Below are 104,285 nucleotides of genomic sequence, written 5' to 3'. Positions count from 1 at the left end.
GTTGGGATCAAGAACAAGCGACTGTTTTATTATTACACAGAAAAGGGAATCATTTTAAAAAAAAAATTAGAATAATTTGCTTATGATGGATTCTATGGGACATGACCTTCCTGTAATTCGGGGCACTCGGGATGATCGGGTTTTTGGATAACGGATGCTATACCTGTACTATGTGTTACATGATATAATTTAATGAAGGTGAAACAGATCAACATACAATGAACTAGGGATGCACTGAATCCACTATTCTGGGTTTGGCCAAACCCCCAAATCTTTTGCGAAAGATTCGGCCGAATACCGAACCAAATCTGAATCCTAATTTGTATATGCAAATTAGGGGTGGAAAGGGGAAAACATTTTTAGCTTCCTTGTTTTGTGACAAAAAGTTATTTTATACACACAAGGGTAGCACCTTCTATTGGATGTAATGGAAAGAGAACAAAAAACAAAAATGTGGTGTGCAGGGGTCAAAAAACGAAAACTCAAAAACCAAAAGAAGAGAAAGAATGACCCTTGTAGTTGCCCCACCCCCACAATATAGGTCAGAGATTCCCACCTTGTGAGCGTAGTTAACTTTTAATAATTTAAAGATAAAAAATTGTGACAAAAAGTAACGTGATTTCACTCCCTGCCCTTAATTTGCATATGTAAATTCGGTTCACCCTTACAGAAGTATTCGGCTGAATACTGGCCAATCTCGACCAAATCCTAGATTCGGCGCATCCCTAGAGTATTTGGGAGCAGGGCACGGGCAGTAATGAAGACTTAAGGTGGCCATACACGGATAGATCCGCTCGTTTGGCGATGTCGCCAAACGAGCGGATCTCCCTCCGATATGCCCACCTTGAGGCCCTAGGGATCGGATCCTAGCGTTCGCCAAACGGGCGGTCGGATCGCGGGACCGCATCAACGAACAGATGCGGCCGCGATCCGACGGGATTTTTAACCCCATCCGATCGAGATCTGGCCGACTTTCGGCCAGATCTCGATCGGGGAAGCCCGTCGGGGGCCCCCATACACGGGCCAATAAGCTGCCGACTTGGTCTGTCGGCAGCTTTTATCGGCCCGTGTATGGCCACCTTAAGGGAAGAGTCGTCAGAAGCCGTGAAGAAGTGATGTGCGGGTCAGGGTTTTCCTGACCTGCACCCAACCCTAACCTGCCCTGCTAATGCCTGCCCGCACCCGCTTCCGGGGGTCCTTTTATAGACCCGCACCAACCCGTCAATGACGTCACAAAAGGGGCGGGGCGAGCAGACCCAACACTATAAAAACGGAAGTCGGATGCCGGCATTTGAGGATGGCGGGCGGGGAGAGCAGAAGAGCCACCGCGAGGAGCACTGCTAGGTCAACCCGAACCCGCCCACCCCGCGGGTATCGGGTCTGCCCGCACATCACTTCTGTGAAGATACTGGATATGTAGGAAGGAAGGCAAGTGGAATTAAAGGCGGAATGTTTTGCTCCATCGTTAGGGAAAGTTTATGGGTCTTTGCAAAGAACCAGTTCATTGTTCGGAGTCAGTTCATTCTGTTCGGGTGCCGAGGCTTTGGAATGTATTATGATCATGGTTTGAGTTGGATTATGTTAGAAGAAGGGATAGTCGTAGGACAGCTAAATATGAATCATGAGACTGGAGATGGGCCTCGGTTACGGAACGCGGTTAAAACTGCCAACTCAACAGGAGAAGCCTATTTGGAACCCGCTGATGCCCCGAGTATATGCAGCACATGTAGGAGAAGAGAGGAACGATATAGAGGGATCACGTTTTTATGGATTCATAGGAACCCCAGGGAGAGGCTCCGCCAATTATCAACTTCTCTGTAATAATAAAACAGTATTTCACCTGAGCTGGGTGGGGGAGGGGCAGATTTTCTATACGCTGCCATCTTGCTCTGCCTGCTCCCTTTTTGCCCATTGAGATACCCCAATACAGTACAACTAAGGGGCATATTAATCAAGGGCCGAATTTCGAATTTGAAAAACTTCAAAATTCAAAAAGACCAACCAAAATTGAGTCTTGAGGGTTTTTTTGGCCGAATAGGTCAGTTTTCATTTGGCCGAAATTTGAATCGTACGAATCAAAGTAATAGCGCATTTAATCAAATTCTAATCGTTTTCCCCCAAAAATTTTTTTACATTTTTCCACAATTGACCCTAGGTTCTAGGAGGTCCCCCCATAGGCTAAAACAGCAATTCAGCAGTTTCGAAGTTCATTTTTGAAGTTGAATTTTTAAAGAGACAGTACATGATAAATTTCGATATTCTAATTTTCTTTTAAACTTTAATGGAATTGGGACTATTCCCTAGTCGAAGTACACAAAAAAAGCTTGAAATTCGAATTTTTTAAATTTGAAAATTCACTTTGACCTTTGATAAATCTGCCCTCTACTGTATAGTCCATGTGATATTTCGGTTTATTTGGGTTCCAAATAAAACACTACTGGGAAACTCTTTAGGCCCATTAGAGTAGTCTGAGCATCTCCCTCCTTCATTATAATCCAAGTCATCGACCGGATACTGATTTTACCCCTCCATTAGTCGAATAGATGTGAAAGCCTCTCCCTCACTCCATTGATTTTATATCCGCAATAAAACCCTGCAATATAAACTTCCCCGGCAAATTGTTCCCGGAACAGAAGGTGGAAGTGAAGGTATAAAATTGCCTCCTGACTATTGTTCTGCAACTGCTTAAAGGGAAAGTGTCTGAATGTAAATCAGAAGTATCTGGACACCAACTGTCTGATGACCCCAACCAATAATATGTTCATCAATATGGAGTTGGTCTCCTCTCGGAAAGGCTTCCACTGTATGTCGGACCATTGTTAGTGGAGTCGCTTCCATTCATACGTCAGAAAATTGGCTCTTATGTTTGAGATGTGACTTCAGTGATCCAACGTCGCTTCATTGATTGACAAGATCCAGTATGAGATCAAGAAGAGGCTCCAGCGGGTTTTTCTTCACTGTCTGCAATGAAATGGTGGAGAATACGGGAGCTGTGATTTAGCACAAGCCCTGACTCTGGGAAACGCTAAAGCAAAGCAATACGGTAGCTCTTACTCTTACATGAAACACATAATAAACAGGCCTTTTCTTTTAGGGCCAAATCAGTAGCCATAACAGGCCCCACTTTTTTAGGCCAATAAAGGTGCAGAAATGAGCAGATACATGGAATTTGTTGCTGACACAGTAGATAACAGATAAGTACTACTATAGTTTATATAAACGAGCTGCTGTGTAGCCATGGGGCAGCCATTCAAGCACAGGATACACAGTAGATAACAGATAAGTACTACTATAGTTTATATAAACAAGCTGCTGTGTAGCCATGGGGGCAGCCATTCAAGCACAGGATACACAGTAGATAACAGATAAGTACTACTATAGTTTATATAAACAAGCTGCTGTGTAGCCATGGGGGCAGCCATTCAAGCACAGGATACACAGTAGATAACAGATAAGTACTACTATAGTTTATATAAACAAGCTACTGTGTAGCCATGGGGGCAGCCATTCAAGCACAGGATACACAGAAGATAACAGATAAGTACTACTATAGTTTATATAAACAAGCTGCTGTGTAGCCATGGGGGCAGCCATTCAAGTACAGGATACACAGTAGATAACAGATAAGTACTACTATAGTTTATATAAACAAGCTACTGTGTAGCCATGGGGGCAGCCATTCAAGCACAGGATACACAGTACATAACAGATAAGCTCTGTAGTATACAATGGGATTCTTCAGAACTTATCTGTTATCTACTATGTATCCTGTGCTTGAATGGCTGCCCCAATGGCAACACAGCAGCTTGTTTATATAAACTATAGTAGTACTTATCTGTAATCTACTGTGTATCCTGTGCTTGAATGGCTGCCCCATGGCTACACAGCAGCTTGTTTATATAAACTATAGTAGTACTTATCTGTTATCTACTGTGTATCCTGTGCTTGAATGGCTGCCCCCGTGGCTACACAGCAGCTTGTTTATATAAACTATAGTAGTACTTATCTGTTATCTACTGTGTATCCTGTGCTTGAATGACTGTCCCCATGGCTACACAGCAGCTTGTTTATATAAACTATAGTAGTACTTATCTGTTATCTACTGTGTATCCTGTGCTTGAATGGCTGCCCCCATGGCTACACAGCAGCTTGTTTATATAAACTATAGTAGTACTTATCTGTTATCTACTGTGTATCCTGTGCTTGAATGGCTGCCCCCATGGCTACACAGCAGCTTGTTTATATAAACTATAGTAGTACTTATCTGTTATCTACTGTGTATCCTGTGCTTGAATGGCTGCCCCCATGGCTACACAGCAGCTTGTTTATATAAACTATAGTAGTACTTATCTGTTATCTACTGTGTATCCTGTGCTTGAATGGCTGCCCCCATGGCTACACAGCAGCTTGTTTATATAAACTATAGTAGGACTTATCTGTTATCTACTGTGTATCCTGTACTTGAATGGCTGCCCCCATGGCTACACAGCAGCTTGTTTATATAAACTATAGTAGTACTTATCTGTTATCTACTGTGTATCCTGTGCTTGAATGGCTGCCCCCATGGCTACACAGCAGCTTGTTTATATAAACTATAGTAGTACTTATCTGTTATCTACTGTGTATCCTGTGCTTGAATGGCTGCCCCCATGGCTACACAGCAGCTTGTTTATATAAACTATAGTAGTACTTATCTGTTATCTACTGTGTATCCTGTGCTTGAATGGCTGCCCCCATGGCTACACAGCAGCTTGTTTATATAAACTATAGTAGTACTTATCTGTTATCTACTGTGTATCCTGTGCTTGAATGGCTGCCCCCATGGCTACACAGCAGCTTGTTTATATAAACTATAGTAGAGTTTCTGAAGCAAACACACCAGTTGTACCAGCGCAGGGCAACACTACATTATATGCTCATTCCTTTAAAGCACTTTCATTTTTTTTTTGTTAATGTTTCTTTAAAATGTTATTTTCTTTCATTAGGCAAAAAGACAGTTTTGGGGTGTGGTTCCCCTTTCAACTCCTCAGCTGCTGTTGAACTGCTTATCTCAGCTAAAGGCCCAAATGAGAGATGTAGTTCTCTATGTAAAGCTCTTTACAAGGGCAGACAAATAGGCTGCACAGCTGGGACCCTCCAAGGCAAAAGGGCCCCTAACTGATACAACTAATTAGGGGACCAGCACCCCAAAAATCTTATTGGGCAACTCAGTTTAACAAGGGCAGGGAAACAGAGATATATGTGGTCTCATTTATATATAGTACCAACATATTCTGTACAGAGAAAATTCCCATCAGCCCTGTCCCAGTGAGCTTACAATCTAAAGGAACCCACACTTTTTCCTATATCCCCTGCTTCTAACAGTAAAGCTACGATATCAATGTAACATCTCCCAAGAAACCAAAAACCAGGGACCTTTCAGTTGTGGTATTTGGCCCCGGGGCCCATGACTTTAATAACTTGCTCTGTAATTGGAAGCAGAAGAGTGACTTTCCCTTTCAGCGAATCACATAATAAATTAATATATAATGTCGGGAGACTCCAGCCGGGATGGGAGGAGCACAAGCTCTTTTTAATCTAAATCTGCAGCCTGGAGCCTAAAGCTTTATAATTAGCGTAATTATCAACAACGTGGTGCGTAACAGAGACACAATGATTTGCTTCTGTACAGAGAGATCCCATAAAACTATGGCAGCATAGGTATTCCCTGTACTAAGCACAATTCAGCAGGAACAGTCCCCTAAGTTTGCTCATAGTCTGTACAGAGAGATCCCATAAAACTATGGCAGCATAGGTATTCCCCTGTACTAAGCACAATTCAGCAGGAACAGCCCCTAAGTTTGCTCATAGTCTGTACAGAGAGATCCCATAAAACTATGGCAGCATAGGTATTCCCCTGTACTAAGCACAATTCAGCAGGAACAGTCCCCTAAGTTTGTTCATAGTCTGTACAGAGAGATCCCATAAAACTATGGCAGCATAGGTATTCCCTTGTACTAAGCACAATTCAGCAGGAACAGTCCCTAAGTTTGCTCATAGTCTGTACAGAGAGATCCCATAAAACTATGGCAGCATAGGTATTCCCCTGTACTAAGCACAATTCAGCAGGAACAGTCCCTAAGTTTGCTCATAGTCTGTACAGAGAGATCCCATAAAACTATGGCAGCATAGGTATTCCCTTGTACTAAGCACAATTCAGCAGGAACAGTCCCTAAGTTTGCTCATAGTCTGTACAGAGAGATCCCATAAAACTATGGCAGCATAGGTATTCCCTTGTACTAAGCACAATTCAGCAGGAACAGCCCCTAAGTTTGCTCATAGTCTGTACAGAGAGATCCCATAAAACTATGGCAGCATAGGTATTCCCTTGTACTAAGCACAATTCAGCAGGAACAGCCCCTAAGTTTGCTCATAGTCTGTACAGAGAGATCCCATAAAACTATGGCAGCATAGGTATTCCCTTGTACTAAGCACAATTCAGCAGGAACAGTCCCTAAGTTTGCTCATAGTCTGTACAGAGAGATCCCATAAAACTATGGCAGCATAGGTATTCCCTGTACTAAGCACAATTCAGCAGGAACAGTCCCTAAGTTTGCTCATAGTCTGTACAGAGAGATCCCATAAAACTATGGCAGCATAGGTATTCCCCTGTACTAAGCACAATTCAGCAGGAACAGTCCCTAAGTTTGCTCATAGAATGTACAGAGAGATCCCATAAAACTGACAGCATAGGTATTCCCTGTACTAAGCACAATTCAGCAGGAACAGTCCCTAAGTTTGCTCATAGTCTGTACAGAGAGGTCCCATAAAACTATAGCAGCATAGGTATTCCCTGTACTAAGCACAATTCAGCAGGAACAGTCCCCTAAGTTTGCTCATAGTCTGTACAGAGAGGTCCCATAAAACTATAGCAGCATAGGTATTCCCTGTACTAAGCACAATTCAGCAGGAACAGTCCCCTAAGTTTGCTCATAGTCTGTACAGAGAGGTCCCATAAAACTATAGCAGCATAGGTATTCCCCTGTACTAAGCACAATTCAGCAGGAACAGCCCCTAAGTTTGCTCATAGTCTGTACAGAGAGATCCCATAAAACTATGGCAGCATAGGTATCCCCTGTACTAAGCACAATTCAGCAGGAACAGTCCCCTAAGTTTGCTCATAGTCTGTACAGAGAGATCCCATAAAACTATGGCAGCATAGGTATTCCCTGTACTAAACACAATTCAGCAGGAACAGTCCCTAAGTTTGTTCATAGTCTGTACAGAGAGATCCCATAAAACTATGGCAGCATAGGTATTCCTCTGTACTAAGCACAATTCAGCAGGAACAGTTCACTAAGTTTGCTCATAGTCTGTACAGAGAGATCCCATAAAACTATGGCAGCATAGGTATTCCCTGTACTAAGCACAATTCAGCAGGAACAGTTCACTAAGTTTGCTCATAGTCTGTACAGAGAAATCCCATAAAACTATGGCACATAGGTATTCCCTGTACTAAGCACAATTCAGCAGGAACAGACCCTAAGTTTGCTCATAGTCTGTACAGAGAGATCCCATAAAACTATGGCAGCATAGGTATTCCCTGTACTAAGCACAATTCAGCAGGAACAGTCCCTAAGTTTGCTCATAGTCTGTACAGAGAGGTCCCATAAAACTATAGCAGCATAGGTATTCCCTGTACTAAGCACAATTCAGCAGGAACAGTCCCCTAAGTTTGCTCATAGTCTGTACAGAGAGGTCCCATAAAAATATAGCAGCATAGGTATTCCCCTGTACTAAGCACAATTCAGCAGGAACAGCCCCTAAGTTTGCTCATAGTCTGTACAGAGAGATCCCATAAAACTATGGCAGCATAGGTATCCCCTGTACTAAGCACAATTCAGCAGGAACAGTCCCCTAAGTTTGCTCATAGTCTGTACAGAGAGGTCCCATAAAACTATAGCAGCATAGGTATTCCCTGTACTAAGCACAATTCAGCAGGAACAGTCCCCTAAGTTTGCTCATAGTCTGTACAGAGAGGTCCCATAAAAATATAGCAGCATAGGTATTCCCCTGTACTAAGCACAATTCAGCAGGAACAGCCCCTAAGTTTGCTCATAGTCTGTACAGAGAGATCCCATAAAACTATGGCAGCATAGGTATCCCCTGTACTAAGCACAATTCAGCAGGAACAGTCCCCTAAGTTTGCTCATAGTCTGTACAGAGAGATCCCATAAAACTATGGCAGCATAGGTATTCCCTGTACTAAGCACAATTCAGCAGGAACAGTCCCTAAGTTTGTTCATAGTCTGTACAGAGAGATCCCATAAAACTATGGCAGCATAGGTATTCCCCTGTACTAAACACAATTCAGCAGGAACAGTCCCTAAGTTTGTTCATAGTCTGTACAGAGAGATCCCATAAAACTATGGCAGCATAGGTATTCCCTGTACTAAGCACAATTCAGCAGGAACAGTCCCTAAGTTTGCTCATAGTCTGTACAGAGAGATCCCATAAAACTATGGCAGCATAGGTATTCCCCTGTACTAAGCACAATTCAGCAGGAACAGTCCTCTAAGTTTGCTCATAGTCTGTACAGAGAGATCCCATAAAACTATGGCAGCATAGGTATTCCCTGTACTAAGCACAATTCAGCAGGAACAGTTCCTAAGTTTGCTCATAGTCTGTACAGAGAGATCCCATAAAACTATGGCAGCATAGGTATTCCCTGTACTAAGCACAATTCAGCAGGAACAGTCCCTAAGTTTGCTCATAGTCTGTACAGAGAGGTCCCATAAAACTATAGCAGCATAGGTATTCCCTGTACTAAGCACAATTCAGCAGGAACAGTCCCCTAAGTTTGCTCATAGTCTGTACAGAGAGGTCCCATAAAACTATAGCAGCATAGGTATTCCCTGTACTAAGCACAATTCAGCAGGAACAGTCCCCTAAGATTGCTCATAGTCTGTACAGAGAGGTCCCATAAAAATATAGCAGCATAGGTATTCCCCTGTACTAAGCACAATTCAGCAGGAACAGCCCCTAAGTTTGCTCATAGTCTGTACAGAGAGATCCCATAAAACTATGGCAGCATAGGTATCCCCTGTACTAAGCACAATTCAGCAGGAACAGTCCCCTAAGTTTGCTCATAGTCTGTACAGAGAGATCCCATAAAACTATGGCAGCATAGGTATTCCCTGTACTAAGCACAATTCAGCAGGAACAGTCCTCTAAGTTTGCTCATAGTCTGTACAGAGAGATCCCATAAAACTATGGCAGCATAGGTATTCCCCTGTACTAAGCACAATTCAGCAGGAACAGTTCCTAAGTTTGCTCATAGTCTGTACAGAGAGATCCCATAAAACTATGGCAGCATAGGTATTCCCCTGTACTAACCCTATTCAGCAGGAACAGTCCCTAAGTTTGCTCATAGTCTGTACAGAGAGATCCCATAAAACTATGACAGCATAGGTATTCCCTGTACTAAGCACAATTCAGCAGGAACAGTCCCTAAGTTTGCTCATAGAATGTACAGAGATCCCATAAAACTGACAGCATAGGTATTCCCTGTACTAAGCACAATTCAGCAGGAACAGTCCCTAAGTTTGCTCATAGTCTGTACAGAGAGGTCCCATAAAACTATAGCAGCATAGGTATTCCCTGTACTAAGCACAATTCAGCAGGAACAGTCCCCTAAGTTTGCTCATAGTCTGTACAGAGAGATCCCATAAAACTATGGCAGCATAGGTATTCCCCTGTACTAAGCACAATTCAGCAGGAACAGTCCTCTAAGTTTGCTCATAGTCTGTACAGATAGATCCCATAAAACTATGGCAGCATAGGTATTCCCTGTACTAACCCTATTCAGCAGGAACAGACCCTAAGTTTGCTCATAGTCTGTACAGAGAGATCCCATAAAACTATGGCAGCATAGGTATTCCCTGTACTAAGCACAATTCAGCAGGAACAGTCCCTAAGTTTGCTCATAGTCTGTACAGAGAGGTCCCATAAAACTATAGCAGCATAGGTATTCCCTGTACTAAGCACAATTCAGCAGGAACAGTCCCTAAGTTTGCTCATAGTCTGTACAGAGAGATCCCATAAAACTATGGCACATAGGTATTCCCTGTACTAAGCACAATTCAGCAGGAACAGTCCCTAAGTTTGCTCATAGTCTGTACAGAGAGATCCCATAAAACTATGGCAGCATAGGTATTCCCTGTACTAAGCACAATTCAGCAGGAACAGTCCCTAAGTTTGCTCATAGTCTGTACAGAGAGGTCCCATAAAACTATAGCAGCATAGGTATTCCCTGTACTAAGCACAATTCAGCAGGAACAGTCCCCTAAGTTTGCTCATAGTCTGTACAGAGAGGTCCCATAAAAATATAGCAGCATAGGTATTCCCCTGTACAAAGCACAATTCAGCAGGAACAGCCCCTAAGTTTGCTCATAGTCTGTACAGAGAGATCCCATAAAACTATGGCAGCATAGGTATCCCCTGTACTAAGCACAATTCAGCAGGAACAGTCCCCTAAGTTTGCTCATAGTCTGTACAGAGAGATCCCATAAAACTATGGCAGCATAGGTATTCCCTGTACTAAGCACAATTCAGCAGGAACAGTCCCCTAAGTTTGCTCATAGTCTGTACAGAGAGATCCCATAAAACTATGGCAGCATAGGTATTCCCTGTACTAAGCACAATTCAGCAGGAACAGTCCCTAAGTTTGCTCATAGTCTGTACAGAGAGGTCCCATAAAACTATAGCAGCATAGGTATTCCCTGTACTAAGCACAATTCAGCAGGAACAGTCCCCTAAGTTTGCTCATAGTCTGTACAGAGAGGTCCCATAAAAATATAGCAGCATAGGTATTCCCCTGTACTAAGCACAATTCAGCAGGAACAGCCCCTAAGTTTGCTCATAGTCTGTACAGAGAGATCCCATAAAACTATGGCAGCATAGGTATTCCCCTGTACTAAACACAATTCAGCAGGAACAGTCCCTAAGTTTGTTCATAGTCTGTACAGAGAGATCCCATAAAACTATGGCAGCATAGGTATTCCCTGTACTAAGCACAATTCAGCAGGAACAGTCCCTAAGTTTGCTCATAGTCTGTACAGAGAGATCCCATAAAACTATGGCAGCATAGGTATTCCCCTGTACTAAGCACAATTCAGCAGGAACAGTCCTCTAAGTTTGCTCATAGTCTGTACAGAGAGATCCCATAAAACTATGGCAGCATAGGTATTCCCTGTACTAAGCACAATTCAGCAGGAACAGTTCCTAAGTTTGCTCATAGTCTGTACAGAGAGATCCCATAAAACTATGGCAGCATAGGTATTCCCTGTACTAAGCACAATTCAGCAGGAACAGTCCCTAAGTTTGCTCATAGTCTGTACAGAGAGGTCCCATAAAACTATAGCAGCATAGGTATTCCCTGTACTAAGCACGATTCAGCAGGAACAGTCCCCTAAGTTTGCTCATAGTCTGTACAGAGAGGTCCCATAAAACTATAGCAGCATAGGTATTCCCTGTACTAAGCACAATTCAGCAGGAACAGTCCCCTAAGATTGCTCATAGTCTGTACAGAGAGGTCCCATAAAAATATAGCAGCATAGGTATTCCCCTGTACTAAGCACAATTCAGCAGGAACAGCCCCTAAGTTTGCTCATAGTCTGTACAGAGAGATCCCATAAAACTATGGCAGCATAGGTATCCCCTGTACTAAGCACAATTCAGCAGGAACAGTCCCCTAAGTTTGCTCATAGTCTGTACAGAGAGATCCCATAAAACTATGGCAGCATAGGTATTCCCTGTACTAAGCACAATTCAGCAGGAACAGTCCTCTAAGTTTGCTCATAGTCTGTACAGAGAGATCCCATAAAACTATGGCAGCATAGGTATTCCCCTGTACTAAGCACAATTCAGCAGGAACAGTTCCTAAGTTTGCTCATAGTCTGTACAGAGAGATCCCATAAAACTATGGCAGCATAGGTATTCCCCTGTACTAACCCTATTCAGCAGGAACAGTCCCTAAGTTTGCTCATAGTCTGTACAGAGAGATCCCATAAAACTATGACAGCATAGGTATTCCCTGTACTAAGCACAATTCAGCAGGAACAGTCCCTAAGTTTGCTCATAGAATGTACAGAGATCCCATAAAACTGACAGCATAGGTATTCCCTGTACTAAGCACAATTCAGCAGGAACAGTCCCTAAGTTTGCTCATAGTCTGTACAGAGAGGTCCCATAAAACTATAGCAGCATAGGTATTCCCTGTACTAAGCACAATTCAGCAGGAACAGTCCCCTAAGTTTGCTCATAGTCTGTACAGAGAGATCCCATAAAACTATGGCAGCATAGGTATTCCCCTGTACTAAGCACAATTCAGCAGGAACAGTCCTCTAAGTTTGCTCATAGTCTGTACAGATAGATCCCATAAAACTATGGCAGCATAGGTATTCCCTGTACTAACCCTATTCAGCAGGAACAGACCCTAAGTTTGCTCATAGTCTGTACAGAGAGATCCCATAAAACTATGGCAGCATAGGTATTCCCTGTACTAAGCACAATTCAGCAGGAACAGTCCCTAAGTTTGCTCATAGTCTGTACAGAGAGGTCCCATAAAACTATAGCAGCATAGGTATTCCCTGTACTAAGCACAATTCAGCAGGAACAGTCCCTAAGTTTGCTCATAGTCTGTACAGAGAGATCCCATAAAACTATGGCACATAGGTATTCCCTGTACTAAGCACAATTCAGCAGGAACAGTCCCTAAGTTTGCTCATAGTCTGTACAGAGAGATCCCATAAAACTATGGCAGCATAGGTATTCCCTGTACTAAGCACAATTCAGCAGGAACAGTCCCTAAGTTTGCTCATAGTCTGTACAGAGAGGTCCCATAAAACTATAGCAGCATAGGTATTCCCTGTACTAAGCACAATTCAGCAGGAACAGTCCCCTAAGTTTGCTCATAGTCTGTACAGAGAGGTCCCATAAAAATATAGCAGCATAGGTATTCCCCTGTACTAAGCACAATTCAGCAGGAACAGCCCCTAAGTTTGCTCATAGTCTGTACAGAGAGATCCCATAAAACTATGGCAGCATAGGTATCCCCTGTACTAAGCACAATTCAGCAGGAACAGTCCCCTAAGTTTGCTCATAGTCTGTACAGAGAGATCCCATAAAACTATGGCAGCATAGGTATTCCCTGTACTAAGCACAATTCAGCAGGAACAGTCCCCTAAGTTTGCTCATAGTCTGTACAGAGAGATCCCATAAAACTATGGCAGCATAGGTATTCCCTGTACTAAGCACAATTCAGCAGGAACAGTCCCTAAGTTTGCTCATAGTCTGTACAGAGAGATCCCATAAAACTATGGCAGCATAGGTATTCCCTGTACTAAGCACAATTCAGCAGGAACAGTCCCTAAGTTTGCTCATAGTCTGTACAGAGAGGTCCCATAAAACTATAGCAGCATAGGTATTCCCTGTACTAAGCACAATTCAGCAGGAACAGTCCCCTAAGTTTGCTCATAGTCTGTACAGAGAGGTCCCATAAAAATATAGCAGCATAGGTATTCCCCTGTACTAAGCACAATTCAGCAGGAACAGCCCCTAAGTTTGCTCATAGTCTGTACAGAGAGATCCCATAAAACTATGGCAGCATAGGTATCCCCTGTACTAAGCACAATTCAGCAGGAACAGTCCCCTAAGTTTGCTCATAGTCTGTACAGAGAGATCCCATAAAACTATGGCAGCATAGGTATTCCCTGTACTAAGCACAATTCAGCAGGAACAGTCCTCTAAGTTTGCTCATAGTCTGTACAGAGAGATCCCATAAAACTATGGCAGCATAGGTATTCCCCTGTACTAAGCACAATTCAGCAGGAACAGTTCCTAAGTTTGCTCATAGTCTGTACAGAGAGATCCCATAAAACTATGGCAGCATAGGTATTCCCCTGTACTAACCCTATTCAGCAGGAACAGTCCCTAAGTTTGCTCATAGTCTGTACAGAGAGATCCCATAAAACTATGACAGCATAGGTATTCCCTGTACTAAGCACAATTCAGCAGGAACAGTCCCTAAGTTTGCTCATAGAATGTACAGAGATCCCATAAAACTGACAGCATAGGTATTCCCTGTACTAAGCACAATTCAGCAGGAACAGTCCCTAAGTTTGCTCATAGTCTGTACAGAGAGGTCCCATAAAACTATAGCAGCATAGGTATTCCCTGTACTAAGCACAATTCAGCAGGAACAGTCCCTAAGTTTGCTCATAGTCTGTACAGAGAGATCCCATAAAACTATGGCAGCATAGGTATTCCCCTGTACTAAGCACAATTCAGCAGGAACAGTCCTCTAAGTTTGCTCATAGTCTGTACAGATAGATCCCATAAAACTATGGCAGCATAGGTATTCCCTGTACTAACCCTATTCAGCAGGAACAGACCCTAAGTTTGCTCATAGTCTGTACAGAGAGATCCCATAAAACTATGGCAGCATAGGTATTCCCTGTACTAAGCACAATTCAGCAGGAACAGTCCCTAAGTTTGCTCATAGTCTGTACAGAGAGGTCCCATAAAACTATAGCAGCATAGGTATTCCCTGTACTAAGCACAATTCAGCAGGAACAGTCCCTAAGTTTGCTCATAGTCTGTACAGAGAGATCCCATAAAACTATGGCACATAGGTATTCCCTGTACTAAGCACAATTCAGCAGGAACAGTCCCTAAGTTTGCTCATAGTCTGTACAGAGAGATCCCATAAAACTATGGCAGCATAGGTATTCCTGTACTAAGCACAATTCAGCAGGAACAGCCCCTAAGTTTGCTCATAGTCTGTACAGAGAGATCCCATAAAACTATGGCAGCATAGGTATTCCCTGTACTAAGCACAATTCAGCAGGAACAGTCCTCTAAGTTTGCTCATAGTCTGTACAGAGAGATCCCATAAAACTATGGCAGCATAGGTATTCCCTGTACTAAGCACAATTCAGCAGGAACAGTTCCCTAAGTTTGCTCATAGTCTGTACAGAGAGATCCCATAAAACTATGGCAGCATAGGTATTCCCTGTACTAACCCAATTCAGCAGGAACAGTCCCTAAGTTTGCTCATAGTCTGTACAGAGAGATCCCATAAAACTATGGCAGCATAGGTATTCCCTGTACTAAGCACAATTCAGCAGGAACAGTCCCTAAGTTTGCTCATAGTCTGTACAGAGAGATCCCATAAAACTATGGCAGCATAGGTATTCCTGTACTAAGCACAATTCAGCAGGAACAGTCCCTAAGTTTGCTCATAGTCTGTACAGAGAGGTCCCATAAAACTATAGGCAGCATAGGTATTCCCTGTACTAAGCACAATTCAGCAGGAACAGTCCCCTAAGTTTGCTCATAGTCTGTACAGAGAGATCCCATAAAACTATGGCAGCATAGGTATTCCCCTGTACTAAGCACAATTCAGCAGGAACAGTCCCCTAAGTTTGCTCATAGTCTGTACAGAAGATCCCATAAAACTATGGCAGCATAGGTATTCCCTGTACTAAGCACAATTCAGCAGGAACAGTCCCTAAGTTTGCTCATAGTCTGTACAGAGAGATCCCATAAAACTATGGCAGCATAGGTATTCCCTGTACTAAGCACAATTCAGCAGGAACAGTCCCCTAAGTTTGCTCATAGTCTGTACAGAGAGATCCCATTAAAACTATGGCAGCATAGGTATTCCCTGTACTAAGCACAATTCAGCAGGAACAGTCCTAAGTTTGCTCATAGTCTGTACAGAGAGATCCCATAAAACTATGGCAGCATAGGTATTCCCTGTACTAAGCACAATTCAGCAGGAACAGTCCCTAAGTTTGCTCATAGTCTGTACAGAGAGATGACAATGTCTGTCAGTATAAATATACAAATCGCAGATAGTAAAACAGACACAGACTTAGAGTGTTTGGTGAATGAGTGTTTGGTACAATTTAGGTCCTGGCCCCACCCAGAAATTACCAATTTAAATTAAGCCTGACATAGAAATCTGTTTATATTGTTCCCAAAAATAAGGGGGAGGGGGGATAGTAACATGTTGGGGAATGTAAAGCATTAGAAACATTCCTATGCAATAAAACTTGTTACAAATTTCCGGGGGTTTCAGGAAAGAAAAGACTGAGGAAAGGAGATTTCACCATCAGGGAGTCGGGGGTTCCAGTTAGATCAATCACTCGGGTACATTTATTATAAAAGAGTTTATTACATTCCCATGTTATTAATTGCAGAGCTTTATCCCAGTGCCAGTAAAAACAATATGGCCGACAATGAAGTCCAACAAATAATCAGGGTCTCTGGGAGGAGTGCGCCCCCTATAGGAAGGGCAAAGTTCAGCAATGGGCGGAGTCTCTGATGCTCCGGATGCGACTCTAGAATTTCTGCAGGAACTTCAGGACCAGGTCGCGCAGTCGCACGCGGAGTCGCTCGTCGTGTTCACAGATTATGTGAGTTGAGTCTTCCTCAAACTGGATGAGGGTCTCGGCCTCCTGGAGGTGAACGATGTGGCCCTTGGCTGTGTCCTCGATCTTCACATCACTGAATCCATTCTGAGGAGCAACAAGAAATAAAAATAAAAAATAAATTCTATATGAATTCTCTTTAGTTTAAAAATATTTTATTAAATTATATTACAATATCATGGAGCCCAACGCGTTTCATGCTTATCTAGCAGTTATAGTCATAGGCAATCCCCCTATGCTAGGTAAGCATGAAACGCGTTGGGCTCCATGACGGGTGGTTTTGATATTTTAATAGGATTTAATAAAATACTTTTAAACTAAACCACAGGCATATGGAAATAGTTTTGAACAATAGGTCTGTACTGAGCACAATTCAGCAGGAACAGCCCCTGTGTAAAGAAATGGGTTTGTTGTTCAAGAGTACGGCTCATTTATACAGAGAAATGTATAGGAGGGTGAGACACATTCAGGCCGTTAATACTGAATCAGTTATTGGGGGGAGGAGAGACCCTTTATGCACCCCAATTCGGGGTCTGTATATTACTATGTGACTAAGTTACTGTGTTACTATGTTAATGTGTTACTATGTTACCATATTACTAAGTTACTGTGTTACTATATCACTAAGTTACGGTTTTACTATATTACTGTGTTACTAAGTTACTGTGTAAATATATTCCTATGTTACTGTGTTACTATATTACTATGTTACTGTTAATATATTACTGTGTTACTATATTATATTACTATGCTACTAAGTTACTGTGTTACTATATTACTAAGTTACTGTGTTACTATATTATTATATTACTATGCTACTAAGTTACTGTGTTACTATATTACTAAGTTACTGTGTTACTATATTATTATATTACTATGCTACTAAGTTACTGTGTTACTATATTACTATAAGTTACTGTGTTACTATATTATTATATTACTATGCTACTAAGTTACTGTGTTACTATATTACTATAAGTTACAGTGTTACTATATTACTATAAGTTACTGTGTTACTATATTATTATATTACTATGCTACTAAGTTACTGTGTTACTATATTACTATAAGTTACTGTGTTACTATGTTACGAAGCTACTGTGTTACTATGTTACTAAGTTACTGTGATACTATGCTAATATATTACTATGTTACTAAGTTGCTGTGTTACAATATTACTATGTTACTGTGTTACTATATTATTATGTTACTAAGTTACTGTGTCACTATATTACTGTTACTATGTTACTAAGTTACCATGTTACTATATTAATATAAGTTACTGTGTTACTATATTACTAAGTTGCTGTGTTACTATATTAATATAAGTTACTGTGTTGCTATATTACTGTGTTACTATGTCACTAAGTTACTGTGTTACTATATTACTGTGTTACTATGTCACTAAGTTACTGTGTTACTATATTACTGTGTTAATATATTATTATGTTACTGTATTAAACAGGACAGTCGCGTATTGCGGCAAATCACAGCTCAGTTGTGAGTAATATGAGAAGACCGGCCCATGAATACATCACTCTGTACAGGCCCCACCTGAGTGGCCATATTGGAGATAATCAATGGTCGTGTAACTACTGCTGATCTGATGAAGAGTCAGACTAATGGAATCACTTACCTTCTCCAGGGTCTGTACAAACTGCTCCACAGGGATGGAGCCACTAAGCAGCGGTTTGAAGGGCGGGGTCTCTGGACTTTCCTCCGCCGGCCTTTTCCTTTTCTTACTGCCAGGGGGCGCTACAGGCTTTGGAGGAGGCTGAAAAGGAACGGGGGTCAGAACCAAAGAGGAACGGACAATCTATAATTCTGTGCCGACAACTGGGGGTGATATAACAGCGTCCCAACAGCCCAGCACAGCCCTCTTAAAGGACAAGTCAACCCAAAATAAAAGTTTTTTTAATAAAAGAAAACATAATTCTAAGCAACTTTACATTAATTAAAAGATATTAGTGATTTTAATGTTATTTGTAGAAACTATTGATATTGAAATTAGCATTTGTGCAACTCCTGCTGGTTACTTTTTAAATAATGCTGCAAATGTCTGAGTTCCCCAGCAGCAAAGACAGGTCTGTTAATCAGCTGCCTTGTCCTACATTGTATCAACAGTCTGAGCCACCAGTGCAGAGAAAATAAATGGTATCAACAGTCTGAGCCACCAGTGCAGAGAAAATAAATGGTATCAACAGTCTGAGCCACCAGTGCAGAGAAAATAAATTGTATCAACAGTCTGAGCCACCAGTGCAGAGAATAGAAATGGTATCAACAGTCTGATCCACCAGTGCAGAGAATAGAAATGGTATCAACAGTCTGAGCCACCAGTGCAGAGAATAGAAATGGTATCAACAGTCTGATCCACCAGTGCAGAGAATAGAAATGGTATCAACAGTATGAGAAAGGGTATCAACAGTCTGAGCCACCAGTGCAGAGAATAGAAATTGTATCAACAGTCTGAGCCACCAGTGCAGAGAATAGAAATGGTATCAACAGTCTGAGCCACCAGTGCAGAGAATAGGAATGGTATCAACAGTCTGAGCCACCAGTGCAGAGAATAGAAATTGTATCAACAGTCTGAGCCACCAGTGCAGAGAAAATAAATGGTATCAACAGTCTGAGCCACCAGTGCAGAGAAAATAAATTGTATCAACAGTCTGAGCCACCAGTGCAGAGAATAGGAATGGTATCAACAGTCTGAGCCACCAGTGCAGAGAATAGAAATTGTATCAACAGTCTGAGCCACCAGTGCAGAGAAAATAAATGGTATCAACAGTCTGAGCCACCAGTGCAGAGAAAATAAATTGTATCAACAGTCTGAGCCACCAGTGCAGAGAATAGAAATTGTATCAACAGTCTGAGCCACCAGTGCAGAGAATAGGAATGGTATCAACAGTCTGAGCCACCAGTGCAGAGAATAGAAATGGTATCAACAGTCTGAGCCACCAGTGCAGAGAATAGAAATGGTATCAACAGTCTGAGCCACCAGTGCAGAGAAAATAAATTGTATCAACAGTCTGAGCCACCAGTGCAGAGAAAATAAATGGTATCAACAGTCTGAGCCACCAGTGCAGAGAAAATAAATTGTATCAACAGTCTGAGCCACCAGTGCAGAGAAAATAAATTGTATCAACAGTCTGAGCCACCGGTGCAGAGAATAGAAATTGTATCAACAGTCTGAGCCACCAGTGCAGAGAATAGAAATTGTATCAACAGTCTGATCCACCAGTGCAGAGAATAGAAATGGTATCAACAGTATGAGCCACCAGTGCAGAGAATAGGAATGGTATCAACAGTCTGAGCCACCAGTGCAGAGAATAGGAATGGTATCAACAGTCTGAGCCACCAGTGCAGAGTATATAAATTGTATCAACAGTCTGAGCCACCAGTGCAGAGAATAGAAATGGTATCAACAGTCTGAGCCACCAGTGCAGAGAATAGGAATGGTATCAACAGTCTGAGCCACCAGTGCAGAGAATAGGAATGGTATCAACAGTCTGAGCCACCAGTGCAGAGTATATAAATTGTATCAACAGTCAGCCAGCAGTGCAGAGAATAGAAATTGTATCAACAGTCTGAGCCAGCAGTGCAGAGAATAGAAATTGTATCAACAGTCTGACCCATCAGTGCAGAGAATAGAAAGGGTCAGATATGGCTTCCAATAGCAATATAATATATATACAAATAACTTGTAGAACACTTTAATGAATGTATGTTGAAAATTTGCTTAGAATTTTCTTTTATTAGGCAAAAAAATATTTTTTGGGTTGATATCCCCTTTAAGACCCCTTATCGCATTGTATGGATCCTGATCACTGATTGGACATTACCCTCTCTCATATTGGAAATAGTCAAATAAAGTGTCTCCACTGACCTATAAACCTCCAGCTCCACCTCCTGGCCCCTCCTATTAGCAGCTACTACTGGATGTGGTTACCCTGCTCCAGCTCATTACAGAGAGAATAATTAAATTAGGGATGCACCGTATCAGGATTCGGTTCGGGATTCGGCCTTTTTCAGCAGGATTCGGCCGAATCCTTCTGCCGAACCGAATCCGAACCCTAATTTGCATATGCAAATTAGGGGTGGGGAGGAAAATCACGTGACTTTTTGTCACAAAACAAGGAAGTAAAAATGTTTTCCCCTTCCCACCCCTAATTTGCATATGCCAATTAGGGTTCGGATTCGGTTCGGCCGAATCCTTCACAAAGGATTTGGGGGTTCGGCCGAATCCAAAATAGTGGATTCGGTGCATCCCTAAATGAAATCTCAGCTCATTACAGAGGGAATAATTAAATCTCACCTGCAGGACGTGTTTGTTATCCTTGGAGTGGAGGACGGCAGAAACAGTGGCCAGGGAAACGCCAGGTTTCATTTCAAAAGGCACCAGTGATTGGGCCAGCTTTAATACAACAAGGTAAAGAACAAGTTAAATGTCAATAAACTTGAATAGAAATATGCAACTATAACTCCCACCATCATAAGAGCAACAAGATTCCCTCTGCCTGTTGCTAACTGCCACCTGCTTGCCCTCTCCTTCCACATACACACTGGGCCGGCCAGGGAGTGGCTGGTTATAGAATAGCTGGAAATACAACAAACTCCAGTGAAATACAAGAGCAAGCAGATTTAAGGGCAATTTATATTTAAATGATATTTAAAGGATAAGGCCCCTCCCCCAGGTGACATCACATGCAGTCCCAGGTTGTTCCCAGAAAGTGAAATGCGGGTGCCTCTAGTATAACTGGCCTCACCTCTGGCATGATCTCAATCTTCTCATAGCGCCTCTTAAAGGGAAGAGTGAGAACCTCAGCTCGGTGGTAGGACATTGGGGGAGGCTGACAGTCGATCATAAGATCAGAGCGGTGAGACTGGGTGGCTGGAGGCTGAGTGTACTGCTCCGGACAGACAACATGGAGCGGCTAAAGGCAGGAGCACAAAGGGTTAATTCTTCAAGTAATGTGCTACTCCCCTCCCCCAGCACCCCCGAAATCTTATTAACCTATGGAACCAACCTATTCATACTACTAGCAGATTAATGGTCTACCCCAACTGCCTCATTCCTACATCATATTAATATTTATATATATGTCCCACCCATTCCTCTGTCTGAAATTTTGGTTCCCTAATCCAGATTATACGCACCAACTCCTACCTCTTTTCCTTAAACCACATTTTATGCACCAACCCCCATCCTTTGTTCCCTAATCCAGATTATATGCACCTGCCCGTTTCCCTAAACCAGATTATATGCACCAACCCCTTCCTTTGTTCCCTAAACCAGATTATATGCACCAAACCCCCTTCCTTTGTTCCTGTTCCCGAATCCAGATTATATGCACCACCCCCCCTCCTCTGTTCCCGAATCCAGATTATTTGTACAATCCCCATCCTTTGTTCCGTAATCTAGATTATATGCACCTGCCCCTGTAACCTAAACCAGATATTATGCTCCAACACCCTTCACCTGTTCCCTAATCCAGATTATATGTGCAACCCTCATCCAGATGATATGCACCTGCCCCTGCCCCTGCTTCCATAAAACAGATTATATACCCAAACCCCTTCTTATGTTCCGGTTCCCAAATCCAGATTTTTTTTGCACCAACTGTCTTCCTCTGTTCCTGAATTTCGATTCTATGTACAACCCCACTACCTCTGTTCCCTAATCCAGACAATATGTACCAACCCCCTTCCTCTGTTCTCTAATCCAGATTTTATGCACCAATCCCCTTCCTCTGTTCCCTAATCCAGATTATATGTACCAACATAGTATATGAACCAGCCCCTGCATCTGGCTCCCTAAAGCAGATTGTAAACACCAGCTCCCTAATCCAGAATATGAGCCCCTGACCCAACCTGTTCCCTAAATCTCTTACACATGAGCATCTCACTCTTCCGCAGGACAAAACATCATCTATTCCTCCTTATTGGCCCATAGTGACAAGAGCAAATGGGACGTGAAATGTAAAAGTCTAAACCAGATTATATGCGGTGCCTGCGGGTCAGCTCAAGTGCAGTAAGTACAGGGGGTTTCTGGCATTTTATCAGGAATTGTGGGAAATTCTCACCTGAACCTCCTTGAGCAGTTTGGTGACCTGGATGAAATTGAGGCGAGTGTCTATAGGGCAATAAACACATTTCATGGCAAGAGGCTGATACGGGGCCAGGGCATCAAGATAAGAGAAATCCGGCTCTGCTCACAGACAGGAGGAAAGGAAAATATTTCATTATTTTTGCTTATGAGTTGGGCTTGTGGTGCATGAAAAGCAATTGCCAGTCCCACGTCACTGTCAGTCTGATCCAATATATGAGATATATATATCTGCCAGTATATGAACACAAGTACCTGTGAATATGACTGTGTTAAGGCTGGACTTGCCCCACAGCTCCATGAAGTGCACCACGTCCCCGAAGCGCAGAGTGGGGTGTCCTGTGAAGACTACGCACGGCTGCTTGAAGTCATTGCTGAAGTCTCCGTGTATATTGGGGTAATGCTTCAGCTTGTTGCTCTGGATCAGCTGCAACACAAACGGCAAAGTGCTGAGTGGGGTGTTAGCTGTGAGTGAGTGACAGTCAGTGAGTGTGTGACAGTGTGTGAGTGTGTGACAGTGAGTGAGTGACAGTGAGTGACAGTGAGTGAGTGTGTGACAGTGAGTGAGTGACAGTGAGTGAGTAACGGTCAATGAGTGTGCAAGGTGATGTGTGACAGTGAGTGAGTGTGTGACAGTGAGTGAGTGTGTGACAGTGAGTGTGTGACAGTGAGTGTGTGACAGTGAGTGAGTGTGTGACAGTGAGTGTGTGACAGTGAGTGTGTGACAGTGAGTGTGTGACAGTGAGTGTGTGACAGTGAGTGAGTGTGTGACAGTGAGTGAGTGTGTGACAGTGAGTGAGTGTATGACAGTGAGTGTGTGACAGTGAGTGTGTGACAGTGAGTGAGTGTGTGACAGTGAGTGAGTGTGTGACAGTGAGTGAGTGTGTGACAGTGAGTGAGTGTATGACAGTGAGTGTGTGACAGTGAGTGTGTGACAGTGAGTGAGTGTGTGACAGTGAGTGAGTGAGTGTGTGACAGTGAGTGTGTGACAGTGAGTGTGTGACAGTGAGTGTGTGACAGTGAGTGAGTGAGTGTGTGACAGTGAGTGTGTGACAGTGAGTGAGTGTGTGACAGTGAGTGAGTGTGTGACAGTGAGTATGTGACAGTGAGTGAGTGTGTGACAGTGAGTGTGTGACAGTGAGTGAGTGTGTGACAGTGAGTGAGTGTGTGACAGTGAGTGTGTGACAGTGAGTGAGTGTGTGACAGTGAGTGAGTGTGTGACAGTGAGTGAGTGTGTGACAGTGAGTGTGGCAACAATCAGAATGGAATAAACTCTGGTCGGTACAATACAACTGATAGAAGACGTTACTGTATTACAATTGGTTCCTCTTATTGGGAAATCCCTGGAAACCTTTGATATCGGCATGGACAGGTTATTGCTTCAGGCTCGGCCTCATTTACACTAAGGGTATTGGGTGAAAAGTATAAACTATATGAGCAATATTAACTGATGTGTTTTGAAAAAAACATGTTTTCCCATGACAGTGTCCCTTTAAGAGTAGAAGTGGTGCTTCTGCAAAGGCAAAAGTGCAACCTGGTTTATCCCAATGTGAGGTCGTACCATGACATTCCTGGGGGGAGTTGCCTAATGGGAGTTTACAGACACTTGTAGAAGTTATTATAAATGGCCCAATCTGTGTTCCCCATGTTTGTGGCTTTTAGTCATTTACTAGACAGGCAATAATACAGGTTCATAGACAAGAAGTACCTACCTCAGCGTGGGGAAAGGGAGGCTCTGGGAGGTACACCTTGTTCTGCTTATTATGGCACAGCCTAAGAAAGGGAAATAAAAGTCAGAATATGGAGAACCACTGCCATCTAGTGTTTAAAGCCAAACATTGCGTAACAGTGTGGTGAGGGCAATACAATTCGGAACAGGTATGGGATCCGTTATCCAGAAACCCATCATCCTGAAAGTTTTGAATCACTGAATGTCCCTCTCCCATAGACTCCATTATAATCAAATAAACCATTTTTTTTTACAAATGATTTCCTTTTTCTCTGTAATCATAAAACAGTCGCTTGTACTTGATCCCAACTAAGATATAATTAATCCTTATTGGAAGCAAAACCAGCCTATTGGGTTTATTTCATGTTTATATGATTTTCTAGTAGATTTAATTAAAGGAGAACTAAAGCCTAACTAAAGAAGTAGGTAGAAATGTTGTACATGATGTTTTGTGCTTCTGTACCAGCCCAAGGCAACCACAGCCCTTTAGCAGTAAAGATCTGTGTCTCCAAAGATGCCCCAGTAGCTCCCCATCTTCTTTCCTACTGATTCCAGGAATCCAGGATTCGGTTTGTGATTCGGCCTTTTTCAGCAGGATTCGAATTTGGCCTAATCCTTTTGCCTGGCTGAACCGAATCCAAATTTGCATATGTAAATTAGGGGCGGGTAGGGAAATCATGTGACTTTTTGTCACAAAAGAAGAATTTTTTCCACTTTTTCCTTACTTGCCCCAAATTTGAACATTCAAATTAGGATTCGGTTTGGTATTCAGCCGAATCTTTCACCAAGTATTCAGGGATTCGGCCGAATCCCAAATAGTGGATTCGGTGCATCCTTACTTAGAACCTACCACTCTGCGAAGATCTGGGAAAACTCCAAGGAGCTGTTGGCTACGGGTGAGATAAAGTAAAAAGGGACATTGGAAAGTCCGGCAGAGTCGATGTACTGGTAGAGACACTCCAGCAGGTCGTATATTACTCCGGAGGGGTAACAGGGCACCAGGACGTTACCTCCACTGCGTATGGTCATGGCTGTTGATGGGAAGGAATAAAATACTCTAATTACTTACAAGTGCCAATGAAAGCAGTATTTGTTTATCCCTTTTTGAACTGCTGGTTCTGACTCTTGATACAACGCAAATAAGAAGAAAATTTCCTTGTCGTTTTTTTTTCAATTCTCACCATCACTCAGTCAGCTTGTGTAGAGGTATAATTACTAATTGTAATTTATCTTCAATAAAATAGCAGTAAACCCCCACACTCTCCGATTTTTTAGAATTGATTGATTCAGAATTCATTCAATTTATTAACCCTAAAGTGCATACATATTTTTGAAGTGCTTCGTGCCAATTAATTCACACAAAGTGCAATAGTGTTTAAATCAATTCAGCGCTAACACGTCGATCAATCAATGAATGAATTTGATTAAAAACAAATCACTGTCATCACAACAACCAGTTGATGATAAATCCATTTAAGGTTAATCAACTCTTAGTAGAAAATGAATTAAAGTGCTTGTGCGTAATAAATATTCAGAATTATATAAAGTGAGTTCATTAAAGGGATACTGTCAAAAATGAATCAGTTAATAGTGCTGCTCCAGCAGAATTCTGCACTGAAATCCATTTCTCAAAAGAGCAAACAGATTTTTTTATATTCAATTTTGAAATCTGACATGGGGCTAGACATATTGTCAATTTCCCAGCTGCCCCCAGTCATGTGACTTGTGCCTGCACTTTAGGAGAGAAATGCTTTCTGGCAGGCTGCTGTTTTTCCTTCTCAATGTAACTGAATGTATCTCTTTTGAGAAATGGATTTCAGTGCAGAATTCTGCTGGAGCAGCACTATTAACTGATGTGTTTTAGAAAAAACATGTTTTTCCATGACAGTATCCCTTTAAATTAAAATTTCAAAAGACCCAGCAATTCATGAGTTATAGATCGGAAAAGGAAAAAGAGGTGGAGCTGTCCCAAAATTTCCTATATGATGATTTTTTCTATCTTGGCCCTGGGACACCACACGAGGGAGAAGGCAGGACGCTGAGGACTGTGGTCTCACAATTTACCTCGGAAGAGATTAACTTCCCGAAAAAAACACAAATCCTCAGTGCCTTAGAGTAAAAGGAGATTTGGAGAGATGATTGCAGCTTCACATTAATAGTTCAAATCTTATTGCAGATTGCCAATATTATGGCTCAATTTGCTGAAAGAATTATTAAAAAGTTTTTTAAAAAGGATTAAAGGGCACATAATAGGCAAAAAATAAAATCCAATACTTTCTTTAACGAAAAAGAAACCTATCTCCAATATACTTTAATTAAAAAATGTGTACCGTTTTTATAAGAAACCGGACTGTATGCAGTGAAATTCTCCCTTCATTTACTGCTGTGGATAGGAATTATCAGACGGTCCCTAACTGCTCTGCAGGGAAACAATCATACTTATGAACAGCAGAGGGAGCCCCCGCCTTACTTCCCAGCCATGCAGAACTCAAGCAGCTTTGTTTGTTTCCCTGTAGAGCAGTCGGTGACTGTGTAGAGATTTGTATTGTATTTTATTTTTGCCTTTACATCCCCTTTACTGTTTCCAACTCCAGCTGCAGGGACAAAGATCATGGAGCCAGATTTAAACAGATAAACTGGGATTTTATTTGGAGGATTATTTTGCTGCAGCCACTGGTTCTGTAGAGTTGGAGAAAGTTTGTATTAAACAATACAAAAACTATAAAATCCACATTAGATTACATGACAACACAGGACCCAGTGCAGTCTGTATATTCTGATTATTAATCAGTCTTGCTGTATCGGCTTCTGGCAGATATTATTTGACTTGTGCTGTTCTGATCCCTAAGCAGCCCAGATCACACTGAGCATGTGCACAGTCTTGGTCTTGCAAAGATGTATAACAAAGTTACAAGATGGTGACCCCCTGTGGCCAACTTTGAAAGCATAAATCATTTGTTTGATTAGGCTTGTGGTGCAGTAAGTTCATTGTTATGTTTAGTATACAAAATACAGCATTTCTAGCCTTATTCTACTTTACTTCCCCTTTAAGAAAGAAAGCTTGCAGACTCGCTTTTCGCATACTCCTTTTTCAAGGCAAAAATTATACAACGCATCAGAAGTCAGCTCTGTCTCCCAGCTGAGACTTCACATGGTTTGTTAATCAGCTGACGTTTGCTACATTGTTTCAGGAGGAAGAACCAGTAGTGCAGAGAGTTCTTGGATTGACATGCCCTTATTTGTAACATGGATTAGTCCCTGCCTTTGATCATTGGTCTCCTTAGACGCAATTGAGCTGCACCTTAATTGAAAAATGCCCCCCTTTCCAGTGATCAGAGACAGTATAATATTATTATCATCAAGTATTTTTAGAGCGCCAACATATTGCGCTGTACCAAACACAGACCGCAGAGGGCGGGCACTCACCTAGGTTACTGCAGAATTCTCCCACCATACCGTCCGGATTAGCCGTGGGAATCTGCGTGAGTCCCGTGAGAATTAGGACGTCGCTGTTCTTGAGGGATGTCTGATCCATTGGCTGAAACAGGTCACATGGTTAGCTGCATACACATTAAATAGAAAAGCACGGGTGCACTGTTTTTAAGCTAAATTCACGTTTTGTTGGTCTTTAAAGAGAGAAGCAAAATGTGTGCTCTCGTAACACCTTCCAATGCCAGGATGAAGAATTATAAAGATATTAAAGGGGAACTATATCGAAAATGAAAATTTAATATAAGCTTCGTCATACTGAAATAAGAAACCTTCTAAATACAACCAATTAAATATTCTGCATTGTTTCTGAAATAATCAAGTTTATCTTCACTATTCCTCTCTCAGCATCTGTCTCTCTTCATTCTCTCTTCATGCAGCAGTTGGGTGTCAGATATTCACTGACAGTTAGATCCAATATATCTTATAGGGGGGCTCCTTTTGCCTAGAAGATGTATTAGAGCTCACTCTATTAAACTCACCAGACATCATGTCTCTCTACATGCAGGATTTGTGCAAAAGGCAGTTATTTTGTTACATTTTGTTTGTACTGGAATCAGTTATTTGAGTGAGCTGTAATACATCTGCTAGGAAAGGAGCCCCCCTATAAGATATATTGGATGTAACTGTCAATGAATATCTGACACCCAACTGCTGCATGAAGAGAGAATGAAGAGAAACAGATGCCGAGAGAGGAATAGTGAAGATAAACTTGATTATTTCAGAAATGATGCAGAATTTTTAACTGATTGTATTTAGAAAATGTTGTATTTCAGTATGATGAAACTTGTATTATATTTTCATTTTTGCGATAGTTCCCCTTTAAGGACAATACCCTTGATATTCTTTGGCAAGCAGGTTTCTGGACAGGGACAGGGACACAGTAACTAATAATGAGGCCTCATTTGTCTGTGTGATCACTTACTTTGCCCTCTGTTCCACCCACATTTTACCAGATTCTGCCTAAACCCTTCTCCTTTATCAGAAAACCAAGTCTCTTCCATGTCTGGGCCCCTGACTAGAGTCCTGGCCTGATGAAGGCGCTGCTTCCAGACAATACATCCCGTTCCTTCATTCATAAGGAGGTGACCCGTTTATCGACAAAATCCCATAACCACTAAACATAAACCCCCACATGTAATAAAATGCAATAAGTTTGCCCAGGGGCAGTAACCCATAGCAACCAATAAGATGTTTGCTTTTAAACACGTGACCAGAAAATTCTTCCTGCTGATTGGTTGCTATAGGTTACTGCCCCTGGCAAACTTAGTGCCTTTATATTACATAACCCCAAAAGGGTCTCTTTTATTGACACAGGGAAAATTTGGCCAGTAAATGAGCCCGGTGCCCGGCATGGAGCACACGTATGTGCCATAGACGTCTACTCACAGCTCAGCGGGCAGAGAACTACAGTAAATACAGTACCTGGGGGTGGGTGGTGAGGAGAGAGGAACCCGATACATAGGAGACTTTCTCGTAATGTGATTGGATGACCCAGTTGGAGCTTCCGAGGGCGTAGCCGGAACTCAGAGGGGTAACTTGCACCACCCCAAACAGCTCCTGGAAAATGTGCAGAACATCAGCGTCATGTGAATGATCATTGGGTTATTGTTCCCTTTCATCCTAATTACAGATCATGGCACAGTGTAAAGTGAGGACCCCATAGCACCCACTATAGCACCCAATATAGCACCCACTATCTCAGCAATTTGTTCCATGTTCTGGGGCCTCTCTAGGCACTGGTACTTGGGATATTTTGGGTGGTCTAAGTGTCTACTGTTCTGCATAGCCTTAATATGAGGCACCGTAGCTGCCCCTTAGTGGCATTAATGTTAATTTTCTGTTGAGTCAGTAATTTACATTAGTGATGTGCGGGTCAGGGTTTTCCTGACCCACACCCGACCCTAAACCTGCCCTGCTGCAACCCGCGACCGCGCTTCCGGGGTCCTTTTATTAAAAGTTGCCATTTTGGCTGTTCTTCTGTCCATTCCAATGGTCGTTTTCTGTTTTCTTTCACATCTTTCAGGTTTTGGTGCCATATTAAAGCATTTGGGATCATTTTATCTGAACAGCCTCTCATTTTCTGCACTTCTTTATATGTTTTCCCCTCTCCAATCAACTTTTTAATCAAAGTCGGCTGTTCTTCTGAACAATGTGTGGAAGGAGCCATTTGAGTGAGAGTTTCAGAGAGAAATGAACTATAACCAGCGGCACAACATTTGCTCCTTCCTTAAATAAATAAGGGCCCGAATTGACTCCTGTTTGTTCACAGAATGAATGAGCTCATTAATTGAACCCCACACTGATATTATCAGGAACAAGCTTTTATTATGTGGAACACTGCTATTATGTGGAACAGGCTATTATTTGGAACAATTAATGATTCAGTGACAGAATCAGCAGGGCATGACTGTTGGGTCTGTTGGTTTCTATTACTCTACTACACCTACTACTAAACTATTTGCCATGTAGAAATATAATTTCTACCAAAAACAGTGATCAGGTTAGTGATGTCGGACTGTTATTATTCTGAACACAGAATGTAATGTAATGTAAAATGTATTCCATGATAAAAGCAGCATCCCCAGCAGCATGGGTCTGCCTCATTCTATCCGTCAAAATCCAAGCGTTCCAGGCTGCACTACATTATAAGACTTAACTTCTCCTTTAATGAGATTATTGACTTTTGGGATTAAAGATTTTGCAATCATACTTTTTATGACATAGTAAAAATTAAAATATTCAACAAACTAAAGGTGTGTTGGGAGTCATTGTATAGGGATTTGGCCCATAAAGCCTAAACAGTAACACTTACTATTTTTTGGGAGTATCCAACGAGCTGGATCTTGCTTAAAGCTGCATTCACCTCCTGCATGGAGTAGCATTTCTTCCATGTGAAAACCTCTACAGCATCTTTCAGCGGTGCAGGTAGTAGCCTGTAACAACCAAGAGCATTGTGAGCCATACTGATCTCAGCCAGTATTAGATACTATGGACAGCAGGTTCTGTATATTACAGATAATGTATATGTAGGTGCTGTATGTTGGTAGTCTGATGCAATGACAAAACCTTCCAAGTTAAAGGAGAACTAAAGAAGTAGGTAGAAATGTTGTACATGGTGTTTTGTGCTTCTGTACCAGCCCAAGGCAACCACAGCCCTTTAGCAGTAAAGATCTGTGTCTCCAAAGATGCCCCAGTAGCTCCCCATCTTCTTTTCTGCTGATTCACTGCACATGCTCTGTGCTGCTGTCCCTTACTGAGCTTAGGGACCCACTCACAATATACAGTACACATAGAATAGAAATGTCACAATATAAGGCTGATTAGTAATTAATACACATAATTACTACATGGCAGCACAGAAACCAGTGCAATTAGGCATCAGAATTGAATAATCAGCAAACCTGTAGCATCAGCTTATATTACAGCCAGGGAAGCTCATTTTCTGCTGGATAATTAGTGACGAGCCCTAAGCTTAGCTTCTCAACAGCCAATCAGAGCCCACTGAGCATGTGAGTGTCACAGACACTTTCCAAGATGGTGACCCCCTGTGACAAGTTTGAAGTCCTGGATCATTGCTGCTATTGACAAGCTCAAACTTTAGCCTCGTGCAATAAGTTCACTATATAAAATATGGCCGTGTGCGCCATATTCATTTTTAGGGTTTAGTTCTCCTTTAAACAATAGTTTAAAAAAATAACATGATTCAAGTTTAGCCTTGATCAATCATGTGGCCCTCCAACTATAATTCCCAGCATCCCCGCAGATTCAGGGGTTAACATCCCTGTGCATTTCCCAAAAGTACCTACGGGGTTAAGAGGGCACTGCTCTTTCTATTACTCACACATCCTCTCTTAAACAGCCAATCGATTTCTGTGTCTGAGCATGACTGACGGGCCGTAGCGCTAAATACTGAAGCCACAAACCTCCGCCAAGGAATGAAAAGATAAATGGCTGTGTGATGCATTAATACCGAGCCCATTAGAGGCTCAGCCTCCCCCTTGTACAGTAGAGTGTTGTTACTACCTGCTCTGCACGATCTCCAGCCCTGTGTCCTTTTATAGTAATTGATCAGCAGAATAAACCTGATGCCAATGCTATAGCAATACCTGCACGGCAACACTATTCTATATATTTAGCCTCTTTCCAGTCTTCCCCCTCTGTTGCACATGAGCAGAGACTTTGGCTTGTGCTCGTCCAATTAGCAACGGGCCACAGTGTGAAACAGCCCTTCCTTCTTATTTACTCCTAGGAAGCGGCCATATTGTTCTTGCCAGACCCTGCTGAAAGAACATAATCTTCCATGGCCCAAATTACCACTTTCATCTCCCCTCAAAAATATAGATGAATTGTCTTCTTTTTGCCAAGCAATTATCCTGAATTATCTATGTACTTCTGACATATTTACCACGTTGTTGTTGGCTGCTGAGGGATGCTGGGAGTTGTAGTTAAAGGGATACTGTCATGGGGAAAAAACATTTTTTTCAAAATGAATCAGTTAATAGTGCTGCTCCAGCAGAATTCTGCACTGAAATCCATTTCTCAAAAGAGCAAACAGATTTTTTTATATTCAATTTTGAAATCTGACATGGGGCTAGACATTTTGTCAATTTACCAGCTGCCCCCAGTCATGTGACGTGTGCTCTGATAAACTTCAATCACTCTTTACTGCTGTACTGCAAGTTGGAGTGATATCACCCCCTCCCGTTTGACCCCCCAGCAGCCAAACAAAAGAACAATGGGAAGGTAACCAGATAACAGCTCCCTAACACAAGATAACAGCTGCCTGGTAGATCTAAGAACAACACTCAATAGTAAAAACCCATGTCCCACTGAGACACATTCAGTTACATTGAGAAGGAAAAACAGCAGCCTGCCAGAAAGCAATTTCTCTCCTAAAGTGCAGGCACAAGTCACATGACCAGGGGCAGCTGGGAAATTGACAATATGTCTAGCCCCATGTCAGATTTCAAAATTGAATATAAAAAAATCTGTTTGCTCTTTTGAGAAATAGATTCCAATGCAGAATTCTGCTGGAGCAGCACTATTAACTGATTAATTTTTTTTTTTTTCCCATGACAGTATCCCTTTAACAGCTGCTATTGCACAATTCACTGAAAGAGAGACACTAGAGAATGTGTTTACCTGTTGTACATTAATAATATATTAGATGAGCTAACACTAACCAGATTATGATGGTTCAGTGGTTGGATTCCAGCCTGCAGTAGTGTTTATGTTCTTCCAGTCTCTGTATTGGTTTCATCTGGGTACCCTAGTTCCCTCCCACACCCCAAATACATACAGGCAGTTTAATTGGCTCCTTACAGCTGCCCCTAGTGTGTGTGTGTGATAGGACATTAGACTGTAAGCTCCAAGGGGGAAGGGACTAATGTGACTCTGATGTGCTGTGTATATAAGTAGCACTATATAAATAATACTAACACAGGTTTGGGACCTGTTATCCAGAATGCTTGGGACCTGGGGTTTTCCAGGTAACAGACATTTCCATAATTTGGATCTTCATACCTTAAAGATATACGGACATGGGGAAAAAATGTTTTTTGTTTTTCAAAACGCATCAGTTAATAGTGCTGCTCCAGCAGAATTCTACACTGAAATCCATTTCTCAAAAGAGCAAACAGATTTTTTTATATTTAATTTTGAAATCTGACATGGGGCTAGACATTTTGTCAGTTTCCCAGGTGAAGTCATGTGACTTCATGATAAACTTCAGACACTCTTTACTGCTGTACTGCAAATTGGAGTGATATCACCCCCTCCCTTTCCCCCCAGCAGCCAAACAAAAGAACAATGGGAAGGTAACCAGATAATAGCTCCCTGGTAGATCTAAGAACAGCACTCAATAGTAAAATCCAGGTCCCTCTGTGACGCCTTCAGTTATGTTTAGTAGGATAAACAACAGCCTGCCAGAAAGCAGTTCTATCCTAAAGCTCTGGCTCTTTCTGAAAGCACATGACCAGGCAAAAATGAGATGCACCGACACACTAGTGATGTGCGGGATGACCCAAAACATGTGGGACCCGCGGGTTTACCCGTGGGTCAGGCGCGTATGGGACGACTCCTGCACAAAATCTTTGGCCAAGTACTGCCGGCCTCTGTCGCCAGAATTTATAGACCTTCCACTTGCCCCGCCCCTTTTGTGACATCACTGCAGAACGGGAGGGCAGGAGCGGGCCCGAGCCGAGTACTACACACCAATATTACAACTAAAAAAAATATACTTGTTGGGTTAGGAATAAAATTTTATATTGTAGAGTGAATTATTTGCAGTGTAAACTGTCATTTAGACATAAAAAACTACATCATAAATATCATGACAGAATCCCTTTAAGTCTACTAGAAAATCATATAAACGTTAAATAAACCCAATAGGCTGGTTTTGCTTCCAATAAGGATTAATTATATCTTAGTTGGGATCAAGTACAAGCGACTGTTTTATTATTACACAGAAAAAGGAAATCATTTTTTAAAACTTGGATTATTTGGATAAAATATAGTCTACGGGAGACAGCCTTTCAGTAATTTGGAGCTTTCTGGATAACGGGTTTCCACATAACGGATCCCGTACCGGTAATACACCTCCAGAGAATGGACAGAAAATACCTTTGTACATCCTTGTGCTTCCACACGGTGGCAGACTGAGCCTTGGGTACCCGCTCAATGAAATTCACAAGTTCTTCCATCAAAAGCCTGCAGAAATATCAGTGTTACCATTAGAGAGGGTAAAAAATGCATTCATACAATTATTAATTAAAGGAACAGCACCCAGCCTGGCTGTCTTAGGCTAAATCCCAGACTCCTCCACTGCAACATAAAGTAACCCAATGTGTTGGCCCTGCAGTGCTGTTCTATGTGTTCTACAGCATGGCAATGCATGGGGTTAACATGTTTGAAAATGGGTCTGTATCCATGGGAACGGTGATCAACACTAATTCTAATAAAACTCCATTCGGAGTTGATCCCCAATCCCGTCGGTATGAAGCCTTTGGGGCAGGTAGAAGGTCATTAGCAAAGACAATTTATCCAAGAACACTGGTATCTTCATGTAAGAGGCAGAAAGACTCAGATACAGCAAGAAGGTGAACAATATTGTCTCTGCACTAGTTATCTCTGCTGTACAATGTGGTCCCTTCATTCTAACTGTGGGACAGGTCAACCCAATCTGGGCTTGAAAGGATAAGTAAGCACTTCTGCAACGTACATTCATTATTTATTTTCTTTTAATTGCAAGATATTAAGGGATACATGTACTGTTAATATGAATGAATTGTGTTACAACAGCGCCACCTGCTGGTCAGTTTCCCACCAGTCTGACCAGCAAGTAGTCAAGGAAGTTGTCAGGAGAAAGAAAGAGGCTGATGTTCTTCTGTTTAGGGAAAAATTAGAAACCTTTCTGAAATATTTCCTAAGCAGAAGAACCTCAGAGCAGCCTTTTTCTTTCACCTCATTGTGAGATAAGGATGGGCCCAACTAAGGGGCAAATTCAGTAAAGGGTGAATGTTCGCCAGCGGCAAATTCGCTAACACTATGCTAATTCAATAAAATATGAAGTTGCTTCTCTGGAGCCGAACTCTGGTGAAGTTTCGCTAGGGCTAATTCCTCAGTGCGAGCATTTCATAGCAAACGTTTCGCGTTTAGCGTTTGTTTTTGCCTAGTGAAACTTCGTAAGTTCTCTTCCGCTTAAGTCAATTTGAATAGGGCAGGTACATATAGGTCGTATGGACGTCTTTATTAGACGAGTTGCTGGCCAGTTATTATTACACATGTCCGAGTAAGAAAAATAAAGACAAAAGAGATCCTCTAATGTCCTAGACATGAGCCCACCCTAAAACAAATGTGGCATGCCCCTCAAATGGTTAAAAAATGTCTGCAAAAATCTGTAATAGTTCTATAACTTTTGACGACAATTCCACTTTAAAATACGAAAAAACTAATTTTTATGACCTTCCAGCATACAGGATATGATGCCACTGACTGAGGATGGATGTAGCTTCATCTTATCAGTTCGCCAAGTCTAAAATGGCGAAGGAAACTGGCGAAAGAGGTAACGTTAAGTAAAATTCACACTTTAGTGAATTTACGGAGTAACGATTGTTTGCCTGAGCGAAAATGCGCCTGGCTAGTGTGCGAAACTGCGATATCGACGGTTTCTTTCGCAAATGAATTGTCCTCTACATCTGTTGGTAAATTGGGGATGTCCCTGCGGATGAGATTTCTGGCGAATTTTCGCTAGCGACGCTCTTTAGTAAATCTGCCCCTAAATGTTTAATGACAAAGGGGTTAAAGGAGAATTCAACCCGTACAGGGCTGTGCCTATAGTATGACACGGGGCCCCTCTCCTTATCCGGCCGTGTGTATCAGAGAAGCAGAGTTTTATATTATAATGAAAAAAGGAAAAAGATTATACACCCCCCCCGCCCATTTTACCTGCCAATCTGAACTGTCGGCTCGGTGGCGTACACAGTGCCAGTAAAGCCGGTGCGTTCGGTGATGTATGGCAGCGCCATCATACAGTGATAGTTAGAGATGAGAATCACATCTACTGTAGACAAATCTATCAACTCTGTCTGAAAAGGGAGAAGAGAAGAATATTAAGCACGTCTGCAGCACTGGGCCTGGCTGGTGTCTGGCATTTACACTCCACGGGATGGAGCTCAGAGCAGGAATATGGGAGTCACCCGCGTAATATCAGTCCTGGAAGCGAATGGGTTACAACTGCTCCCCCCAAGCCCAAATCAATCATTCTGCTGCTGCATTATTATACAGTAAATAAAGGGTGGGGCAATGTGGATTCTCTGATGCTACGAGTACAGTGTAGACACTACACAAATAAAGACAAAGATTCTCTTAAGTCTCTTAAGTCTCCAAAGTCACCCAGTCTTCATTGCAGCTCCATCTTGGTGGTCACATGGCAGGGGTGACGGAGAATGAAGAGTCAGGGTTTGTTGCACAACCACAAGGCACAATTAGGTTAAACCAAAACTATAATGGAGAACATGGTTTAGTTTTTAAGTGAGACCTAAACCAACTTAGGCAACAGGGGGTCCAAAATGGCCCTGCTTCCTCATCCCAGTCTTCCGAAGACAGAGTGGTGGAGCAGGGTTGGTGGCAGCCATGTCTGGCCACTTCACTTCCACTGCCTTCCAGTTCTATGGGCTGAACTAAATGGGACATGAGAGATAGAATCCAATCTGGTCCTGGGTTGTAGTGTGCATACTCCTGCTCAGCATGGTGCTCTGTAGGAAGGTACTCCAGGCTGGTTTGCTTTTTGAAGATGACAAAATGCCTTACTGGACAAAGAGAGAACTTGGATACGTGACTATCTGAGCTGTCAACCACATCCAATTTTCCAGGGATCACTTGTATTTAAAGGGATATTGTCATTTCAAAATGCATCAGTTAATAGTGCTGCTCCAGCAGAATTCAGCACTGAAATCCATTTCTCAAAAGAGCAAACAGATTTTTTTATATTCAATTTTGAAATCTGACATGGGGCTAGACATTTTGTCTATTTCCCAGCTGCCCCCAGTCCTGTGACTTGTGCTCTGATAAACTTCAATCACTCTTTACTGCTGTACTGCAAGTTGGAGTGATATCACCCCCTCCCCCCCCCCCAGCAGCCAAACAAAAGAACAATGGGAAGGTAACCAGATAACAGCTCCCTAACACAAGATAACAGCTGTCTGGTAGATCTAAGAACAACACTCAATAGTAAAAACCCATGTCCTACTGAGACACATTCAGTTACATTGAGAAGGAAAAACAGCAGCCTGCCAGAAAGCTTTTCTCTCCTACAGTGCAGGCATAAGTCACATGACCAGGGGCAGCTGGGAAATTGACAAAATGTCTAGCCCCATGTCAGATTTCAAAATTGAATATAAAAAAATCTTTTTGCTCTTTTGAGAAATGGATTTCAGTGCAGAATTCTGCTGGAGCAGCACTATTAACTGATCCATTTTGGAAAAGATTTTTTTCCCCATGACAGTATCCCTTTAACTCAGGATCAAAGGGAGAAGAGGGGTCATAACAGGGCATGCCCAAAAGTGACCAGGTTTGATTGGTGCACCGGATTCAGTTCCTGGGAGGTTGGCAACTCTAGGGCAAGCTTTTAATTTTGTTCTTTTGCAAGAATATCTTATGCTATTTGGAGGGGGGGGGATAAGGCAAATGTAACCAGATTGTGCCCATTGCGGAGGACTGAGAGGTCTATCACCCCTATAAAAACCTTGCTCTGATGGGTTTCAAAAAACCATTAGCTGTGGAATATAGTTGGCCTGCAGCAGTAACCTATTCACTCCAAGCTCGGTGTCCCGTCCTTGTATCGCTTCCCTTCTCGTCCCTTCTCGTCCCATAATAACCATCAATAAACTGGCCATTCACTTACTTCAGGCAAGCAGAACTCTGGCACGGAATCCACAAATACGCGGCCAGAACATTCCTTCAGCTCCTGGGGAAAGAGATTTCAGTTTAGCAGGAAACACTGAGCCAAGTGACTAATAGAAGTAACATTGCATGTGATATAGTAATGAGGAAAGATAGAGGGTAGGGGGTTGGTTGGCAATGCCAGATTGGGCCCCCAATTTTTTTTTTTATAAGTCAGGTGCATCCACGGAGGCCTCTTACTATTGTTGAGCTAAAGTTTCCAGCTTGAAATTTGATGTGATGCGGAGAGGTTCCTATTAGAGATGCACCTGTTGGCCTGAGCCCTCCCCTGTTAGACTGCTGTTTGGTTGGTTTGGGCCAGCTAATTGCACCTTCCTCTAGCCCAGCCCTATCACCCCACCCCATCCTCTCTTTCCAACACCAAAAACAGCTTTAAGGTTTTATTTTTAAAGGAGAAGTAAACCCCTTATTAAAAAAAACCCTACCCCCTCCCTCCTTCCCCCAGCCTAGCTGCTACCCTGTGCAAATGCCCCTAACTAACACAGCATCGGAGTTCACGGCAGCCATATTTTTCTTCTTTGGTCTTCATCAGGTCTTCTTCTGGCGCTTCGCCAAATTTCTGTGACTTTGGGCACATGTGTAGTTGACAAAAACCCCAAGACCGCTCCAACTGCGCCTGCGCCGATACGAACTTACTTCCCGATGAAGACCAAAGAGAAGAAGATGGCTGCAGTGAACTCCGATGCCCTGAATCTGCACCAAGGGGTAAGTAAAAAGTTAGGGGCATTTACCAGGGGTAGCAGCTAGGCTGGGGGGGGAGGAGGGTCTATGTAGGGTAGGGGTTTTTTTTAATAAGGGGTTTACTTCTCCTTTAAAGGTACACCTGCCACGCCCCCTTCAGTGACATCAGGAAAGGTATGTATGATCAATTGCCATCCGTGTTGTGCTAATAAACCGTTAAAATAACAATATAACATTTTGATTGCCAGTATAAAAATTTCAATGTCAAAATAAATCTTGTCATTTGCAGAAATAATATGAATATACATTAATTTCATTAAATAAACTTTTGCCTGTTGTGTTGGGAAGAAAACATACAAATTAAAAAAGGTCGAAAAGACAAAAAATGAATGCTAAAAAAAAAGTACTCTTCTAAGCATGTTTACAATTTAGATTAATGTTATTTTTTTAATATTAAATATTAGCAGTTTTACACCTCTAATACATATTTGTGTTTTATTGTATTTACCAAGCAAAATAAACTTTACTTACACTATGGGTGTTATATACTAAACTCTGAATGCAAAAAAAATTATTTATTTTTTTTAAATAAAATCTGCCTTTTAAAAATCATGAATTTTTTGGAATTTATTAAACTCCCGAGGGTTTTTTTTGTGCAGGAAAAAAATCTGAAAAAATCCCCCAAATTTTACAAATTTTTTGGAATTTCCACCTGATTTCCAAGTTTTTTTTCCGGATTTTTCACCTGAAAACTAAGATTTCTTATGCTTTTTGCCTGAAAACTTCAGGATATTGCACGAAACCCAGCGCACATCAAAAAATCATTGGGACTTCTCCCCTTGACTTATATGCAGCCTTGACAGGTCAGAGATGCCGTATTTTCTGATTCAGACTTTTCCATCCTCAGGGTTTAATAAATTCGGAAAAATGTGTGGTTTTTTTTCACTAAAAATTCAGATTTTATACTAAAAAAAAACAAACAGATTTTTCAGGTTTTTGGCATTGGGAGTTTAGTAACTCTCACTTTTTCTTGGCCTCTTTTTTTTAATGATTTTATTTATGGTTTTTCTTAAAAAAATAAAGAAACAATTCCGCTAAAAAGAAAATAAATAACCAATAGAGGGGGAAAAAAAAAAAAAAATCATAAAATAACGGATGAAGAACTACCTCACTTTTAATGAGGAGGCAAATTGATCAAAATATGAATTTTCATATAAAAAGTCTCGAAAACACGAAGAAAAAAAATTGCCCGCAGTTAAATCAGAATCTTCATATTCAACAAGTCTGCCAAATTGAATGTCAAAAAAAAGGAAACAACGAATATTTTGACGGTACAACTGACTTCTAAATTAATTTGAATTTTTTTTTTTAATACGCATTCGTCTCCATATCCCACAATGCTTTGCACATGTATGTGCTCATCAGACCCATGATTTGGACAGCAAGTGGGGTATTTAGCAACAGAAAAGTGGGGTTTCCCATCATCTCTTATTGTGCGCGTTTTCCCAAGCAGTCTTCGCCATTACCGCTTTCTAATGTAATAATCGTACCTTTTCAAACTGGTTATTCCCATCTTTTGTTACCCATCCAGGAAGCTTGGATAAGCGAGTACTGTAAAATAAAGGAAGACATGATGACAACATGGACTTAAACAGGAATTCTTATTTTATGCATTTTATAGGCTACCATCAAAAAGGGATCGTCTATGTCTATTAAAGGGGGACCCCTCACCCAAAAAAATTATTAAAAATCCTATTTTATCACATTAGTCAAGCAAAATTAACTTTAATTACACTATATAAATGATTTGAATCTTGTTTCCTTCAGTTTGGGAATTCACAATTATAACAAGCAGGCAGCAGCCATTTTGTGGACACTGTTATTAAAGGAACAGTAACATCGAAAAATAAAAGTGTTTTAAAGTAATGAAAATATAATGTAGTGTTGCCCTGCACTGGTAAAACTGATGTGTTTGCTTCAGAAACACTGCTATTGTTTATATAAATAAGCTGCTGTGTAGCCATGGGGGCAGCCATTCAAGCACAGGATACACAGTAGATAACAGATGAGTACTACTATAGTTTATATAAACAAGCTGCTGTGTAGCCATGGGGGCAGCCATTCAAGCACAGGATACACAGTAGATAACAGATAAGTACTACTATAGTTTATATAAACAAGCTGCTGTGTAGCCATGGGGGCAGCCATTCAAGCACAGGATACACAGTAGATAACAGATAAGTACTACTATAGTTTATATAAACAAGCTGCTGTGTAGCCATGGGGGCAGCCATTCAAGCACAGGATACACAGTAGATAACAGATAAGTACTACTATAGTTTACATAAACAAGCTGCTGTGTAACCATGGGGGCAGCCATTCAAGCACAGGATACACAGTAGATAACAGATGAGTACTACTATAGTTTATATAAACAAGCTGCTGTGTAGCCATGGGGGCAGCCATTCAAGCACAGGATACACAGTAGATAACAGATAAGTACTACTATTGTTTATATAAATAAGCTGCTGTGTAGCCATGGGGGCAGCCATTCAAGCACAGAATACACAGTAGATAACAGATAAGTACTACTATAGTTTATATAAATAAACTGCTGTGTAGCAATGGGGGCAGCCATTCAAAGGAGAAAAGGCTCAGGTTACACAGCAGATAGCAAATAAGCTCTGTCTGTCTAATGGTGTTATCTGTTGTCCATTCGTTAACCTGTGCCATATAGCCGTTTTTCAATTTCCACCATTGCTCCACAGCAGCTTGTTTATATGAACTATAGTAGTGTTTCTGAAGCAAACTGATCAGTTTTACCAGTGCTGGTACTGTTCCTTTAAGACAAGTCTTGTATCATCTCAGAATCTTGTTTGTGCACCAGAATGGGGGACCTGATGTCCATCCCCATGTCCTGGCTACACAATTAAATGGTGAAGGGAATGGGGGAATGTGGGGAGAGCAGTGACATGTAGGAAGTGCTGAATGGAAAGTGAAAGTAATTGCCTAAGGCATAGAGGAGGGGCAGACAATATTTGATTGACAGCTGAGATGTTTAAATGAGTTTACAACAGCTATGAATGCTTTAATAAAAATAGGAAATTGGATTTCATGTTTAATTTGAAAAGGACTTTTATTATACAGATTCTTGGGTCTGGGTGACGGGTCCACTTTAAAGGGGGCAAATTCACTAAGCGTTGAACGCTAGCGTTAATTCGCTAGCGTTTGGCATTTTCGTTACTGCACAAATTCACTAACGAACGCTGGCGTAGTTTCGCTAGTGTTACTTCACACCCTTACGCCAGGCAATTTTCGCTAGCGACGTAACTACGCAAATTCACTAACCTGCGCAATGTACTGAACGCTACCTTTTACGCCAGACTTCCTTCGCCACCTCAGACCAGGCGAAGCGCAATAGAGTAGATAGGGATTGCTTCAAAAAAAGTCAAAATTTTTTCTAAGTCCCAAAAAACTCTGGCGTGTTTTCTACATTATGGGTGATAGGCTGAAAAAGATCGAAAAAATTTTTGGGGCTCCCCTCCTTCCCCCCTAAATTTCCTGACTCATGGCAACTTACCTAGACAGTGGGCACATGTGTAGGGCAAAATAAATTTTTTATTTGATGATTTGAAGGTTTCTTGGCATTTGTAGTGCAGATACGTGTTCCTCCATTGAAATTTGAATTTGGCGCCCTATGCAAATTAGCCTTCGCTAGCGTAACTTCGCTTTACATAGCGAATCAACGCTAGCGCAACTTCGCAACCTTACGCTACCCCTGAGCGCAACTTCGGATTTTAGTGAATTTGCGGAGTGCTGGCGAAACTACGCCTGGTGAAGTGCGGCGAAGTTGCGCCTGGCGCAACTTTGCATCTTAGTGAATTTGCCCCAATGTGTTTTGGGGAACTGTCTCTATATTTATCCTGCTTGGTGATCTGGGAGGTTGAAATAGCAACTGCGCCCATGGATATTATATGTGCAACTGGGCCTGAAAAACTATGAAGGATTTTGTAGAAAATGTCTTAATTAGCCTCCCCGAACTCAAAAATAACCTTCCACCTATGTTTATACCCTATGCTTATTCCTAAGCGGAACAAAAATCAAAACTTGCTGTAAACCGATTTTTTTTTCTTTTAATTAAAATGAAAATGGCAAAAGTGACCTAAAATACAATACTCGTCTAGTTTATGTTTAGAAAAACGTCAGTTTCCCGGTTTAAGCTAAGATATCAATGTCATAAATGAAAAAGAGTCAAATGTGAATTACTTCCAAGCATCTCCAATCGACATTGTTCCAGTAAATACAATGAGAAGCCATTAACCCCGTTGTGCCTGGGATTGACTCTAGGTCTACCTGGCACGGAAAGGTAAAAACAAAGTGGCAAATAAGGACAGGGAGCTCTAATGGCTTTATTTTATCCATTAAAGGTGTTTAGTAAATGCTTTAGATTAATATCTCAGACACATATTTATTAGCCACGGTAGCAGTTGCAAACCAAATTCAAGATGAAATTGCCATTTTTAATAGCTGTAATTAGCGACAGAAACCCAAGATAACGGAACACAGCTCTTAGTTCTGTTGACTAATTCACAGGTTACCTCGGAAGACAGTTCTATAGGTCAATGGAAAATGGTTGTAAGACTTAAAGGGATACTGTCATGGGAATATAACATTTTTTTCAAAATGAATCCGTTAATAGTGCTGCTCCAGCAGAATTCTGCGCTGAAATCCATTTCTCAAAAGAGCAAACAGATTTTTTTATATTCAATTTTGAAATCTGACATGGGGCTAGACATATTGTCAGTTTCCCAGCTGCCCCAAGTCATGTTACTTGTGCTCTGATAAACGTCAGTCACTCTTTACTGCTGTACTGTAAGTTGGAGTGATATCACCCCCTCCCTTTTCCCCCCCAGCAGCCAAACAAAAGAACAATGGGAAGGTAACCAGATAGCAGCTCCCTAACACAAGATAACAGCTGCCTGGTAGATCTAAGAACAACACTCAATAGTAAAAACCCTTGTCTCACTGAGACACATTCAGTTACATTGAGAAGGAAAAACAGCAGCCTACCAGAAAGCATTTCTCTCCTAAAGTGCAGGCACAAGTCACATGACCAGGGGCAGCTGGGAAATTGACAATATGTCTAGCCCCATGTCAGATTTCAAAATTGAATATAAAAAAATCTGTTTGCTCTTTTGAGAAATGGATTTCAGTGCAGAATTCTGCTGGAGCAGCGCTATTAACTGATTCATTTTGAAAAAAAAATTTTTTTCCCATGACAGTATCCCTTTAATGACCTTGTTTCTTTTCCTTAAAGTAATCGTACAGAAGATCATATATTTATATATATTCTATAGCAAGAATAGCAAACCACCAGACTGTAACTACGCTGGATCAGCAAGGTCTTCCCCAGTGGAATACACTTTCTCATCGGCTTTGATTTTGTACTGGAGGAAGATACAAACAGGTTACGGTGACCACAGAAGAAGACTGGGAACGTCTAGCAGGTTTTATAGATTTTAAAGTATGACATATGCCAGCCCCGACCTCTTGAGTAATCACCGATGATTCCTGAAGAGACTGTTTTGCAAGGGAAATCAATTAGACTTACTTTGTTCTTGTGTATTGAGGACCATCCAACAGCCTACATTGATTCAAGACCATGGAGACCATCACACTGTTCTAAGATAACCGATTTTTAAAGCAATGGTGCTATAAAAAAAAGTCAACTTTATCATAGCTTTGTCTTGGAAATCACAGCATTTTCTTGCAAATAATCCATGATGACCATTACCTAAAATACAGTAGGTAAGAACTCCTTGTGTTCAGATAAGCTACCACAACTCAAGTATCCTAAAAACACCAGTATTCCTTTGAACAAATGTTGAAGAAACTGCACCGGCCCGGGGTTATACCAGTGAGCACCACGGAGCTATCCTCTTCCATCTTCCTCTTTCCTTTGCGTGGCTGCGCATGCACAGTAGAACGAAAAGCTGAACTTCAACTCAAAAGTCGCTATTTCGTTCAACTACGTATGCGCTTGCCCTGATTTTGAAGAAAGAAGAAGCCGGAAGAGGATCGCTCGGTGGTGCTCACTGGTATAACCCCGGGCCGGTGCAGTTTTCTGCTCATAGGAGCACCGACCCAGGGTTTCAGGTAAGTAAATACAATCACTTGGGGTGCCTAACATTTGTGTCACGGTCGGCACCCAACACCAGAACAAATGCCAAGCACCCTGGTCTCGGCTCGTGCTTCACCTGTAGTGTGACCGCCTTTGGCCTTGGGAGGATCCCTCAGCTACTTGGATGCCACCAGGATTTAACGAGAGGTGCAAGGCGACAGGTTCTGGAGGGGCACGACTGTTAGCGAGAGTCTTTAGACCAAGGCTTCGTAGTCAGAGTCGAGGCAGGCAGATGTCAATCGTAATCAGGCAGGCAAAGGTCAAAACCGGGTGATCAATCAGACAAGAGGGTTCAGCAGAAGAATAATCGATATACAGGCAAGGGTCAGATATAAAAGTCAGGATAATCGTATAGCCAGGCAGGGGTCAAAACCAGAATCAGAAAGCAGCAGGAACAAGATCCTATCACAGGCAAGGTCTAGCAGCCCAACTGGGCTTTTTATAGTGGCAGTTTCGCGCCAAGATTTCACGCCATTGCGCGTTTGCGTCAGATGCTTGGGCGTCCGCGTCAATAAGTACGAGACGCGGGCAAGCCCATCCTAAGGAACCAATATGGCGGCTGAAACAGACTGGTGTGGCGGGCGTCCCCGCCACACCACTGGCCCACCAGGGTGAGTAGATTTTATCACAATTTGGCACCCCCAAGTGCACAAAGCCTTTTCTTCTCCTTTAAGTCTTCCAGTGTAAGGCCACCTTTACTATTGCCCAAACACATGCTTAATCATGCCTAATTCACACCCAACCAAAGATTTCCCCTGACCAATAATGGAGACATAGAAGATCCGCCAGCCAATACATAAACCAAAAGAAGGGTCAGCCTTTGCAATAAGCCTGATTTGAGTAAAAGATGCATCACATTAATTGTACTTTTGTGGGAACCTGAGGGCAAAAGCTTTTCCACTTATGTTATCAGTCCGAGGGACCCCCCATACACCCAGAAAAAGACAAAAACAAACGCAAACACCTGCACTTGGAGCAGAATCCAATATTTAATGCATGTGCCATTTTGGTCGCCATACTATAAAGGAAACAAGAGAACCAAATCCTCTAGATGATTATTAGAAGTTTTTATACAATTTGGCAGCAGCCGGATTCACTTGAAGAACTTTGTCTGTTAACAGCTTCCTCATTAAAAGGATACGTGGCTTTAAACAGCCTAGTTAATGAAAGCTTTTTATCAGGCTTTAACCACTGAGACTTCATCACCTGCAAAACTGTATTACGAGCAGGAAAATTCTTATATAACTGCAGAGGACCCTCTAACACAATATCTTGCTTAGTGACAGTTATTTGGTCTACTCGGATATCTATAATTACAACTATATGGGGGTTATTTATCAGAATCCAAATTTTTCTGATTATTTTATTCTAAAAAGTCTGATAAAAATAAAAAAGCACGATTTAACCTGTTCGGGAAAAACTCAAAATCAAGTATGATTTTTTTTTCCAAATTGCTAAATTTTTCAGGCTTTTTCCAGAAAAGTCCAAATTTTTTGGATTTTTGCACAAAAGACGGATTTTCTGGCTAATTCCAGCGCAGACCACAAAAACTTCCAAATAGGATAGGGACCTCTCCCAATGATTTACCTAAAACCTCGGCAGGTCTGAGATGCTGGATTTTCGAACTTTTTGCAGCATTGGGCTTTAATAAATCCCGAAAACGTTTTTTTCCCTCCACTAAAAATTTGGATTTTATAGTAAAAAATCATTGAATTTTTCGAGTTTTATGCATTCAGACTTTAATAAATAACCCCCTAAGAGTCTGCCCCAGTTAGCTGCATTAAAAGTAAATTACCTTCTGCTTCAGCATCAGACAAATCCTCAGCCGAGGAATTCAAGGCAACATTAACGTCTCTAGATGGATGACAATTAAAGACACCACTCACCTTCACTGACATTGAGCAGAGGAGAGTGAAGCAAAGGTAATGAGTGTGTTGGTAACGTTTACTTTCAAGCTGCATTATATCAGTAGCACGATAAAGGGGTATATTTATCAAAGAGTGAAGTTAGAGATCCTCACAATCCTCTACAGTGAAATTCCGCCACTCTCTATTCCTTTCTATGAGATGTATTAAAGGATGAACTTTCACTTTCACCCATTGATAAATACTCTTTTAAAAATCCCATAGAAATGAATGGAGAGGCGGAATTTCACTCTACAGGACTGTGGCGACCTCAAACTTCACTCTTTGATAAATATACTCATAGAGTCACACACTTATACTCATCAAGATGGGGGCTCCACCAACAACATATCTGAAAATGTTACCTTTTTTTATGCTTTTTAGTAGCGATGTGCCACTGGTCTGATTGCCATTTTGGAGTCAGGAAGGAATTTTTCCCCATCTGAGGCAAATTGGAGAGGCTTCAGATGGGTTTTTTGCCTTCCTCTGGATCAACTGGCAGTTAGGCTCCACCAACAACATATCCGAAAATGTTACCTTTTTTTATGCTTTTTAGTAGTGATGTGCGACTAGTCCATTTTGGAGTCAGGAAGGAATTTTTTTGGGTTTGACTTGCACATCACTACCTCTTACCCTCAAACTGGGCATAAAAAGCATGTGAGAAGTGGTGCCGAACTGTTGAAGTCAATAGGCACCAGAGCACTAACACATTTGCTCTGAAATACTTACCAGTATCGGAAAAAAATGCTCACTCAGAAATGCCAATAGTAAAGCAAATTTCAATCCCCTGCACAGAGGAGCAACCGATTAAATGAGGACAACAATGGGCACCAAACAAACCCACTAGGGGACACCACCAAGAACCAGTAACACAAAGGTGGAGTCAACAACAACAAAATGTCTGTTCTATAATGAAAATCTAATAGGTAATGCTAAGCCCAGGGAGACCCAGAGAAAAATTCACACACACACCACAATGATTTGGTAACTGGAAGGAAGGGGAACGTTAATTTAAGGATTGTTCATCCAGAAGATCCAGGTAGTGGTCACCTTATGCATACACAACATTGTCAGAACTATGGAGTCACCTGCCTGTCCAACATCTCAACAATGGGGATTAAGATGACGTTGGTCTTCTCTTCACTGCTGAAACAGCCATTGGCCTCCACTCTTCTGGGGAGGCTTTCTACTAGATGTTTGAACATTACTTGCTCTGATTCATACATAGACGGTTGGTGTTGGATGATCAGGCCTGGCTGATCGCTCAGGACATCAACCTTCTAAAACAGGAAAAAGACAGAAGAACGTAGGCATAGAACCACCCTTTCTGAGGGCTTTATTATCAGTTACTTTTGGGCAGATTAATCATAGGTCATTTATTTATTTATGAAAAAATTTGATCGTCTAAAATTCAATCGACCCGAAAATTTGATTCGTATTCGATTAGAATATGAATGAAATTGGAATCGAAATTTTCCTCTGAAAAAAACTTGAATGTCAGGAAGCCTATTAACATCTTCAAATGGGTCAACAGATCTCTGCCGTTGACTTTGTAAATTAATTTGGCAGGTTTTAGGTGGCGAATATTTGAATTAGAACTATTTCCATGGTTGAGGTGTGATACATTTTACATTCGAATTGGGGGATTAAAATTTGAATGTATAAATCTTGAGACAAATTTTAAAAAAAAATAAAAAATTTGAATTTGAGTGTACTATAACCTTAAAGGAGAACGAAACTTAACTAAAGAAGTAGGTAGTGTTGTACATGATGTTTTGTGCTTCTGTACCAGCCCAAGGCAACCACAGCCCTTCAGCAGTAAAGATCTGTGTCTCCAAAGATGCCCCAGTAGCTCCCCATCTTCTTTTCTGCTGATTCACTGCACATGCTCTGTGCTGCTGTCACTTACTGAGCTTAGGGAGCCACTCACAATATACAGTACACATAGAATAGAAATGTCACAATATAAGGCTGATTAGTAATTAATACATATAATTACTACATGGCAGCACAGAAACCAGTGCAATTAGCATCAGAATTGAATAATCAGCAAACCTGTAGCATCAGCTTATATTACAGCCAGGGAAGCTCATTTTCTGCTGGATAATTAGTGACGAGCCCTAAGCTTAGCTTCTCAACAGCCAATCAGAGCCCACTGAGCATGTGAGTGTCACAGACACTTTCCAAGATGGTGACCCCCTGTGACAAGTTTGAAGTCCTGGATCATTGCTGCTATTGACAAGCTCAAACTTTAGCCTCCTGCAATTCACTATATAAAACAAGATATTTTTAGCCACATTCATTTTTAGAGTTTAGTTCTCTTTAAAGGGGTTGTTCACCTTTGAGTTAATGTTTAGTATAATGTAGAGAGGGATATTCTGAGACGATTAGCAATTGGTTTTAATTTTTATTATTTGTGGTTTTTGAGTTATTTAGCTTTTTATTGGGCAGCTCTCTAGTTTTCTGTTTCAGCAGCCTGGTTGCTAAGGTAAAAAATTACCCTAGCAACCATGCACTTATTTGTATAGGAGACTGGAATAGAAGAGGACCTGAAGAGAAAGAGGAGTAATAAAAAGTAGCAATAACTATACATGTGTAGCCTTACAGAGCATTTGTTTTTAGATGGGGTCAGTGACCCCCATTTGAAAGCTTGAAAAGAATCAGAAGAAGGCAAATAATTCAAAAACTATGAAAAATAAATAACGTAGACTAATTAAAAAGTAGCTTAGTACTGCCCATTCTATAACATACTGAAAGTAAACTTAAAGGGATACGGTCATGGGGAAAAATGAATCAGTTAATAGTGCTGCTCCAGCAGAATTCTGCACTGAAATCCATTTCTCAAAAGAGCAAACAGATTTTTTTTTATATTTAAATTTGAAATCTGACATGGGGCTAGACATATTGTCAATTTCCCAGCTGCCCCCAGTCATGTGACTAATAGGGATACTGATGACAGTATCCCTTTAAAGGTGAACCACCCCTTTAATAAATCTGCCCCTTAGGTGCATATTTATCAAGGGTCGAATTTCAAATTTGAAAAACTTCGAAATTCAAATTCAAAAAGACAAACTGAAATTTAGTCTAAGTTTTTTTTAGCCGAATAGGTCAGTTTTCGATCGAATAGGTCCGTATTCGCCCAAATTCGAATCGTACGAATCGAAGTATTATCGCATTTTATCGAATTCAGAGTTTTTCCAAAAAAAAAAAAACTATACATTTTTCAAAGTCCATCAATTGACTTTAAATAGGTTCTAGGAGGTCCCCCTGCAGGCAAAAACAGCAATTCGGCAGGTTTTAGATGGCGAATGGTCGAAGTAGAATTTTTAAAGAGACAGTACATGATACATTTCAGGCTGTCCTTCCCAGAGCAGGCTGTAAGATGTGCGGAAGGATGTAAAAGTAAAGCACATGAAAAAGTAAAACTCAGAACAGAGTAGAACAAAGGGGAAAATATGTTTCAATACTCAGAATTAAGATTCTGCTCAGTTAGCGACAAGCCTATTCACAAGTGGCGTTTCCTTTCGGATGTCTCGGTTTACAGTAATGCTGATGAGGGATGAAAGAGTGATTGATGGTGAGATGTCACCAGGAGAAATTCTTCTCCCCAACAAAGACCGGACTAGATGAAACGGTAACATTTCAGGGAAAGGATTAAAAAGATCCTACTACAGAAGTCGACGCCACTGGAGTAAAGGGAATAAAAGGAGAGTTTTTGAATACAATTCTACTTTGAGCTGATCCTACACAATCAGCCTGATCTCGCACTCGTTGTAGGTCGACAGTTTTATCCAACTCTACAACTAGGGCTGCCACTTGGATGCCATTTAAAGGGCTGTTCACCTAACTTTTAATATGATGTAGAGAGAAAATTTGCAATTGGTTTACGGTCGCCATCTTCCGGTGCTTCGGTAATCCTTGTCAAGTGAGCGTTGTATCGCAGTTGGAGCAGTTTTCCGATTCACTGATGGAAATTGCCAAAGGGAAGGAAGAAGACTCGAAGATTATCGAAGCGCCAGAACATGGCGAACACGAGCAACGCTGAGCTCACTCTGCATGTACGGTCAGTAATCCTACAGGGGACACAATTCTGGGGTAACATTTAGCAGGGGGGAGGCTGAGAGGGGGGGGTCAGTGGGGACTTATCACAGTGGGGGGTTTAGTTCTCCTTTAACTAAAGGTCCTGCCCCTTTCTGTGAACTGCTGTCATTGTGTCTTAGTCAAGTCCAATGCTTGAGTTTTAGATTCCATGCTGAAACCCCTGCAAGCTGCCATCATTGTGTTCTACTCCCACCCACTGCTTGAGACACAGACTCTCTGCCCCTCCCCGTGTAAGCTTCCATCAAAGTGTTCTAGTCCCACCCACTCACCCACTACTTGTGTTAGACTCCCCTTGTAAGATTCCAAAGTGTTCTAGTCCCACCCACTGCTTGTGTTAGACTCCCTGCCCCTCCCCTTGTAAGATTCCAAAGTGTTCTAGTCCCACCCACTGCTTGTGTTAGACTCCCTGTCCCGCTCCATGTAAGCTTCCAAAGTGTTCTAGTCCCACCTACTGCTTGAGTTTGACTCCCTGTCCCTCCCTTTGTAAGCTTAGATCAAAGTGTTCTAGTCCCACCCACTGCTTGAGTTAGACTACCTGCCCCTCCCCTTGTAAGCTTCCATTAAAGTGTTCTAGTCCCTCCCACTGCTTGAGTTTGACTCCCTGTCCCTCCCCTTGGAAGCTTCCATCAAAGTGTTCTAGTCCCACCCGCTGCTTGAGCTAGACTTCCTGCCCCTCCCCTTGCAAGCTTCCATCAAAATCTTCTAGTCCCACCCACTGTTTGAGTTAGACTCCCTGCACCTCCCATTGTAAGCTTCAATCAAAGTGTTCTAGTCCCACCCACTACTCGAGTTAGACCCCCTGTTCCTCCCCTTGCAAGCTTCCATCAGTGTTGTAGTCCTCCCCCTTCATGAGTATCTGAATTGGCTGGATCTGACCTTGAATATGGTTTGAGGCAATGCAGATAAACCCCTCCAGCATCAACACAATCCTGTTACTATGAATGTTATAGTTGTTGGTTAGTCCTATACTGTAAGGCAAAAGTGTCAAACTTAAGGCATTGCACTACACCTCCCAGAATCCTTTGCTAGTGCAGCCCAGCCTGGCAGAGATGCTGTGACAGTGGGTGGTACCTGTGCACAAGTGGAAGGGGTAGGAAGCTGAGGGTGGAGGTCATGTCCAGGCCGCAGTCCAACATAATTGTGCTCGACTTGAACTTGAGGATGTTGCATGGCAGCGTGGGATGCCCCGACAGACAGTACTGAAAGGAGAGAAATAAAAGCCAACGTAAGCAGTCTGTTAGCAGTCTGGAGTAATAAGCCCATGAAATATTAAAGACTTTGCTTTGAATAGCAGCCTAGAGAGGAAGCCGGAGGGTGAGAGATGAAAGCCTAGAGCTGGCGGCGTGACAAAGTCGGAGTGCTACGGGCTAATGCCCTGCTCTAATGCCGAGCCCTAATTATCTGTGCATTAACCGCTGCTAAATTGTTTCACCGCACTTAACCGGACTACAGTTGATTCTAAGATCCGTTTCGGCTGCCCTTTCCGCTAGCTCCCTCTGAGCTTCTCCTGAAACCTTTTCCTGTCAAATAAAACCCAAGCACAAGGGGTTAACACAGACCAACCCCATCAGTGCTGAGACCAATGTATAATAGAGCTACTCGGTTTCCCAACATTATTTTATTGCCATTATTAGTAGTGCTATTGCACAGGGAAAAATAAAGGTTTCCTCCAAAATATAGGTATGGGATCCGGTATCCAGAAAGCTCCAAATTACAGCCTGGTCATCTCCCATAGACTGCATTTTAATCACATTATTCAAATTTATAAAAATGATTTCCTTTCTATGTGTAATAATAAAACAACATCACCTGACGCGTTTTGGGAGCAACTCCCTTAATCATAGGCCTATGATTAATAGCGTTGCTCCCGAAACACCGTAAGGTCATGTTGGTTTGTCACCTGTTTCAATAAACCACCCTTCTAATTTTACCGGAGTGCCGCCTTTCCATCCTTTTTTGCAATACAGATTAAGTGGGAACGCTGATGGCTGAGCACCCGGTGCGCCATAATGGAGCAGTACCAGAGCATACAGGGGGCGAGTCTTGAGCGGCCAAAATCGTTTTGTTCTACCTAATAATAAAACAGTAGCATGAACTTGATCCCAACTAATTAAACATTATTGGAAGCAAAACCAGCCTATTGGGTTTATTTCATGTTTATATGATTTTCTAGTAGACTTAAGGTATGAAGATCCAAATTACAGAAAGATCCATTATCTGGAAAACCCCAGGTCCTGAGAATTCTGGATAACAGGTCCCATACCTGTAATAATAAAACAGTAGCTTGTACTTGATCCCAACTAAGATATAATTAATCCTTATTGGAAGCAAAACCAGCCTATTGGGTTTATTTAGGGAATTCATTATTTAGGGGGTTATTTATTAAAGTCCAAATAGTAAAAATTTGAACTCGAATTTTCCAAGATTTATTATACCCCGAGGCTACAACCTGTCGAGGTTCTGGAAACTGAATTGCTCCGAGTGCCATCCCGCTGGCGATTTAGATTCTAGCCGGCGGGAAGGCATTGCGGGGAGATTGGTCACCCGAAAAAGAGGCGATTTGTAGCCGGGCGACTAATCTCCCCGAATCTCCAGGTGTGTCTCTGCCCTAAAAGTGGGGTGAATGGAGATTGGCTGAAACAATGCAGAGCTCACATAGGGGGAAGTGTCACGCTGATCTTTAATCCATTTTAAAAATGTTGTGATAAAATGTGTTTTTTGTAATTTTAACGACATATTCGCACAGGCGTCTGTAAACTGTTTTTACTTTCACCATAATAAGAAAACTAAGATATAATTAATCCTTACTGGAAGCAAAACCAGCCTATTGGGTTTATTTAGGGGGTTCATTATTTAGGGGGTTATTTATTAAAGTCCGAATGGTAAAAATTTGAACTCAGAATCTGAAAATACTCCATCTTCAACCTGTCGAGGTCCTGTACAAGTCAACGGCAGAGGTCCTATTTGCAATTAGAAGATATTATTGTCTGTGCTGAATTTAGTACAATACATTTCGGGCTTTTCAGTCAATTCAGACTTTTTTATGCAACAATCCAATCATAAATCCAGTAGCAGTTTTATGACAATCCCTCATTTAAGCACATGCTCAGTGTGGTCTGGGCTGCTTAGGGATCATCTCTAAAAAAAAAAAAAGTTTTTGTTACATATTTTCTGTTGGCAATAAACTACTTCTATATATAAAAATAATACACAGGTATGGGTACTGTTTATCCAGAATGCTCCGGACCTGGGTATTTCCGGATAACAAATCTTTCCGCCGTAATTTGGATCTTCATACCTTAAATCTACTAGAAAATCATATAAACATTAAATAAACCCAATAGGCTGGTTTAGCTTCCAATAAGGATTAATTATATCTTAGTTGGGATCAAGTACAAACTACTGTTTTATTATAATAGGTATGGGACCGGTTATCCAGAATGCTTTGGACCTGAGGTTTTCTGGATAATGGATCTTTCTGTAATTTGGATCTTCATACTTTAAGTCTACTAGAAAATCATATAAACATGAAATAAACCCAATCAGCTGGTTTTGCTTCCAATAAGGATTAATTATATCTTAGTTGGGATCATTTACAAGCTACTGTTTTATTATTATAGGTATGGGACCGGTTATCCAGAATGCTTTGGACCTGAGGTTTTCTGGATAATGGATCTTTCCGTAATTTGGATCTTCATACCTAAAGTCTACTAGAGAATCATATAAACATTAAATAAACCCAATAGGCTGGTTTTGCCTCCAATAAGGATTAATTATATATCTTAGTTGGGATCAAGTACAATCTACTTGTTTATTATTACACCGAAAAAAGAAATGATTGTTAAATATTTGGATAAAATGGAGCCAATGGGAGATGGCCTTTCTGTTATTCTGAGCTTTCAAGATAATGGGTTTCCAGATAACGGATCCCATACCTGTATATTGTTTTTCTTGTTTATAAATCTATTAATTTCAGATTACACAGAAAACAGGGCTAGTTCTAATTTTTAATCTCCCTGCACTGCCTTCCTGTTGGTTAGAATCTTAATCGACTGCGGGATGGCGAAGTTATCTCACGAGGAAACTTTGGGCGACTTTGGAAACCAAAGCGATCCAAGTGCCATCCCGCAGACGATTTCCGACGGGAAGGCATTGCGGGGAGATTAGTTGCCCGAAGAAGAGGTGATTTGTAGCCGGGCGACTAATCTCCCCGAATCTCCAGGTGTGTCTCTGCCCTAAAATTGGGGTGATTGGAGATTGGGTGAAATAATGCAGAGCTCACACAGGGGGAAGTGTCACGCTGAGTTTTAATCCATTTTATAAATGTTTTGTAATTTTAACGACATATTCGCATAGGCGTCTGTGATCTGTTTTTACTTTTATAATAAGAAAAGTGGTGACTGAGTCGCTATTTTGTCGGACTTCTGTTTGTGAATACGGAGATTGTGTTGGCCACGGACAGAGCTGGGAATTGTTCAGACGACAGAACAGGTCTTCCCTGCAGACATGTGAAAGGGGTGGTTTGCCTTTAAGTTAAAGGGATCCTGTCATCGGAAAACATGTTTTTTTCCAAAACACATCAGTTAATAGTGCTACTCCAGCAGAATTCTGCACTGAAATCCATTTCTCAAAAGACCAAACAGATTTTTTTATATTCAATTTTGAAATCTGACTGGGGGCTAGACATTTTGTCAATTTCCCAGCTGCCCCATGTCATGTGACTTGTGCCTGCACTTTAGGAGAGAAATGCTTTCTGGCAGGCTGCTATTTTTCCTTCTCAATGTAACTGAATGTGTCTCAGTGGGACCTGGATTTTACTAGAGTGTTGTTCTTAGATCTACCAGGCAGCTGTTATCTTGTGTTAGGGAGCTGTTATCTGGTTACCTTCCCATTGTTCTTTTGTTTGGCTGCTGGGGGGGGGGAAGGGAGGGGATGATAGCACTCCAACTTGCAGTACAGCAGTAAAGAGTGACTGAAGTTTATCAGAGCACAAGTCACATGACTGGGGGCAGCTGGGAAATTGACAAAATGTCTAGCCCCATGTCAGATTTCAAAATTGAATATAAAAAAATCTGTTTGCTCTTTTGAGAAATGGATTTCAGCGCAGAATTCTGCTGGAGCAGCTCTATTAACTGATTCATTTTTTGTCCCATGACAGTATCCCTTTAACTTTTAGTTATAGAAAGGCTAATTCTAAGCAACTTTTCAATTGGCTTTCATTTTTGTATACTTTTTTTTTCTACTTTCATAATTATTTGCCTTCTTCTTCTGACACTTTCCAGCTTTCAAATGGGGGTCACTGACCCCCATCTAAAGACAAACGCTCTGTAAGGCTACAAATGTATTGTTATTGCTACTTTTTATTCCTCATCTCTCTATTCAGGCCTCTCCTATTCATATTCCAGTCTCTTATTCAAATCAATGCACGGTTGCTAGGGGAATTGGGACCTTGGCAACCAGATGATCCTGAGTCAGACTCTTGAAAGCTGATTGGCTGCCGCAAGTGAGCGCACTTTGCGCCTCAGTTAGTGAACAGGAGCAGTAGTAGGGAGTCCAGGCATCAGTGTAAGGAACATAACAACATCATCTAGAGATTTGCCTGTCAGGGAAGAGCCTGGGAGGCTCCAGAGGCCACACACAGGGAACAGAGCAATAGCCAAAAGTGCTTGAAGAGTTCCAGCCGGCAGACCTGTCTGTTGGGGGATTCTGGGAGTTGTAGTTTGGTAGGGGTTGGACGCAAGCCACGCGGGAAGCACATTTCACGTACGGACACGCCACCGCACGCCGGGTATAAAGGCATGAGAGAAATTATAAGAAAGCAAAACCATTAATCTCACCAGCTTCATTTTTGCCTTGTTCTCCCCGGCCTCAGCGCCGAGAGCCCCTGGTTTCTGGTGGCGCAATGTTTTCTGGGACTTGTAGTCCCTACGACCCCCAACTCGTTGCGTCAGCGTGACGTACAGTCAGTGAGGCGGGTTAGGGCGGCAGGAGGGAGAGCGGCGCACGGCATGCCGGGTCATGTAGTTCTCCTGCTTTCTGCTTCCGCTCGCTCCCCGGGGAGAGTCTGGCTGCGCCGAAAACTACGACTCCCAGACTCCCGCGCAAACGTTTGGCTCGGAGCTGCGCGCTGCTGAGTGCCAACATGGCGGCGGGGAGGCAGACAAAGACGGGTCGGGTTCCGATGTGAGTCCGGGAGGCGGGTGGGGGAAAGTCAACGTGTCGGGCATCGTGGGTTGGTATTGGCAACTCTACTGGGATATATCCTCGTTCTGCCCGCCGGCCGGGGGCTCGGGAACCGGACTCATGGTGTCTGGGAGAGACTGAGCGCTGCCTGGTACTCAGGTGAGGGACTGACACCCCCTGTATCCCCTGCACTCTCTCTCACCCCCTGCACTCTCTCTCACCCCCTGCACTCTCTCACTGACACCCCCTGTATTCCTGCACTCTCTCACCTTGTCTGACACCCCTGCACTCTCTCTCTCACCGACACCCCCTGCACTCTCTCACTGACACCCCCTGCACTCTCTCTCACTGACACCCCTGTATTCCCTGCACTCTCTCACCTTGTCTGCCACCCCTGCACTCTCTCTCTCTCACCGACACCCCCTGTATTCCCTGCACTCTCTCACTGACACCCCTGTATTCCCTGCACTCTCTCACCTTGTCTGCCACCCCTGCACTCTCTCTCTCTCACTGACACCCCCTGCACTCTCTCTCACTGACACCCCCTGCACTCTCTCTCACTGGCACCCCTGCACTCTCTCACCCTGACTGACACCCCCTGCACTCTCTCACTCACATTCCCTCTATTCCCTGTCCAACTCCACTCTTACTATGCTGTGTGACATACTGCACTCATTTCTGCCCTGTTACACTCTCACTTACATACACATACTGCACTCACTGCTCGTGCCCTGATATATTAGCATCAAATGGCACTTACTGCACTCTAACCATGTTCATTTGCATCATGCTATGAGTGTTGTTGTGTATATTGCTTTTTACCTGACTGTCCCACTGTACAAGTCTGAATTCCCCTGTGGCCACTCGCACAACATTCCCGGCCCAACTGCACTTTTGTGAATGTTACTTTCACATCCGCTCTGCCCCCTGCCCAGCTCTTCTCAATTGATGGTCCCTTGTGGAGCGACACTGTCTCAGGTTTTGTTTATATATACAGCACTCTCCTCTAACTGCTCCATGTACAGCTGCTCCTTTACTCCACTCTATTGCGCTAATTACACTAATAATCTGCCCCATATTGAACCTGACTCTAACACCCGCTCTATTCTTGTTTGCCCCAATCATACATATCATATATACATACACATACATACATACACATACATACATACATACATACATACATATCATACATACACATATCATACATACATACATACTGCTGAATGGCACCACCGTTTCTGTCACTTTATCATTTGTGTTTGTTTCATGTCACCTTCCTCTCTGCCCTGTCCTTTGCACCCTGACTAACCTGTATCCTCGCTCTGCTGCTTGTACTCTCACACTTTAGTCTGATAGAGGAGGCTGTGTGTTGCTGTGTGTGTGTTGCTGTGTGTGTGTTGCTGTGTGTGTGTTGCTGTGTGTGTGTTGCTGTGCGTGTGTTGCTGTGCGTGTGTTGCTGTGCGTGTGTTGCTGTGCGTGTGTTGCTGTGCGTGTGTTGCTGTGCGTGTGTTACTCAGAGAGGCTGGATACTTGTGTGCTTCACACTCATTGTATTCTCTCTCCATGCACCTTCTCACACTATATGAACATGTTACTGTTTCCCTGCACTCTAACACATCTCTACTGCACTCTACCCCTATTCAACTACACTCACACCTCCCTCCCTCATATTCCTCATCAGAACTTTTACTCCACCTGGCTGTCCTCTCTCCTTGGTCTCGCTCATCCTCCCTGCCATGCTTTCCAGATCATTGGGTATGTCCCAAATTTGGTGTCCCGGGTACTAGGCCATATTGAGAGGATCTGATCAATCTCATAGGGTGTCCTGTGTTGTTCTTGGCTGATGGGATTATTCAGCCTGCTGTGTTTGCACTCTCTCCAGCTCAACTGTGCACTTGTAACTCTTAAAACCATTAGGCGGGGGTGCAATGAGGGTGTGACCACAAAATACATATAGTCAAATACAAGAGTCCTCTGCACTCAACCCATTATCAATATATTTAAGACAGCGACATTTTGTGCTACTGCTACTGAAAAATGCCTTACCCTTTAAACAAAACAGGGATTGTTTGTCCATATATATCAATATATTTAATCTGAACAACTATGTCAGTCATCCCTGATACTTGCTAATACCCCTTGTGATGTTAACTGTATGTGAATGTGTATGACCTAATGTGAATATTGTTTCCTATGGTTTCTGTGACACAAATACATAACATTTATGTGGCTTATGGTTACCTTTAACTCTTGGCTTGTGGGATATCCCTCTCTGCCTTGTATCTGTCTCATTACAGCCACAATATTATTTCATGTATCAGCGCTGCACAATATGTTGGTGCTTTAAAAATACTTGATGATGATGATAATAATAATGTTGTGCACTTAGTAATCAGAGCTATGGGTAGCAGAATGGATACGCTTGCATGCCCCGTGCTCATTATACACACACAAGGTCCAAGTTCATTAGAAAGTCTGCGGTGATCTCCAGACTGGGAGAGTCCTAGAGTAATTTCCGTATGGGACCACTGTTGATTTGTGTGTCTGGGATAAAATCAAATCATTTGGATTTTATTGGCGGCACCTGCACCTGGGCGCTGTTGTGATTTGAGGTCACGGTGCTTGGACGTATTAACATGTGGCAGCAGCTTGTGGCTCCTCTGAGCATAGAATAATCAGGAGCCATTGCTCATGGCTGAGGCTGTGCCCGTCCTTCAGGTTCCACTTCTCTGGGTTCATCTAAGTTTTTATAATAAATTCTACAGATACAGGACCTCAATGTACGGCCACTTCATCAGTCCCTTTTATGTATTTACTGGTTAAACATATGGATACAGGATACATGTGTTTCCTCTCCCTGTACTCTAGTTATTATTATGTATCTTCTGTAAATGGCGGCATTAACCAGGCAATGTTATCTGCAGTTATTGATTAAATTCTTTAGCCGTACAGGGTGCTTCTCTCTGACCCATGAATGAACTCTTTTTGCACAGGGTAATGTTAATTGTCCTTTACCCATGATGCCTAGCGGGCCAGTTGTCTCCTGCTGTGTTTGGGTGGGAATCCCCTTCTTTGTGATTTCATCAAACCCATTGCATCCAGTTTCCAAAATCCCACAGGTAAATGGGCATGCTATTCATGTTACACTCAAAGGAACCGTAACACCAAAAAATTAAAGTGCTTAAAATATAATGTACTGGTAGACCTGGTGTGTTTGCTTCAGCAACTCTACTATAATTTATATAAACAAGCTGCTGTGTAGCCATGGGGGCAGCCATTCAAGCACAGGATGCACAGTAGATAACAGATAAGTACTACTATAGTTTATATAAACAAGCTGCTGTGTAGCCATGGGGGCAGCCATTCAAGCACAGGATACACAGTAGATAACAGATAAGTACTACTATAGTTTATATAAATAAGCTGCTGTGTAGCCATGGGGTCAGTCATTCAAGCACAGGATACACAGTAGATAACAGATAAGTACTACTATAGTTTATATAAACAAGCTGCTGTGTGGCCATGGGGGCAGCCATTCAAGCACAGGATACACAGTAGATAACAGATAAGTACTACTACTATAGTTTATATAAACAAGCTGCTGTGTAGCCATGGGGGCAGCCATTCAAGCACAGGATACACAGTAGATAACAGATAAGTACTACTATAGTTTATATAAACACACTGCTGTGTAGCCATGGGGGCAGCCATTCAAGCACAGGATACACAGTAGATAACAGATAAGTACTACTATAGTTTATATAAACACACTGCTGTGTAGCCATGGGGGCAGCCATTCAAGCACAGGATACACAGCAGATAACAGATAAGTACTACTATAGTTTATATAAACAAGCTGCTGTGTAGCCATGGGGGCAGCCATTCAAGCACAGGATACACAGTAGATAACAGATAAGTACTACTATAGTTTATATAAACACACTGCTGTGTAGCCATGGGGGCAGCCATTCAAGCACAGGATACACAGCAGATAACAGATAAGTACTACTATAGTTTATATAAACAAGCTGCTGTGTAGCCATGGGGGCAGCCATTCAAGCACAGGATACTCAGTAGATAACAGATAAGTACTAATATAGTTTATATAAACAAGCTGCTGTGTAGCCATGGGGGCAGCCATTCAAGCACAGGATACTCAGTAGATAACAGATAAGTACTACTATAGTTTATATAAACAAGCTGCTGTGTAGCCATGGGGGCAGCCATTCAAGCACAGGATACACAGTAGATAACAGATAAGTACTACTATGGATTATATAAACAAGCTGCTGTGTAGCCATGGGGGCAGCCATTCAAGCACAGGATACACAGTAGATAACAGATAAGTACTACTATAGTTTATATAAACAAGCTGCTGTGTAGCCATGGGGGCAGCCATTCAAGCACAGGATACACAGTAGATAACAGATAAGTACTACTATAGTTTATATAAACAAGCTGCTGTGTAGCCATGGGGGCAGCCATTCAAGCACAGGATACACAGTAGATAACAGATAAGTACTACTATAGTTTATATAAACAAGCTGCTGTGTAGCCATATGGGCAGCCATTCAAGCACAGGATACACAGTAGATAACAGATAAGTACTACTATAGTTTACTATATAAACTATAGTAGAGTTTCTGACACAAACACACCAGTTTTACCAATGCAGGGCAACACTACATTATATTGTCATTCCTTTAAAACACTTTGATTTTTAGATGTTACTGTTCCTTTAATCATGTTGGCATATGTTGTATGCCAGTCAAAATACGCCATGTCAGACGGGGCATTTTTGCTGCCGTGTGTTCGAAAGTGAGGATGCAATTCGGTGGCCTTGGCTCAAGCAACTTGCAGGCCTTCACATTTCATTGAACTGTAACTCCCAGAATCCCCCTGACACCCAAATATTTGCCAGCTTGGAATGCATGGTATTTTGGCCCAATATTGACAGCCGTGTAGACATCCCATGCTCCCAGTGTACAGGTGGGTCTCCAGCTAGAGCTTCAAACCAATGTGATCCGCTCTGACGTCTATTATTACACATTAGTCAGCATGTCTGGCCCAACTTGCTAGACTTTTGATGGCTTATTAGCAAGAAGGATTGCTCCACTGTAACCGTCTGAAGAAAATCTGCTTCTTTTTTCTTTTCCTTTCAATACTTCCTGTGCTAAATTTGGATTTTTCGTCATTCGCTGTTCATTTGGGTCACATTTGCACAGAGAAGTCCTTGAGACGCGGGGACACATTGTACTCTCTGCTTTTGCAGTGCAAAAAATCTGAATAATTCATGAATTTTTATTTTCCTCCTTAAACCGATATCATGGGCGCTAGACCTTCTGTTCATCATAATTCATTTTAACTCTTTGCAGGGAAGGCAGTCACTGTGCTACACGCGTGTGCGTTCTGTGTTGTTGGATTGTTTGTTGTACTGAAAAGGACAGATGTTTTCATGCCTCTGCATCTTTTATTGCACCACACATAATAAATTGTTGTTAAAACTGGTGATCAATGCAGTGTGCGCAGGAGCTTTACACCATGATATTTATTGTTAGGAGCCTTCTCCTCCCCAGATACCAGTAAGTTCTTGTGAAATCCACTGTCTTCTTGTTGCATTAATCAGGTATTAGGGGAAATATTTTATATATAATATTTGGAGGGGTCCCCTATTCGACCTATGGTTCCCAAGGCATTTTGACTGCAGTTGCAGTGGAGGGTTGTGCCAATCGAAATTCTGTTATTTCCCATTTAAATGAGTTGTAGAAGTTCTGCCTTGTTTGTTGTCCTAGGCATTACATTTTGCAGCTTTTTGGGTTCAATTCCCCTTTATAGAAACATCACACCTTGCTATAGTTCCATGGGTACCCAGGGCACAAATAAGCACTCACCCCAAATCTCCCCCTAACTGGCCTTCAGGCTGGGCCCCCTTAGCTCATAACAAGGTTACAGATATATAGAAACATTGGGGTAACAGTCACCCTGCTATAGTTCCAGGGGTACCCAGGGCACAAATAAGCACTCACCCCAAATCTCCCCCTAACTGGCCTTCCGGCTGGTCCCCCTTAGCTCATAACAAGGTTACAGATATATAGAAACATTGGGGTAACAGTCACCCTGCTATAGTTCCAGGGGTACCCAGGGTACAAATAAGCACTCACCCCAAATCTCCCCCTAACTGACCTTCAGACTGGGCCCCCTTAGCTCATAACAAGGTTACAGATATATAGAAACATTGGGGTAACAGTCACCCTGCTATAGTTCCAGGGGTACCCAGGGTACAAATAAACACTCACCCCAAATCTCCTCCTAACTGACCTTCAGGCTGGGCCCCCTTAGCTCATAACAAGGTTACAGATATATAGAAACATTGGGGTAACAGTCACCCTGCTACAGTTCCAGGGGTACCCAGGGTACAAATAAGCACTCACCCCAAATCTCCCCCTAACTGGCCTTCAGACTGGGCCCCTTAGCTCATAACAAGGTTACAGATATATAGAAACATTGGGGTGTCACCCTGCTATAGTTCCAGGGGTACCCAGGGCACAAATAAACACTCACCCAAATCTCTCCCTAACTGACATTCAGACTGGGCCCCCTTAGCTCATAACAAGGTTACAGATATATAGAAACATTGGGGTGTCACCCTGCTATAGTTCCAGGGGTACCCAGGGTACAAATAAGCACTCACCCCAAATCTCCCCCTAACTGGCCTTCAGGCTGGGCCCCCTTAGCTCATAACCAGGTTACAGATATATAGAAACATTGGGGTAACAGTCACCCTGCTATAGTTCCAGGGGTACCCAGGGTACAAATAAGCACTCACCCCAAATCTCCCCCTAACTGACCTTCAGACTGGGCCCCCTTAGCTCATAACAAGGTTACAGATATATAGAAACATTGGGGTGTCACCCTGCTATAGTTCCAGGGGTACCCAGGGTACAAATAAACACTCACCCCAAATCTCCCCCTAACTGACCTTCAGACTGGGCCCCCTTAGCTCATAACCAGGTTACAGATATATATGCATATTTTGATATGCAAATCAGTGAGGGGAGGGAAAAATAGTGCCGCGCGGCTAAAAAAAAAAATGACACTTCCATGTTTTGTGACGAAAAGTCACATGATTTTAAGGATTCGGCTCAGCCAGGCACAAGGATTCAGCCGAATCCGAATCCTGCTGAAAATGGCCTAATCCTGGCCGAATACCGAACCGAATCCTGGCTTTGGTGCATCCCTAGTTGTTATGTGTTCAAGAATTGTGAGATTATTATAAATATGTTGTCATAAAAGGAAATTGGCAGCACCCCATGTCAGTCTAAATGGCCTGAAGAATCTTTCGGAGGGGCACATCTGCCCCCTAGTGAACACGGGCCACCTTGTTATTAGTAGTTAAGGGGGAAATTTTTTCTTCAAAACACATCAGTTTATAGTGCTGCTCCAGCTGAATTCTGCACTGGAATCCATTTCTCAAAATAGCAAACAGATTTTTTTATATTTAATTTTTAAATCTGACATGGGGCTAGACATTTTGTCCGTTTCCCAGGTGCCCCAGTTATGTGACTTGTGCTCTGATAAACTTCAGTCACTCTTTACTACTGTACTGCAAGTTGGACTGATATCCCCCTCCCTTTCCCCAAGCAGCCTAACAACAGAATAATGGGAAGGTAACCAGATAGCAGCTACCCAAAGGTAAGGGCACACCTGGAGATTCGGGGAGATTTAGTCGCCCAGTGACTAGCCTCCCCAAACGGCTTCCGCCTGGTAGAATGCGGCATGGCACTCACGAGGAAACTTCAGATGACTTCGGAAATTGAAGCGCCGCAAGTGCATTGCCGCAGGTGATTTTCATTTTAGCAGGCGGAAGGCAGTTCGGGGAGATTGTAGCCAGGCAACTAAATCTCCCGAATCTGCCCATGTGCCCCTGCCCTAACATAAGATAACAGCTGCCTGGTAGATCTAAGAACAGCACTCAATAGTAAAATCCAGGTCCCACTGAGACACATTCAGTTACATTGAGTAGGAGAAACAACAGCCTGCCAGAAAGCAGTTCCATCCTAAAGTGCTGGCTCTTTCTGAAATCACATGACCAGGCAAAATGACCTGAGATGCACCTACACACCAATATTACAACTAAATACAACATGTGTGTGTAATAGCCTATAATAATAGGAGTTTTTTCAGTAATGGCTCATGGTAATACTCTGATTAAGACCCAATAGCTCATTGCAATACTTTGATAAAGAACTGTATAAAAATATAACACAAAGAACTATTCTACTGTTGAGCCCGATGTTGAACCCAATATAGTATACAATATACACAACAGTTTTATAATCCTGTATAATGAAGCTTTGTTGCAAGAGAAATCATGGGAACTAATCAACTAGAGGATCTAATACTTGTTCTTTATTCTCATATGTATTATCTAATATGCTTATGATTTCCGAAGCCCTCAACAGATCTTCCTTTATTGTAGTTAGGGGCACCATATGCTATTCAGCTACTAGTTAACTAGATAAGATCTTGGCTTCGGAACTGCTTATTGGTAGCTGGTAGTGATGTGCGGGCCGACCCAATACCCGACCCCGCACGCTCTTTTCCGGGTCAGGTGTGAGTTGAGCTCTTCTTACTGCTCTCTCCGCCTGCGACCTTCCAAATGCCGGCATCCAAATTCCGGGTTGAGTTTTTATTGACGGGCGCCTCTTGCCCCGCCCCTTTTGTGATATCATCAGGGTGGGTCGGCGCGGATGTCTGGTTTGGGCGAGCGTGGGAGGTCGGTTTTGGGCGGGTGCGGGTCGGGAGAAGCCCGATCCCATACATCACTAGTAGCTGGTGTGTTTCAATTATTTCCTAGAAACTCCTAGAACCCCTAGTAAAACATTGCCTTACTGTACTATAGGCAAGTTGTAACAGACACGCATGGAGCTCCAGTGCAGCAGTTCCGCTGTGTCAGCATTCAATGAATAGTTTCCTATTTTGACGTTTAGGCAGGAAACAAAAGTGTAGTGACAATTACCATATGCCGGCAATTTGGGCTATTAGCCAATCACACGGCTAATGGAACGTGACAGAATGCTAGCACTAGTCTCACATCACTTTATAGTTAATTCGAATCTCTGGCCCAAGGAGGCAACCGTTGCCAGAAAACACAGGCAGTTTATAAGTTTTTTATTTCCTCCGCATTTATTTTGTTATTTAAAGCAGAAGGAAAGGCTAAAAGTAAGTGACTTTAACAGAAAGGTCTATATAAATACACCAGTAACCCCTCAAAGTAATGCTGCTCTGAGTCCTCTGTCAAAAGAAACAGCACATTTCTTTCCTTCTATTGTGTACTCATGGGCTTCTGTATCAGACTTCCTGTTTTCAGCTTAAACCTCCAGGGCTAGGGCTTGAGCATGCTCAGTTTGCTCCTCTCTCCCTCCCTGCTGTAATCTGAGCACAGAGCTATGAGTGAGCAGGGAAAGGCAGGAAGTGATGTCATAACAAGCTAATATGGCAGCTGCTATCCTAAACATCTAAAGAGAAATCCTAGAGCTATTTACGCAGGCATGGTACAGCATCCTGCAGAATAAATATAGCTTTATAGCTTGCATTATTGTGGCTAATGTTATTATGGAGCTGCCACCTCTGTGCTGAATGGATCCCTCTGATTCAAGTATGGGGGTCTCTCATCTAAAATATTCGGGACCTCAGGTCATTCTGTTATTTGTAATTCCATGCCTTAAGACTGCTTAAAAAAGTTATTTAGTGTTTAAAGGGCATGTAAAGTCTAAAATAGAATAAGGCTAGAAATGCGGTATTTTGTATACTAAATATAAACATGAACTTACTGCACCACAAGCCTAATCAAACAAATGATTTATGCTTTCAAAGTTGGCTACAGGGGGTCGCCATCTTGTAACTTTGTTATACATCTCTGCAAGACCAAGACTGTGCACATGCTCGGTGTGGTCTGGGCTGCTTAGGGATCGTCATAAACAAAGCTGCTTGAGTTCTGCATGGCTGGGAAGTAAGGAGGGGGCTCTCCCTGCTGTTCATAAGTATAATTGTTTCCCTGCAGAGCAGTTAGGGACCGTCTGACAATTCCTATCCACAGCAGTAAATGAAGGGAGAATTTCACTGCATACAGTCAGGTTTCTTATAAAAACGGTACACATTTTTAAATTAAAGTATATTGGAGATAGGTTTCTTTTTCAATAAAGAAAGTAAAAGTGGGATTTTATTTTTTTGCCTTTATATGCCCTTTAAACAGGGGGAGAAAGACAAGATAGTGGAGAGAAAAAAGGTTTGTTTGTATAAATCGGATTCTCTCAGGACAAGGCAATATATTCAGGTGCTTTGTGATTAATAGGTTTTTGGATAAGAGATCCCATAGCTGCAGGGGCGATTCTTACCACCTTTCTGCCCCGAGGTGCTTTTCATGCGGCTGCCCTACCCACAATCTTTGCTCACCTTTCCAGGGGGTCCACATCACTAGTGAAAATAGTGCATTTGTCTTCTGTGCACTAGAAGAACCATATTTCTGGTTTGCCTGGTGGGTTTCTCAATTCTTCTCATGGGTGCAGCACCTCTGCATAGTTGTTCGATGAGCCCCTGACCTCTGCTTCTGGTAAGTTGAGGTTTTTGTTGCCTGGGGACATAGGGAAATTGTGACCTGTGGAAGGCCACAAGAAGTAGAAGCAGTAGCCATCACAGGAATCAAACCCATGACCTACCCAAGTCTTTGCTGTACCTGTAGAGATGCCTGCAGGCAAAACACAGTCAGGGCAACTCAACTATGGATTTGTAGCAACAGCACAACCCCAAAGCGATTATCCAGAAAGATATTTGGTTGCCTGTATTACTAGCCCATGAGCAGGTGCTGTGATGGCTTCCGAAGCATCTTGGACCTTCAGGGCTTCCTTGTGTTGGTGTTATTGGACCTCCAGGCACTTTGAGCAGTTCCGTTAGCTGCAGGTTTCCTTTGAAGTGACTTTAAATGGAGGTATTTCATGTTTCAGTATGCAGTTGTATTCTCAGTCAATTTGCAGTTAGTCATCATTTTTTAAAATTATTTAGGTCAATTACTATGTTCACTAAAATGAAAGTGGGGCCGTTTTACTTGACCAGTGAGCTTTCAGTGTTATGTGTCTTTATTGTCTTTGATCGATTTATTTTATCCTGTGGACTCACCAGCCCTAGTAGTGGGTTTTACTGCCTTTTAAAGAGCTAACGCTGTATTTTCCTTTGTCACATTATGAAAAATTTCCCTTCTTCCTGAATATTCTAGTTGATACCATAATCTCTGCGAGCATTTGGCTATTAAACTTGTAGCACTCTGTACCTGCACTGGCGCACGGTAATAATTGTAATAAAATTGAATTAGATTTTATTATATGCTGTATTACAGTTTGCCCGAAGCTTTCTGCACAGCCAATATGTATAGCAGCACAATACTCTGAATAAAAGAATAAGACACAAATGTCAGCCTTCAGCTCCTATATATATATTGTAATTATATCCATCTGGCATTTCTATCATTTCTATTCTCAAGAAGTGATTGTGTATTGGCCTGAAGGCAATTAAAGGACCTCTGTATTGCTATATTAATCAGTGCTCCCCAACCTTTTTACCCGTGAGCCACATTCAAATGTAAAAAAAGTTGGGGGGCAACACAAGAATGAAAAAATTCCCTGGGGTGCCAAATAAGGGCTGTGATTGGCTATTGGTAGAAATTCGATGTGAACAGCACCACAATATCTTGTAGAAATTTAAAATGCCTTTATTGCACACTTATAGGGCATTACCGCTATTACTGTGGTAATGCCCTATAAGTGTGCAATAAAGGCATTTTAAATTTCAACAAGATATTGTGGTGCTGTTCACATCGAATTTCTGCTGTATTTGCTGGTGGGAAGTGGCCACTGCAGAACCTGCAACCATACAAGGTAAGAAGATTTAACAAAGTTGTGCTGACTATTTTGCCTATATTGGCTATTGATAGCCCCTGTGTGGTAGCTAGTGGATGGGATCCCTGCTCTAAATGATCTTCTGCAGCCTTCTTATTATATCCACTATGGGAACCAGGGCCAGGTCTATTAAGCCATAGCAGCCAATCAGAGGTTTTGTTTTTAAACAACTGACTCGTAGATGCTACCTATTGATTGGTTGCTATGGGATACTAGACCAGCAATCATCCCATTTGCAGTGTTTCCAGAGGGGAGTGTCTGCTTTGCACAATAAAGCACAATAAAGACTGAATAGCAGGTATTCTGCTTCTTGCTGTTTCTTGATTTGCAAATTTAATACATTGGAAGTTAATCCTGTGGTTGCCGGTGACGGAGCACCAGTGCAAATCAAGAATATCCAAATAATGCTGGGTGCATGTGTGTTACCTTTAAATGTGAGTGTCTGCTTTGCTGTTACTGTAGGAAAACACAGCAGAAGACTTTAAATGGTATGTTAACCCAAAATAAAATGTTGGTTTGTGGGTTGGATTGTGCATTAGCTTGTGGATTGGATTGCGGATTTGGAGGATTGGTGTGTGGATTGGTGTGTGGATTGGTGTGTGGATTGGTGGGTGGATTGGTGGGTGGATTGGTGGGTGGATTGGTGGGTGGATTGGTGGGTGGATTGGTGTGTGGATTGGGTTGTGGAATGTTTGAGGTTGGATTGTGGAATGGGTTGTGGAATGGCTTGGGGTGCGGATAAAGCAGTTGCAGTCCATGCTGAGTGTCGGATCCAAGCGGGTAATTATGCGGGTTGTGGTTCGGGGTGCGGGTTCGGTTCCAGTTGGGTCCGGGTCTCAAAAATTCCAAAAAATGTGTTCCGCTGAGGACTCTATCCTATGGCTCAGACTCCATTTCTCACCAATCCTTGCATGTAGTGATATTTGGGTCTGGGGAAACTGCCCAACCTGCGGGTATTGGGTCGGCCCACACATAACTATTTGCATGCTTCATATGTCTGTCTTCTGCTGCGTTGATTTTGTAGTCGGTACCATAACTGCTGAGATTATTATTACAAGACTCAGCCTTGTAATCATCCATTGTTCTTGTATTTTTCTATATATTCATGCTTAATATGATATAAAAGCCTATCATTCAGTTCCGAGGCCCAACGTTTAGTTGGAGGGAGTGTATACGGTGTCCTCTGCTCAACAGGAAGGAGCCAGGACTAATGACACCCCATAAAGATACACGAGAATAGACACAAATCTATTCATTCTGTAACACGGCTAACCTTATGTGCTTAATAGGTGTAAATTTACTATTGATTTGTCATGCACTTATGCAGCATAATGAGCGCATTATCCTCCTGTAACGCCGGGGTCACTTCTTTGGGAATAGTGATATTTCATACGCATTTGCCTCTGCTGAATAAATGTCTCTCTCTCTCAAATTAGCCCTGATAATCTGTAACCCCCGGGGGACGTTTATCTCTGGAATGGATTGGCAGGGGCCGAAGCAAGATAATTCTTTAGCAAAGTGTCCCGCTCAAGCACTCCTGCCTTAATTATCAAAACGGCAATATTTGTGAATAATGCAAAAATTAGGCGTCGTTGTACTTCCGCTTCTGCTCTCATATATTTTTGGGAGAGATCCAGAATCTGCAGATATTGACTTAAAAAATTTGCTGATGATGTGATATCTGCTTTATATAAAGTTATTAATCAGCTATACTTGCACATGTTTACTTTGCTAACTTAAAGGGGAACTGAACCCAAACCATTAAACTTTCCCTTATGAAAGACCGTCATTCTAAGCAGATTTCCACTATAAATTCGTTGCATATTTTCAAAGGCTTTTAAGTTATTTGTTAATATAATTGCTATTCAAATCAGCATGTGTCTGTTCATTTCCTATTCTCTTCTTTCCCTTTCTAAAACGTTGAAACAAATGTAACCGATCTAGAGAGAAGCAAAGCCGCATGTTGCTACATTGTTTTCAGAAACGGATACCGACATTGCTCTCAGTAGCAGCTGCATTTAAACTGAACGACCAGCGGCCATTTTTACTAAATGGAACTATTGGTTAAGCTGGTGGGCATTGGGTTCATTAAAGGGGTTATTCACCTTTAAATAAACTTTTAATATGATGTAGAGAGTGATATTCTGAGACAATTAGCAATAGGGTTTCATTTTTTTTTATTTGTAGTTTTTAAGTAATGTAGCTTTTTATTCAGCAGCTCTCCAGTTTGTAATTTTTTAGCAACCTGGTTACTAGAGTCATAGAATCATACCTGTGACTTGTTAAGCTGTATACTTTAGTCATGTCAATTGTGCACAAAGTACACTTCCGGAGTTTCCACGTTACTTGTGTGTTAGTGACTAGGAGTAAGTAGCTCCATGACTTCTGCTTGGAAGTCGGACTGAATGAGGCAAGGGCTGCAGGGAGTCTTGAGGTATTTTTTGGAAGTGTTTCATTAGTTTTTTGTACCCCTGGAACTATAGCAGGGTGACTGTTACCCCAATGTTTCTATATATCTGTAACCTTGTTATGAGCTAAGGGGACCCAGTCTGAAGGTCAGTTAGGGGGAGATTTGGGGTGAGTGTTTATTTGTACCCTGGGTACCCCTGGAACTATAGCAGGGTGACACCCCAATGTTTCTATATATCTGTAACCTTGTTATGAGCTAAGGGGGCCCAGTCTGAAGGTCAGTTAGGGGGAGATTTGGGGTGAGTGCTTATTTGTACCCTGTGTACCCCTGGAACTATAGCAGGGTGACACCCCAATGTTTCTATATATCTGTAACCTTGTTATGAGCTAAGAGGGGCCAGTCTGAAGGTCAGTTAGGGGGAGATTTGGGGTGAGTGTCTATTTGTGGCCTTGGCTATTCTGGGCACCACAGTAGGGTACAACAGTATTTTTACCATTTTGTGGCATAGTGAGACCATAGTTCACTTGATGGTTAAACCTTGTTTAATGATTATGGCTGAGGGTTTGAAAAGCACAAAGATGAAAGTCATACATAGAGTTTAGAGGTGTCATGGCTCATGCTGCTGGGTTTTTGTTTGAAGCGTTGGGCTCAGCCATATTTGCAAGAGAATATAAAGGTGTTTGAAGTCGTTGCGAGGGAGGAAGAGGTGGAAGAGGTGCCAGGGATTAGACATTGGGGAGGGAAAAGTACCTGATTAGGAGAGGAGAGAGAACTCTCTGATGTTGTATAGTATAGAAGATAAAATAGTGCTTAGTGCTACGTCTTTGGCCGAGTATCATCCGCTTGATATAATCCCAAACATGTGATATGAGAATGAATTGCCCCATCATGCAGCACTGCTATCATTTATGGGGTCAGACTCCCCAGTGTCTGCTGCAGATCACATGAAGTTGGCTCCAGCTGGAAGTGCTAATAATTAGGCCTCTCTCTGCCAACTATGTAGTTGCAGGCCCCTCCCACTTACTCATGTCACATGGTGTAACTGTATGTATTTGTTATGGGCCAGTAACAGTTGTATTTGCCCCGTCACTGAATGGTTTAACTGCGGTGATAGTGGTTTGGGCAGGAAAATGAATGTAATGTTTCTGCCTCCCCTCCTCCTGTCTCTCCGTGGGCCCCGCTGCCTTGCTTTTCAATTATCTGATATCTCTCAGCCCTATTGACATCAATCTTCATTCCTATGAGATTCCTCCTTTGTCTCATTTTCCTGAGATGCAGCATTTTAGCCAAGTCTGTCTGATCTTTATTCCACCCTCCCTCCGACTTGCTGCTTCCAGCCTGTGCCTTCCATTTATTATAAGCTTTATCTTACCTGCACTAGTGCACAACAAGGAGTTTATATTCAAAGAGCAGCTAAATACAAATGTAACATTTTACCTACTGGATGAAAACATAATTCCAATCCAATTTTTAATATACAGTCAGCACTTGAAATAAGCTGCTCCTATATGTAAAATCTGCTTGTGTGGCTGGTTGTCTGTTTATGAACTGCTGTTTTACACACTCTATTGAATTGTGAGTTTCATGCTACTCTGGTTACCTGTATGTAATCCTTAGCTTCATGTGTAATCATTCCCAGTTACTGTATTCCCCTGTACTAAGCACAATTCAGCAGGAACAGTCCCCTAAGTTTGCTCATAGTCTGTACAGAGAGATCCCATAAAACTATGGCAGCATAGGTATTCCCTGTACTAAGCACAATTCAGCAGGAACAGTCCCTAAGTTTGCTCATAGTCTGTACAGAGAGATCCCATAAAACTATGGCAGCATAGGTATTCCCCTGTACTAAGCACAATTCAGCAGGAACAGCCCCCTAAGTTTGCTCATAGTCTGTACAGAGAGATCCCATAAAACTATGGCAGCATAGGTATTCCCTGTACTAAGCACAATTCAGCAGGAACAGTCCCCTAAGTTTGATTATAGTCTGTACAGAGAGATCCCATAAAACTATGGCAGCATAGGAATTCCCTGTACTAAGCACAATTCAGCAGGAACAGTCCCCTAAGTTTGCTCATAGTCTGTACAGAGAGATCCCATAAAACTATGGCAGCATAGGTATTCCCTGTACTAAGCACAATTCAGCAGGAACAGTCCCTAAGTTTGCTCATAGTCTGTACAGTGAGATCCCATAAAACTATGGCAGTATAGGTATTCCCCTGTACTAAGCACAATTCAGCAGGAACAGTTCCTAAGTTTGCTCATAGTCTGTACAGAGAGATCCCATAAAACTATGGCAGCATAGGTATTCCCTGTACTAAGCACAATTCAGCAGGAACAGTCCCTAAATTTGCTCATGGTCTGTACAGAGAGATCCATAAAAACTATGGCAGCATAGGTATTCCCTGTACTAAGCACAATTCAGCAGGAAACAGTCCCTAAGTTGCTCATAGTCTGTACAGAGAGATCCCATAAAACTATGACAGCATAGGTATTCCCTGTACTAAGCACAATTCAGCAGGAACAGTCCCCTAAGTTTGCTCATAGTCTGTACAGAGAGATCCCATAAAACTATGACAGCATAGGTATTCCTCTGTACTAAGCACAATTCAGCAGGAACAGTCCCTAAGTTTGCTCATAGTCTGTACAGAGAGATCCCATAAAACTATGGCAGCATAGGTATCCCCTGTACTAAGCACAATTCAGCAGGAACAGCCCCTAAGTTTGCTCATAGTCTGTACAGAGAGATCCCATAAAACTATGGCAGCATAGGTATTCCCTGTACTAAGCACAATTCAGCAGGAACAGCCCCTAAGTTTGTTCATAGTCTGTACAGAGAGATCCCATAAAACTATGGCAGCATAGGTATTCCCTGTACTAAGCACAATTCAGCAGGAACAGTCCCTAAGTTTTATCTGCTTCCCCTGTGCAATTCTAGTCCACATTCAGCAGAACGGTGCATTAATGGCAGGCAGTAACAAGGCTGTATCTAGGGGCTAAAATAAATACATATAAATAGGGTAAGCAGAGGTCCCTAGGGCAGCCCTGCCTCTTGATTGTCACAGGCTTCCCCATGTGCCATTCATGTTTTGTGTTTTAATTTAGATTATCTTTTTTTCCATGTCACCTTCTTGATCTTTCCTTTTTCTTCTTTCCCTCTAGACCTCACGCAATATAAAGGCAGATAAGGAAGGAACCCATTACTGCCACATCCCACCCAGGACCAGAATCCAAGGTGCCCCGGCATGGTGTCCTGCAACTCGTGGCCTCTCAAACAAGTGATATGCGTCCTTCAGCTGACAGCAGTGCTGTGAGGTACGGCCATCTTGTTGCCTATTTGCATGGCAGTCCTTTAAGCTGTGGGCACACTGAGCTCCAGACTGAGAGAAGCAGATCCGCTCCATGGCCCATCTCCATTGATTAGAATTGCTTCTGCTTGCCCACACATCAGTCTGCCTTTGTGAATTTGAGACGACTTTTGCTGAGTGAGTGTGAGGAAGCAATTCAAATCAATGAAGGTGGGCCATGGAATGGATCCGCTTCTCTCAGCTTGTAGAAATACACAGACTGAGAGCAGCAGAGCCTACAGCTCTATCTGTACCTACAGCCTTACTGTTCATTTGTTACAGTTCAGTTTAAAAATAAAAACTGGGTAAATAGTCTGTGAAATATTAATAATGTATCTAATATAGTTAATCAGTCAAAAATGTAATGTATAAAGGCTGGAGTGAGTGGATGTGTAACATAATAGCCAGAACTCTACTTCCTGCTTTTCAGCTCTCTAACTCTGAGTTAGTTAGTGACTATAAGGGGGGCCACATGGGACATAACTGTTCAGTGAGTTTGCAATTGATCCTCAGCATTCAGCTCAGATTCAAAAGCAACAGTTATGGCACATGTGCCCCCCCCCCTCACGTCACTGATTGGTTACTGCCTGGTAACCAATCCGTGAAAACCAAGAGAGCTGAAAAGCAGGAAGTAGTGTTCTGGGTATTATGTTACACATCCAGTCACTCCAGCCTTTATACATTACATTTTTGCTTAACTAATTATATTAGAAACATTTTTTATTTTGCACAGCCTATTTACCCAGTTTTTATTTTTACGCTGAATTATTCCTTTAACTACAGGAATTTCTTCTCTGCTGCATAGATACTAGTGATGCACTGAATCCATTTTGAATTCAGCCCAATCCCGAATCCTTTGTGAAAGATTCGGCCAATTACCGGACCAAATCCTAATTTGCATATTCAAAATAGGGTCTTCGGGAAGGGAAAAGGTTTAAAAACATTTTAAACTACCTTGTTTTATGCTGGAAAGTCATTTGATTTACAGCCCGGCACCTAATTTGTAGGTACAAGGATTCAGCCGAATCCTGCTGAAAAAGGCCGAATCCCAACGCGAATCCTGGATTTGGTGCATCCCTAATAGATACCTACACATTGAGGGGAATTCACAAAAGTGTCAGGAACGAAAAAATGTCTTTAAAATGTCGTAGAAAGTGTCGTAGCAACAGCCGACAAATTCACAGAGCAATTTTCCGACATGTACGACACTGAATTAGTGTCGTTAAAAGTGGGCGTGGTTTTTTCAGCGTCACTTTTCCCGACATTTTAATGAATTACTCGTAAACTCATTTTTTTTTACTGACAATTTTTCAGACACTTTAGGCTCTCCAAAATGAAAATGTCAGTCAAATTGTCTTTTAAAAAGTCTTGGTTAATGTCGTTTGTACGATGAAAAGATATACGACATTTTAGAAAATTGACAGACTTACGAGACATTCAGAGATGGTAACCTCTGCCTTTGTGAATTTGCCGTTCGTATGACAATTTTACAAATTTGTCGACCGCCACTTCTGGGTTACTTTTTTTACCGACACTTTTGTGAATTACCCCCATTGAGTTTTCTGATAACCTTTCAGTTATACATATATTTATGGCTTGGGGACCACTTTAACCCTTCAAAGCTGCAAATGCTATCACACCTGTTGTCACTTGGATTCTGGGAGCTAAAGTTGAGCAGGTCTCCTTGGAGGCAGACTGGAGCTTCCATACTATGAGCGCTTTGAGGACTGACCTCTGTTATAATGGTGGAATGGGTGCAGCCCCTGATTAGTATTCAAATTAAATACTAGTATTCCCCCTAAAGGTGCCCAGATTGAATGACAGCTAGGGTATTATGATTTAGGAGGTAGCCCAAAATGCATCAGACTTGATGGTCCAGGGTTATTGTTTCTGTTGTACCTAATAAAGATTGTTGCCTGAATAGCTGCTCTTCTTTGGTTATTTGACATTCCCCCCTGTCCAGTTTGAATGACAGTTAGGGTACAAGGGACATTCCCCCTAAAGGTGCTCAGATTGAATGACAGTTAGGGTATTTTGATTGAGGAGGTAGCCCAAAATGCATCAGACTTGTTGGTCCAGGGTTACGGTTTCTGTTGTATCTAATAAAGATTGTTGCCTGAATAGCCGCTCTTCTTTTTTTATTTGACTTTTCCCCTGTCCAGTATGAATGACAGGGTGTATGGGACATTCCCCATAAAGGTGCCCACATTGATTGACAGGGTATTTTGATTTAGGAGGTAGCCTAAAATGCATCGGACTTGTTGGTCCAGAGTTACGGTTTCTGTTGTATCTAATAATGATCGTTGGCTGGATAGCCGCTCTTCTTTTGTTATTTGACATTCCCCCTGTCCAGTTTGAATGACAGTTATGATACAAAGGACATTCCCCCTAAAGGTGCTCAGATTTAATGACAGGGTATTTTGATTGAGGAGGTAGCCTAAAATGCATCAGATTTGATGGTCCAGGGTTACTGTTTCTGTTGTATCTAATAAAGATAAAGATAGCCGCTCTTCTTTTGTTATTTGAGATTCCCTCTGTCCAGTTTGAATGACAGTTAGGGTACAAGGGACATTCCCCCTAAAGGTGCCCAGATTGAATGACCTTTGGTTGAAACCAGGTGTCTGATAACAGTAGGAAAGTGGGGCCACTTGCATCTTACAAGCCTGCGCGTTACTGGGAAGGTCACTGGTTTGAGCCCAGTTGGCTAAAGAATCAGATGAAACGGTGCTGCTGGTTGGCTGAATAAAATACATTGGCAATAACCAGTTAAGGTTTTATATAGGCTCAATTCTTCAATATCAGTCCCTTTTAACCATTGTACAGAGATGTTCCAATCTTTGGTAAAGTCCTGTTTCTATTTAATTGAAATAAACTACCTGAATTTAAAAAAAAAAATTCTATAGGCTCATGGACTTCAGCATTAATAAAATATCCGTTGCCCTGTGAGTAAAGCAGTTGTGCTATAATGTTGGGATGGCAATAGTTCCATGGTATAGTTTGACGTCTCCCTTTGTGATTATGTTGGCTCATAACAAGGTTACGGCTAGGGTTGCCACCTGGCCGGTATTTTACCGGCTTAGCCGGTAAAAATGTTGGTTGATCCCAATGTTATTAATAGGGAAAAAGGATAAGTATATAGAAAGGCCGGTATTTTTTTCCAGAAAAGATGGCAACCCTAGTTACGGCTAAATGAAATGAAAACATCGCCATTCAGTCAAAACGATATCCAAGGACTTCACCCCAATTAACCTTCAGGCTTGCCTTCATGGAGTGTTTAGGAGAGGAATCATTGCCCCCCCAACCTCACCTCCGTGCCCCGGCCCTGCAATGGGAAACCCTGCTGTAAAGCACTTGCAGGAACGAGAGGAACATGTGTCCTTGGGACTGGGATTAATTGAAAAGCATAAATCTCACACACACCTCACCCAGATTGGCATCTCCTGACAGACACCCAAGATAAATAGTTAACCAGTTAATTGGATTTAGGCAACAAGTTCATTTTCTGAAGTGTCAGTGTCATCAGCTTATCTCATATCGACTCCCATTCTCCTTACATTGCTTTTAGCCCACCCATAAATTATCTTGCAACACATACCCCCACCATTCATCTCCGTTATGACAACAAGTTCTTACCCAGGGGCTGGGACACTGCACATCGCCCCTTACACACATAGTACGGGTATGGGATCCATTCTCTGGAAACCCTCCGAATTACGGAAAGGCCATCTCTCATTGTCTCTGTTATAATCAAATAATCCAAATTTTTAAAAATGATTTCCTTTTTCTGTGTAATAATAAAACAGTAGTTTGTACTTGATCACAACTAAGATATAATTAATCCTTATTGGAAGCAAAACCAGACTATTGGGTTTAATTAATATTTACATGATTTTCTAGTAGACTTGAAGATCCAAATTACAGAAAGATCTGTTATCCAGAAAACCACATGTCCCGAGCATTCTGGATAGCAGGTCCCATACTTGTACTTGCATTAGCATACTGCATGTCATCTCCGGTAATTTTTAGTATGTTCTAAATTCTAAGCAACTTTTCCTCTAGTTGTTTTTGTTGTAATTATTATTTTTATTTGTTTTTCTTCTTGCCTTCCTTCCAGGCTACAACTGAAATTTCTATTATTGCCCAGATCACAGGTTGACCCTGCCAGTTCCCCTTTATTGTTGTTCTTTATTTTTTTAAGATTCTCTTTTCTTTTCAGGCCTTATTCATCTTTTATTTTGATTTCAAACTTCTTCCTGGTTGCTAAGGCAATACATATGGAAATCAATGAACATTTTAGATCCACGTGTATTGGAAAGTTGGTTAGAATTACCTTCTAACCAACTTTGTTTTCATTTGCAAAAAAAAAAAGGGAGTTGTAAGAACATATTAAACATCAAAGGTGTTGGTATCAGGGACAGCGCTGAGCACATAATCAAGTTATAGATATATAGAAACATTGGGGTAACAGTCACCCTGCTATAGTTCCAGGGGTACCCAGGGTACAAATAAGCACTCACCCCAAATCTCCCCCTAACTGACCTTCAGACTGGGCCCCCTTAGCTCATAACAAGGTTACAGATATATAGAAACATTGGGGTAACAGTCACCCTGCTATAGTTCCAGGGGTACCCAGGGCACAAATAATCACTCACCCCAAATCTCCCTCTAACTGACCTTCAGACTGGGCCCCCTTAGCTCATAACAAGGTTACAGATATATAGAAACATTGGGGTAACAGTCACCCTGCTATAGTTCCAGGGGTACCCAGGGTACAAATAATTACTCACTCCAAATCTCCCCCTAACTGACCTTCAGGCTGGGCCCCCTTAGCTCATAACAAGGTTACAGATATATAGAAACATTGGGGTGTCACCCTGCTATAGTTCCAGGGGTACCCAGGGTACAAATAAGCACTCACCCCAAATCTGCCCCTAACTGACCTTCAGACTGGGCCCCCTTAGCTCATAACAAGGTTACAGATATATAGAAACATTGGGGTGTCACCCTGCTATAGTTCCAGGGGTACCCAGGGCACAAATAAGCACTCACCCCAAATCTCCCCCTAACTGACCTTCAGGCTGGGCCCCTTAGCTGATAACAAGGTTACAGATCTATAGAAACATTGGGGTAACAGTCACCCTGCTATAGTTCCAGGGGTACCCAGGGCATATAAGCAATCAGCCCAAATCTCACCCTAAATGGCCTGTTTAATCTTCTCTATTTTTTTTGCCTTCAGCCCTACAGAAACCATGTCACATTACACAGATGAACCTCGATTTACAATAGAGCAGATAGACCTCCTACAGCGGCTGCGACGCACGGGAATGACCAAGAATGAGATTCTCCATGCGCTGGAGACGTTAGAGCGGCTCGACCAAGAGCACAGTGATAAATTCAGCAGGAGGTCCACCTACGGGACAGGTTCCTACAGCAACAACAATGTTCCAGCCTCTTCCTCTACAGCCACCGCTTCCACCCAGACCCTTCATTGTGGGATGTCTCCCTCCCCAAGCAACAGTTGCGACACCTCCCCACAACCTTGCACTACCAATCAGAACGGGAGGGAGAGCAGCGAGAGGGTGGCCACGTCCAATGGCAAGTTGTCTCCAACGCGGTATCATGCAAATAGCATCGGCCCAAGGTCGTACAGCTTCGAAGCCTCGGAGGAAGATCTAGATGTGGATGACAAAGTGGAGGAACTGATGAGGTCAGTAAAGTGCATTAGGCAAGACTTATGCTGTGTTGGTTGCTGGCAATTGGGGTTGCCACTTTGCTTGTATTTGACTGGCCCTGTTGGTAAATCACCAGCTAGGCACCAGCACCTGTTTTACCTGCAATGCAGTTACCCTATTATTTCCACCCTACCCTTACCCTCTCCCCTGCCGATCTTCTCTTCTAACCCCAGATCCACCCAGTCTGCCCATTTTCTGGCCCCATCGCCCCTTTTTCCAATTCTGATGCTAATTGCACTGGTTTCTGTGCTGCCATGTAGTAATTATCTGTATTAATTACTAATCAGCCTTATATTGTGACATTTCTATTCTATATGTACTGTATATTGTGAGTGGCTCCCTAAGCTCAGTAAGTGACAGCAGCACAGAGCATGTGCAGTGAATCAGCAGAAAAGAAGATGGGGAGCTACTGGGGCATCTTTGGAGACACAGATCTTTACTGCTAAAGGGCTGTGGTTGCCTTGGGCTGGTACAGAAGCACAAAACATCACGTACAACATTTCTACCTAGTTAGGCTTTAGTTCTCCTTTAAGGGTCACTACTTCCAAAAAATGAAGGTTATTATTTTGACTTGATTAATGTATATTTAGTAAACTGTATCAGTTATTCAAATGAAAAGGGCTGGTTTTGATTGCAGTGTGTTTATCAGTTCTGCTGTGTTCGGCCATCTTTACTTATAACATAACTAACAAGCCCCTCCCAGTTTATTATGTTCAATGGAGCCTTTGATAATGCATATCCATCAGCTGCCCGCACAATTCCTATCAGAGTTCATTATCTCTGCTGAACTGGTTGCATTTATTGTTGCTAAGGTGCCCACGATTGGCCGCTGATAATGATTGGCTAGGATCCCGGCCTGTACTTTATAAGGAGGAGGAGTGATTAGCAGCTGATAAGTTAGAAGAGATCGCTGCTTTTACTTTGATCCCTCATTTCAGACCCGCAGAGCAATAAATCACAGATCTGAGCAGTCTCAGAGCTAATGAGTTTTGCATTTTCCACTTCGCTTCCTGACTCCTGACATCATACTGATTGAGTTGTGCGGCTCCTGCTGGATCTTCCCTCCTCCCTTTATTGCTGCTCTCCTGTTAAAGGGGCAGTTTACTTTCAATTTAACTTTTTAGACTCATGCAGGCTTATTTTGTAGTTGGTACTGCAGCTTCCAGTCTTAAAATTTAGGCTCTCTAGTTGCTAGGCTTATTTTACTCTAGCAACCGGGCAGCTGCATTGTACCCCCACCCAAAAGAACACCAGGTACTATGTTCATGTGCATTCATGAAAGTAGAATGGGAAGGAAGAAACAAAAAACACCCGAATAAAACATCTTAGACCAACAGGAATGTTTCAAATTATCCGTATGTAACATAGTAAATGTTTAATGTCCCATTTAAATGGGTTGTTCGCCTTTAAATTAACTGTTAGTGTGATGTAGAGAGGGATATTCTGAGACCATTTGCAATTGGTTTTCATTTTTTTATTATTTGTGGTTTTTGAGTTAAGCTTTTTATTCAGCAGCTCTCCAGTTTGCAATTTCAGCAGTCTGGTTGCTAGGGTCCAAATTCCCCTAGCAACCATGTATTGATTTGAAGAAGAGACAGGAATATGAATAGGAGACGGCCTGCTAGACAATGCCAAAGTTTCTTCCCACAAGCAATTAGAGAACTTAACACGATACAATAACTGTTCCCTGCAACTGTCACTAGGGATGAGCGGTAATTTTTTTTTTTATTTTTTTTTTTTTTTGCTGAGTTTTCGCCTTGGAAATTACACCCATAGACTCCAATGGAAGAAAAAAAATTTACCCACATCAAAAAAAAAAAGAATTGTTACCCATAGACTTAAATGCATTTAGGTGAAGCGAAATGGGTCAGATTCGTCCAGCCCTAACTGTCACTTTTTCTTTATCCTTAAATGATTGGATACATTTGCCCCCAGATGAAAGCTGGAAAGATTCTGAAGAAATAATGAAACTATAAAAAAATAAGTAATGAAGAACACTCCAAAAGTTGCTTACAACTGGCCATTCTACAACACACTGAGCTAATGTAAAGATGAAACACCACTTTAAAGGGGCTCTAACTCAAGATTTTCTATCGTGCTTTACCCTGTTCTAAGCATAATTCATTATGTACGTTTTCTATATTTTGTTACTTTTATAGGCAGTGTTATACTATCATGGCTTCGTTTTATGGGATCTCTCTGTACAGACTATGAGCAAACTTAGGGACTGTTCCTGCTGAATTGTGCTTAGTACAGGGAATACCTATGCTGCCATAGTTTTATGGGATCTCTCTGTACAGACTATGAGCAAACTTAGGGACTGTTCCTGCTGAATTGTGCTTAGTACAGGGAATACCTATGCTGCCATAGTTTTATGGGATCTCTCTGTACAGACTATGAGCAAACTTAGGGACTGTTCCTGCTGAATTGTGCTTAGTACAGGGAATACCTATGCTGCCATAGTTTTATGGAATCTCTGTACAGACTATGAGCAAACTAAGGGGACTGTTCCTGCTGAATTGTGCTTAGTACAGGGGAATACCTATGCTGCCATAGTTTTATGGGATCTCTCTATACAGACTATGAACAAACTAAGGCGACTGTTCCTGCTGAATTGTGCTTAGTACAGGGAATACCTATGCTGCCATAATTTTATGGGATCTCTCCGTACAGACTATGAGCAAACTAAGGGGACTGTTCCTGCTGAATTGTGCTTAGTACAGGGGATACCTATGCTGCCATAGTTTTATGGGATCTCTCCGTACAGACTATGAGCAAACTTAGGGGACTGTTCCTGCTGAATTGTGCTTAGTACAGGGGAATACCTATGCTGCCATAGTTTTATGGGATCTCTCTGTACAGACTATGAGCAAACTAAGGCGACTGTTCCTGCTGAATTGTGCTTAGTACAGGGGATACCTATGCTGCCATAGTTTTATGGCATCTCTCTGTACAGACTATGAGCAAACTTAGGGACTGTTCCTGCTGAATTGTGCTTTTATGGGATCTCTCTGTACACATCATAGGTGCACACACAAGGCCCTGTGCATGTAATTGTTCCCGTGTGGCTGCTGTGCCAGGGCTAGTACTAGCCACACTGGGGCTGTTGGCTAAACAAATACGAGCCATTTCCCACTCAAACACTGTAATTGCTTTGGAGATTTCTCATTTCTTTTCCTTAATTAGAAAATAGATTACAGTTCAGTTTTGGCCTTTACTTGCCGCTGTATTTCATTTCATTGTTTAATTAAATGCTTTCTTTTCCCAACCTTCCAGTGCACTACGCTGGGTCACAAAAACCTCTGTGACTAGTGATGACTGAAAATTTTCACTGGGTTCTACTGTGAAAAAGACGCCCATAGAGTCCAGTGGGTGGGAAAAAAACAAATGTCGCCCGTAGTCTTCTGTTTTGTGAATTCAGCGGCTCTCCAGTTTGCAATTTCAAAAATCTGGTTGCTAGGGAACAAATTACCCTAGCGACAATGCATTGCTTTGAATGAGACTGGGATATGAATAGGAGAGGCCTGAATAGAAAGAGGAGTAATAAAATGTAGCAATAACCATACATTTGTAGCCTTGCAGAGTATTTGTTTTTTAGATGGGGTCAGTGACCCCCATTTGAAAGCTGGAAAGAGTCAGAAGAAGAAGGCAAATAATTAAAAAACTGTAATAAAAAAAAAAGACGAATTGGCCATTGTCTAACTAAAAGTTAACGTAAAGGTGAACTACCGTATATACTCGAGTATAAGCCGTCCCGAGTATAAGCCGAGGTATCTAATTTTACCTCCAAAAACTGGGAACGCTTATTGACTCGAGTATAAGCCTAGGGTGAGAAATGAAGCAGCTTCTGGTAAGTTTCAATCAAAAAATTGAGGGTTTCTGCTGCCAATGGAGGTGCCGGCGTCTCGTTTTTGGATGCGGCGACCATTCTTGGACGCCGGCGAATATTCTTGGAGACTATTCTTGGACGCCGGCGACTATTCTTGGGCCTAAAATTAGGGCACTGCTGGTAGGTTTCCGGAGCAGGAAGAGGGCAGATTTATAGTAGGGAGGCGCCAAATCCAGGATTCGGTTCGGGATTCGGCCTTTTTCAGCAGGATTCGGATTCGACAGAATCCTTCTGTCCGGCCGAACCGAATCAAATCCGAATACTGATTTGCATATGCATATGCAAATTAGGGACGGAAAGGGAAATCGCGTGAAGTAAAAAATGTTTTCTACTTCCCACCCCTAATTTGCATATGCAAATTAGGATTTGGTTTAGTATTCGGCCGAAATAGTGGATTTGGTGCATCCCTAATTTATAGAGCGCCAGTGGGTCCGGATTGGCTCTTGCCTAGCGAGTCTGGGTTGGTCACGGATCTGCTGAACTGGACCCACAGGACTCTAGTGTGAGCTGTTTCTGGGTGTGCCGGCAGCAAAGTGGTTTAAACTGATCAGGGGACAGCTTGACACACACTTTTTTATCAAGGGTTCGAATTGAAAATTAGAAATTCAAATTTTCACGTTTTTTATGGTCAAATTCAACTAGGTAGTTGTTCAAATTCAATTCGAGGTTTTTTAAAAATCCAAATTCGATTTTCGAGATTTATCATACTCTGGCCCTTTAAGTACTCGGATTCGGTGTAAAACCTGCCGAATTGCTGTTTAAGTCATTGGGAGATGGCCAGGGATCAATTTTGTGTTGTTTGCAGCCTTCCTGAAAATCAAGTTTTTTTTGTTTTTCTTCGGAGAAAAAAAAAACGAATGGAGTTTTTAAAATTCAAATCAGATTCAATTCGATATGAGTTTTCGGGTTGATTCCATTCATCCGAGTTTAAAAATTTTAATAAATCTCGATTGGTCATAATTCGAATTTATGGGCGTTAAGGGGAGTTTTTTAAATTTAATTTAAAAACTCTCAAATGAGATACAGTTTTTCTTTTGCTTTTAACATTCTTAGCCCCATCACGGGTCAGAAATAGAATTTGCCGAATAAATTGCTGTTTTTGCCTATGGGGGTCAATTGGTGGACTTTGAAAAATCTAAATTTTTTTTTTTTTTTTTTTTGAAAGTACTTCGAATCAAATTCAATCTTACTTCGATGCGAACTATCAAATATAGCCTATTAACCTGCAAAAAAAAATCCTTTTTTTTAATAAGTTTCGGTTGGTCTTTTTTTATTTGAACTTCAAAGTTCAAAAAAACTCCCATTACTTCTAAATTCAACCCTTGATTAATCTGCCCGTGTGTGTATATAATATAGTGAATAAAGTACCCCCTCTTGTAAATTATAAGGATATTATAAGTTACCGAGGAGTTTCATGGCCATATAAAATCATGAGGCCGAAGGCCATGGAACTCCGAGATAATTTCTAATATCCTCATATTTTGCAACTGGGGGTACTTTATTTATTATAATACACAAGTTTCAGTGAGTCATGTGACAGAACTGACATCAGAACTCATCGTTTATAACTGATGACATCAGAACTCACCGTTTATAAGGATATAATTTACAAGATATTCATGGCATTTGTGTATTATAAATAAATAAAATGTCATTAAAGGGATATTCTCATGGGAAAAAAACATTTTTCCAAAATGAATCAGTTAATAGTGCTGCTCCAGCAGAATTCTGCACTGAAATCCATTTCTCAAAAGAACAAACAGATTTTTTTATATTCAATTTTGAAATCTGACATGGGGCTAGACATATTGTCAATTTCCCAGCGGCCCCAAGTCATGTGACTTGTGCTCTGATAAACTTAAATCACTCTTTACTACTGTACTGCAAGTTGGAGTGATATCACCCCCTCCCTTTTCCCCTCCAGCAGCCTAACAACAGAACAATGGGAAGGTAACCAGATAACAGCTCCCTAACACAAGATAACAGCTGCCTGGTAAATCTAAGAACAACACTCAATAGTAAAAACCCATGTCCCACTGAGACTCCTTCAGTTACATTTAGAAGGAAAAACAGCAGCCTGCCAGAAAGCATTTCTCTCCTAAAGTGCAGGCACAAGTCACATGACCAGGGGCAGCTGGGAAATTGACAAAATGTCTAGCCCCATGTCAGATTTCAAAATTTAATATAAAAAAATCTGTTTGCTCTTTTGAGAAATGGATTTCAGTGCAGAATTCTGCTGGAGTAGCACTATTTACTGATGTTTTTGAAAAACACACGTTTTCTCATGACCGTATCCCTTTAAGGGGGAGGCACCTTCTGTGCAAAGCATTTTGGCAGCCATATTTGATCAAGTACAACTCGGGTTACAGAGGCACCTGTGGGGTTAAATGCCCATTTGTGATACATTTATGGGGCCCCAGTAACTGCCAGTTCTTTGCTCTGTGCCATCTCGAACGTTGCCATTCTGTGCCATTCTGATTTATTGGTTGGAGACTGCAGAAGGGCATTACCTGGATTAGGAGATGCAGAATTGTATCAAGTCTTTTTCATTAATATAAAGAGAGAGGGAAAAAAACTCTATTCCATCAGGATTCGGCTGTAACTGCCCAAGGAATGTTCAAGTACCGCAAGCAATCAATAAAAAAGTCTCAATAAATCTAATTTTTCAGCTGGAATCCCAGACAGGTTATATATTGGCTTTCTGTGCAGACACGCGGCTATGTAATGCTACCTGTGATTTATTAGGGCATTATTTAACTGGGATGTGGCTCATAATGCTAAATCTCATGTTTATTTCTCCAAATTGTCTGCTCAAGGACTTTCTTATATGGAAAAGATCTGCTTCAAGGGGTGCTTCACCTAAAAGTTAAAGGGGACCTGTTACCCAAGTAAATAATTCCAAATCCTATTCAACCATGTTAGTCAAGCAAAATGAACTTTAATTACGCTGTAAAAATATGTTTGAATCTTGTTTTCTTCCATCTGTGAATTCATAATTATAGCAAGCAGGCAGGAGCCATTTTGTGGACACTGTTATTAAAGGAGAAGGAAAGCTCTAAGACAGTTTATTGCCAACATATTAGCCACAATAGTGCAAGCTAGAATGCTATATTTATTCTGCAGAATGCTTTACCATACCTGAGTAGCAGCTCTAGACACTGTATCTGTTTGTTTAGGATAGAAGCTGCCATATTAGCTTGGTGTGACATCACTTTCTGTCTGAGTCTCTCCCTGCTCACTTACAGCTCTGAGCTCAGATTACAGTAGGGAGGGGAGGAGGGAGAGAGGAGCAAACTGAGCATGCTCAAGCCCTAGCCCTGGAGGTTTAAGCTGAAAACAGGAAGTCTGATACAGAAGCCTATGAGTACACAATAGAAGGAAAGGAATGTGCTGTTTGTTTTGACAGGGGACTTTCCTTCTTCTTTAAGGCAAGGCTGAGATTCTAAATGAGTTTACAACATCCATGAATACTTCAAGAAAAAAAAATAATTTGGGTTTTATGTTTAATTTTAAAAGGACATTTATTATACAGCGTTTTATGTCTGGGTGACAGGTCCACTTTAACTTTTAGTGTGTTATACAATGGCCAATTCTAACCAGTTTTTATTTGTTTTTCATTGTTTATTTATTTTTATAGTTTTTGAATTATTTGCCTTTCCAGCTTTGAAATGGGGGGGGCCACTGACCCCATCTTAAAACAAATGCTCTGTAAGGCGACACATTTATAGTTGTTACTTTTTATTCCTCATCTTTCTATTCAGGTCTCTCCTATTCATACTCCCGTCTCTTATTCAAATCAGTGCATGGTTGCTAGGGGAATTTGGACTGTAGCAACCAGGTGGCTGAAATTGCAAACTGGAGAGCTGCTGAATAAAAATTCAAATAACTCAAAAACCATAAAAAATGAAAACCAATTGCAAATTGTCTTAGAATATCCCTCTCTCAACTATACTAACGAAAAGTTAACTCAAGGTGAACAACCGCTTTAAAGGGGACTGAACTTACCCCCCCCCCCCAGTCTGTAGACCTTGGTTTTCCTCACTGCAGTTGGGCTTTGCCACAAGGCTTGGATTCTGAGCCACTAGGGTGACCTCGTGCTATTTCCATTCACCAGTTGGGAACTGTTGGGAAATCCAAAATGGCGGCAGCTAATACAGAGTTGAAGCAGGGATTTTGGAGTGTGCACTTGTTTTTATTTACTTAAAAAAGAGAGGCTTTGGTTCGGTGCACAAGATTATTATACAAGGGGAACGTTTTATATACATTTTTACTCACTTTAATTGCCCTTTAAAGGGATCCTGTCATCGGAGAACATGTTTTTTTCAAAACACATCAGTTAAAAGTCACATGACTTTTTTCCCATGACAGTATGCCTTTAAGGTAAACCACAACTGGTTTACTTTCAGCCCTTCTGCTGTGGCCCTATGGGCTCTTGTCATTGTTGGCTTTGCAACGGCACCTTTAAGTTAACTTTTAGTATGTTATAGAATGGCTTCATTGTTTTTTTTTTTTATAGTTTTTGAATTATTTGCCTTCTTCTTCTGACTCTTTCCAGCTTTCAAATGGGGGGTCACTGACCCCATCTAAAAACAAATGCTCTGTAAGGCTACAAATGTATTGTTATTGCTACTTTTTATTCCTCCTCTTTCTATTCAGGCCTCTCCTATTCATATTCCAGTCTCTTATTCAAATCAGTGTATGGTTACTAGGGGAATTTGGACCCCAGCAACTAGAGTGCTGAAATTACAAACTGGAGAGCTGCTGAATAAAAAGCTAAATAAGTCAAAAGCCACAAATAATAAAAAATGAAAACCAATTGCAAATTGTCTCAGAATATCCCTCTCTGCACCATACTAACAGACGCCTCCCACTGACCTTATACTTTGGTGTGAGTGATGGGGGGAATTTAACTAGGGATGCACCGAATCCACTATTTTGGATTCGGCCGAACCCCCGAATCCTTCGTGAAATATTTGGCTGAATACCGAACCATAATTTGCATATGCAAATTAGGGATGGGAAGGGGAAAACATTTTTTACTTCCTGGTTTTCTGACAAACAGTCACGAGATTTCCCTCCCCGCCCCTAATTTGCATGTGCAAATTAGGGGTCGGCTGGGCACAAGGATTCGGCCAAATCCTGCTGAAAAAGGCCGAATCCCGAACCGAATCTTGGATTCAGTGCATCCCTAAATTTAACGCCTGTTTAGTACAACTTGAGTGGCACCTGTATTGATTAAATATGCGCAAGCAACAGGCCTATTGGATCTACAGATTGATATATACGGATATGGGACCTGTTATCCAGAATGCCTGGGACCTGGGGTTTTCCCGGATAAGGAATAGGATTGCTTTTTCTATAATAATAAATATTGATCATACCTCCGTTGGGATCAAGTGCAACTTGCTGCCTTATTACAGGGGAATAGGAAATCTTTTTTAAAAATTAGACTGATTTGATTAAAATCAATAAAAGGACCTTGCCTTTATTTGGAGTTTTCTTGAAACTGGGTTTCCAGATAACCGATCCCTTGATGCAATATGGCCATAGGACAATGGACGGAGACCTTCTTTCCTGACATGGGGCGTAGTATAGGTACAGGATCCGTTATTCAGAAATTTCTGAATTACGGAAAGGCCCATAGACTCCATTTTATCCATATAATCTAAATAATTAAAAATGATTTCCTTTTTCTGTGTAGTAATAATAAAACAGTAGCTTGTACTTGATCCCAACTAAGATATAATTAATCCTTTTTGGAAGCAAAACCAGCCTATTGGCTTTATTTAATGTTTACGTGATTTTCTAGTAGATTTAAGGTGTGAAGATGCAGATCACGGAAAGACTCGTTATTCGGAAAACCCCAGGTCCTGAGCATTCTGGATACCAGGTACCTGTACAGATAGAGTTCTATTGATGCCAGACGGCCAATCACTGTGGATCAGGAAGGGGCAGCACCAATGGTCATCCACGACTGCCCCCCAGAGAATGCAGCAGTGAGGGGATGTGTTTGGGGTTCATTTCCCCCGCTCCCCACAACTCCCTGTAACCAGCACCTGCGCCTGATTCAGCGCTGACATGACTTTTTGTTTTGTTTCTCCGCTGAGCCACTTTCCTGAATTATTTGCCAATAAATTACCCGGGCGCTGCAGCTGCTGCTTTAAATCCTGCTTTTTCTCCCCTCCGGCTGATTTTACGGCTGTGTTTTTATGTGGGAAGTAAAAGATTGATGTGTCCCCTCAGTAATGAAACATTCTCCATGCCATATGGCAGTCATACACCTTATTCACCGTGCCCACAATTACCCCCATCCATCCTGCTGTTATGACACTTCTGATCAGATATGACACTCATTAAAAGAAATGTCAGTCACATGCTTTATGTCATTTCACTTTCCTGGCTCTGCCTGCTCCTATTATTTCCATTCTTTAACCCTTTTTTGCATGTCGCCCCACAATCCACTTTAAAGCAACAAAGCTGCACTTTCCAATGACCTTTATTACTCCAGGTAGCCACTTGGCCTCTCAGCTGGCCCTTCTGCCTGGTCTCTGGTTTCTTGTAGGCTGAATTATAGAATTATATTCTATACATTGCACTTTATAAACTAAAGCCTAACTAAAGAAGTAGGTAGAAGTGTTGTACATGATGTTTTGTGCTTCTGTACCAGCCCAAGGCAACCACAGCCCTTTAGCAGTAAAGATCGGTGTCTCCAAAGATGCCCCAGTAGCTCACCATCTTCTTTCCTGCTGATTTACTGCACATGCATACTTCCCAACTGTCCCGTTTTTAGAGGGACAGTCCCTCTTTTGACAGCTCAACCTGTAGTTCCTCGTTTGCACTGGAAAGTAGAGTCCTGCAGTGGGTCAGGTACCCTGCAGGTTGCGGGTAGAAGTTCCGGATGCTGAGATAGACGCGGGTTGGGTCGTGGATCTTCTCAATAGCGATTTTTACTCCTTTTTTCTGATCATGCCTACTTCCGATGATGTCATTTCCGGTTTACAGAGACAGCACTTCCTGATTCTTAATGGTCAGCAGGTCCGGGTTGCGGATAAGGTACTTACGGGTCCGGTAGTGGGTCCAAGCAGGTAAGAATGTGGGTCCGGATTGCGGGTACGGGTTCCAAAAAATGGACCCGCGCAGGACTCTACTGGAAAGTCTTGTTTATCTCTGCAATGAACAGCCAGAAAAAGAAACAATGTTTCTAACTTAATTGGCTTTTGGCAGAGAGCCCAGAACAGCCATAATAGAAGGTAAGATACATTTGTAACAATTCAAATGTGTCTAGATAAGCAAATAAGTAACTGTAACAATATAAGATAACTGGTCCCTTGGGAAAAGTTAGACTCACAGCTTAAAGGGCAATTCCCCTTCATTAGCAAAACTGTAATAACTGAAAAAAACACAGAAATTTTTTCAAACTTTGATAAACTGCGAAATTTTGTAAAATGAACCCAAAAATGGGTCTGGTCAAAAACTGTTTTGCCACGCTGCGCGGCAACTTTTTTATTAATTTTTTTTATTTCCAAAATGTTGGGAGATAAGGCACATGCTCTGTGCTGCTGTCACTTACTGAGCTTAGGGAGCCACTCACAATATACAGTACACATAGTATAGAAATGTCACAATATAAGGCTGATTAGTAATTAATACACATAATTACTACATGGCAGCACAGAAACCAGTGCAATTAGTATCAGAATTGAATAATCAGCAAACCTGTAGCATCAGCTTATATTACAGCCAGGGAAGCTCATTTTCTGCTGGATAATTAGTGACGAGCCCTAAGTTTAGCTTCTCAACAGCCAATCAGAGCCCACTGAGCATGTGCAGTGCCGCTGACTCACAAGTCCAGGTGTAAGCATGGCTAGCTGCTGGAGGAGACTGTAAAGGCCTGAATTGTTACTATTATAGGGCTGCTATTAATTAGCAAATTACAAACACTTTCCTGTATATTTGTATTTAAACATTGTGGTGGCAGCTTCCCTTCTGGCAGATCCACCCCCCCCAAGATATGGGCATCGTCCTTTGGTGTTTCATATTCTGTGCATTGCAATCACTTGAACCTTCTGTCTGTCTGTCTCCACAGGAGGGACAGCAGTGTCATCAAAGAAGAAATCAAGGCGTTTCTTGCCAACAGAAGAATATCCCAGGCCGTTGTTGCACAAGTGACTGGTAAGAAACTCCTCCACCCGCCTCCTTTATTCCCCCCCCCCCCCCCGTATCAGTGTGTGTGTGATGCCCCCCTGATGTTTCACACTAACCCTCATATGTAGTATAAGGCATGAAGTTTGCTCAGGAGCAGTAACCCATAGCAACCAATAAGACGTTTGAATTCAAACAGGTGACCAGTAAATTCTACCTGCTGATCGGTTGCTATGGGTAACTGCCCTTGGGCAAACTTAGTGCCTTTTATTAGCCCAAAACATCGCCCATTTTTCTCACCTTAATAAATTAAACTTTTCACTTTTGGAACAAAGAGATTTTTTTTTCTAGTATGTGATTTAAGACCCATTGTCATGAACTTCACAACAGGTTTATGTGTCAGTTCTGGCAACTTTTCCTTTCTCTTTTGCATGAATAAAAGAAATCCTTGGAATTAAATTAAAGGGGAACTAGTAGACTGTAGTACTGCCTTAGTAAAGTGACATTTAGGGGGATTTTTAGATGGACTCAAACTCCTGGTGGAACAGGAAGAAGCAAATAATATTATCAGGTGGCATAAATATAGTTTATTGGTAAAGTAACTATTTATCTGACTTATTTATCTGTTTTTATCCCAACTAAGATATAAAAAATCTTTTTTTGGACAAAAAAATTAGCCTATTGGGCTTATTTAATATTTATATGATTTTCTAATAGGCTTAAGGTATGAAGATCCAAATTATGGCAAGATCGGCCCCAGGTCCCATGCATTCTGGATAACAGGTCCCTATAAATGTATTAAGTACTAATGGATAATTACTGCTGCCCCTCCCACCCCTATGGGGATGATAAGCTCAGTGTTAGGAGCCTTTCTTGTTTCTCAGACGTACAAACAAGGACTTCATCTTACAGGGATCTTTAATAGTGACTTAAAATGATTATCACAATTGCTGTGAAGAACCAGGAAACTTGGAAATTGGGAGTACTTTCAGTTTTACTCTTCTGCACTATAGTGTAGTGCCCTTAGTGTGTAAACACAACGACATATTAGTGTAACGTTGCAACTACTCTGTGTTTAGAGGACTCTACAGGTGAATCAGTTATGGGAATGCCTGTGAGGGAAACCCCTGAGAGATAAGTCAGCTGGAAGGCACTTCATATGCAGATTTATACCACCAGTAATAACCGTTCTATAGATGAGGGTTTTCTGTGCTTCAGGTATCAGTCAGAGCAGGATCTCTCACTGGCTGCTGCAGCAAGGCTCCGACCTGAGTGAGCAGAAGAAAAGGGCGTTTTACCGATGGTACCAGCTGGAGAAGACCAACCCTGGTAAATATATAGAGAATTTATCTTAAACTTGAGTATTATAAAGAATGTTTGTGCCCCCCCCCATGTAGTCCCACCATTTGTTTCACATATAAAATCACTGTTGTAACGGGGGTACCCAGGACACAAATAATCTCCCCCCTAACTGGCCTTTAGACTGGGCCCCCTTAGCTCATAACAAGGTTACACATATATAGAAACATTGGGGTGTCACCCTGCTATATTTCCAGGGGTACCCAGGGCACAAATAAACACTCACCCCAAATCTTCCCCTAACTGGCCTTCAGCCTGGGCCCCCTTAGCTCATAACAAGGTTACAGATATATAGAAACATTGGGGTAACAGTCACCCTGCTATAGTTCCAGGGGTACCCAGGGTACAAATAAGCACTCACCCCAAATCTCCCCCTAACTGACCTTCAGACTGGGCCCCCTTAGCTCATAACAAGGTTACAGATATATAGAAACATTGGGGTAACAGTCACCCTGCTATAGTTCCAGGGGTACCCAGGGTACAAATAAGCACTCACCCCAAATCTCCCCCTAACTGACTTTCAGGCTGGGCCCCCTTAGCTCATAACAAGGTTACAGATATATAGAAACATTGGGGTAACAGTCACCCTGCTATAGTTCCAGGGGTACCCAGGGTACAAATAAACACCCCAAATCTCCCCCTAACTGACTTTCAGGCTAGTAAAATAAACTTGTTTGGTACCCCCAGAGGAAACCCTGGGAAATACTGTGCAGTTCTCCACAAATAAGAAACACTGGGGGTAAAGCAGTTCCAGTCCATTTATGGAGTAATATTAGAGGCAGAAGTAGAATGTGGAAGGTGTGATCCATATTTGGGTGTGGGGGGTAAACCCCACGTTACATTGTTGGATCCACAGACTTTTCATGGCCGCACATATTCTGCTCGTAGTCTAAGTAGCCGCCGTGCACCCACAGTGATATATTCACAGGATACAATGAGTTCTTCTGAGCTTCTCGGAAGGGTTAAGCAGCGCTTGTTATTTTATTTCTGCAGCAGTACCTTGCGCGCTTCGTAAATCACATTTCCAACCAATTAGGCAGCCTGATGCTGTGCAGCTCCCGTTATCACATTGCTGCCTGCTAGACGTAGAACTCCTTATATACTGTAGTTGAACTGCACCCAGAGACCTCCCTGCACACCTCCTCCTACTGAAACACAAGCGCTAATGTCACGTAGAGCAATCTATCTGTTCCTCTAATTACCCCCCAATTTCCTTCTTTTATCCTAAGGAGATGATAGCCGACATGCAGAGCTAACTAGCCCTCTGCTGATCATTGAATCACCTCCCTTACAACTTGTTCATTAGTGGATCCCATGCCGTTTCCCTGTCTTTTATCCATTTCTAAACTATCGAGTCGAAAGACTCTAGCTTGAATGGCTACACAGCAGCTTGTTTATATAAACTATAGTAGTACTTATCTGTTATCTACTGTGTATCCTGTGCTTGAATGGCTGCCTCCATGGCTACACAGCAGCTTGTTTATATAAACTATAGTAGTACTTATCTGTTATCTACTGTGTATCCTGTGCTTGAATGGCTGCCCCCATGGCTACACAGCAGCTTGTTTATATAAACTATAGTAGTACTTATCTGTTATCTACTGTGTATCCTGTGCTTGAATGGCTGCCCCCATGGCTACACAGCAGCTTGTTTATATAAACTATAGTAGTACTTATCTGTTATCTACTGTGTATCCTGTGCTTGAATGGCTGCCCCCATGGCTACACAGCAGCTTGTTTATATAAACTATAGTAGTACTTATCTGTTATCTACTGTGTATCCTGTGCTTGAATGGCTGCCCCCATGGCTACACAGCAGCTTGTTTATATAAACTATAGTAGTACTTATCTGTTATCTACTGTGTATCCTGTGCTTGAATGGCTGCCCCCATGGCTACACAGCAGCTTGTTTATATAAACTATAGTAGTACTTATCTGTTATCTACTGTGTATCCTGTGCTTGAATGGCTGCCCCCATGGCTACACAGCAGCTTGTTTATATAAACTATAGTAGTGTTTCTGAAGCAAACACATCCGTTTTATCAGTGCAGGGAAACACTACATTATATTGTCACTGTTACCGTTTCCTTTTAACCGTAAACTCATTAATGAAAAAGCTCCAAATTAGAGGAACGTTGTCTCCCATAGACTCTCTTTAATCAAATGATTCAAAATGTTTTTTCAATGATTTGTACTTCATCTGGAGACCAACCGCCATTGGGTTTAATGTTTCAGTTCTTCTGTAGTGGACTAAAAGTATGGAGATCCAAATTACAGAAAGATCTGTTATCCAGAAACCCCCAGGTCCTGAGCGTTGTGGATAACAGGTCCCATAGCTGTAATTCTATCTCATCCATTCTGTCCATTGCTTACTGCAGTGTATCCGATTATTCGCTAAGAAGCCAAAATGCAGACCCTGCTGGTCACTTTTGTTCCCCCCCCCTTGGTTTCCAGGTGCAACACTAAGTATGAGACCCGCCCCTATCCCCATAGACACAGACGCAGAGTGGAGACAGACCCCGCCTCCTGTCACCGCTACTTCTGGTACCTTTAGATTACGGAGGGGAAGCCGCTTTACCTGGAGGAAGGAGTGCTTGGCTGTGATGGAAAGGTATGTCCCAAGGCAGCTACTGTACTATCATATTTGTGTTTGTGAGGGCAGGGAACAATACTTAACTGAGCCAATCATTAAAGGGGAACTATTGTGAAAATGAAAATATAATATTAGCTTCCTCATACTGAAATTAGACACTTTCTAAATATAATCAACTAAATATTCTGTACTGTTTGTGAAATAAGTTTATGTTCACGATCCCTCTCTCAACATCTGTTTCTCTTCATTCTCTCTTCATGCAGCAGTTGGGTGTCAGATATTCACTGACAGTTAGATCCAATATATCTTATAGGGGGGCTCCTTTTGCCTAGAAGATGTATTAGAGGTCACTCTATTAAACTCACCAGACATCATGTCTCTCTACATGCAGGATTTGTGCAAAAGGCAGTTATTTTGTTAGATTTTGTTTGTACTGGAATCAGTTATTTGAGTGAGCTCTAATACATCTGCTAGGAAAGGAGCCTCCCTATAAGATATATTGGATCTAACTGTCAGTGAATATCTGACACCCAACTGCTGCATGAAGAGAGAATGAAGAGAAACAGATGCTGAGAGAGGAATAGTGAAGATAAACTTGATTATTTCAGAAACAATGCAGAATATTTAATTGACTGTATTTAGAAAGTTTCTTATTTCATTACGAGGAAGCTTAAATTAAGAAGATGGGGTCTCTGGAGTGCCTATAATGGGACGAACGTCACTCTTGTGACCCTATGTTCTTATTGGTAGGGTCTGGTCTCTCCCAGCAGCTCCAAGTATCGGCACAGGAGAGGGTACAAGGGAAAGCACAGGGGAAGACAGGAGAGGGCACAGGAGAGGGAACGGGAGGGCACAGCAGGGGGAACGGGAGGGCACAGGAGGGGGAACGGGAGGGCACAGGAAAAGGCACAGGAAAAGGCACAGGAGGGGGAACTGGAGGGCACAGGAAAAGGCACAGGAGGGGGAACTGGAGGGCACAGGAAAAGGCACAGGAGGGGGAACGGGAGGGCACAGGAGGGGGAACGGGAGGGCACAGGAGGGGGAACGGGAGGGCACAGGAGGGGGAACGGGAGGGCACAGGAAAAGGCACAGGAGGGGGAACGGGAGGGCACAGGAAAAGGCACAGGAGGGGGAACTGGAGGGCACAGGAGAGGGAACGGGAGGGCACAGGAAAAGGCACAGGAAAAGGCACAGGAGAGGGAACGGGAGGGCACAGGAGAGGGCACAGTAGATGAATAACAAGACTGGGGCCCTAGACGTGCATCCCGTCTGCTAGTGCTGCTGTTATTATTGGTTCAGATAATCCTGCTGTCTCCTATCGATTGTTTCTCTTCCAAAAGCCTCAGAGGCCAGTTTTGGGCATTGCATGTACCATGGCTGCTGGCCAAGTGTCTGGTGTAATAACGTTATACCTTGATCATAAAATGTACTGGATCCAATTTAGTCCAGCTCACAATTTAGTCCAGCTCACAATTTAGTCCAGCTCACAATTTAGTCCTACTCACAATTTAGTCCTGCTCACAGCGCTGAGGAACAGAGGCTCCAAGGAAAGGGGGAAATCTTCATAACTCCTTCCCACACAGTTTGGCTTTCAGACTTCCAGTTAGAAGAGTCTCAGTAGATTAAACTAGAACTACGGCTGATTGGCTGGAGGGTGGTCAGGCAGCGGGTTTATTTAAAGGGGATCTAAATCCAGTTGCACTTTTCTTAGATTTTAGCAGTTTTAAATGGCGAATACAGGTATCGGATCCATTATCCGGAAACCCGTTCTCCTGAAAGAGACAAATTTCAGAAAGGCCGTCTCCCATAGACTCCATTTTATCCCAATAATCCAAATTTTGAAAAATGTATTTTCTTTTTCTTTGTAATAATAACACAGTAGTTTGTACTTGATCCCAACTAAGATATAATTAATCCTTATTGGAGGCAAAACATGTTTACATGATTTTCTAGTAGACTAGGCATGAAGATCCAAATTACAGAAAGATCTGTTATCCGTAAAACCCCAGGTCCTGAGCATTCTGGATGACAGGTCCAATACCTTTATCAGGCTTTACTAGTCTCAACAGCTTATGTCTGTGTATAATCAGCTCATCCAATGCTTCATCTGTAAGTTAACTTTTAGTATATTATAGAATGGCCCCTTCTAAGCAACTTTTCAAATAGGTTTCATCAATTATTTTGTATTGTTTTTAAATTTTCCCTTTTTATTCTGACTCTTTCAAATTTCTTTCAAATGGGGGGGGGGGTCACTGACCCCATCTAAAAACAAATTCTCTGTAAGGCTACAAATGTATTGTAATTGTTACTTTATATTCCTCATCTTTCTATTCAGGCCTCTCCTATTCATATTCCAGTCTCTTACTCAAATCAATGCATGGTTGCTAGGGTAATTTAGACCCTAGCAACCAAATGGCTGAAACTGCAAACTGGAGAGCTGCTGAATAAAAAGCTAAATAACTCAAACCCCACAAATAATTTCATGCCCAATAGCAAACTGTCCAGAAATATCACTGCATCAAATTGAAAGTTAATTTAATGGCAGGTTATCCCTTTAATTTCAGGGTTTTTTTCACTGTTTTATAGTTAATATGTAAATGTAATTGCTGTTGAAATCCGTGTCTGTCGTTCCCATTCTTTTGTCTGGTTCTGACCCCTGACAAAAAATGTAGCACAAATCCCGGATGTTTCTGCTACAGTGGATCAGGAGTCAGAACTGGCAGTGCAGAAACTATAAGCAGCCGGATATATACCATTTTCCTTAGCAATCTATTTAAGCAAAGCAGTGAATATTTAGGCACCTTTGGGTTAACATAAAGAACGGATGAAAGGATCATTTAGCTGCCACCCCAAAATATCTTTCTCATCTGTGTCCCACAAATCCTCAGTGATGTCAGAAAAGTATCTGCCCATTGGGGGCAAGCAGCAGTACTTTGCCTTTATCTCAACACTGCTCTAATATTTAACATTTGTACTTTCCAGCTATTTTAATGAGAACCAGTACCCGGACGAGGCCAAGCGCGAGGAGATTGCAAACGCCTGCAATGCTGTTATACAGAAACCAGGTGAGTACTGCACGCAATGACATCAGCACGCAATGACATCAGCACGCAATGACATCAGCACGCAATGACATCAGCACGCAATGACATCAGCAACAGAATACATGTAGCAAAACTGAGCAAATGAATCTGATTGGCTGAAATCTCAGTGTTTTCATTTGTCGTGTGTTAGCTCAGTGGCCGCAAGAATCTCGTTGATCTGTGGGAGGTGATAAGGAGCTTGAGGCCTAGCTGAAGTTTGCTCTATAGGCCTACTTGAGTGGCTCCACCCACCCCCATAGTTCTAGAGCAATATATAAATATAGTACATAATATTTTAATGCATCCAATGCCCTTTCAGTTTTTGGTGTTACTGGTGCTTTAAATTAATGATTTGAATAAGTGATGGAAGGGTGCAGGGAGTGGCAAGGGTTGATATGGAGAGGAAGCACAGGCAGCAGAGAAATGTCTTGTATGTATATTAACAGAGGATCCCAGGCAGACAGATGTTTGCGTCCCTGGCCTCCTGTTGTTGTGCAGTCATGTCACCAAGTTAATGCACCTGTTAATGCAGATACCAGACAGTTTGTTTTTTCTTTACATATTATTCAGCAAAGACCTTGAAATGTGAAGTAGAAATCAGGGCTATCTACATAATTCATGTCTGCACAATAATTCATTTGCTTTTAAAGGCCTTGGTAGGGTGCCAGGGTGCTGGGAGACAGTGCCAGGCCGCTTGGCTTGTATAGTGACGGGAGAACGCGGGAGAAAACTCGCTACATACACTCACCTCTCTGACGCACTCTCAAGGTTTAACTGGCTCTGGCACTATTAAAGGGGAACTTGTCCTTGATTTATCCCAGCAGCTGCGGTGTCAGAATAGAAAGTGAGTAGTAGAGGGGCAATAAAAGAATAAGAAGGGCAAAGCACATTGTAAGTGCAATATAGGTTCAAGGGGGGAGTGGAACAATTGCATATAGTGCTAGTGTAGATGCCAGAGCCCTGCCATGGGTCATATACATTCACATTATCAATGAACCCCAATATCTTAATAAGCAAAACATCCTGATTTACTGTGTTTCCTCCTTGTGTTTCTTCTCTGTAATTTCTATTTCCTCTTCTGTTTTCTCACTGTTTCATCTCTGTTTTTCCTCCTTGTGTTTCCTCTTTGCTTCCTCCTTGTGTTTCCAACTTGTGTTTTCCTCTCTGTGTTTGTTTCCTCTCTGTGTTTGTTTCCTCTCTGTGTTCCCTCCTATTGCATCCTCTCTGTGTTTCCTCTCTGTGTTTGCTCTCTGTGTTTCCTCCTGGTGTTTCCTCTTCGTTTCCTTTCTGTGTTTCCTCCTTATGTTTTCTCCTTGTGTTTCTCTTTGTTTCCTTTTTGTGCTTCCTCCTTGTGTTTCCTCTCTGTGTTTTCTCTTTGTTTCTTCCTTGTGTTTCCTCTCTGTGTTTTCTCTCTGTTTCCTCTCTGTGTTTTCTCTCTGTTTCCTCTCTGTGTTTCCTCTCTGTGTTTCCTCTCTGTGTTTCCTCTCTGTGTTTCCTCTCTGTGTTTCCTCTCTGTGTTTCCTCTCTGTGTTTCCTCCTTGTGTTTCCTCCTTGTGTTTCAGGCAAGAAGCTGTCGGATCTGGAGCGAGTCACCTCACTGAAAGTGTACAACTGGTTTGCTAATAGGAGGAAGGAGATAAAAAGACGAGCCAACATTGGTAATGTGCCAGGACACACAACAGAACCAGACACCCTATTGACCATTCTATAGTTCCAGCCATCTTTCATTATACCTGCAGTGCTTCTAGACCGTAGCGCTGTTACACTGTAGCTTCCGGGACACATTTGACTCCCAGTCCAACAGTGGGGGGGGGGGGGGGGGCAAATATTACCCTTTCCCCTATTGTTTTAATCAGAAAAATCTATAGATTCTGTTATTTGTTGAGTTAAACAGGGGAAGTGAAGCTCCACCATGTTCCTGGGCCCATTTGTTTCGATTAAGACAGAAGCTCTGCTTTGCTTCCCCTTTATTAGCAGGGCCCCTTTATTCCGATCTTCTCTGTCTAGGAAGATTGGAATTACCAGTGCACATAATTTAGGGCCATGTTTGCTTTTTTCGAAGAAGCAGCAATCCTAGAGAGTCATGGGATTGACGTACAGAGTCCCGGGGGTCATTCAAACAGCGACGATGTGGATGGAAACGATTATTCTGAACAGGTGAGGACCTGGGCTTTTCCTTTAGCAGCTCTGAGCAGTTTGGTTTCCTCATAGGAGGCTCTTCTGATTCTCTGTGTGGGGGGAGGAAAGAGGAAGGCGTTGCACCCCCTGTAGTTACAATGGGTCACACCCATCACTTTATAAAAATATTATGTTTCTGTAGCAAACGCAGCAGTTATATAACATATATATATAATAATGAAATCCTTGACAATAGCGAGGGGAGGAGGTGACAGTTTGCAGTCAGACAGCCCCATTATCTGCCACTGACAAGAGCAGGTCGTTTAGTTCTATTTGGAATATTAATATTAACAACCTGGAATTGCGTCATTTCATTGGTCCCGGCAGTCGGTACTAAGAGACAATTAGGGATCACCTGACAATTCTCTCCGGCACATTTCCCATGATTTAATAGCAGCCATTTTGGGACTGAGGAATTGTAAATGCTCATCTTTATTTCTGTGATTTAATGAAATCCAAACAAGCACTTAATTACACTGGCCAGGAACCCGCGTGTGTGCGCAAAATAACCACGGATATAACGGTGAGCTAAAGGAAGCTCAAATTTTGTGATTACATCCAAATATCTAAAATATAATGTAGTGTTAACCTGCACTGGTACAACTGCTGTGTTTCCTTCAGAAACACTACTATAGATTATATAAACAAGCTGCTGTGTAGCCATGGGGGCAGCCATTCAAGCACAGGATACACCGTAGATAACAGATAAGTACTACTATAGTTTATATAAACAAACTGCTGTGTAGCCATGGGGGCAGCCATTCAAGCACAGGATACACAGTAGATAACAGATAAGTACTACTATAGTTTATATAAACAAGCTGCTGTGTAGCCATGGGGGCAGCAATTCAGGCACAGGACACGTAGTAGATAACAGATAAGTACTACTATAGTTTATATAAACAAGCTGCTGTGTAGCCATGGGGCAGCCATTCATTTTTTTTTTTGTTACTGTTCCTTTAAATGAGAAGGATCTTGGGGTTTTTGTCTAATTCTGGGCAGTGTCATTCTGTGGCTACGAAAGCAAATAAAGTTCTTGTATAAAAAAGGGCATTAACTCAAGGGATGAAACATAATTCTGCCTCTTTATAGGTCCCTGGTGAGGCCTCATCTGGAGTATGGGGGCAGTTTTGGACTCCAGTCCTTAAGAGGGATATAAATGAGCTGGAGAGAGTGCAGAGACTAAGTGCAACTAAACTGGTTAGAGGGAGGGAAGAGTTAAATTATGAGGGGAGACTGACAAGGTTGGGGTTGTTTTCTCTGGGGGAAAAAAGGCGCTTGTGAGGGGACATGATTAGACTTTACAAGTACATTAGAGGACATTATAGACAAATGGCAGGGGACCTTTATACCCATAAAGAGAATCACGTACCAGAGGCCTCCCCTTCAGACTAGAGGAAAAGAAGTTTCATTTAAAGGAACAGAGTAGGGGGTTCATCACAGTGAGGACAGTGAGGTTGGGGAATGCACTGCCGGGTGATGATTCAGTTAATGACTATAAGAGGGACTTGGATGATTTCTTGGACAGACATAATACAAAGGCTATTGTGATACTAAACTCTATAGTTAGTATAGATATGGGTATATATCATTTATGTGACAGTAGGGAGGGGTGTGTGTATGGGGCTGGGTTTTCATTTGGAGGAGTTAGACTTGATGGACTCGTTTTTTCAACCCAACTTAACTATAAGCAAATATACAAGAGAGTTGAATTTATAAATACAGTATCTCATATAATATACAACACTGTATTACTCTCATTTAACAGCTTTCTATTCCCCTCTACATGCTTAGGACGACAGTACGAGCCATAGCGACCATCAAGACCCAATCTCATTAGCGGTGGAGATGGCAGCCGTCAATCACACCATCTTGGCACTGGCCCGGCAAGGCACCGGCGAGATCAAGACAGAAGCTCTGGACGACGACTGATCAAACCATTCGCCTACGGGAAGGGTCAAACATGAAAATACTTAGACGTAGCACCTTAAGAAATCTTTCCTCAGTCCTTAATATGTGTCCCTCTTACAGTAGAACCGCAGTCTCTTGTTCTTCCACTTATCTGGTCTTGTTCTGTGCGGATGCCATAGCCTCTGTGTTTGCTCTCTCAGTATTAATGACACCCCCCTGTCCCAGGTCTCACACGGGTCTTATTAACTTGACTGCTCCATCTCGGCATTCCAATTTAAAGGTGCTTCCAGCCTTAATGATAATCTATACATTCCCTATCTTCTTTTTCTGTCCACACACACTCGCTACAGTCACACATTTCCCAAGGATCCAGCTTCATG

General features: G+C 42.0%; 2 protein-coding genes across 9 annotated transcripts; one reads left to right on the top strand and one right to left on the bottom strand.

The window, feature by feature from the left end:
• Positions 1–16,171: 16,171 nt before the first annotated feature.
• ints9.S (integrator complex subunit 9 S homeolog) lies at positions 16,172–57,160 on the bottom strand. 2 transcript variants are annotated; one of them, NM_001093076.1, is given in 17 exon segments: positions 16,172–16,562; positions 18,112–18,249; positions 20,788–20,886; positions 21,239–21,406; positions 22,556–22,680; positions 22,834–23,005; positions 24,291–24,351; positions 25,158–25,338; positions 27,734–27,845; positions 29,222–29,356; positions 30,612–30,732; positions 34,421–34,507; positions 36,245–36,384; positions 38,202–38,264; positions 40,492–40,552; positions 52,199–52,326; positions 56,965–57,160. In NM_001093076.1, coding segments are annotated over 17 exon segments (1,977 nt in total). In that variant the 5' UTR covers positions 56,974–57,160; the 3' UTR covers positions 16,172–16,385.
• Positions 57,161–57,172: 12 nt separating this feature from the next.
• Positions 57,173–104,007, top strand: hmbox1.S (homeobox containing 1 S homeolog). Of its 7 annotated transcripts, none has more exons than XM_018266024.2 (10): positions 57,173–57,310; positions 74,834–74,986; positions 80,255–80,725; positions 92,726–92,811; positions 94,000–94,110; positions 96,595–96,751; positions 99,716–99,798; positions 101,379–101,474; positions 101,879–101,973; positions 103,789–104,007. In XM_018266024.2, exons 2-10 carry the CDS (start codon positions 74,955–74,957, stop codon positions 103,924–103,926), a joined length of 1,269 nt encoding a protein of 422 aa, XP_018121513.1. In that variant the 5' UTR covers positions 57,173–57,310; positions 74,834–74,954; the 3' UTR covers positions 103,927–104,007. The 7 variants fall into 7 exon arrangements, with proteins under 7 accessions (XP_018121513.1, XP_041421036.1, XP_041421035.1 ...); XM_041565102.1 differs by having other exon boundaries at positions 57,243–57,469; positions 101,885–101,973; positions 103,783–103,918; XM_041565101.1 differs by having other exon boundaries at positions 57,244–57,469; positions 101,882–101,973; positions 103,783–103,918.
• The last annotated feature ends 278 nt before the right edge of the window (positions 104,008–104,285 follow it).

Source organism: Xenopus laevis, chromosome 5S (assembly GCF_017654675.1).
Source record: "Xenopus laevis strain J_2021 chromosome 5S, Xenopus_laevis_v10.1, whole genome shotgun sequence".
Classification (NCBI taxonomy): Eukaryota; Metazoa; Chordata; class Amphibia; order Anura; family Pipidae; genus Xenopus; species Xenopus laevis.
The sequence above is the reverse complement of the archived record's forward strand: the minus strand, read 5'-3'. Positions and strand labels throughout refer to the sequence as shown.

Bases quoted from the DNA above. Each gene is read 5' to 3' on its own strand.
- ints9.S (XM_041564018.1), bottom strand. From the start codon at position 36,327: ATGATGGCGCTGCCATACATCACCGAACGCACCGGCTTTACTGGCACT. The intron at 20,887-21,238 runs GTGAGGCCAGTT...GTTGTATTAAAG, and splicing joins AGATTGAGATCATGCCAGAG to CTGGCCCAATCACTGGTGCC. The intron at 16,563-18,111 runs GTAAGTGATTCC...GTTGCTCCTCAG, and splicing joins TTGTACAGACCCTGGAGAAG to AATGGATTCAGTGATGTGAA.
- hmbox1.S (XM_018266024.2), top strand. From the start codon at position 74,955: ATGCGTCCTTCAGCTGACAGCAGTGCTGTGAG. The intron at 74,987-80,254 runs GTACGGCCATCT...TTTTGCCTTCAG, and splicing joins GCTGACAGCAGTGCTGTGAG to CCCTACAGAAACCATGTCAC. The intron at 101,974-103,788 runs GTGAGGACCTGG...CTACATGCTTAG, and splicing joins GAAACGATTATTCTGAACAG to GACGACAGTACGAGCCATAG.